General features: G+C 39.1%; 2 protein-coding genes across 6 annotated transcripts; one reads left to right on the forward strand and one right to left on the reverse strand.

The window, feature by feature from the left end:
* Positions 1-5,110: 5,110 nt before the first annotated feature.
* TMEM50B (transmembrane protein 50B) lies at positions 5,111-43,381 on the forward strand. Of its 4 annotated transcripts, XM_043997768.1 has the most exons (9): positions 5,112-5,338; positions 6,288-6,356; positions 9,569-9,692; positions 25,949-26,081; positions 31,450-31,562; positions 32,281-32,348; positions 35,232-35,324; positions 39,705-39,762; positions 42,731-43,381. In XM_043997768.1, the coding sequence occupies exons 4-9, from the start codon at positions 25,983-25,985 to the stop codon at positions 42,774-42,776; spliced, it is 477 nt and encodes a 158-aa protein (XP_043853703.1). In that variant the 5' UTR covers positions 5,112-5,338; positions 6,288-6,356; positions 9,569-9,692; positions 25,949-25,982; the 3' UTR covers positions 42,777-43,381. The 4 variants fall into 4 exon arrangements, with proteins under 4 accessions (XP_043853704.1, XP_043853703.1, XP_043853702.1 ...); XM_043997769.1 differs by lacking the exon at positions 9,569-9,692 and having other exon boundaries at positions 5,111-5,338; XM_043997767.1 differs by lacking the exon at positions 6,288-6,356.
* A 3,784-nt stretch (positions 43,382-47,165) lies between these two features.
* Positions 47,166-71,072, reverse strand: IFNGR2 (interferon gamma receptor 2). Of its 2 annotated transcripts, none has more exons than XM_043996472.1 (7): positions 70,668-71,072; positions 63,065-63,197; positions 58,085-58,278; positions 56,687-56,826; positions 55,420-55,579; positions 54,494-54,648; positions 47,166-47,913 (listed from the first exon to the last, which is right to left on the reverse strand). In XM_043996472.1, exons 1-7 carry the CDS (start codon positions 70,819-70,821, stop codon positions 47,767-47,769), a joined length of 1,083 nt encoding a protein of 360 aa, XP_043852407.1. In that variant the 5' UTR covers positions 70,822-71,072; the 3' UTR covers positions 47,166-47,766. The 2 variants fall into 2 exon arrangements, with proteins under 2 accessions (XP_043852407.1, XP_043852406.1); XM_043996471.1 differs by having other exon boundaries at positions 47,166-47,882; positions 70,668-70,912.
* Positions 71,073-119,863: the final 48,791 nt, after the last annotated feature.

Below are 119,863 nucleotides of genomic sequence, written 5' to 3' on the forward strand. Positions count from 1 at the left end.
TCCAAAAGGTTCTGGGTCTTCAACCTGAGCATGGATACCCATTCCTCTTCTCCACTGTGGCAAGGAAGGCAAACACTAAGTCTGTCCCACTGGCATCTGTTCTTCTCTTTTCCTCGTGACAAGCAATAATGTTTTTGTTTGTTTATATCATAAAATTATTTTATTATTTTCCAGTTACATGTAAAGATAGTTTTCTTTTCTTTTCTTTTCTTTTGTAGGGCAATGAGGGTGAAGTGACTTGCCCAGGGTCACACAGCTAGTAAGTGTCAAGTGTCTGAGGCTGGATTTGAACTCAAGTCCTCCTGAATCCAGGGCTGGTGCTTTATCCAGTATGACACCTAGCTGCCCCCTAAGGATAGTTTTCAACATTTGTTTTCATAAGATTTTTAGTTCCAAATTTTTCTCCCTCCTTTCCTTGCCTCCCCATTCCCCAAGACAGAAAGCAATGTGATATAGGTTATATATGTACAATCACATTAAACATATTTCAGCATTAGTCATGTTGTGAAAGAAGAATCAGAACACAAATGGAAAAACCTCAAAAAAGAAAAAAAATAACCAAAAAGTAGAAACAGTGTAGTTCAATCTGCATTCAGAATCCACAGTTCTTTTTTGGGGGGGGCAGGGCAATGAGGGTTAAGTGACTTGCCCAGGGTCACACAGCTAGTAAGTGTCAAGTGCCTGAAGCAGAATTTGAACTCAGGTCCTCCTGAATCCAGGGCTGGTGCTTTATCCACTGTGCCACCTAGCTGCCCCCTACAGTTCTTTTTTCTGGATGTGGAGAACATTTTCCATCATGAGTTCTTGGAATTGTCTTGGATCATTGTATTGCTGAGAACAGCTAAGTCTATAATAGTCAATCATCACACAATATTGCTGTTACTGTATACAATGTTCTCCTGGATCTGCTCATTTCACTGAACATCAGTCCATTTAAGTCTTTCCAGGTTTTTCTGAAATCTGCTTGCTCATCATTTCTTACAGCACAAGAGTATTCCCTAACATTCATAAACCACAACTTGTTCAGCCATTCCCCAATTGATGGGCATTCCCTTGATTTCCAATGCTTTGCCACCACAAAGAGAGCTGCTCTAAATCACTATTGATTAGAGAAATGCAAATTAAAACAACTCTGATGTACCACCTCACACCTATCAGATTGGCTAATATGACAAAAAAGGAAAATAATAAATGTTGGAGAAGCTGTGGAAAAATTGGAACACTAATGCATGTTGGTGGAATTGTGAACTGATCTAACCATTCTGGAGAGCAATTTGGAACTATGCCCAAACGTGTATATGGGACAGTTCATACCCTTTGACCCAGTAATACCACTACTAGGTCTGTATCCCAAAGAGACCATAGAAAAGGGAAAAGGACCCACATGTACAAAAATATTTATAGCTGCTATTTATGTGGTGGCAAGGAATTGGAAGTTATGGGGTTGCCCATCAATTGGGGAACGGATGGACAAGTTGTGGTATATGAATGTAATGGAATACTATTGTGCTATAAGAAACGATGAGCAGGAGTTCAGAGAAACCTGGAAGGACTTCCATGAACTGATGATGAGTGATATGATCGAGAACCAGAAGAACATTGTACACATTATCATCAACATTATGTGTTGATCTACTGTGATGGACTATATTCTTCTCACCAATGCAATGGTACAGAAGAGTTCCAGGGAACTCATGATGGAAGAGGATCTCCAAATCCAGGAAAAAAAAAAAAGAACTGTGGAGTATAGATGCTGAATGAACCATACTATTTCTTTTGTTTTTGGTGCTGTTGTTTTTCTATTTTGAGGTTTTTCCTCATTGCTCTGATTTTTCTCTTATAACATGACTAATGCAGAAATATTTTTAATGTTATGTGTATATATACATGTATATGTATATATGTGTGTATATACATGTATATGTATATGTGTGTGTATATATATACACACACATGTATATGTATATGTGTGTGTATATATATATATATAAAACCTATATCAGATTACCTGCTGTCTAGGGGAAGGGGGAGAGAGGGGAGGGAGGGAGAAAAATCTGAAATTGGAAAGCTTGTATAAACAAAAGTTGAGAACTATCTTTACATGTAATGGGAAAAAAATACCTTATTTACAAAAAAAAAGTTAAAAAAAAAAGCTATCCCTGTGTGGAGCTTCATTTGAAATCCCCTGCACTACATATAACTCTGCATATGTAATAAGTGTAAGTAGTGGATCCTCTGCCAATCAACTTGGACCAGAGTACAGCCCTTTCAGTGTTCCCTTTCCAGGGACACACTTGTCCAAATCTTTTCTGGTGGGGCCATGTTGCTGTTCAGTGATGAAATATTTGTATCTTTTGGATAATAGATGATGGACTAGACATATACCTCCCTGGGTGGTCCCTTGGTCCTCTAGTCAGCAGTAGACATAAGTGGCTACTTCAGAGAGGATTGGTCACTAAGCCAGGAAGAGGCAAGTGATTAGAACTTAAAGGAATCAATCTATCCTCTAAATTCATTTGCCTCATTTTGCTAATCGTATTAAGAAATTGTGGGCCTCTCCTTGGACTTCTAGTGAGAAAGCCCCACCCTAAATGGGGAACTGCTAACACATGATAGCTGGCACATGTACTGCCCTAGATGAGCTTGAGACTGGATCTCAGCTCTAGCTGCTTCTGCTTTGTTTTCTTTTTAAAAAAATTTTTTTTTAGTGAGGCAATTGGGGTTAAGTGACTTGCCCAGGGTCACACAGCTAGTAAGTGTTAAGTGTCTGAGGCCGGATTTGAACTCAGGTACTCCTGACTCCAGGGCTGGTGCTCTATCCACTGCACCACCTAGCCGACCCTTTTGTTTTCTTTCTTTCTGAGAACATGGGACCACATAGTGATCCTGGAATAGGTATTTCCAGGTTTGGGGGCAACCTTACAATTTCAAGAGGTCTAGTTTCTGGGTTCCTGCACTGGTGCAGGCTTCACTTTGGGAGAAGCTCTCTGTAGTTACTAATATGCTTTTCAGAGATGTGACCACTGGTAGGAGTATGAACCTATACTCTTACCTAGCTTTCCTGATGACACTGCAAAAACTGGATCTGAAAACATCCCTCTATCAAAGAATTACCTGCACACACAATCCAAAGTTTATGTAAAGGTTTTTATTATTTGGCACAAGGGGATATGGTCAGGAGGTTTGAACTTCAACTTCTGGGGAGGAGCAGATTTATGGCATGTTCCTCAGTCAGCTAGAGTAAAGACAATGCTTTTATATGGGGATTGGGGAAGACCTGAAACTGAAAAGTTACATCTGTTGGGGAGGGGGGCTTGAAACAGTTGGGGGCCACAAGGTTATCGTGACTACCTGGTCCTAGTCATGTAACAAGAACATCTGTGTTCCAATTAGATTCCTGCTATAAATTTCAAGGCGCTCAACTTTCTGGGCACCCATGACTGGGCTGTTTATCTGTTTGACTAAGCACTATCTGGTTAATTAACTGCTTTGCTTTTCCAATAAACCACTTTGCTATTCCAAGGGAAGAGTACTCTCTAATTGACCCCAGCAAGTTGATCAACTCAGAGTGTCCTCCTCTTCATGGTCGAAGTATCCCCTAATTGGACCCAGCCCTACTAGGCTGCCACTACACATGATAAGGTGGACTTTGAGGGAGAATTCAGAGCTAAGATAACAGTAACAGCTAATATTTGCATAGACTTACTATGTTGCCTGGCATTGTGTTAAGCACTTTATTTATCTCATCTGATCCTCACAACCCTGGGAGGTAGGTGCTATTATTACCCCCCTTTACAGATGAGGAAACTAAGGCAAATAGAGGTTAAGTGGCCACATTCAGGGTAGCCCAGCCAATGTCTGAGAGTTTGAACTTGCTTTAGACCTGGCATCCACTGCTTTACCTATAAGAATGGGAAATGCTAGTTCAGCGGAGCCAAATAATGTTGCCTATTTTAAGCATCAACGTTCTGGTTAGATATATATTACAGTGACAGCAGGAGCTTTGGGGTTAAGAATTTTTGCGTGGAGCTGTTCCCTATCTGGAATTCCCTCTCATTACATCTCTACCTCCCGGCTTCCTTCAAGTCTCAGATAATATTTCACCTTCAGCAAAAAGCCCTTCCTTCTCAGATTACCTCCAGTTTATCCTCTATCTATCTTGTTTGTACATAGTTGTTAGCAGGTTGTTTCTTCTCCTTGCCCCACCTCCTCCACTCTTATTAGCTCAACATAAGCAGGGACCTTTTTTTTTTGGCCTCTCTTTGTATTTCCAGTACTTAGCACACAGCAGGAAATAAACGTAGGTGCTTAATAAATGCTTGTTGATTTCACTTGACTATCTACTTAAATTATGAACCATTATACTCCCCTTTTGGATATAACACTAATTGACACTTCAAATGATTTCCCCATGAAGACCGAAGACAGGGGAGTCTAGTCTGAATAAATCAATCAGGCTCTTAATCCCTTCCCCCTCAAAAACCAGGAGCCCCTACAGACAAGCTCAGCTCAGGGAGGCCCAAGTGGTCAGTGCCTCCCAGGCCTAGGCCTCAACTGTCAGGAGGCACAAACGGTGGCTTGTTTTTTACTTCGGGGTGTCTCTGGTTCAGCTGCAGTGGAGAGAGCGGCTCACCCCTGCAACCCTGAAGCGCAGGGCTCCAGCCTCCACCCCTTCCTCCCCTCGCGCGCACCCCGGTAGTCTTTCATGTAAAATACCTGCTCCCCACCCCTCCTCCTCCCCGGGTTCCAGACTCCCCTTCCCCCGCCTCTCCTCCCAAGCAGCTGCCCCGCCCCAGCCGCCTGCTGGGCTGAGGACCCCTTCCCTTTCCGCGGCACCCCCCCCCCCACCCGCTTGCGGGTTTACAGCTCTTTTCCCTATCCCTCACTAGTGCGCCTGGGACGCCTCTCAGACAGCCGCACCCCAACTCCTGCCCTGCCGCCAGGCTGCGGACCCCCCTCCCCAGGCTCCCGCGCCCCCACCCCCTGCTGGTTTCCGGCCCTTCTCCCTAGCCCTCGCGAGCTCGGCCCCAGCCGCCTCTCTCCCGCAGCCTCCAGGCCCCCTGCGGAACACGCGGGCGCCCCGCCCCGCCCCCCGCAGCAGCTTTCCGCGTCGGGATTGGTCGTACGCCGCCTCTGCGCTCAGCTTTCCTTCCCTTTCCCACCTAGCCACGGGCTGTCGTGGAGTTGGGAAAGAGGAAGAGAAGGAGGAGGCGAAAAAATTGCTGGGGCCCCCACCGGCACTTTGAGCGACAGAGGCTGACCGGAAGGGGTGGTGGAGGGAGAGGAGGAGGAGAGTAAGTTGCCCCGCAGGAACAGCGCGCTTTCGGGAAGACTTCGGGTAGGTTTGTTGAATAGGAAAAGCTTCTCGGGGCTGCGAGGTTGGGGGTGGGGGGAGAGAAACATTAGCTCTTAGAGGAAGGGGGCGCTCGCGCCGCCGCCCCACCGGCCGACTCCTTCGGAGCGCGCGCCCCGCCTGCGGCCGTTTTCTCAGGAGCGGCCCCTCCCCCCGCTTCCGGCTTACGCGGGCGGGGAGGGGGGCGGAAGCGCTTCCACTTCCTCTTCTTTTATTCCCTCTTCCCCTCCTCCCCTATCTGCGGGGGGGGGGGGGGGGGCTGGGGTGTCTATCCTGGCTCTGGATTTTCGCGGCCTTCCCCATTTCTCCCCTCCAGACTCATCCGCCCAGCCGGGCCCTCTGTTATCTGTGCGGCCTGCACGGGGGGCGCTCGGCCCGGATCCCGGCGGGGTGAGGCGATCCAGGCTACTGCCCGAGATTGTCCGACCGCTCCGGGTCCCCGCGGTCAGTGTTGTTTCCACTTACTGGGGGGTCGGCTGCCAACAAGGGCTTGGATGGGCCTTTGTTGGCAGTCTCTTGGGGGGGTGGTGGCATATTTTAGGGTAACGCCCCCTCGAGACCCCGGGCCGGGAGAAGCATCCTATGACGTTATTTGCCCTGAAAAGCTTCGCCCAACCCAATTTGGTGCAGATGGAGGCATCGGGCCGCCTTCTTGTCGTACACCCTCGTCACCGAGACCACGAATTTGCTTTATGGACCAGGCTGGAAAGATTTCCATTTCAAGTGTTCCTGAGGACCCTGAGAGAGATGGAAGGGGGAGGAAGGTGTGACCTCTAAACACCCCTGGCAAAAGGACTCTCTAGCAGGTTTCCAGAGGGAAGCCGCACACATGCTACTTTGTATTTCCTGACTATCTTAGTTGCAAACCAGCTTTTATTCCTTCTCATATTGCTTCTGAGATTTGTTCTGTACTCTCTTCCTTTTACTCCTGTAGGAAAATTGTTATGTTAGTATTCACGAGGACCTGTAATGCCATTTGAGTTCGTTCATAATGAAGAATCAGGTAAAATTGCTTGGAGAATGAGAAGCAAAATGTGTTTTTAGATTACCACCCTTTGTGCTCACTCATACAGTAGGGGCTTAAGCGTTTATATGTTTAATTTAGAGCTTTTCTTAGGTATGAAGGGAACTATTTTAAAATGAGCTGCAAGAAGTTGATGGCTTCTGGAAAAGTTGAACAGAATTGCAGGGAAAAACCTCCGGTTTTGAACTCATATCACTTTGAAAACAGGTGTTTATAAGTAAAGTGCCACATTGCATTTTTTTTAAAAATTGGCTTTGAGTGTCCGTGCTGGCAGCCGTTTCAAGCATAAACACTTGACTTTTAAATGGTTGGTTTAAACCAAGTTGACAGGTTGGCTTATTAAGGTCTCAATAAATCTAAACAGCAACACCTAAATAACAGATTTCTATGTAAGAACTAGTATTCAACGATAAAATTTGTCATGTTACAAGCTGATGACTCTTTTAAAGGAAGATTTTTGTTATTTCCTTTTATCCTGTATACAGGGTGTCTTCTTGCAGCTTCAAGCTGCACAAAGACTTTTGAGATATCCTGCATATTTTATTTGTTTATACATCGTTTGCATTTTTTCCCCTTTCCGATTTTAGATTAAGCTCCTTAAGGGCTCAGTTTTTGCTTTTATATTCCCAGGTGCTTAGTCATGCACATAATAGGGCTAATAAATGCTAGCTGTGGATAGTAATGGCTACGTTAGTTTAATTTCACAGCTTTCTTTGAACGTGCCTTAGGTTTAGCTTGAGTATGAGGTTTTGTATACAGTACTTGGCAGGGTTATGAACTAAGTAGGATGTCAGTGAGGGAAAGTAAGAACAGAGTCATTTTATTTTTTCAGTTTCCAATAATAATGATTTGAAAGGTCTCACAAACCACTGTGATTTGGATAAGTCACTCTCTGGGTCTCACTACCTCATCCTTAAAGTGAAGGGTTGGTGGAGATTGCCTCTAATGCCCCTTCCAGCTCTTAACTATGATTATATAATCCTATTAAAATAACCTCTATAAATGCTCCAGAAAACAATGACATTTCTTTTTTGATTCAAGGTAATTTCATATATGTGTATCCTTATGTATGTACATATATTTATACATACAAATGTACAAACGTGTGTATAGTCTCTTGGGAAGTACTAATGGAAGTTAATATTCTTTGTTTTGTCCTAAATCAAAAGCTTACTGTTTTCTTTGATAAATAATACAACTGAATTCTCAAAGTAGTAGTTTATAAGCCAGGTGCAAGTGATAGTACAATATTTAGGTCATCAGCCCAACCCCTTTAACCAAGCTGTGTTCTTTGTGGCATGTTCCTTTGAAGGAGGTTGGGAAGCTTACACCTATCTCTAGCCCAGCTTAGTGGAGAGAAGAAACTTTTAAGGAGTAAACTAGTAGTCTGCATTCAGATAATTGAGAACTGATTATATTCCTAAAGTGATTTAAATGAAAGATTACTTGGACCTTGCTATATTGTGCCTTTCCTGATTCTCCCTTATAATTAACTTGAATTTGTTTTGTATATTCTTTTGTCTACATATCCATATATACTTATGTAATTTTGTATATACTGATGTCTTTTCCTTCTTGAAGATAGGAACTGTTTCATTTTTGTCTTTGTATCCTATCCCCAGGGCTTTTCTCAGTTCCTGGTGCACAGTAGGCTTATTAATAAAGGCTCGTTATCAGGAAAAACAAAAACAAAACAAGACAAAAACTTAAGGCTTGTTAATTGATAAAATATTGTTTTAACTCTGTGAGACAGTTATGACTTTTTAGTACTACATTTTTTCAATGAGATCTAAAATACATGCCTTTTTTTTTTTTTTTTTTGGTGAGGCAATTGGGGTTAAGTGACTTGCCCAGGGTCACACAGCTAGTAAGTGTTAAGTGTCTGAGGCCGGGTTTGAACTCAGGTACTCCTGAATCCAGGGCTGGTGCTCTGTCCATTGTGCCACCTAGCTGCCCCTAAAATACATAAGTCTTTAACAGGCTGTGTTGCAGTGTCCTCAGTTTAAGTTTTGCTGAATCTGATCTCTTCCATGTTTATTTCATTTTCTTCATCAGTTCAAATCACAAACCATCCATACCTTCTCATGCAATGAAATTCTTGTACATGTTCTAAAAATTCTTCAGAGAAGATCTATTCAATGGGACTGGAAACTTTCTAGGCCTTGTTACATTTTGTGGGCTTCTGTTCAGTTCTTCAGGCTGTCCATCCCTAGCTCTTGCCCCACACCACTGGCTCACCTCTTTTAACTGGCATGTATTTTCTTGATATTAAGCAATCAGGTGATTCAGTGGAGAGAACTTTGGACTTGGAGTCAGAAATGAAGTACCTGAATTGGAATCCTACCTTAGCCACTCACTGTGTGACCCTGGGCAAGTCACTTAATTTCTCAGACTGTTTCCTCATCTGTAAAGTGAAGATAATGATAGTATTCACCTCCCAAGGAACAAATGAGATAACATGTAAAGTGCTTTGCAAACCTTAAAGGACTGTGTAAATGCTAGCTTGTTATAATGTATCTTATTGAAAATATGCCATAACCTACTTGTATTCCTCAAGCAGCTTTCCTTTGCCCTTTGGAAATGTTGGTTTGCCAAGGTTCTTTTTTTTGTTTTTTTGTTTTTGTATTTTGTGGGGCAATGGGGGTTAAGTGACTTACCCAGGGTCACACAGCTAGTAAGTGTCTGAGGCCAGATTTGAACTCAGGTTTTCCTGAATCCAGGGCCGGTGCTTTATCCACTGTGACACCTAGCTGCCCCCTTGCCAAGATTCTTAATCTCCAGCATTCCAGGGATAATAACATTTATATTTAAAGTGATCTGTTTTTTTCTTGGCAAAAAGATGAGGATTGTTAAAAAAAGAATTGCTTAATTTCTCAACAGTGATTTACTGTCTTCCTTCTTTTCTGAGTTAGGGATCATAGGGCTTGTCATAGATATATGTACTGACATATATCTAATTTGGTGTACTGGCTATCTACCTTTAAAATTTGGATGGCAGGTGGTTTTTAATCTATCTAGAAGTCATGTGAAAAACTTCCCCATACATTAGGAAATCTTCCAGATACTTTTGTTTTGAGATTTTGTGCTAATAAACTTTAGGGACATTATTATTGGCCTTCTTAATCAATCAGGACCTTAAGAGTTTTAGTTCAACCCTCTTATTTTTTCCCCCAACCCTCTCATTTTTTCAGATGGAGAAACTGAGGCCCAGAGGAAGTGAAATGACTTGCCCAAGGTCACACAGTTGTAAATGACAAAGCCCAGATTTGATTCTTTCTCTCTTTGTGCTGTACCACACTACTACAGTAAAAATATGTAAGAAGCTTAGCATTATTACATTTAAAAATCTTTATATAATAGTTTAGTTTATAGCTCATGATTTTTCATTTAAGTCAGATATTTTAAGCTTGTGCTCCTTGCTTAACTTTGTTTTGGTTAATGTGATTAAATCTGCAGGAAAGTAGTTGAGAGATTAATTTGAAAAATGCTTTTGTCCAAGACAGTTAAAGGATCTCTTAAATCTAAATAGTTTATGTTAAAACTTTTAAAATAGGGGCAGCTAGATGGTGTAGTGGGTAGAGCACCGGCCCTGGAGTCAGGAGTACCTGAGTTCAAATCCAGCCTCAGACACTTAACACTTACTAGCTGTGTGACCCTGGGCAAGTCACTTAACCCCAATTGCCTCACTAAAAAAAGAAAACACAAAAAAACCCAACTAACTTTTAAAATGTATAATTTGTGGTATACCTTTTTTTTATAAAAATTATTCTTTTTGTGGGTCAGTGAGGGTTAAGTTGATGTGCCCAGGGTCATACAAGCTATTAAGGGTCAAATGTCTGAGACCACATTTGAACTCAGGTCCTCCTAAATCCAGGGCCAGTGCTTTATCCACTTCACCACCCAGCTGCCCCTATAGCTTTTTTTTTTTTTTAAGTGAGGCAATTGGGGTTAAGTGACTTGCCCAGGGTCACACAGCTAGTAAGTGTTAAGTGTCTGAGGCCGGATTTGAACTCAGGTACTCCTGAATCCAGGGCCGGTGCTCTATCCACTGTGCCACCTAGCTGCCCCCCCTATAGCTTTTAATATTAAAAAATATATATTTACACAGTGTCATTAGAAGTTAAGAGTTTTATGTCTAACTTAAGAAATAAAACAGCTTTTTAGAATATCCTCTGGTAGATTTGAACAAAATTAACTATATGCTTTCATTCTAGGCTTTATTTTTCCATAAAATGTAACTGTGTCTATTCTCCAAATGGCAAACATTGTTTGGCACAGTGACTCTCCATGCTTTTGGTAAATACTTCTCAACTGTTGTTAATGAAGAAAACTTTGTGAGTAAAGCCCTTTTTTTGGGGGGGGGGTGACTTGCCCAGGGTCACACAGCTAGTAATTGTCAAGTGTCTGATGTAGGATTTGAACTCAGGTCCTCCTGAATCCAGAGCTGGTGCTCTATCCACTGCACCACCTAGCTGCCCCAGTAAGGTCCATTTTTACAGTGACCTTGCTCTTGTCTGAACTGGAGTGGCTTTTCCTTTGTTTTGATTATGTAGATATGAGATGGTACCTTTTAAGATTTTTCTAGTTTTTCTTTTTTCATTCCATTAATATGAATCTTTGCAACAGTTTTTTTTCCTCAGTGGTACTGCTTTATAATTTGTGAAAAGAATATAATTCAATGTCAGGATGAAAAGATGAGCCCCTCAGGGAAGAAGTTGATTTCATTATATAATATTTTGATATATTAGCTATTGTAGTAGCTAGAAAGGGGACACAGTTTTACATTACATAATATAGCTTGGTATCTGGTGACCAAATAGGTCACCTTGTTGTGGTATGTTATGACCCACTTCATAAAAAATAATTAGCATTCTACTCTACTTGTAAAATTGCATTTCAGTTTATAAAAGATAATTTCCTGAAAAGCTGTGACTACATGGAATTTTTGGCTCTCAAAATTCCCCTAAGTAGATGAAGGGAGTTTACCTAGGGAGCCTGTAATGAATTCTTTTTTTTTTAAATTAAAAAAACCCCTCAGTTTATAAGGTTTTAATTATATCAGTCGAGTATTCTACTTTTTCCCTTCTTTAGAATCAGAAAAAATTTTAGATGAAAAGGATTGTATGTAGCAGTTTAATAACTCCCCCCCCCTTTTCTTTTTACATCAGCCATTTTGAGATATGTCCTCTCCCCTCCAATCAGTGAGCCTTCCCATGAAACAAAGAAAAGCAGTTAGGGGCAGCTAGGTGGCACAGTGGATAAAGCACTGGCTCTGGATTCAGGAGGACCTGAGTTCAAATGTGGTCTCAGACATTTGACCCTTAAAAGCTGCGTGACTCTGAGCAAGTCACTTCATTCCGCCCCCCCCCCCCCCAAAAAAAAAGCTGTTAGGCAAAACCGATACAGCTACATCTAATATTTTATGCAACATTTATACCCATGGTACCCTAATCCAAAGCAAGAGAAAGGCATTTATGGCTTGTTCAGTCACTTTATATGACTCAAGTTGTTTAAGGTACCTATTTCTTATTTTGTATATTTTATATTTTTGTAGGGTAATTTTTTGTTAAAAATTGTCTTGTAACATCCCAATTTGAAACCCTACAAATTCTTATCTGTAGTCATTTAGCCACGGCTCTTCTTAGCTGCCAATCTCTTGTCTCTCTCTTCAGCAATTGTAAGGTGGATTCCCTTTCCTTGGGGAAAAGAGATCCAAGGCTTCTTATCTTTGCCAATAACAAAAACGTTTGAGAGCCTAGTGGCAAAACTATTGCCATTGGCATCTTTTACATGGACAACATCAAAAGACCCAGGATGGTTCGCCCTGTTGGTGATCACACCAATTCGACCCAAGTTAGCTCCACCAGTCACCATACATAGGTTACCAGTATCAAACTTGATGAAATTAGTGATCTTGCCAGCTTCTAAATCAATCTGAACTCTATCATTGTCTTTGATGAGAGGATCTGGGTAATAGATAGTATGGGTGTCATGGATTACCCAGATTCCCATTTTTACAAGTGAGGAACCAGTCCCAGGAAGACCCAGACCTTGACTCTTTTCCAAGGTCATTTAGAAGGTTAATGGTATAGCTAGGACCAGAATTCTGTTTTTGTGATTCTTAGTCCCAGAGCTTTCTCCTGTACCATGCCAATATAAATATCATGTATGTTTGCATTTTAAAGCTGGGAACCAGCATTTATTAAGGGAGATGTGGATGGCACTGCGGTAAACACTAGAGATACATAGAAAAGCAAAAACAATCCTTACCCTCAAGCTCACAGTCTTATGGGGGGGAACAACATGAAAGTACCTAGGTACTAATTATAATCTTGTATTATTTATATATATATATATATATATATATACACACACACACACATATATATACGTATATATATGTATATTATATATCTTATGTTCATATGCAGGCATACACATAGTTGTATAATTTGTGTATATGTGTGTGTGTATATATGCATATAAAACTGTATATATACACAACTAAGGTATTTAACTTTGCATATATGTATATATACTTAGTAGATGGATGGTATTCTGAGGGATAGATAATAGCAGGTTGGGTGGGTAAATGGGGGCTGGGAAAGACCTCTTCAGAAGATGTGGTTTGTCATATCAAATTTAATTTAAGCATAGTTAAAAATCACCCAAAAGAAGGAAAATAGATGAATTCATAAAGGAGAAGAAATAAAAAGTATCATCAGAACCTAATATAAGCATAAAGAGCAATTAACACTTATGCTACACAAATTATTCTCAAATACAGAATTAAGAGAAAAAGCATTCTACAAACTCGTATTTAAAATTTTTTAAAAGATAATATTTTTATTGCTATATTTTGTTTTTACATTTCTTTCCCCTTTAATCCCTCCCATCTCAGAGATCTATGACTTACAAAAAAAGAAGAGAAATTCAGTAAAAACAATCAACACATCAAAAAAATCTGATATTATATGCAGTGTTCCCCCTCTCCTCCCCTTTCTGCAAAAGAGCCAGTACAAAATATCTTTTTATATCTTTTCTTGGAGGCCAAACTTGGTCTTTAAAGTTTTGCAACATTCAGTTTCAGTTGTTTTGTGGCTGTTTAAATGTGTATATTGTTTTTCTTGACCCAGTTCATGTTACATCTAGTTCTTTGTGTGTGTGTGTGTGTGTGTGTGTGTGTGTGTGTGTTCGTGCGTGTGGGGCAATTGGGGTTAAGTGACTTGCCCAGGGTCACATGAGTAGTAAGTGTCAAGTGTCTGAGTCTTTGAACTCAGGTCCTCCTGAATCCAGGGCCAGTGCTTCTTTCACTGTACCACCTAGATGCCCCCACATCTAGTTCTTATATTTTTCTCTGTATTCATTATGATTATCAATTCTTACAACAGGTAATGATCTACTACATTCATGTACTACATTTTTCTCAGTTTTTCCCCAATCAATGAGCATCTACTTTGTTTCCCGTTCTTTGTTAATAAAAAAAAGAATGCCACTATAAATATTTTGTGTATATGAAGCCTTTCTTTTTGTCTTTGAGTTGTTCTTGAGGGTATATGCCTGTCAATGGGATGTCTGGGTCAAAGGATGTGAATATTTGTCACTTTTTAATTTTTTACATAATTCTAAATTGCTTTCCAGAATAGTTATACCAATTCACAGCTTCACCACCAATACATTAGTATACCTGTCTTTCCACAGCCCCAGCAAATTTTGACTCTTCCCATCTTATATTATTAGCCAATTTGCTGTGTCTAAGGTAAAACTTCATGGTTGTTTTAATCTGCATTTATCTTAGTATTAATGATTCAGAACATGCTTTTCATATATATATATATATTTTTTTTTTTGAGGCAATTGGGATTAAGTGACTTACCCAGAGTCACACAGTTGCTAAGTGTCTGAGGCCAGATTTGAACTGAGTTCTATCCACTGTACAACCGACTTGCCCCCTTTTCATATGGTTGTAAATAGTTTGCAGTTCTTTTGAGAACTGTTTATATCTTTTGATCGTTTATCTATTGGGAAATAGCTTTTGGCTTTATAGATTTCTTTTTACATATCTTGTATGTTAAACACATCAGATGTTTGATACTAATGTTTTTCCCCAAATGATTGCTTCCCTTATTTTCGATGCATTAATTTTGTTTGTGCAAAGGCCTTTGTTTCATTCATTTAGAATGATCTCATTTATCTTTTGTACTTACCTATATCCATTGTTTTGGTTAGGAATTTATCTCTTCTTGGTTAACTGTGAAAGGTACATAATCTGCTTCTCTTCAAATTTTTTAAAATTGTATGATCTTCAATATTGAAGTTACATCTATTTTGTGGCATATTATGTAATAAATTGGTCTAATCCTAATTTTTGCAAACTTGCTTTTTAGTTTTGCTATCAGAGGATCCACTACCCTTCTATACCATCTCTCTCATTTTCCTATAGTTCTTCTTGTTGAAAAACCAAAGGAATTTTTTTGTATCCTTTGTTGTTTGCCCTTGGATTTGATTAGGTAATGTCACATTCTCCTCTGTCCTTCAGTTCTGCTCTCTTAATTTATTCAGCCTCCCTTTGTCCCACAAAATAAATTTATTCACTTGTAGGAGGTTGTGTATGGAGTTTAGATAATAGAGTTTCAGGCCTTCCCCTTATCTTTTCCTATTTCTTTTAATTTTCATTTTATCTTTTTATTTATTTTTTGGGGGGTGGGGCAATGAGGGTTAAGTGACTTGCCCAGGGTCACACAGCTAGTGTCAAGTGTCTGAGGCGGAATTTGAACTCAGTCCTCCTGAATCCAGGGCTGTGCTTTATCCACTGCACCACCTAGCTGCCCCCATTTTAATTTCATCTTTATCGTCTTGTATGCTCTACTTAAAAAAGAAACCAACATAATGATCTTTTTTCTTTCTTTCTTTCTTTCTTTCTTTCTTTCTTTCTTTCTTTCTTTCTTTCTTTCTTTCTTTCTTTCTTTCTTTCTTTCTTTCTTGCTTTCTTTCTTTCTTTCTTTCTTTCCTTCCTTCCTTCCTTCCTTCCTTCCTTCCTTCCTTCCTTCCTTCCTTCCTTCCTTCCTTCCTTCCTTCCTTCCTTCCTTCCTTCCTTCCTTCCTTCTTTCTTTCTTTCTTTCTTTCTTTCTTTCTTTCTTTCTTTCTTTCTTTCTTTAAGTGAGTCATTTGGGGTTAAGTGACTTGCCCAGGGTCACACAGCTAGTAAGTGTTAAGTGTCTGAGGCCGGATTTTAACTCAGGTACTCTAGCTGCCCCTTAATGGTCTCTTTTTTAAACTCCATAGGCTTTGATTTTCCAAAAAATATTCTTTGGAGATAGAATAACTTATTTCATTATTCATTATTTATTTCGTTGTAGTTGAATATGTTTAATGATTAGGGCCTGGGATAACTCAGAGGAAATGGGGGGGGGGGGAGTTAAGTCCATTAGGTGTGGCTACTACTTGAGCTGCAGAGTTAACACCTATATCTCTTTTTTTTTGGGGGGGTGGGGGCGAGGCAATTGGAATTAAGTGACTTGCCTGGGGTCACACAGCTAGTAAATGTCAGGTGTCTGAGGCGGAATTTGAACTCAGGTCCTCCTGAATCCAAGGCCCGTGCTCTATCCACTGTGCCACCTAGCTGCCCCCAGAATTAACTCCTTAAGTCAGGACCACCACCCCTCATTCTAGCTCCTTCCCCCCCACCCTGCAAAGGAACTTTCCATTGTCAGGTTATCACCCCATCTATCCACTATGAAAGCTTTTGCCTTTCTTCCGTTCTAAGCCATCTCCTTCCCTTGAGGGAAGTCTTTGACTTCTCTCTTGGTCACTTTCTCTAGGGCCCAAATAAAAGACCATTTTATTGTTCAAGAGTTGTGATTCTTTACAGAGGAATGCCTAAGTATTCCCCACCACCTATTTTCCCCATGACATTTACCTTTTTAATATTTCTGTTGTTTGAGGTGTTTTCAAGTCAAATATCCTTTTCTAGGAATGCCTCACATGCCTGTCCTTTATTGCATGTCCTTCATTTTTCATCCATCAGTTAGGCTTAGGTTTTCTGAATGTATCACTTTGCATATCATTGACCATCTTTGCTTTTTGAACTATATTCATTCCCCACTTTGGTCTCTGATAGATACATTAATAGTTTTATTCAAATTTAATTTATATTTGAAAATCTTTAGGCTGGTTGAAAAATTCTTTGTTATTGGAATTGTTTGTCCTTGAAAATTTAATCTCACTTTGTTTTTGAAGTACAGTCTGGATTCTTTTGATGATACTTTTTCTGTATTCACAAATTCTGGGCAGTTTTCTTCTATTACTGTATTATGTAATGTTCAAGTTTTTCAATTTATCATGTTTTTCTGGAGATTTAAGATACTTTAAGTTGTCTTTGCCCGTTCTGTCTTCAGGGTCAGTGGCTTTTTCTTATGTAGAAATTTGGGCATTCTTTTAATGATACTGTTTTTTGCTTCTCTTTTATCTTTTATATCAATTTTCTCTTTTGCTTTTTTTTTGGGGGGGGGGTGAGACAATTGGGGTTAAGTGATTTGCCCAGGGTCACACAGCTAGGAAGTGTCAAGCGTCTGAGGCCGGATTTGAACTCAGGTCCTCCTGAATCCATGGCTGGTCCTCTATCCACTGCAACACCTAGCTGCCCCTCTTTTGCTTCTTTGGAGAGTGTTACGGGGGAAATAGTGTGGGTGTTTGGGGTAGGGGTCCTTAGGAATTCCTTTTTAAAGAAATAACACCCTCTTGCACACAAATCCAGTTAGAATAAAATAATAGTTTATTTGGGCACTAGGGAAAGGAAAGTCCTTGGACCCTCTTCTCATGGGGAGAAGGCATGGCACAGAGACATGGCTCTCTGAGGATCAATGGTAGTTTGATGGGGTGATCATCTGACTGTGGAAAGTTCTCTTATTGGGTGGTGGGTTGGAAGCAGTCTGGTGAGGGGCGGTTGTTCTGTCTCCTCCTGCCACTTTGGCAGCAGCCACACCTGATAGGATTATCTCCTCAAGGGGTGGGGGAGACTGGAATGAAGGGTGGTGGTCCTGGAGTTATCTCAGTCCAGATCCCCAGATGCTTATCTCTTTAGATGTGTCTGTCCTTTGGTTTTGTTTCAAGGAGAAGGTTCCTTGATTTCTCCCAGAAAATTTCTGAGGTACCCCAGGCCCATAACAGAGAGTGTGTAGAATTTTTTTGTTTTATTAGGCATTGGTTCGATTTTCATTATCTTGTAATATTTATTTAGAGACTTGTAATCTTTTTGAGATTTTAAAATATATTTTTATTTTAATATCATCTGTTGATTTATTTGCTTGTGTTGTAGGTTTTTAATTACATTTTCTTTCTGTTGAAGCTATCCATGATGGTTTTAGCTTTTTTTCCCCTCATATTTTACTGTCACTTTCTGACTCCTTCCTTTGGTGGTGGTATACCTCAGGGACTGGGTTTCAAAGCTGTCTCAGCTCCTCTCATCTTGTGGGATTTACTATATTACTATATTTACTATGTCTACTATAGATGTCACTTGTGAAAGCTTTCCTGTTCCATATTAATACGAGGATGCCCTTGGTATGGCTCAAAACACTTTATATATAGATTGGAAAGTGGCATATTGAATGGTTGTGGTTGTGGTCACTTTTTTTTTTTTTTAAGTATTACTAAAGCTTGAGGGTTTTTTCCATGTCATTGTTGTTTTTTTTAACCCTTCTTCAGATCCCTTGTGAATTAATCCCTGAATGTCCCACAAGCCATGCCCTATATTTTATGCAGGAGATTTCCCTGGAATAAAATTCTGGGTAAGAGACAGAAGCCAAAGAGGTGACATCTGCATTACTGTCAGATCCCAGGATTGAAGATGGTTCTTGTGAGCCCACAGTGTTTTGGAAGGACCTTTTAGGGCCATGAGGTTACAAATGACTTCCTTCCTATGTGTAACTAAACAGGGCTTTAAGTAATTGTTCTTAATCAATTTGAAGTCTTGTTTTAATGTCTTTCAATCTCTTACTCATATAGAAATTGATTATTGATACAACCACGTAATAGTGATGTAGGAGGCAAAAAGGGGTTAATAGAAAAACCCAAGACCCAAGCTCTAGTACAGATAGTAGCTCTAAAAGGGAGTCAGATCCCAGTTAATGGATAACTTATGTTAGGTTCTCTTACCCATAGTGATCAATATCCATAAGGGACCAGAATGGGTCAGGTCAAAATAACAATAAAAGAAAAGACAACCTATAGAAATTCTAATGAAAAATGATTATATTTTGAAACTAGCCATGGGAATCAGAAAGAGACATGCGCAGAAAAGGCCAAAATTGTCCCCATATTCACCTTATGACATGTAAACCCCCAAAACACACCTCCACTGAAAAAGGTATCTGCCTTGGGGGTTGGCTTAGGACCCTCAGGAACCTCCAAATTAGGATAAGCCCTCCTCTGAAACACCCCTAGGTGGAGAATATTATAATGAGTAGGACAGGCCCTCCCTTGTACCTCCCCAAGGTGGAGGTTATTATAATGAGACTGATAATCAATTTATCCATACTATAAATATAACTGTCTTTCCTTTCCTTATTTGAGAGATACCTTTCCAGTATTCTGGTTCTCTCCCTGTGGTCACCCACAGTATTGCAATAAAACTTGGGAAACTGAGTCACTGAGTCTTGTCATTCTTTTGGGACAGTCAATTTGACCCCAAATTCTATCCCACATCAATAGCATAATTTATGAAAATTGAACTTGCATATCAGAACATGATATAAGATTTTAATTTACCCCAAAAAAAAGCAAAAAAAAAATTTTTTTTAAGTATTTTAATTTCCATTTTGCCTTTAACTTTCAGTTCCCTCTTTCCTAGACATTCTGACCTTTCTTGTATTTGCTTAAAGGTAGTTATTGATCTTAACAGTTAATGTAGTTGTAAAATTTTGTTTAAATTGTTAAAGTGGAGCTAAAAGTTGGAGTTTAAAAATTGTTTTAAATTTTCCAGATACTTATAATACTAAACAAATGTAGAATCAAATAACAATAAAATAGCATAGTACTTTAGACTACCAAGGATACTAGTACAGAACTAAATCATATTTCTCTTTTCATATTCCATAAATTCACTTTTTATTACTGTCATTTAATTGGAACTGGGCTAATAAGTAATGTTAGTTAGAAATTCTGCTTCAGTGAACAAATAATTGTCTCCCCATTATTCCTTTTTATTTTTTTATTTTAAATCATAAAAGTATGTATTCTTTTTCAGTTACATGTAAAGATAGTTTTCAACATTTGTTTTCATAAGATTTTTAGGTCCAAATTTTTCTCCCTCCCTCTCCAAGACAGAAAGCAATCTGACATAGGTTATATATGTATAATCATATTAATCATATTTCTGCATTAGTCATGTTGTGAAACAAGAATCAGAACACAAGGGAAAAACCTCAAAAAGGAAAAAAAGAACAAAAGAAACAGTATGGTTCAATCTGTATTCAGAATCCACAGTTCTTTTTTCTGGGTGTGGAGAACATTTTCTATCATGAGTTCTTTGGAATTGTCTTGGATCATTGTATTGCTAAGATTGGTTGTGGTTGTGGTCACTTTTTTTTTTTTAAGTCTGTTACAGTTGGTCATCACACAATGTTGCTGTTACTATGTACAGTGTTCTGGTTCTGCTCACTTCACTCAGCATCAATCCACTTTCTGGTTTTTTTCTGAAATTTGCCCCATCATTTCTTTTTTCTTTTTCGTTTTTTTTTTTTTGCAGGGCAATGAGGGTTGCTTAGGGTCACACAGCTAGTAAGTGTCAAGTGTCTAAGGCTGCATTTGAACTCAGGTCCTCCTGAATCCAGGGTCGGTGCTTTATCCACTTTGCCATCTAGCTGCCCCCTGCTCGTCATTTCTTATTGTACAATTGTATTCCATTACAATCATATACCATGACTTGTTCAGCCATTACCCAGTTGATGGGCATTCCCTCAGTTTCCAATTCTTTGCCACCACAAAGATAGCTGCTATAAATAATTTTGTACATGTGGGTCCTTTTCCCTTTTTTATGATCTCTTTGGGCCTTTTTATTTTTATTGTCATGATCATTCTTGTTCATGCTTGGAGGTAACATAGTCAGTAGACAGATTTCTGGGATTGGAGCTGGTGTGATCTTGGGCAAGTCATTCCACCTCTCAGAGTCTGTTTCTTCATCTGAAAATGAGGTTATATTAGATAACCTACTTATTAGGTACTTTACAGCTCTGATATAATTTGAGGAACCTTTTATCTTTTTGTGTGTGTGTGTATTTTTTTGGTGAGGCAATTGGGGTTAAGTGACTTGCCCAGGGTCACACAGCTAGTAAGTGTTAAGTGTCTGAGGCTGGATTTGAACTCAGGTCCTCCTGACTCCAGGGCTGATGCTCTATCTACTGCGCCACCTAGCTGCCCCAGGAACCTTTTATCTTGCAATTACAATAGCTTTCCACCTTGTTTTCCTGCTTTCCAGTCTTTGTGTCTTTAAATCCATTCAGGACACTTAACCAGATTATTCTTCCAAAGACATCAGTCTGCTCTGGGTCACTCTTCTGTTCAAAAGCCTTGTGTAGTTCTTTTTTATTTTTTTAAGTGAGGCAATTGGGGTTAAGTGACTTGCCCAGGGTCACACAGCTAGTAAGTGTTAAGTGTCTGAGGCCGGATTTGAACTCAGGTACTCCTGACTCCAGGGCCGGTGCTCTATCCACTGCGTCACCTAGCTGCCCTCCTTGTGTAGTTCTTGAATTATATGACCTTATGAAAAAGACCAAGTTCCTTAGCCTGGCTACTAAGGTTCCCCAAAATCTACCTTCAATTTATATAGGCCTTATCTATCACTGTTCTTTTACCGAACTTTCTATTTTAGCTGGACTGAGTCCATTGATTTAGTCAACACACATTTTGAGTTCTTGACTCAAAACCTCTGTCCACAGTGTTTCTCCTTTCTTTACCTGTTTGAATTCTTCTCATCTTTTGAGGCTACTTCTTGGCTCCACTCCCATTCTCAGCTTCCAAGGGTCCCAGGTGTTTTGGGTTGGGGGGGGGCAGGCTTTAATCTCACCTGGCCTGTTCTCAGGTCTGGAGATAACCTCAGGCCTATTTACTAAGAAACCAACCAGCAAAGCTTTCTGTGGTGTGGTTCTCAGCTTCCAATGAGACTGCTACCCTGCTCACCTCCCCCACCTGGGTCTCCCGCCACTCAGGATTTCTTCCTGGTTGCCCACTGGGGTGGGACAGTCAAATCCTTCCCCCCAGTCCACTGGTACCCCTGCACTTACCGCCCCCTCCCAAGCCAGCTGTTCAGTCTGACCTCACATGCGCTCGGTTCCAGAAGACGCTGGTGCTGCAGCTGATTCAGAGGCACTGGGGCAAATTCCTCTGGCGGGTGTCTGGTGTGTTGGCCCGATTGTGGGGTTAGGCTTTATTCGTGGCCCAGCATGGCCCCCTGAAATCTATCTATAGCTGGAGAAAACTCTCAGCCCATATTTTTGTGTATTTTTTTGCCCCAAGGGTTCTTTTATTGCTATTTTTGGGGTTATTGTATCAGGAGCCCTGTGAGCTTAATGGCTTTCCTCTGCCATCTTGGCTCTACCCCCTGGACATTGATTTTTAAAACTTTGTGTTCCAAACTCTCTTCCTCCTGAGCCCCTTAAGAACTCAAGCAATTCAATATAAGTTATACATGTGTAGTCATATAAAACATTTCCACATCAGGTTATGAAAGAAAACAGAAAAAAAAACTTCAGAAAAAGGAACTAACAAAAAATTATGCTTCAGTCTGTATTCAGATACCATCAGTTCTTTCTCTGTGGATGGATTACATTTTTCTTAAGTCCTTCAGAGTTGTCTTGGATCATTGTATTGCTGAAAATAACTTTCATGGCAGATCATCTTACAATATTGCTGTTACTTTGGGTTTTTTTTGTTTTTTTAGTGAGGCAATTGGGGTTAAGTGACTTGCCCAGGGTCACACAGCTAGTAAGTGTTAAGTGTCTGAGGCTGGATTTGAACTCAGGTACTCCTGAATCCAGGGCCGGGGCTTTACCACTGCGCCATCTAGCTGCCCTTGCTGTTATTTTGTATATAGTACATTTCACTTTGCATCAGCTTATGTAAGTCATTCCAAGTTTTTCTGATAGCATCTTGCTCATCTTTTTTTTTTTTTTTTTATGGTAAACTACATTTATATAGCACTTTAAAGAGAGATTTCCTTACAATAAACCCATGGAGGAAAGGCAGTGACTTCCTGGAGCTCTCCCCCCAAACCCCTCCAAATTCTTTCAAATAATGCCATAAGACAATTCCAGGAGCAGCAGAATGCACAAAAGGACAGGGTGAGATCATTTTCCAGCCAAAGACGGCTTAGAAGGTTGGCGGGAAAGATCTGTTGTGTTGGGGTGAGAGTGGAGCATATCCTGTAGCTGCGTAGATCCAGCCCCAAGCACCCTACTTCAGAGGAGTATCTTGACTGTGGCTGCTTCTGGAACTCAGCCCAGAAGACAGTGAGGGGGTTGAGCTGTTGGCCAGTGGGAAATTACAGGGGTCTCTGCTGGTGCTGAGGCAGGACTCTGGTTTTTTGCCCTAGCTAGGATCCAGGTTGCAGTCTTGAGTGGCGGCCCAGTTTGGGGAGGGGCTCAGGCATGCCAGAGCTTGCAGACACAGTGGAACAGGATTCTCTTCCAAGTCAGAGGGCAAGCAGGCCTCTGGTTGCTTGCGGACCAGAGCAGAGGCCAGGGGACTGATGAATGTGCCTCTCCTTAAGCCATATTATTTTAAGAAGGCAGGCTTTTTCAGAAATTAAAATAGGTCTCTTTCCTATTGAGTAGAGTTACAAACTTCATCAGAATCTTTCAATTTTATATAATAAATCAGAACACAAAAGTGGAAGGGGGTAAATTGAAGCAGAGGTCTCGCTTTTTGGATAATAGGTTTCAAATGAATGAAATTAAAGTTAAATATTCTGTAAATTTAAAAGGTTTTAAATTGCCACCATTCATGTTTTGAGTTTTACAAAATACCTTACATCACAACAGCCCTTTGAGGGAGGTGCTATAAGTGTAGTCATGCCTATTTTATAGATGAGAAAACAGGCTCTGAGACTAGATGACTTGCTGTGGTCACCCAGGGAAAAGGAAAAAGCATTTATTGAGCTTCTACCATGTGTCAGGCACTGTGCTAAGTGCTTTACAACTATTATCTCCTTTGATCTTCACAACAACCCCAGGAGGTAGGTGCTTTTATTATGTTCATTTTACAGGTGAGGAAACTGAGAAGTTAAGTAACTTTTCCTGGGAATACACAGCTAGTGTCTGAGGTCAGATTTAAACTCAGGTCTTGACTCCAGGCCGGGTACTCTGTCAGCTGTCTCACTCTGCTACTACTAAGTGTTGGGAGTTAGAATTGAAATTCACATCTCTTCTCACTCCAGATATACACTACTTTGTCAGCTACTTAAAGTTATCTCAATATGTGCAAATAAGATAAAGGAAACATATACTTAGAACTATTTAGATTAAGAAAATATAAACTAAGTTAACATAATAATGCATTTGCTGTGACCTTTGCATATTGACTTTCCACTTGTACATTTTTTTAAAAGTATAGGTAGCATAATGATTACTAGCCACATTTTTAACCTACTTGGGAATTTAGCTTTACAATTGTTTCTTCTAAGATTATTTGTGAAATTATGTAAAGCTTTTAGGGTCAAAGTTTTGTTGTACAAAAAGAATGGAAACTTTTCTTTTTTGGTGAGGCAATGAGGGTTAAGTGACTTGCCCAGGGTCACACAGCTTGTGTCAAGTGTCTGAGGGTGGATTTGAACTCAGGTCCTCCTGAATCCAGGGCCAGTGCTTTATCCACTGTGCCACCTAGGTGCCCCAAAACTTTTTTTCATAGTATCTTGCTAGTATTTAAAAAATAATAATATGCATTTTAATTTATAGTTTTGGGTTCCAATTTTTATCCTTCTTTCCCTCCCTTCCCTCCCTCCTCCCTGAGCCAGCAAACAATCAGATATGAGTTATACATGTATGTAAAACATTACGATGTTTGTCATTTTGTTCAAGAAAACTTGATTAAAAGAAAAAAATGAAAGAAAATGAAAAATAGCATGCTTCAGTCTGTTCCATCAATAGCAGTTCTTTCTTTGGAGGTGGATAGTATGTTTCATCAATAGTCCTTTGGGATTGTCTTGGATCATTGTATTGTTGAGAATAGTCAAGTCATTCACAGTTCTTCATCAAACAATATTGCTGTCTCTGTGTACATTGTTCTCTTGGTTCTGCTCACTTTACAATACATCATTTCTTACATGTCTCTCCAGGCCTTTCTGAAGTCATACTGCTTGTCATTTCTTTTCTTTCTTTCTTTCTTTTTTTTTCAGGGCAGTTGGGGTTAAGTGACTTGCCCAGGGTCACATAGCTAGTAAATGATAAGTGTCTAAGGTCGGATTTGAACTCAGGTCTTCCTGAATCTAGGGCCGGTGCTCTATCCACTGCACCACCTAGCTGCCCCTACTTGTCATTTCTTATAGCACAATAATATCCCATCACCATCATATACCACAGTTTGTTTAGCCATTCCCCAATTGATGGGCATTCCTTTGATGTCCAATTCTTAGCCACCACAAAAAAAACTGCTATAAATATTTGTGTATACATAGGTCTTTTTCTCTTTTTGGGGATGTCTTTGGGATATAAACCTATCAGTGGTATTGCTGGATCAAAGGGTATGCACAGTTCTATAGCCCTTTGGGCATATTTCCAATTTGCTCTCCAGAATTGTTGGATCTTTTCACAACTCCACCAACAGTGGATTAGTGTCCCAGCTTTCCCATATTCTCTCCAACATCCAATATTTTCTATTTTTGTTATATTTGCCACTCTCATAGGTGTGAGATGGTACCTCAGAGTTGTTTTGATTTGCATTTCTCTGATCAATATTGATCCAGACAGTTTTTTTCTTAGGATTATAGATAGTTTTTATTTCTTTGTCTGAAAACTGCTTTTTCATATCCTTTGACTATTCATAAATTGGGGAATGACTTGTATTTTTATAAATTTGACTCAGTTCTCTATATATTTGAGAAATGAAGCCATTATCAGATATTTGTTTCAAAAATTCTTTTCTAGTTTTCTGCTTCCCTTGGAATCTTGGTTACATTAGTTTTGTTTGCATAAGCTTTTTAATTTTATATAATCAAAAGGATCTCTTTTATATTTTGTTTTGCTCTCTATCTTCTTTGGTCCTAAATTCTTCCTCTGACAGATAAATAGATGAAAATGACAGATAAACAATTCCATACTCTCTTAATTTGATTATGGTATCATCCTTTATGTGTAAATCATGTATCCATTTTGACCTTATTTTAGTATGTGGTGTGAGATGTTGGTCTATTCTTAGTTTCTGCCATACTGTTTTCCAGTTTTCCCAGCAGGAACTAAAAAAATTTTTTTAATCAAAGTTAAAAATTGTTTTTACATGTAATTTGAAAAAAAATATTAAAGAGCATTCCTTTACATTCTTTGTTGGATTTATTTCTTTCCTTCTTTCTTTCTTAAATTCAGCATCTAATGAAAAATCTATGCAGAAGAAATAGAAATGGCAGGCTTCCTAGATAATTTTCGGTGGCCAGAATGTGAATGCATTGATTGGAGTGAGAGAAGAAATGCAGTTGCATCTGTCGTAGCAGGTGTATTGGTAAGTTGTCAGGAAAAAAATCTTGGTTAATATAATAGTGTTGTTTCTGATTGTCTTTTTATATTGCAAAATCAGTTCCATTTTGTGGTATACTTTTGGATTATGAATATCATTGTAATTTTTAAAGAATTGTTTCTATAATCTACTCTACTAAAGCCCTAGTCCAGTGTTTTTTACTTTGTAGATGACCTTGGGTACTCAAAGGCTAAATGGAACCTGCCAAATCCTTCCAACCTGGAAAGGCTTTGAGGTCCTGCCACTGTTTAGAGGCTTATCACATGAGGAATGGCCAAAGGTTGACAAATACTTTTGGCCACAGCAACTCATGAAGACTGTGGAGTTGTTGCAGTTTGTTTTGATTTTAGGAATATCCACATAAAGAAAACTATAGATCTTTTCAAATATTAAGGAAATCTTATGAGGTAGACTCTGTGGGTTATCTAGTTCAACTACCCAGATCATGAATCTCGTCTAAATATGCTCCATCTTTAGCATTTCCAGAGATGGGCAGTGAACTCTCCTTGTAAAATATCCATTTCATTTTGTGCTGCCCTACTTTTTTTTTTTTTAATTTATTTTTTAAGTGAGGCAATTGGGGTTAAGTGATTTGCCCAGGGTCACACAGCTAGTAAGTGTTAAGTGTCTGAGGCCGGATTTGAACTCAGGTACTCCTGACTCCAAGGCCGGTGCTCTATCCACTGCACCACCTAGCTGCCCCCGCTGCCCTACTTTTTAGGATGTTTTCCCAGGTTTGCCCTATGTACCTTCTACTCTGGGCTCACTTTATGCCCTCCTAGCCAAGCAAAAGTCTAATCCTTCTTCCATATGATAATCTTCAAATACTTGAGTCTTTTCCCTTCCTGTCTTTTTTCCAGCTAAGTAGGCCTACCTACCATTCACACTGTAAATTAATATTTATTAAATGTTTACCATGTTCTAGGCACTGTCCTAAGCATAGAAGATACAAAGAAAGGCAGGAACCGTTTTTACTCTCAGATTTTTAAAGCTTTTCCATTTGATTTTCCATTCCCATAATGAGGGAGACAACATGCAAACAATTGCATACAAATCAGATATATACAGGATAAATTGGAAGTAATCTTCACTGATGTGAAGGGGGTTGGGCAGATGTTACAGAAAGAAAGTGGGACTCCCTTTAGCTGTGATTTTAAGAAAGTCAGGGGGAGCTAGAAGTTTGAGATGAGGAAGGAGAGCGTTTCTGTCTAATGTGAGGAACAGCAAAGGGCCCTTGTCACTGTGTCATAAAGTACGTGGAGGAGAGTAAAGTTGAAGAAGACTGAAGAGTGGAAAAGGAAGAGGTCAGGTTATAACAAGTTTAAGGATTTTATATATGATACTGGAAGTAATAGGGAGCCATTGAAGTTTATTGAATTGGAGGTGGGAGTCACTGACCATGTCAGTTGTCAAGCCTGAGCTTAGGTAAGGTCACTTAGCTAAGCTAAGAGGAGAGGAAACTGGAGTGGGGAGAGACTTGGAGCAGGGAGACCAACCAGAAGGGAAGTGCAATCTTGTATTAAGTGATAAGGAACTGTGCCTGAATGGTGGCAGCGTCAGAGGAGAGAAGATAGAGAAACTGAGATGTCATGAAACTGTAAGCAACAGGACTATGAGGGTGAGAGATTTTGGAGTTGAGGATGACCCTAGGTTGTAAGTCTGGGAGGATGTAATGCCCTAATAATAGAGAAGTTAGGGGAAAAAAACCCAAACTTTTTTTTGGGGAAAAGATAATGAGTTCAGTTTTGAATAGGTTGAGTTTAAGATGTCTATGAGACATCCAGCATGGGATGTCTAATAGACGTATGGTATGATTCTGAATCCCCTCACCAACCTGGTTATCTTCCTCTTATTCATTATAGGTTGTCATTCTATTTAAATTAATATAGCTCAAGATCACATTGATACCAAACCACACTGGAAACAAATATAATATTTTATGTCATTAGATGCCTTTTTCACATAAGCTACTTTCTATCCACATCCCCTTCATTTTGTATTAAGTATGAGCAGTTGATTTTTTTAACCTAAGTGTAGGACTTTACATTTATTCCTATTAAATTTCTCATTCCAAGGGGCAGCTAGGTGGCGCAGTAGATAGAGCACCGGCCCTGGAGTCAGGAGTACCTGAGTTCAAATCTGGCCTCAGACATTTAACACTTACTAGCTGTGTGACCCTGGGCAAGTCACTTAACCCCAATTGCCTCAATTAAAAAAAAAATTTTCTCATTCCAGCCTTTGAAAATCTTTTTTAATGCTTTTTCTTTAATTTAACATATATGGTTTTTAAAATTTCAGCTTTGTATTGTACATAAATTTAATAAATGTGCTATTTTAATCAGCCACATGATTGATAAATGAACAGAATAGAATAGGGTTGGTGTCAAGAATCCTGGGATACTTACACTTGAGAACACACACCTGTATGTTGACATTCATTCGTTCATTAATCAGTACTGTTTGGGTTTAGTCCTTCAGCCCCCTCCAAATTCACCTAAATTGTTGTATGTTCATTTCCACAAAGAAATCAAATCATTTGGTCACATAATATGCATAGTTACTGAAATCTGGGTTAACTCTGTCTTTGGTATTCCCTTGACCCACCAATCGGGAATAGCAGACATATCAGTAATTTCTTGATATACCTCTGCCCCCAGCCCCCCAACTCTCATCGCCTTTTTTGCTAACAAAGGAAAATAAATTTGTGTGAAATCATCCAACACACAGACCAAAGTCTGATGGATATATGTGACATTTTATGCTCATAGTCCCAATCTTCCAGTTGAAGGAGACAGGTTCACTTACTCATTTCTTCTCTGGGGCCAAGATCTGCATGTTTTTGTTTTTGTTGCAGGCTTTAAATGATCACTTCCTTTCTAAGTACTCAAAAAATGCTCCCTCACTTTAGTATTAATAATTTATTTCAGCATATTACCAAGAATTGACATCAAGCTCACCTGCCTATGGTTTAAATTTCTACCTTCTTTTCCAATTTTGAACATGAGGCTATGTTTCTGTGTCAGGGTCTGGTGTACCTCTTCCATTTCTACAGTTGAACTCACTGTACTTTTTTACCTTCGTTATTCGTTTCCTTTTAACCATTTTTGTTCTTTCCTACCTTGATGAAAAGTTAATTTTGTTTAGTAAGGAAAACAGTGAAAACTTTAAGTAATTGTGCCGTCTTCTGCCTTTAGTTATCATTCTTATCATTCTCCCATACATTCCAAACAAGTCTTGTACATTGCTTGATTTTCTTCCAAGTCCCTTTCTTTTTGGGGGGGGGAGGGGGCAGGGCAACGAGGGTTAAGTGACTTGCCCAGGCTCACACAGCTAATTAAATGTCAAGTGTCTGAGGCTGGATTTGAACTCAGTTCCTCCTGAATCCAAGGCCAGTGCTTTATCCACTGTGCCACCTAGCTGTCCCCACCCAAGTCCCTTTCATATTGAGATTTAGCTTTCCTGATGCTAACAGTGATTTTTACATAAAATATGCCATGTTTGTAGACTTTTTCAACTTATACCCATTTCAGCTCTTTTTTTTTATCATAAAAGTATTTTATTATTTTCCAGTTACATATAAAGATAGTTTTCAACATTTGTTTTCATAAGATTTTTAGTTCTAAATTTTTCTCCCTTCCTCCCTTCCCTCCCCCATTCCCAAGACAAAGCAATCTGATTTCAGTTCTTTATATGTCTTTCTAACATCACTCTGCATATGTGAACTTTGTTCTTTTAGATAAGTATCCCTTTTCTTCCTCATCAAAATAAAGTATTGATGCACCATTAGAATACATCAGTAGAATGTAAACTCCTTGAGTGCAGGCTGTATCTCACTTTTGTATTTTTTCCTCAGTATTTATCATATTACTAATACATATAATAGGTAATACTGTTAATTAGGATTTTATCCATGAGAGCCTCACTCTTGCTCATTTTACCGGGAATATTAATTCTGTATTTTGTCTTCAGTTCCTTTGATAGCTGAAGATTGAATGTTAGAACCATAATACTATAACATATCACCAATATCATTTAGTTTTAGAAATTATTATGGCACTTAGAATAGGATGGAAACAAATTTTCAGAAAACCTCATAAAATCCATAAGAATTGGACAAGAATTCAAAAGAATTTTTAATTAGTCGTGGTAAAATTCTGACCATACTAAGTGTTAAAAACAAATGGTTACTGTTAAAAAAAGTATTTTGAAGATCATTTGGTCACATAATGTGCATAGTTTTGTTTGTTTGTTTTTTCTTTTTTTTTTTTTTTAGTGAGGCAATTGGGGTTAAGTGACTTGCCCAGGGTCACACAGCTAGTAAGTGTTAAGTGTCTGAGGTCGGATTTGAACTCAGGTACTCCTGACTCCAGGGCCGTATAGTTATTTTTAAATAAGGGGTTTTTTGATGGAAAAACTTTTTAAAATAGACTAGTTAAAAGACTTTGTTAAAAGAAATTCTGAATATTTTGGAATATTCAAGCCCCAGAATTTGGCAAAACCAATACTTGCTACCAATCATACAGATGAATAGACAGCCATCAGGAAGTAGAAGTATAAGGCAGCAGTACCACTCCAAAGACGTGCCATCCTCCCACTGTACCAATTTTTGTTGTTAAGGAATACGGTGACTGTCCCCCTTTAATTTTTAATTTTTTTGGTGGGGCAGTGGGGGTTAAGTGACTTAACCAGGGTCATACAGCTAGTAAGTCTCAACTGTCTGAGGCTGGATTTGAACCCAGGTACTCCTGAATCCAGGGCCTGTGCTTTATCCACTGCGCCACCTAGCCGCCGGCCCCCCCCCCCCCCCCCCCCGCGTCCCCCTTTAATTTTTGTATGCTGAGGGAGAGGTAGCAGAATGTAATGAAGAAGGAGAAGCGGGAGATATAGTTAACAAGAGTTGAGGCTGTACTGATTATTTTTTTATAACTTTTCTAATATCTTTATAGCTATACTATATGTGTTGGAAACTTACTGTCTATAGGTAGCATAAGAGGTGGCATGATATAGTGTTTAGAGAGTTTTCAGAATCAGAAAGGCCTAGGTTCATGATCTACCTCTGACACATTGGCTGTATGATCCTGTAAGAGGTTAAGGTGGTAAAAAGGTATGGATTTGGGTTGAAAACTTCTGTGCTGATGAAATTACAAGTCCAGTAAAAAAAAGATATGAAAAGTTTTTTCAATTAGCTGAACTGCTTTTTATGTGCAGTACATTATGCTAGCCTGGAAGGGAAAGGAAAGAGAAGTACAAAAGCTTAAATTAAGTCGTATTCATTGGGCTTAATTTTAGTCCTGGGAACATTAGAAATAATCTCGGTTTAATAGCTAAGCATTATGTTTGCTGTTTTTTAAAGTTTTTTACAGGTTGGTGGATAATGATTGATGCAGCAGTGGTATATCCCAAACCAGAACAAATGAACCATGCATTTCATACATGTGGAGTGTTTTCCACATTAGCTTTCTTCATGTAAGTATGAAGGTAATTCTAAAAGTTGAGATTATATTTTTCTTAGAATAGGTAATATAATGGCTTGTTTTTAATGTTGGAAAATGAGAAATACTTAGATCATAAAGTTTTCCCAAAAGAAGTAATAACCAAAGAAATAGTAAGGAGTTCTTGTGTTTTGCATTCTAGTATTTAGCATTAGATCCTGACTTGCTTTTAACTTAAATAGGAAGAAAAATATCCTTCAAGCTGAATAAAGTGGGCCTACTCTACCTGTTTCCAAGTTCAAAAACATTTTTTTCTGTAATATCTGAATTTCTTCCTGAAGTTCAGAAAAATCTTTGCTTTTAATACCCAAAGGGAGTGGTTACATAGTGATGGTGACCTTGGCATAATCTAACACTGATACGTGGACCGTGTTAAAAAAGAGAGTGATATGGGGAAGTTGAGTCCTGATTCATAACATCAACAAGCAGTAGGTAAACATTTAAGGGGTGTGTGTGTGTGTGTGTGTGTGTGTGTGTGTATGTATTCTGAGTGTCCTGTAGAAATAAGATAAAGCAGTGTTTCTAGCCACAGAATACTTGTGGTTTCATAAATGCCTAATTGTTTTGTTGTTAGACAACAAGTCAGTTATTTAAAGAGAGTGTATAATTCAGAGATATTTATTTTTAAAAATAGAAACCTTTGGATCATGTGGGGTTTTTTTGTTTTGTTTTTTTGTATCTGTGTATTATAGGATAAATGCTGTGTCAAATGCACAAGTGAGAGGTGATAGCTATGAAAGTGGCTGTTTAGGAAGAACAGGTAAGTAAAATCAATTTTGGGTAGGTAGCTCTTGGGTATACTATACTGACATTTGGGGGTTTTTTTGTTTGTAAGGCAATTGGGGTTAAGTGACTTGTCCAGGGGGTCACACAGCTAGTAAGTGTCAAGTGTCTAAGGCTGGTTTTGAACTCAGGTCCTCCTGACTCCAGGGCTGGTGCTCCATCTACTACACCACCTAGCTGCTAAAGTATGCCTTAAACCTGAATCCTTTATGCAGAACTAATAATGGGGTTGCATAATACATCTTTACAACTTTTTATAGCCTTGCCTTAGGTTAAATATTCTATAAAGGTAAACAATTTTTTGAGAAATTTGTTTTTGTGATAATGTGCTGTCCTGTGTATATAATACACCAATTAGTAGGACTCAGGCTTTGATTTCTTTTTCTAGGAGTGATGGTAGATTTTTTGTTTATCTTCCCTTTTTTGCCCCTTATGACCATCATGAGTTGGTTGTTTAGCTGGGTTTGGTAACTGGCATCAGTATTTGATTGTGTGTGTGTGTATATACACATACATGTATATGCATACACAGATATGTATGCACACACATATACATGCATTATATCCATTATATGTATACATACATTATCAAAGTCTTTGGATAATTCATTCAGTTGATTAAAAAGAAGTCATAGGTTCAATCTTTACATATGTTAATTACCAAACCCAGCTAAACAATCTGTTCATGATAGTCACAAGGAGCAAAAAAAGAAGGTAATTACACTTTGATAATGTGTGTGTATATAAAAATGAATGGCATATTCTAGCCATTTAGTTTGTGTACTAATGATTTGTGTACTTTTTAATCTGCATTTTTTGGTTGCACATAACTTACCTGCATGTATGCTCTGACCCAGCCAGACTGCCTTCCTGCTATTTTTCACAAATGACATTTTATCTCTAGTCCCCATGCCTTTGCACTGGCTATCCCCCTGTATTTGGAGTGGACCCTTTCCTCACTTAGGTCTCTTTTAGAACCCCTTGTTTTCTTCCACTCAGCTCAAGTTCTGCCTTCTACATGAAGGCTTTCTTTTCAGATGCTAATTCTCTCCCACCTGCCAGGTTTTTTTTTAATATACATATATATGTGCATATACACACTTTAATCTTCTCCATTAGAGTAGAAGACTCTTGAAGAACTATTTCATTTTTGACTCTGTATCTATGTAGTACTGAGCACAGAGCCTGTCAAATAATAGGTCCTTGATTAATATTTTTTGATTGTTTGGGGAAACATCTAAATTTTCATGCAGTAATACTTTTTAATTCACGTTAAACTTTCTTGTAATAAGCTTCTCTAGGGATCTGATGCTTTCTTCATAGTGGAATTTCATTGTATTGAACAATAATCACATTCCCAGTTTTTGAAAGGGCTGTGGATTAAATTGAGCAGATGTATGTGCCACTTCTCTGTTATCTTTGAATACCCTAAAACTATCATTGATTCATTTATACTCTTAGGCTTTATGTTTTGATGTGTTTTTATTTTGACATGACTTACTTTGGTGGGTCTTCTAAAGGTTTACTGTGTTGCCTCATCAGTATGGAAATTACCCTGGGTTTCTGAAGTCTATGAAAAGAATCTACCAAGCTATGAAGGCTTAGAATATGGGCTTGATGATGGAGCAAATATCTCATATATGATACAATTTAGCTGAACTGAAAGGGTCATTACTGGATTGGTCACATGGTGATGAACTTTTTGACTGCAGCCACTCTTGAACAGAAGGTGCTAATCAGTTGAGAGAATACCATCACCAAAATTACAGTCTCTAAAGTATTGTTGAAGTGTCTTAGTAGTTGGGCATTTATTTTTTATTTTTACTTTTTGTTCTTTCTGCTTTTCTGGGGGGGATGTTTGGGGAATTTGAGGTAGGATGGGAGGGCTGAGATATTTTGAAGATTTATTTCCATTTGCTTGCCATCTAGAATTTTATTCAGTCTTGTTTTAGCTGCCTGATTAGCACTGTAGCTTCACCCCCACACCCCTATTCTGACCCCCACCCCAGTTGGATGAAAGAGTTGTAAACAACTCAGCTTCCCTGTTTAAATCTAAATAAATAAAGGAAGATGAAAAGGGAAGTACTTTGTAATCTAACTCCCGTGGGAATGCTCTGGTGACAAGGAGGCACAAGGGTAGGAGGATCAAGCAGGCCCTAAACTCTCAGCTTTCCTAATGTGCCTCCTTTGCTCTAGCTAATATCTAAGAATGAGAAAGGAGGAAGCTGCTGGGAAGTCAGCAGTGACTGTGGTTCAGTGACAGGAACTTTTCTATTGAAATCAGAAGACATAAATTCAAGTTATATAATCCCCAACCTTTAGCTTATTCATTTGTGTGTGTGTGTGTGTGTGTGTGTGTGTGTGTGTGTTTTAATTGAGGCAATTGGGGTTAAGTGACTTGCCCAGGGTCACACAGCTAGTAAGTGTTAAGTGTCTGAAGTCAGATTTGAACTCAGGTACTCCTGACTCCAGGGCCAGTGCTCTATCCACTGCGCCACCTAGCTGCCCCTAGCTTATTCATTTGTAAAGTACGAAATAATACTTTTTTTTTTAGCGGGGCAGTGAGAGTTGAGCAACTTTTACCCAGGATCACACAGCTAGTAAGTGTCAAGTGTCTGAGGCTGATTTGAACTCAGGTCCTCCTGAATCCAGGGCTGGTGCTCTATCCACTGCACCACCTGGCTGCCCCCAATAAACCCTGGATTCGGGAGGACCTGAGTTCAAATCCAGCCTCAGACACTTGACACTGCCTAGCTGTGTGACCCTGGGCAAGTCACTTAATCCCAATTGCCTCACCAAAAAACAAAAAAAGTACAGCAGGTAGAGTCCATTAATATGATGAATCCTGTCATCTTTACAGGTGCTCGTGTTTGGCTTTTCATTGGTTTCATGTTGATGTTTGGTTCGCTTATTGCTTCAATGTGGATTCTTTTTGGTGCATATGTTACTCAAAGTAAGTTCCTTCCTAGTTAGTTATTTTTTTTAAAGAAATGTTAATGTAATCAACTTTAATTTGGCTTAATTTGTTAAAATCACCTAATATAAAATTTGTTTTAAATTTAGTATGGAAGTAAATATGTTCTTAAGTTTAAGAACTTTTAGTTTGATAATGTGCAGAAATCCTTATGTTTTTACAAGGTCTTGTTCCTTTGAGAAAGGTACTAAAGTTTGCTTCTCTCTGAAATAGGAAAAATGCTGTGTAATTTCTAAAGGGTATGTAGAACAGACTTTTCTAAAATCAAGGTTTTTTTTTTCTTCAAGCATTTATTTCCTCCCTCTCACCCCCTTCACGGGGAAAGAAAAAAGGGAAAAAAAGCTTAACAAATAAGCATAGACAAAACAAATTCTTATAATGGCCACGTCTGAAAATATGTTGCATTTTGCATACTAGGAGATTTTATTATGAACCTAACAGACAGCATCAACTGTGAACATTTTAGTATACAAAGAACAAAATATGACAAATTGTATATGAAAGTTATCCCCCTTTAAGCACAGATTTTAAAAAAGTGAATATTACATTTAACACAATAAAGATTTCTTGCTTTTTTATCTACTTCTGGGTTTGGTGAAGTACTGATACTAATAAAATGAGTTATCTTATTGGATGACAGTTAAATATAAAGAAATTATACATGAACTCATCTGGACATTACTAATACAGTACATATTTTGTACTTATCCTTGTGGAATGAATATAGTTTTTGTTAGATGGCATTTCCATGGTGTTGTATAATATTTCACTGTAGAGGTTTTACAAATAGTGTATTAGTTGGTGTTCTTGATTTCAGTTTACTATATTTAAAGCCTGCTAAGAATTTAATTGCTTTCTTCATCCTGTGACAACCATAAAATAGTTTCAAAATTATTTTTCTACAAAATATTTATTGCAATTTTCTAATGGCACAATGGATAGATTGCTGGGCTTGGAGTCAGGACAACCTGAGTTAAAATTCTACACTAGCCATGTACCTCAGTTTCTTCATCTGTAAAATGAGAGGAGTTGGACCCAATGGCCTTTTAAGGCCCCTTTCCACTCTAAATCTATGAATCTGTATGGTCCTGCTCATGAGTTTAGAACTTAATCTACCATTTCCACCATTTTTTTCTCCTCTGCTTTCCCAATCAACAAGCCAATAAATTGTTCCTGGTATTTAATGACACTGAACAGTGATCAATAGTAAGTACATTTCATCTCTCTGGAATCCTCAGAGAATGAATTTAGAACAAAGGAGATGATATTTCTCTTGTACTTAGCCTTAGACTATTATGTTCAATTCTGAGTGCTATACTGGGAAGAAGGACTATTGAGGAATTAGAATGGGTATGAAGGAGGGGAGGGAAAATGCATTAAGTGCCTATGATGTCTTAGCACTGTGCTAAGTGTTTTATTTATTTTTTTAACATTTGTTTTTATAAGATTTCTAGTTTAAAATTTTTCTTCTTCCTCCCTCCCCAAGACAGCAAGCAATCTGCTATAGGTTATATATGTACATTAAACATATTTCTGCATTAGTCATGCTGTAAAAGAAGAATCAGAGGGGCAGCTAGGTGGTGGATAGAGCACCGGCCCTAGATTCAGGAGGACCTGAGTTCAAATCTGGCCTCAGACACTTTACACACTTACTAGCTGTGTGACCCTGGGCAAGTCACTTAACCCCAATTGCCTCACCAAAAAACAAAACAAACAAAAAAAGAAGAATCAGAGCAAGAAGGAAAAAACTTTAAAAAGAAAAAGAAACAAAAAGATAGGAATAGTATGGTTCAATCTGCATCTAGATTCCAAAGGTGTTTTGTTTTTCCTCTGGATTTGGAGAGCATTTTCCATCATGAGTCCTTTGGAATTATCTTGGACCATTGTATTGCTGGGAAGAGTCAAGTCTATCACAGTTGATCAACACTCATTTCACTCAGCATCAGTTCATGTAAGTCCTTCCAGGTTTCTCTGAAATCTGCCTGCTCATTGTTTCTTGCAGCACAATAGTATTCCATTACATTCATATACCACAATTTGTTCAGCCATTCCCCAATTGATGGGCATCCCCTCAATTTCCAATTCTTTGCCACCACAAAAAGAATAGCTAATAAATATTTTTGTACATGTGGGCCCTTTTTCCTTTTTTATAATAGTGGTTTTGATGAGTCAAAGGGTATGCACAGCCCTTTGGGAATGGTTCCAAATTGCTCTCCAGAATGATTGGATCAGTTCACAGCTCCACCAACAATGTATTAGTGCTCCAATTTTTCCACAGCTTCTCCAACATTTATTATTTTCCTTTTTTTGTCATGTGCTAAGTGTTTTATAAATATGATTTCATTTCACCTTCACAACAACTCTGGGAGAGAAGTGCCATTTTACACTTGAGGAAACTGGCAGACAGTTTAAATGACTTGCCCAGGGTCACACAGTAGATATTGTGAGTCTGGATCTGAACTCATCTTCATGACTCCAGGCTCAGCACTATACCACTGTGCCCACCTACCTGCCAGTAAGCTGAGCAAGACCCAGGATGGTGAGGGAACTGGAGATCAGGCTATGTGAGATTGGCTGAACAAAATAAAGAACAGAAGACTTAGAGGAAAAGTAATTGAAGGGCTCTCCTGTGGGAAAAGGTTTAGATTTGTTCTCAGCTGTTGTAGTGGCCTATCACTTTCTGGCGGGGGAGACGTGCTGAGGTGAGTGGAGTAGATCAGATTGGATCCGATCTCAGGAGGTAGAGCTGTGGTAAGGCTAAAGCCAATCACGTGTCTACCCTGGGCTGCCGTCTCCAAAGATAAAAAATAAAAATATTTGTTCTCAGAACTAGGACCAGTAAGTGGAAGTTGCAGAAAGTAAGACTCATTATATATTTTAATAGTGGATTTCCCATCAGTAGATGTCTGTAAGGAGGGTAACCATTTGTCAGGAATGTGATACAAGAATTCTAGTTCAGGTACAGGTTGATTTACTTGGCCTCTGCATTCTTTTCCTGCTCTTGAGATTCTTCAAGTTATTCTGGATAACTTTATGCACCAAAGCTTTGAAAAGTTCAAAACCATTTTGAATGGAATTCCTTTTTGAAGTATATTAACTTAATCCCTTCCTTGAAAAAAGAATTTACTCAACACTATTGAATCTCTTCTTGATGACTCCTTCCTCATTATAAAATGTCTGTTAATAATTTTTCAGAGCCTGTTGAGATGTGCAAAGCTCTTTTTATCCCACACTAAATGAATGGCCTCAAATTCCTGTCCTTTTGGAGTTCTTCTGTCTATTTATAATTTTTCTGTTCCTGGGGGTCCAACCTAACTTGTTGCTGCTGACAGAAATATAATTGCTACTCCCTGTAGCATTTTTTTCCTCTGACCTTTCAGATTTGCTGCTTCTTATCTCACTTGGGCTATTTAAGTACAAAACCATATTTGTTAAAGAAAGGGTAAATAGACAGAAGGACTCTTCTGTGAAAGGATGAGTCTTTGTGACTACATAGATTCTGGGCCATTCCTTAGGCAGAGTGGTCTTTTTGCTCACTTCCTTGATCTTTATTGCTTTTTGAGATATAGGAAGAAGCGTCAGTTTTGGATAGGTTAGGTGAAAATGTATTCCTTGTTCTACAGTGTTTACTGATAATACATAATAGTATTCCAGAAGTCATAGAAAAATGCAGTAACACAATTGTTGACAATCTATTAAAAATTTTCAGCTACGTTTGTTTTTGATAGTATTCCACATTTCCATGCTGATCGCTGGGAGCAAGAGGTTTTGTTTGCCTCCTGCTTCTGTAGCAAGCAGTTCTGATCCAACAAACACCATGAAGATTGTGCTGAATAAGCAGTAAATTAAAAAGCTTGTCTGTTTTTGCCTTCGGTCATTAATTCCCAATCTTTTGGGTATGATGAACTTCTCTTCCCTTCCCTCCCTTCTTAACATCAGTGCAGCCATTGTTTTGTGAAAATAGTAATCTAATGAAAGTATTTGATGTGCTGCTTGTGGATTAGTGAACCCCTTGCAGTGAATCCTCGTCTGCCTTTACGTAAAGTGTCCTTGGCCACCATATAACATAACCAGTGCTCTGGGTGATATGGCTACTTCTCTGTTATTTTCATGGCTTATTGGTAAAGAGTGATGGGAGAAAACCATTTTTACCCTAAAGAATCTATAAATATTATTTACATAAGGTAAATAAATGCTTTAAAAATTCAGATAATTCAATGATATATCTTTTTGGTTCCTTTTGATACCTTCTCTTATTTCTTGGTATACCACTTATGTTCTGTTTGTGGTTAGCACTAATATCTTTGTTACTGAATGTATTAATACCAATTTATCTTGACACATTTTTAATTCTTGCAGATACTAATGTTTATCCAGGACTAGCTGTATTTTTTCAAAATGCACTTATATTTTTTAGGTAAGTTAACCACTTTTCCATTTACCCCTATAAAGTTTTCTAAAATTTCAGTTCTATTTATAAAAAGAATATAAAAATTATTAAGCACAAGTTCATTGGGTTCAGTTAGAAATAGGCTATGAACAGTTATGAATTGTAAGTTTAAAAAAGACATGGAGGGGTAGCTAGGTGGTGCAGTGGATAGAGCACCAGCCCTGGACTCAGGGCTGAGTTCAAATCCAGCCTCAGACACTTAACACTAGCTGTGTGACCCGAAGCAAGTCACTTAACCCCAATTGCCTCACTAGAAAAAAACCCCAATAAATAAATTAATTAATTTAAAAAAAAACATGGGAATGCTTTTTTTTTTTTTAATTTTTTTTTGGTGGGCAATGAGGGTTAAGTGACTTGCTTCGGGTCACACAGCTAGTGTCAAGTGTCTGAGGCTGTATTTGAACTCAGGTCTTCTTGAATTCAGGGCTGGTGCTTTATCCACTGTGCCACCTAGCTGTCCCCGGGAATGCATATTCTGGTTTTTTTTTTTAGTGAGGAAATTGGGGTTAAGTGACTTGCCCAGGGTCACACAGCTAGTAAGTGTCAAGTGTCTGAGGCCGGATTTGAACTCAGGTACTCCTGGTTCCAGGGCCGGTGCTCTATCCACTGCACCATCTAGCTGCCCCGGGAATGCATATTCTAATAATGTACCAAGAGTAACACTTTGATATAAAATTATATGTAATACGTAATTGTTAACTAGTTGGTGTTCTGTTTAAATGTGGGTAAATGCAAAAAGCACATGGCAATAATCATTCTTAGATGTAATCTGCTAAAAGGCCACAAGATGGAGACATTTCTCCATTAAATATTTTATGCACAGGGAACATTTGGCTTGATCTAGTTGAAAATAAGGAAAAAGACAAAATTCCACCAGGTAATGTTTGTAGGCACTCTTAACAAGTTAACAGTCCCTAATTCCCCAGCAGCCCTTCCAATCTTTAGCAGTTCTTAAATTTTTGTGTGTAATGGACCCCTTCTCAGAATTGTTTTTAAATGCATAAAATAAAATACGTAGGAAAACAAGGGAAACTAATTATATTGAAATAGAATGACCAAAATACTTCAAAAACACGACAAAGAAGTTTATGCACTACAAGTCAAGAACCTCTGATCTAGGAGGACTGTTTTTAAAAACCCCAAAACTTCAGTATCAGTAAATTAAAACCTGTTTTTCAGAGGGCTTTTGTTGACTTTGTGATACTTAATGATCATAATTTAGATAAACAACTTGGAAGGTGACTCCTGAAGTTCTTGACCTTTTGCGTGTAGATCTTTGGGCAGCACCAGCTCTTCGCAACCTGTGTGAACTTGGCCTTTAAAAAATGCCAGTGACTTGATAGTTACATGAAGTCTTATTACAATAAGAATTATTATTTTAATTGAATAGAATTTTATTTTCCAAAATATATGTAAAAACAAATTTTGACATCAGTTTTTTAAAACTTTGTGTTCCAACTTCTCTTCCTCCCTCACTTCTCACTTCCCACCCATAAGAACTCAAGCAATTCAAAATAACTTATACATGAGTAGTCATGGAAAATATTCCCACATTAGCTAGGTTGTGAGAGAAAACAGTTAAAAAACAAAACTTCAGATTAAGGAATTGTCAAGGAAAAAATTTTTTTTTTAAAAATGTGTTTCCAGGGGCAGCTAGGTGGTGCAGTGGATAGAGCACTGATCCTGGATTCAGGAGGACCTGAGTTCAAATGTGGCCTCAGACACTTAACGCCCCCCCCCCCCCCCAATGTGTTTCCATCTGTTTTCAGATACTATCAGTTCTTTCTCTGTAGATGGGTTGCAATTTTCATAAGTCCTTCAGGGTTATATTGGATCATTGCCTTGTTGAAAATAACCACATGCTTCCCAGCAGATCATCTTACACTATTGCTGTTATTTTGTATACAATACGTTTCACTCTGCTTCAGTTCATGTAGATCTTTCCAGGTTTTTCTGATAGTATCCTGTTCATCGTAACCTGTATATAGTACCTTAAACTTAACAAAGAATTTATAAGAATTATTTTTAATAGGTTAATCATTACACACGTCTTGTGACCTATTTAAAAAACAAACAAACAAAAAACAAAATTACCCCTGGTGTTTTAATGTACCACTCTGGTTATTCCAAAGTCCCACTCAGATCTTTAATTGTATTTTTCTTCTTATCAGCTAAAACTGTCCTTTGTCCCTTTCCCCTCTCATCAGTTAGTCAGTAGGCACTTAAATATGTCCTGTATGGTAGGCTTGACAGATATAAATTCAAATGACAAAACTCCCTGCTCTCAAGAAGCTTATTGCTGCTGCCAGTTTAAACCTGTTATAATTTATGACCAAGAATGTGATTTTCTAATGTTTTTTAGCACCTGTCTCAACTATAGTTTTAGACTTTTTGTTTACTTTAGCTGAGACTTAAATATGACTATCAATTAGCAATTTCAGGTAGCAGGTATTGATAGAATAAAGAGCTCAGTTAATGGTTTGAGACTAGGGTGAGGAACTCGAATATAATTGATGAATGAAGTTGTTGGAATCTAAATAATTTTAATGTCACAGAGTTGTTTGGAGAAAAGTGCTTAACTGTAAAATGCAAAATAGTATATAAATTTGGGTTGTTACTTTTAGTAACAAGAAAACATAGGCTCCAATGTTATGTATACAGCTGAATCTGAAAGAGAAATGACTTGAAAAGTTCTCTGCTTCTTAGATGTTAGAATATTATAATGCATTTGTGCTTTAAGAATAATATTCAAAGTGATTCAGACATTTCTAGTTCACCAGGCTGGGTTATAAAAGATAATGTTTTAACTGATATGTAGTTATGCTACTTAATTTTATTAGCTTCAAAATCGAACTTAAATATATATGTCATAATGTACAGGTAGTTCCAAGTTTTTCTCACTATGCATAACTGTATGTTCTTTATGTTTTTATAGTACACTCATCTACAAATTCGGACGAACAGAAGAGTTATGGGGATAAATCACTACTTGCATTAAAAGTAATTTTGTTATATTCTTTATGTATAAACATTTTCTCTCCCAGTTTGATTCACATTTTGCTAGTGGATTGTACATTAAATGTTAGATTATTTTCCTTTTATGCCAATTTTAAAAACTTTGATGTAGTTTCTATCCTTTATTTCATTGAATAGATTGTGAATATGTACATATATGGATGTATATATTATAGATGGTGAAAAATATCCATTTTTTTATTCTTGTACACTTAAAACTTGATCTGTGCTCTCTGAACAAGGTTGCATCATGTCACTTTAGAGCTTATTGGCTATGGTTGTGTATGCTGTTTCTAACTACTGAAGATGTGCAAAAATAAATCAGTGAATATCTGAAATCAGCACTGAGCCATTAGGTAGTAAGGGCATTTCGATAAGTTGTATTTGTTTTGGCAGAGAAAAGGAGCATGTTTTGTTTTGTTTTTTTCTTTTTAATGCTTGCTTGCAGGTGTTTAAGTGAAACTTTATATGAACACTTTTTTAATACTCAAAGGAATAATTTGGAAATAACTTTTGAAGAAAAAAAATGTTTCGAATTGCAAGGCTCTGAAATGGGATAATGTAGCATAAATTTAATGTGGTTAAAGCAAAATGACCACAGAAGAACTTGGCAACATAATTCTTATAAAATACAAGTGAAACAGTCTGTGTATTGTGCTTTTCTTTTTACAATCTAAAGATTATATGACAGCATTGCTTAAGCGTATGTTATAGCAAGTTGGCTTGAAAGAATCAAGATTTTAGAGCACAGTAGTACAACAGATACTTTTTTTATAATGAAAGGTATAGGGGAAACATTAAAAAATAAAGTTTTCTTTCCAAAAGGGTACTTCCACTATGTTGTTTAAGAAATAAGCATTTTATCCACTCATTTGCAAAACTGAAAGTCCCTGTTCTAATGTGTTCTTTGGGTAAACTGTTGTAAAATACATTTAGAAAATTTTGCAGGCATGTATTATATTACAATCATAGCTCTAATTTATTGAGTTTATTAGCTAATAAGTAAGCACAAATACACAGTGTAATCTCAAGGGAATTGTTAGACTATTGTCACTATCTTATATTGCACTCTCACTTGTTACATAGGTTTTGGTTGTACTTTATTTTTCCCTAGTTTTGCAAATTATTTTTCTTATCTCTAAGAGATTCTATAAAACAAATAGCATTAAAATGCAGCTTTAAAAATATCTTTCCTGAGAAGATTTCCTTTGCACAGAATATGAAGCAACTTGTGGAAAGCTGTGCTATTGTCTACACTTCATCCTGTTAACTGTTTATGTTCTTGTCTTTAAAAACTGTAACAAACCTTTTATTTTCTCAATCTATAAAACTAGCATCTTTGAAGTCCCTTTTTATGTCTCCTCAGTTGTAACATTTTAAATAACAATAAATATTTCTTTTAAGGATGGTTTGTTAAATTTATTTGAACCAAAAATATCATTTAAAAATTGTTTTGTGTTATTTATCATTTACACAAATTAGGGATTAAAAGCAGCTTATAAAAACAAAGCGAATGTGTTCTCAGCACTTCTGGAGTATTTAGGCATTCTTTTGGTGAATTGTTATTTCTATATCAAATTGCTTAGCCACAACACTCTACAATGATACTTGAAATTTAGTATCCTTTTTTTCCTACTGAAAACATAGGAAGAAAACTGTATTTTGAATATTAACAGATAATTATTAATTACTCTGTGCCCATTTTCCTATCAAAAATGGGGACTGAAGTAATAATCTTAGACATTTTGACGACTGAATCAGATTCTGTTGCTCAAAGATTTTGTGTGTGTGTATGTGTGTGCAAGAGAGCATTTTGTAAATCTTAAAGTGTGTAATGTCTACTTAATAGCTGGTATTTATATAACACTTTTAGGTGTGCAGAGTACACACATTTGAGCAAGAAAATTTGGCTTAGTGGTTATTGAATCTCAACTTAGGAAACTTTTTTTTTAATATTTAGAATTTTATTTTCCCAACTTATGTGTAAAATGCAAATTTTGACATCAGTTTTTTAAAACTTTGTGTTCCAAATTCTTCCCCCCAAGAACTCAAGCACTTCAGTGATAAGCTATACATAAGCAGTCATGCAAAACATTTCCACGTTAGCCAGGTTGTGAAAGAAAACAGACAAAAACAAAGCCTTAGATAAAGGAATTTTAAAGATTATGCTTCAATTTATATTCAGATACATCAGTTCTTTCTCTGTACATGGATTGTGTTTTTCATAAGACCTTAAGAATTGTCTTAGATCATTGCAGTGCTGAAAATAACCAAGTCGTTCACAGCAGATCATCTAACAATATTACTGTTATTTTGTATACAGTACATTTCACTTTGCATCAGCTCATGTAGGTTTAAGAAATTTAGGAAATTTTCATACGTTTTTTTAACTGTTCTAAAATATGCTAAGCCCTTATAATTTCACAAATTATCAAAATATATAATTTTTAGATATGTATATTCTCATTTGATCTTCAGAGAACTCTGTGAGGTAGGTACTATATTATCTCCATTTTTACAAGTGTGGAAATAGGCTGAAATACCTAGTGACTTAGCTTTATATAGTTAGTAAATGTTGGTCTACTTATAACAGTGAAAGCCTATGGTGAGTATGGTGTCCTTGTTCCCAGAAACTAACAAAGATAGGATTTGTTTTGTTTTCGTTTTTTGGCAGTTGGGGTTAAGTGACTTGCCCAGGGTCACACAGCTAGTAAGTGTCAAGGGTCTGAGGCTGGATTTGAATTCACGTCCTCCGGAATCCAGGGCCAATGCTCTATCCACTGCGCCACCTAGCTGCCCCTATAGATGGGATTTGATTGTATTAATTGACCCATTGGAGTCGAATACAGATGTGACTTGGCCACAATATGAATGATGCAAATTTTAAGTGTTTTACTCTGTGCAAAGCATAGTGCTGTGAGCTGGGGACACAAATAGAAAAAGGAAGCCAGCCCTTGCTTTCAAGGTAGCACACATTCTAGTGGGAGACAGCACACATGGAGGGCTTCAGCTGTGAGATGAGAAAATCTCATATCTACTCTTCCCCCTGCCCCCCCCCACCCGCAGGGCAATGAGGGTTAAGTGATTTGCCCAGGGTCACAGAGCTAGTAAGTGTCAAGTATCTGAGTCTGGATTTGAACTCAGGTCCTCCTGAATCCAGAGCCAGTGCTTTATCCACTGCGCCATCTAGCTGCTCCCCATATCTACTCTTACTAGCATAGGAGGACACAAGTAAAGTAGCAAGTAACTATTATAGAGGCAACTTAGAATGAACTGCTAGAGGAAATACAAGGATGGATGGGAAACTAGATCTCCTAAAACCCCACTTTCTACTACCAGTTAGGGGAAGATACCACTAATAACTTAAACATTTTAACATAATGGTGCTCGATTAGGTAATCTTTCTTGCCCTCAATAGTGTGTCCTAATACTTAATTTCTTCCATGGGAAGGTCACCCAGCATGTCATTTCCTTTCAAAAATGAAAGGCAGGGGTGTGTGGCTGTTTTGGATACCCAAGGTACTAGCTTGCTTAAAAATATTAGGGTGGGGGGCAACTGGGTGACACAGTGGATAGAGCACCGGCCCTGGATTCAGGAGGACCTGAGTTCAGATCCAGCCTCAGCCACTTGACACTAGCTATGTGACCTTGGGCAAGTCACAACCCCAATTGCCTCACACACCCCCCCCAAAAAAAAAATTAGGGTGGGGAAATGGAGGGAAAGAGGAGGCAGACATATGGTCCAACACCCTTTCCAAAAGTACCTTATGGATGGATTGGTTGATTGTTGTGGCATTCTTTTCCAAGTTGCTTCATATCTTTGTCTTGGGTTTGAATGTCATTCTCAGATAAGTACTATATGGGTCTATACCTGATTTTAACCTACCAAGAGCCTGGCTCTTTCAGCTTGGTTAATGTTTACTAACATTCAATTCAATGACCATTTTTAATCAACAGAGCCCTGAACAAAGGGCAAATTAGCAAGTAGATTTTTAGAAAATATTTTCCATATGTTTAATGGTTATTAGGAACAAGAATGGAATAAAAATTTTGATCCTTTCCTGGAAAAAAGTAACTATCATTTGAATACTGAATGAACTTAATCCATATTGTCATACTGCATTCCATGATTTTCTTAGTGCTCATCTAGATACATATCTTAGACAATATTGTGAAACTCACATAAAATACAAATTCCCCCAATTTCAAGGAACCAACTCACAAATCCTCACGTTTGTAGATAAACAGAAACATAGCAAAAGTTGAAACTTCATAAAACATGGAAATACTTAAACTGAAGTATTAAAAAAATAACCTTTTCACAGGATTTATTTTAAAAAGATTTAATCATATAATAGCTTAGAAAATGTGTAATCAAATTTATTTACAAGATTGAATCATAATATTTTTTGAGAACTGGAACATAGCCAAGATCTCAGTTTCATAGAGGTGCCTGCCAGGGAAGTTTTAGAGGCGAGAAAAACCTGAAAACTTCCATAGTTCAAGTCCATTTTACAGATGAAGGAACTGAGACAAGAAGAGGCAAAGAGACACGCTGGCGGTCACCCAATGAGATAGTGGTACAACTGGAAATCCGAAATCTAGCTCCTGGTCAGCAGTTCTTTTCATTATTATCATGCGGCTCTCAGTATACTGTAGGTGTGTAGCACATGCTTTAAGAAATCTTCTTAGTGTTTTGGGGGGAACACTTGTGAAGTGTCCATCTTGTTCTAGGCCATGAAGATAGTCCATAATTGAGTGTTCACTGGAATAATGCCTGTAATGTATATTTAGTGGTATCGTCATTTAAAAAGGAAAATAAAACTCATTCCAAGCACTTAAACATGGTGTCCGTGATAGATAGAAGTATAGGAAACTGGCTTCCTGTAAACTTTAGATAGTAATCTTCACAGTTTATTGGCTCAACGTCATTTTCGTACTTGGCTGGTTATATGTTCAAGTGTCATCGCTTAAATTACTGCTGGATACAGCTTGATTTTCTTCTGTGCAGAAAACAATAGATAAGGAATCCCAGCAGTCCTTTTCTGTTGAGCTGTTCTTGTCCAGTGCCTCTAAAATAGGATCATTAGGATTCCTTAAATACTAGAAAGTTAGAAATAGGGTGAAGTTAGTACATCAGACCCAAAGACATTGGCTATGTTTTTGTGCTTTAATGTTACCACCCCCAGTCTCCAAACAAATGTACTCACTATATTTTAAAGAAGATCAATGTACAAAATGGTAAGTTACAAAAACACCATAATTGTAATTTACTAAGCCCAAAGAAGCACAGAAGGCATCTAAAAAGTATTCTAGCCCAATCTGTCATTTTATAGACAAAGCATAGGTTGGTCTGGAGATAGTAAATTTCAGAGCTAGGATTTAATTTCAAATCCAATGCTGGCATTGTGCAACATCATATGGTCTAGTAAGTCATTGGGACACACTTGCCCAACAAGGGAATGTATAAAAAGGTTAATAACTAACTTGAAATACATTGAATCAGTATAGGGAGTTTCCAACCTAATCTCTGAAAAATCAATATATGAATACTCTTTTTAAAGGATTCTTTCTACTTATAGTTCTTTTAAGTATTAACTTACCAAGTGATTTCCCTCACTCACACAGACTTGTAAAACATCTACCCATACTTGATATAGCAGTAAGATTTATTCAGAATATTTTGGCTTTTTAAGCCATCCTCTCTCTCCATGGGCTGCTCGTAAATTCTTTTAGTCAACTGGTGTACTGGAGCTAACAAAACTTGGCTACATAATGTAATTCTGTAATGCCTGGACTGTGTTCAAAATGTATAATGGATATGTTTATATATTTTATGTTTTTGTTACTACAAATGCCAGCCCTTCTCTGTGAAGGTAAACAAACATTACTTTTTAGAGAAATTTACACATGAATATACATCTATACATAGCTATACTGGTAATTTAAGGCCTTTTCTCCCCAATATTAGAATCCTGGAGAAGTCTTCTCACTGATGCTCCCACTCCTGGCTATTACAGAGCATTCATACATAGACTATCAACAGAAAAGTTGTTAACTGTTCAGTGCATACCCCAAGGAACATATATATTTAGTGAGGCAATTGGGGTTAAATGACTTGCCCAGGGTCACACAGCTAGTAAGTGTTAAGTGTCTGAGGCCAGATTTGAACTCAGGTCCTCCTGAATCCAGGGCCAGTGCTCTATCTACTGCACCACCTGGCTGCCCCTCAAGGAACATATTTTAAGACCATTTTCCTTGGCAATGGAAAAGTTTATTTATTAGATTATGGACACTCCCTTTGAGATACTTTGTTTTCCATTTAAATGTATAATTTGTGCCTTAAACCACAGTGCTGGGAAGATTTCTCCCTCCAAAGTTGTGATTATGCTCATCAACCCTAAAGCACTTTTTCATAGTATTTAATTCTTTGTTTGGGCTGGGGGGGGAGGTTGTTTGGGTTTTTTGTGAGGCAATTGGGGTTAAGTGACTTGCCCAGGGTCACACAGCTAGTAAGTGTCAAGTGTCTGAGGCCAGGTTTGAACTCAGTCCAGGGCCAGTGCTCTATCCACTGTGCCACCTAGCTGCCCTTGTAGTACTTAATTCTTACAGCTAACATTTCTGCATTCTAAACAGATGGAAGAAGAACTTTCCAATCACTGTCCTAGAATTCCCAAGAACTAGAAATCTGAAAGATCCATGCATTACAGATAGGGACCTTTATTTACTGTATAAAAGGAAAAGTTTGTGAGCCATTTTTGGAGGTGCTAATACCTAATTCTGTCTTTCAACCCTGGACTAGGTGATCTGAAACTTAAGTTGTCTACACAGCCCAGATACACTGGTGGGTAAGTACCCCTGATGCTGACACCCAGTCTGTGGTTTTGCAGCCCCCCACCAGCTTGCTGAGGAGATACCCTCTTTCTCACTAGCTGACCTTTGACTACAGGCCTCTGTGCTGCTCAGATAACTGGTGAAAACCTAACTTGAGACACAGACCTGAAACTGAAAACGCAGGATACACTTTAAAATTTAATCTGCATTGTTAACATTTCCCTATCACTTCTTTTTTGTTCTCTTTTTTTCTTCGGTGAGGCAATTGGGGTTAAGTGACTTGTCCAGGGTCACACAACTAGCAAGTGTTAAGTGTCTGAGGCCAGATTTGAACTCAGGTCCTCCTGACTCCAGGGCTGGTGCTCTGTGCCACCTAGCTGCCCCTCCCCTATCACTTCTTAAGTCAATAATCAACGAAAAAATAAATCACACAAAAAACCAAACAAAAAAACAAGTAAATCAAGCCTGATTTGTAGCATTTTCCAATTTCTGAAGTACAAATGTTTACACTAAAAACATAACAATTGGCTTTAATGATCGGGTCCAAGATGGCTCCAGCAAACCCTTGGGGGTGTCCCATCTCATCTTCTGCCTTCTGGAGATCCTATCTGACCACAAAGGATATATTTCTTTTTCTTTTCTTTTCTTTTTTTTTTTTTTGCGGGGCAAATGAGGGTTAAGTGACTTGCCCAGGGATCACACAGCTAATAAGTGTCAAGTGTCTGAGGCCGAATTTGAACTCGGGCCCTCCTGAATCCAGGGCTGGTTCTTTATTCACTGCACCACCTAGCTGCCCCTCAAAGGATATATTTCAATAAAACTTACATGAAAATATAGTAAGTTATATGAATGTCATCTGTTTCTTTCTTCCCGGGTATTTAGCTGACAAAATTAATCATTTAGAAGGCAGTAGCTATGAATTAATATGAAGAGGAGAATCTGCTAAATCTCATTCTTGAGTTATTTCCTGCAATCCCCTAAAGTAACCCTGACTCATCTGGTAAAAGAAGTGGCATCATTATTTCAATAGGATCATCTTACCAAAAACAGTTTATTGGGTAAAAAGCAGGTATGAGGGGGGCAGCTATGTGGCACAGTGGATAAAGCACCAGCCCTGGATTCGGGAGGCCCTGAGTTCAAATCCAGCCTCAGACACTTAACACTTACTAGCTGTGTGACCCTGGGCAAGTCACTTAACCCTCACTGCCCAGCAAAAAAAAAAAAAAGCAGGTATGAGGAAAATATACATATTGGGAGAAATCCCTATCTAGCTAGATCATTGATTGAGCTCATCTGGATGTTTCTACTACAGGGTTCATTTTATACTTCTTCGGTAAATTTGTTGAATGAATATAATTTTTGTTATATGGCATTTCCTTTGGTAATATGTAGTCCTTCGCTGCAGAGATTTTGGCAAATTATTAGTTGATGATCATGACTTCCTATGTTGTGTGGATGTATCTGCTGCCTCAGACACTTACCAGCTGAGTAACCCTGGACACTTAATCTCTCTAAGCCCCAGTTTTCTGTAAAATACAGGGTTCAAACTCAATGGCCTATAAGGTTCCATTGAGGTCTAAATATATAATCCTTTTTTTGTTGTTGTTGTTTTTTTGTGACAATTGGGGCAATTGGGGTTAAGTGACTTGCCCAGGGTCACATAGCTAGTAAGTGTTAAGTGTCTGAGGCCAGATTTGAACTCAGGTACTCCTGACTCCAGGGCCAGTGCTCTATCCACTGTGCCACCTAGCTGCCCCTAAATATATAATCCTTTGAGAACAATAGATGATCACCTTAGACTATGTATCATCTATAAACACACAATTCCATCTACAGATCTCTTGTGATATGTGTATGTGTAAATAAACACATATACATCACTAAAGAGACCAATGACTTTGCTTGTCTTCATTTTTCCTTCTTTTCTTCGGAACCCCCTTCTATAATTAACAAACTTCCCTACATATCAGATGTCTCCCTCTCATATTTTTACCATCTTTTTGTACTATAGGAAATCTGATCTCTCCCCATTTGCCCCATAATACACATAATACATAATATCCTTAGATATATTCTATACTGGGTGCATGTTTTTCCATGCCGTGATATAGTGGGTCACGAAGAGGTGGATGCTGTTTGCTTACTTACTTGCTCTTCACTGTTATTTCCTAACTCTGTTGCCAACAACTGCCTCTCTTGAGGTCAGTGTTACCTGCATCACCCTCTCCAAATGCTTGTCAAAATTATATGGGGCAGCTAGGTGGTGCAGTGGATAGAGCACTGGCTCTGGAGTCAGGAGTAACTGAGTTCAAATCCAGCCTCAGACACTTAACACTTACTAGCTGTGTGACCCTGGGCAAGTCACTTAACCCCAATTGCCTCACTTAAAAAAAAAAAAGTAAAAATAAAAAATAAACAAACGAAATTATCTATAGGTCTCTCTATGTCATTCTCCTTCCCTTCTCCAGGAATTTAGCGCCTGTTTTCAAGGTCTTTATTTGAACTCCTGCCTTCAATAAACATGATAATGTCTCTTCCAATCCACCTCCTCAACTGCCATTACCTGCTCCTTGAATTTACTTTAGCCACACACAGGGATGGTCATACCCTTGATCTTGATCAGTCTCTACTTCCGTGAACCAAAACTCTGAAATTTCTCTAGGACCACAACTTCCTTTCATCTCCTCCTCTTCCTCACTCCTAAACTTACTCATCTTCACTATGACTTCCAGTCATTCCACCCCTTCATTAATCAGTCCATTAACCCTGCTCTTGCTTCAATTTTCTACTTTTCTGGTTTTCATTCTGCAGTCGCTCAGTTCAACCACATGCTGTCTTCTGCTGCTGAAGCCCTTGCCCCCTTGTCCTATTCACCATTCATGCCCTGCCAAAACCCTATTCTGAGCCATCTCCACTGTCCAACTTCGATGTTCATATTACTGGATGAAGTCACACAACTGGCCTAACTGCATATCTCTTGTCTGTACATAGTTGCTTGTATGTTGTCTCCTCTATTAGACTGTGGGGTCCTTAAAAGCAGGGTCCCCAGCATTTAGCCTGGCACTTAATAATTGCTAATTGGCTGAATGGCTGATTGCTCTGGGGTAATGTAGGGGACACAGAAAAGAACAAAACACAGTCCCTACACCGCCTGAGAGCTTAAAGTCTAGTAGCAGAAAATTTGAGACTCTGAGCCTTGCTATCATGCTAAGAAAATTATATCCAAGGATGGCTCTCATGGGAAATATATCACTTAAGCAATTAACAAACATTTTATGAAATTTAGACATGCTAAAGAAACCTCAAGGTATACAATTATAAGGTTGTTGGTTTTTTTTTTTTGGTGAGGCAATTGGGGTTAAGTGACTTGCCTAGGGTCACACAGCTAGTAAGTGTCAAGGGTCTGAGGCCGGATTTGAACCCAGGTCCTCCTGAATCCAGGGCCGGTGCTCTATCCACTGCACCACCTAGCTGCCCCAAGGTATACAATTATATTCAACAATAAAGGCATTAAGTGGTTCAGTGGATACTGCACTGAGTCTGGAGTCAGGAAGACTGGTCTCATGTACTTACTAGCTGTGAGACCTTAGGAAAGTCATTTAACTTATGTTTGCTCCAATTTCCTCAAGTGTAAAAAAAAAAAGACCCCAATATCACCTCCCTTGAGATAATATTTGTAAAGTGCTTAGTACAGAGCCTTGCACACACTATGTGTCATCATCATTAAGTATAAATACATGAATAATTAGTAACATTTCTTGCAGATCCTTAACAAAACTTGACAGAATAATTTAATTTGATGTACACATACCAAGTATGCCTATAAAGTAACAAGATAGGCCCCACAATTCAGGAAAATCTTACTTCTTTATGATTGGACTTCATATATACAAGTTTAAATTTCTTTCCATATGCAAAATAATGAAGTCCAGTGACCTTAGGCCTTGGAGAAGGAAATTATCTGCCTGCTTTTCTGCCCACAAGATACTTTCCTTGGTCTGAAATAGTGGTGTAAGACAGAAAAGGAAGGGATTTAGATTAGAGAAAAGAAGGTAAGGAAGACAGAAAGAGTTATCCTTGGGATGTATTCTAGGTATCCTATTTCTTTCAAAGGTCCCAAATATTCTATGGGATGCATAATGATATTCAAATAGGGTTTGGCCAGCCTGACAAATTTACTGGCTGAAGTTTCAGATTCTTTCAGATTTCTTACTGTATTCTGTTTTACAGTCTTCTTCTTCTCCTCCTCCTCCTCGTCCTCCTCCTCTTTCTTCTTGGCAATGAAGGTTAAGTGACTTGCCCAGGGTCACACAGCTAGTAACTGTCAAGTGTCTGAAGCTGGATTTGAACTCGGGTCCTCCTGAATCCAGGGCTGGTGCTTTATCCACTGTGCCACCTAGCTGCCACTACAGTCTTTAGTTTTATTAAATGCAGAACAGCAGTATTAAAATTTTATAAATGTCAAAGGCCTTCTCACGCCAAGTGCCCTTCCTTCTCCAAAGCTTGTCTTATGAGCCATTTCTCCATATTCACCAGAAAACAGGCCAACCTTCTCTATACTGTAATTAGGTACTTGGTTATACTTTCGGGGCATTAATCATAAAATAAAGGGATGCTAGCTCTAGGTAATTTTTGATTTTGAATGGAGGGACTACATTAAAAATTACTATCTAATTTCCTCTCTCCATCTTCCTTATCCTCTCTTCCCCAACCCTTCTCCCTTCCCCTGATGCAAATTCCTTCCTTTTCTGATTTATGCCACTATTTCAGGCCAATCCTGTGGACAGAAAAGCTGTAAATAGATAACTAGCTTCCTCTTCTTGTCCCTGTTTTGAATTTATGTACATACCTCTTTTATTTGGGATGGGATTCCTGGAGGAGAATGAAAATACTGTTTTATTAAGCCTTGGGAATTCTGTACCAGAAAGTAACAACCCAGGACCAGAAGAATCAATGCGAAAATCCCCAAAATTATTATTAAGCTTTGTTGAAGTTTAGTTGAAGCTGCAAAAATCATAGAGAATAAAAAAAACAATATTATCAATGAGAGCATGATCTAAATATCTGTGAATCCCTGTATTCCAACATTAGCTTAAAACCTGTCCAGTATTCACTTTCAAATAAAACAGATACTGTCTTCTAACACTATTATCTTTAGTCTTTTTTTTGGGGGGGGCGGAGCAATGGGGTTAAGTGACTTGCCCAAGATCACACAGCTAGTAAGTATCAAGTGTCTGAGTCCACATTTGAACTCAGGTCCTCCTGGCTCCAGAGCTGGCGCTCTATCCACTGCGCTACCTAGCTGCCCTAACACTATTATCAAAAGGTAAGAAGTCAGCTTCTTTCTTACCTTTGTCTATGATTTCTGAGCTTGTGTTATAGAGTTACAATTCGAACCTTAGCACATTTTTCTTTCTTTCTTTCTTTCTTTTTTTTTGGTGTGTGAGGGAATTGGGGTTAAGTGACTTGTCCAGTGTCACACAGCTAGTAAGTAGCAAGTGTCTGAGGCCAGATTTGAACTCAGGTCCTCCTGAATCCAGGGCCAGTGCTTTTATCCACTGCACTACCTAGCTGCCCCCTCTAGCACACGTTTTTCAATTCTGCAACTATAATGCTCTACTCTTACTGTTTCCCTCCCCGCAAAATGAAAGGAAATAATTGTTTATGTCCACCACTTCCAAAACGTGGAATTCCCATATTTTATGTCTGTCCTGTAAGTTGTGTGCTGCTTGGGAAGGATAAAAAGAAAATACATGTATTCATAAATGTACATACCCTCAGCATACGTTTCATGACAAGTTATGTTACTTAATAGCCCTTCAAGAGTGAACTCCCTAGTTCTGGCATTCAATTCTGCTTGCACTTGTAAACAGTATTCACTTGGGGTGTTTAAGTCTTTCAAGCGAATGGACTGGCTGATGAAAGAGCTCTTGATCTATTGGAAAGACACCATAAAGTGAGGCATAAAGTAAGGAATAGCTGAACAAGTTGTGGTATATAAATGTGATGGAATGCTATCATACTATATAGAATATAGAATACTATATAGAAATGATTAAGAAATTGGTTTTAGGGAAACCTAGGAAGACTTATATCAACTGATAGAGTGAAGTGAATAGCATAAGGAATACAATTTATACAGTGACAATAATATGGTAAACAACAAAAAGTTTGAAAGTATTAGGAACTCTTACCAATCACAATTCTAGATTATTAATGAAATCCATTTCCCTATATTGGACAGAAGATTTTTTTTTAAATGGGCAACACAAATTTATTTTCTTTGCCTCTATATCTGCAACAGGGATTTTTTTTTCCTCTCATTCTCAAGGCTGAGGGCTGGGGAGGTTGAAAGAGGGAGGAGAGGGAGAGAAGACAATTTTTGCTAATTAAAAAATAAAATATAATCTAACAAAAAAGGATTTTGAAGGAATACATCTCTTCTCCCTTTTCTAAATGTAAACATTCCAGCATCACTTAGCTTCTGTTGTTTCTCTTCGGATTTCTTGATAATGATTTGGTTTGGTGCTTTTTATTATATATTTCTTGGAGTATATGTGGGAGAGCTGGGCTTCTTGACAATCTTTCACATAGTCATCATAACCAAAATTTGAGAAGCAATGTAATTTCTCTGCCAGTACAGACTAGTGCTAAATTAGTTGCTAACACCAGTTAATCAAGTGGCCCTCATCCATGGGCTTGAAAAATCACAATGCCTGTTTCTGGAAAAAGAATCCACCAGGTTTTCCACTAATTCTGACAGAACTTTTGTTTGATAATTGAACTATAAAGATTTTTTTAATTAGAAAAAAACATCCATTAATACCACCTCTAATCTCAAAAAGGTAGCAGCAAAATCGTAAGAGGAACTTTAACTGATACTGATAAATGTCATTTTGCCTTAGTTACTCATCACAAACTATATGATTGACAGCAACAAAATGTCACCTGTTGAGAATAAGGATAAGAATATTTATTTTGCTTCTTAATTAAGAAATGAAAGAAGAAAAAAAACCAAACAAATAAAAAAAAATACTCTTGCCTTTTGTTTTCCTTCTTTTTCCCAGTAATAGACATGATAGCGAAATGTATCAAAATTTACTTTGAAGGGAGGCTTTAAGGTGATGCTAAGAGAGCGATCAGATGAGGTCACATGAATATCTAATGGTGGTCCAATTGTTGCTGAAATTGAAATTGAAAGAATAAATTTGATTTTGAGATTAAAAAGAGGAAATGATTTTTAAAACCCTTAAACATATTTGTTGCTACATTTGGCTTAATGTAACAAGGACAAATACAAATTTAAACTATAGAGAATAATAGCCATCATTTGTATACCACATTATAGTTACAAGGACTTGACATTTTAAAAAAATGTTCGCCTCGTAGCAACCATTTGTGTCTAGCCTTTACACTCTTGTTGTAGTTTAGTTGTTCAGTCATGTATGACTCTTTGTGACCCCATGGACCACAGCACTCCAGGCCCTTCCATCCTCCACTATCTCCCAAACTTATGACCCACAGAACTCAAATTACTCTAGGTCAGGGTTCATTAGATATATTAGATATTGTTTTCCTTATTGTTGTTTGACCCTTGATTTCGAAGAGGACGAAAGACATCATAAGTGCATGAATTAGATTTAAGTGAGGCAGAGTTGCACGAAGTCATCAAACCCATTATCTCTTTCAGTCATCAAAGTCCAGTGGCATGGCAAAGGTCAAGGTAATTGGTGATGACCCGGGATGAAGTAGATGACCTTGGCTTCTTTGATGCCTCACAAAGAAAGCTCTAAGCACTCCACAGCACCTGCTTCAGCCACTTTCATGGCCATTGGAACAAATTGTTTACATCTACCCATTCTGCTGGGGGAGTCTTCACACCCTTAGGGTAGACACCCCCTTAACTCCCAATGGGTGATTTTTTTCTACTATTATCGATGAACCTTTATATTGGTTTTTTTTGGTGGGGCAATGAGGGTTAAGTGACTTGCCCGGGGTCACACAGCTATTAAATGTCAAGTGTCTGAGGCCAGATTTGAACTCAAGTCCCCCTAAATCCAAGACCGGTGCTCTATCCACTGTACCACCTAGCTGCCCCTGAACCTTTATATTCTTAGATGAGTTGGTCCTGGTACACCAGACTTTGTTGCCAGAATGATGCTCAAGTTACATTCTACTATGTTTCTAACATAGTAGAAACTTCCAGGATTTATTCTCAGCTGGTCTAGGCTTTGAAAGTGATTGTGAAGAGGTAACAGCATTTTTAGTAGGTATAGGTTTTGAGTTGTATACTTACTTTTTCATAAAAATAGAAATAAATAGAAAATAAAAATAATATGGAAATAGAAAAATAGAAAAAAAAACTTGGAAGCCCAAGAAATACCTTTTTACTTCTAGTTGCCAAAATAAAAAGGAAAATAAGGTATTAAAAGGTTCTTACCATTTTGGAAAAACTGAAACCAAGGAACCAATGCCCAATCAGAAACTAGCTCTCCTAGCTCAGCTTTGATACGTAAAGAAACATAGTAAAAAGGTGAAAAACACGGAGGTGGTGTGGCTACTGTGAAGTTACATACTGGTTCTGCAATTCTGGTACAATTAACACATTCCATCGATCTCCATTCGCTCTGGGAGCTATGGGGGGAAAAAGCATTTTCAAATCAATACTTTCTTTCTACATTACTATCTAAAACACAATTTTATCAGAAATGACTTCTCTTTTTAACAAAATCTTGTTTTTATTGATATCTTTTGTTTCTATACCACCTTCATTTCTGAATATATCCTTCCCCACTTCCATGCCCAGTGAATTGTCCCTTCTAATACATATTTTAAAAGGAAAAAAAAAGTTTAGCAATATTAGCCAGCATATCATATACAACATTATGTACTCTGTCCCATACCTCTGGAAATAAATGAGGAAGGTACATTTTCTCAGCATTTCTTTGGGGTCAAGCTTGGTCCCTTTTGTTGCTGCTGTTCTTTCAGTATACATTGTTATAGTCACGTTTATTGTTTTTTCAATTTGCTTATTTCACTCTGAATTAATTCATATGTCTTCCCATGCTTCTCAAGGATAATTTCAAATCCTTTAACTCCATGTTTTAACCATTATCTAAAGAATTGATACTTTATTGAGGAAAGATATGCTAAACTGTTTAAACTCCAGTACTGGGAAAACCATGTGTGTATGTATGTATGTAAAGGTATACACACATATTTTACATATATACATACATATACATATGTGTATATATTATATACATATATACACATATACACACACACACACACACATATATATATATATATACACACACACATATATATTTCATGGCACAGTAGCTTTTTATAGGCATGCTTTAGAAACATATTCCTATCACCTTCCTAGTGGCAGAGTGGATAGTGTGCTAGGCCTGCAGTCAGGAAGACCCTAGTTCAAACCCCACCTTGGATGCTCACTACCTGTGTGACCCTGGGCAGGTCACTTAACCATTGTCTTCCTTGGTTTTCTCAACTATAGTATGGGGATAATAATAGCACCTATCTTCCAGGGTGGATCAAATATGATAATATTTATAAAAAGCACTTAGCATGCTATCTGGAATATAGTAGGCACTATATAAATGTTTATTTCATTCCCTTCCCTTCTCTTCCTATCCACCTTGTATGAAAGTAAACACAATGGGACTTCTGGGCAGAGCCAAGATGGCAGAGGAAAGGCAGTGAGCTCCCAAACTCATGACACGTTTGCTCCAATAAACATCCAAATAAGGTCATAGGAAAATGCCCAAAGCAGCAAAACTCACAGAAGAATGCTCTGAAATCATCTTCTAACCAAGAACAACTTGGAAGGTCAGAAGGAGGGAGCTGCTGTGCTGATACAGGAGTCGGGCCCAACCCCACAGTCACCCTCACACAGATCCAGTCTCAGGAAGTCCTCACCAGAGAAGGAGACCCCCAGAACCTCTGAATCAGCTGAAGCACCAGTGTCATCTGGAACTAAGCTCACAGTCTGGTGAGTGGACTGAGCCCTGGGCAGGGGAGAGACTACAGGGGTCTATGCTGGTGCTAAGGCAGAACTTGGATTTTACACCCTTGCTGAGAACCAGGAGATAGGCTCGAGTAGAAGTGGCCCAGGTGGGGGAGGGGCAAAGGCTCATCAGAGCTAACAACCACAACACACAAAGCTGGTTGATTGGCAAGTTGGTCTGGGGTCATCTAGGACCAGGAAATAAGCCAGGAGAGGAAGAACCTGATTCTCCTTAAATCATACCACCTGGGGCTTCTTAAGCTAGGGATACTGCAGCCTGGAAACAGTGCCCCACTTTAAGGAGCTAAAAGTCTAGTAAAAGAAAGGCAAGATGAGCTGACAGAGAAAGGTTAGGACCATAGAAAGTTTCTTCAGTAACAAGGAAGACCAAGGGGCACCCTCAGAGGAAGATGTCAACATCAGGGCCCCTATATCTAAAGCTTCCAAGAAAAATATGAAATGCTCTCAGGCCATAGAGGTGCTCAAAAAGGACTTTGAAGATAAAGTTAGAGAGGTAGAGGAAAAAATGGAAAGAGAAATGAGGGTGATGCAGGAAAGACATGAGAAAAAAGTCAACAGCTTGAAAAGTCAAATTGCCCAAATGGAAAAGGAGGTACAAAAGCTCTCTGATGAAAATAATTGCCTAAGAATTAGGATTGAACAAATGGAAGCCAGTGACTTTATGAGAAACCAAGACACAATAAAGCAAATCCAAATGAATAAAAAAATAGAGGGCAATGTGAAATATCTTCTGGGAAAAACTGCCGACCTGGAAAATAGGTTCAGGAGAGATCATTTGAAAATTATTGGTCTACCTGAAAACCATGATCAAGGAAAGAACTTAGACATCATCTTCCAAGATATTCTCAGGGAAAATTGCCCTGAAATTCTAGAAGAAGAAGCTAAAATAGACATTGAAAGAATCTACTGATCACCTCCAGAAAGAGATCCCAAAAAGAAAACTCCTAGGAATATTATAGCCAAATTCCTGAGCTCTCAGGTAAAGGAGAAAATATTGCAAGCTGCCAAAAAGAAAGAATTCAAGTACTGTGGAGTCCCAGTCAGGATAGCACAAGATCTAGCAGCTTCTACATTAAAGGACTGAAGGGCATGGAATATGATATTCCAAAGGGCAAAGGAAGTGGGATTACAACCAAGAATCACCTACCCAGCAAAACTCAGCATTATCTTTCAGCAGAAAAAAATGGGACTTTAATGAAAAAGAAAACTTTCAAATATTCATGATGAAAAGACCTGAACTGAATGGCAAATTTGACTTTCAAATACAAGACCCTAGAGAACCATAAAAAAAAAATGGAGCTGGGGGACATACCTGGGGTCATACAGTGGGCAACTGTCTTGTGTCTGAGGCAGGGTTTTGGCTGGGATCCCCTGGGTCCAGGGGTGATGATTTGTCTACTGTGTCACTTAGCTAGATAATAACATCTTTAGGGTTAAATTGAGGGGTGAAGGGAAATCACTGGGGGAGGGGGAAGGGCAGAAGTGAAATCCTAAATAAAGGCTTATGGAGTGGGGGAAGAGATGGGAGAGGAGCAGGGCAGTAAATGAATTTTACACTCATCAGAAAAGGCTCAAAGACCTCAATCTCATTAGAATTGGCTCAAGGAGGGAATAATGTACACACTCAATTGGGGGGAGTAATCTCTCTAACCCTGTAGGAAAATAGGAGGGGAAGGGGATAAAGAGAGAGGGGCAAAAGAAGGAAGGGCAGAGTGGGGCAGGGGACAGACAGAAGCAAATCCCTTTTGAAGAGTGATAGGATGAAAGAAGATGGATGATAGAATAAATATCATGGGGAAGGGAATAGGATGGAAGGGAAACAGTTAACAATAGTAATCATGAAATAGAGAAAAGGGGGAAAAATTGTACAAAAAATATTTATAGCAACTCTTGGTGGAGGCTAAGAATTGAGAATCAAGGGAATGTCCATCAATTGAGGAATGATGGAAAAAGCTGTGAAAGTGAACACAATGAAATGAAAATGTAGACCATACCAAAGACAAAATATCTTCTCAAAGATGAAGTCCTTGAACTGCCAGCTTTGCTTCCCTTCACTGTCTACCAGAGAAAAGTGTATAGCTTACATTTATAGCAAAGACATGTATATCTAGATGTATCCTCAGAGACATACATAGAAAAGTGAGCCCCAATGAGATGACAGTCAAGAGAAGAGACTTAGATGCAGTGTCAAAGATAGGCAATTTTGGTCATGTGTTATTCCTTCTGGTAGATAAGGAAAGCCAGGGAGCTTTGTGATAGTTAGGGGGGAAAAGAATGTCAGGAAAAAGAGGTAACCATAAAGCTGGCCCTTCAGGGAAGTACCTGACCCAAGAGCACAAAAACCACTTCAAAACTGATGGTCATTCAAATCTGATCTCAGAAAACTTGACACTTACTAGCTATGTGACCCTGGGCAAGTCACTTAACCCCAATTGCCTCACCAAAAAAAAAAACAACAAAAAAAACACCCCAACCTACTGATGGTCAGAGAAAATGCACACAACCCTCACTGTGCAGAAAGTAACAAATGCTCTTACCACCCCCCACACAACAAGCACAAGTGTTAGAACTGTGGTTGATGACGATCATAGGTTACACGGCTCCCAAACCACAAATAAAAACAATGAGTAGGCTTAACAGTCAGGAAGTCTCCAACAAAAGAACTCACAATATCAGACCTGTGGAATAAATAGCCTTTGGTTGAACACACAAGAAAGATTTCTGCCTCAGACACTCCTGAACTGCAGGGAGTTCAAAACAATCATCTCTGCTTCCCCAGAAGGAGAGCTTTAAATATGAGGGCCGGAAGCTGATAAATAACCTTTAAAAATTCTATCCTACCCAATAAAGAGGCTTAAAGGGCAACACGTCAATCTTAATAATACCTAGATGGAATGAGCACCTCAATAGTTTCTGGGAGGAAGGGAAGTGGCAAAAATTATACTGAATAAACAAAGGAAACAGCCCTAAGAAGCAGGGGTAGTTTGGTATAGTAGGAAAGGCACTGGAGTTGTGTCAGAGAAAGAAGGAAGAAAAAAAAGGAAGGAAGCAAACAAGCATTTATTAAGTGCCTATCATATGCAAGGTCCTGTGTTAATAGGTGCTTTATAAATATTAACTCATTTCATCTTCACAACCACCCGGGTGGGTAGGTACTGTATATATATATACACACATACACATATACATATACATATATTGGGGGGGGGGCAGGGCATTGAGGATTAAGTGACTTGCCCAGGGTCATAAAGCTAGTAAGTGTCGAAGGCCATATTTGAACACAAGATGAGTCTTCCTCACTCCAGACGTGGCGCTCTATGCACCGTGTCACCTAGCTGCCTCATCCATAGTAGAAAGCATACTTACTATTTATACTCCACACTGTATAGCACTGGGCTTGTAAAATTGTTCGTGGGGACGGCATCCCAGCTCAGAACTTGCTCTAAATTATAGAGGTGAATTCTCTGGTTGTGTGGAGCTGGTAGCTGGGTAAGTGGTTCTTTAAAAGAGAAAAAGAAAGATGAACAGGTTAGTAAAACTTTTTTTTTTAACTTTTTTTTGCGGGGGTGGGGGGGGCAGTTGGGGTTAAGTGACTTGCCCAGAGTCACACAGCTAGTAAGTGTTAAGTGTCTGAGGCTGGACTTGAACCCAGGTCCTCCTGAATCCAGGGTTGGTGCTCTATCCACTTCGTCACCTAGCTACCCCAAGTAAAACTTTTAAATGGACTCCATGCACAGTGCCAAACAGCATTACCTGTTCCATTTCTTTCTTAATAAGCACTTTGGTAATTTATCAATTGATTAACCAATATTACTGAAGTATCAGACACTGGAAAGGCAAGATAAGGCTTCTAAGATACAATCCAAAAGGTGATGTATGCTTTGAGTGTTTTTTTGTTTTGTTTTGTTTTGTTTTTAATGAGGCAATTGGGGTTAAGTGACTTGCCCAGGGTCACACAGCTAGTAAGTGTCAAGTGTCTGAGGCTGGACTTGAACCCAGGTCCTCCCGAATCCAGGGCCAGTGCTCTATCCACTGTGCCACCTAGCTGCCCCCTAAAACTCATTTTAAAAGTCTTACTTTTTCTCTTCCAGGAATTCTTGTTGCTTTGGTGTCCAAGCTGGCATTTTTTCTGAAGTTTTGCTTTTAGATACATTGAAGTCATTCTCTTCTTTTGGGTTTGTGTCTTAAACTTTCTTGCCACTATTATCTCTTTATGGTGGGATTCTTTTTTTCTTCCAGTCTACTTTCTGATATCAGATTTAAGTTTGGGCTCTACAGTACTTCTGAAAGGTTTGGGCTTCTCTTGTACTGCCTTTTTTTTAGGGGGTGGGGGCTAACTGAATGTTGTATTATTTCAGGATATCAGTGACAGGCTGAAGATCCACAAGTTTTCAGTGCTCCCAAAGTAGTCTCATACAGGACAAAGTTTTATTGCTGCCCATCCTGGTCTGATCTTTGGGTGTGGGTCTGAGCATAGACTACTGCTGGACTCTGCCCCTATCAACTGATTAGAAAGCTATTTGTTTGAAGTGGCAGAATTACAGGCTCTCTTTTGGTCTTCAGTTACTTTTTCAGCTGGGCTATATGGGAGAAATGAGACCCTGCTCTTAGCATGGGTTCTGCACCACACAGCTGCTACTGCTGGCAGCTTCTAAACTTTTGCCTTTCTTAGTAAGCTTCCCAGGGCTTCCCTACCTGGGAATACTATCTCTGTGTTCAGGTTCCCTTCTCAGTCTGCTCTGGATCTTTGACCCGGAACTGAGTACTAGGCAACAAAGCTGCCTGTTGTTACTTATCACAGTCTCAGTACTTCAGTATGGGTCTGGTGGTGCCCGGTGAGGATCTGAGCCTTCCTCTTAAGAAGGCATACAACCTCTTCCTTTGTGCTGGAAGCCCATCAGTATCTCAGGCCATAGAGGGGCTCAAAAAGGACTCAGAAGATAAAGTCAGAAAGGCAGATGAAAAAATGGAAAGAGAAATGAGGTCAATGCAGGAAAGACATGAGAAAAAAGTCAACAGCTTGAAAAGCCAAATGGAAAAGCTCTGTGATGAAAATAATTGCCTAAGAATTAGGATTGAACAATGGAAGCTAGTGACTTTATGAGAAACTAAGACACAATAAAGCAAATCCAAATGAATAAAAAAATAGAGGGCAATGTGAAATATCTTCTTGGAAAAACTGCTGGCCTGGAAAATAGATCCTGGAGAGATAATTTGAAAATTATTGGACTACCGGAACCATATCACTATAGCAAGCTTTCAGCCTGATCTGTCCCCAGGATCCACAGATCTCTCTATTCAAAGCAAGTCTAGACAATGACTCCCCATGACTTTTTCTGCATTTCCCCATCAGGACTGAGTCTAGCACATTTTCTAGATCTGTCTGAAGGAGTTTTTTGGAAGTAAGGTTGGGCACTGCATATTATTCCACTATGCTCTAGCTCCCAATAGATAAGCTTTTTATCAAACACTAGGCTTGCAGCTTTAATAGCTTAAAAATTTCACTAAGACTTCTGAGATATCTTTTATATATTACACTATTCATAATCTCAGTTTATTTATTATGGTGTTTTAAAGTTTGTAAAGGACCTCAATCACAATATGAAGTAGGAAGTACAAATATGATCAAACCCTAGCTTCCACCACATTTACATGAATTTTTCTTGTTTTTGTCCTAGGCTTTTTGCAAGGTACAGACAAATTAGTTTTCTTCTCTCCATTTTACTTAAAGAAAATCTGAAGGCTCATCTATCAAAATGTCATGGGGTGCAGAGCACCCCAGAATTTCTCTGGGGCACACCAAGGAATCTTGTCCTTGAGAGACTAAACCAGAGGACAGATACGCCTAGAGAGATAAGTGGAACCAAGTCCAAGTCCGACTGAGCTAGTTCATTCTGGTCTCCCTTTACCTCTGGGGAGATAAGTTTGGGTGTGGCTGTGGCCTTTGTGTCCTGAAGAGTGATCCGTAGCCATCCCTCACCCAATTCCTCCAGTCACTGCCAGTGGGGGATGGTCCTCCCTCACTAAAGGAACTTTTCACAGGCAGATGGTCCACCCCCATCAGTCCTCTATAAAAGTACCTTCAAGTCTCCTGCTTGTCTAACTCCATTAAAAAAAAAAATCTAACTCCATAGATTGCCTTTTTTTTTTTTTAGCTAGAATTGTTACCAGAATAAAGGATTTTGATACTTTGATCACTGGTCTCATCTGTTGTTGTTGTTTGGTCATTTCAGTTGTGTTTGACTTTTTGTGACTCCATTTGGGGTTTTCTTTTTTTTTTTTAATAGGCAATTGGGGTTAAGTGACTTGCCCAGGGTCACACTGCTAGTAAGTGTTAAGTGTCTGAGGCCGTATTTGAACTCAGGTACTCCTGACTCCAGGGCCGGTGCTCTATCCACTGCGCCATCTAGCTGCCCCCATTTGGGGTTTTCTTGGCAAAGATACTGGAGTTGTTTGCCATTTCCTTCTCCAGCTCATTTTTACAAATGAAGAAACTGAGGCAAGTAAGGATTAAGTAATTTGCCCAGGGTCACACAGCTAGTAAGTGTCTGAGGCCAGATTTGAAAACAGGAAGTCTCTATCCACTGCACCACCTAGCTTCCCTGATCTCACCTATATGGGTACTCTATCAATAGACACCACATCCAGAATCGCTCTCATCCTGGGCAACTCTTTTCCATGTCTTTTCTTTTTTTGGATCTTAATTAATTTATTTAGAATTTTTCCCCACCTTACATGTAAAAACAAATTGTGACATTGGGGTTAAGTGACTTGCCCAGGGTCACACAGCTAGTAAGTGTTAAGTGTCTGAGGCTGGATTTGAACTCAGGTCCTCCTGACTCCAGGGTTGGTACTCTATCCACTGCGCCATCTAGCTGCCCCGTGACAGTGATTTTTAAAACTTGCGTTCCAAATTCTCTTCCTCTCTCCCTACTCACCCCTAAGAACTCAAGCAATTCAATATAAGTTATATATGTGCAGTTGTACAAAACATATTAGACAAAAAAAAACTTTAGAAAAAGAAACAACAAGAAAAATATTTCCATCTGTATTCAGATACCATCGGTTCTTTCTCTGTAGATGGATTGCATTTTTCATAAGTCCTTCAGAGTTGTCTTGGATCAATGCATTGTTAAAAATAACTAAGTCATTTGCAGCAGATCATCATTGTAAGATGATGTAAGATATAAGATGCTTGTTATTTTGTAAACATTACATTTCACTTTGCATCAGCTCATGTAAGTCCAGGTTTTTTCCAATATCATTCTGCTTATCTTTTTTTTTAAATAGTAAACTACATTTATATAGTACTTTAAAGGGAGATTTCCTTATAAAACACCTATGAAGTTGATTATTGCAACAGTCATAGCTAACATTTGTTATGGGAGGATTATGGGCCCTGGTCACCCCAACAGTTCTCTGGGGAAGTCAAGGAACTTTTTCCTTGAAATCTCAGGAGTTTTCCCTTGAAATCAAGTAGGCCTCTCCTTGAACTCAATCAAGGACATACACACCCAAAAGAGTTATCTCTTTTGGCACCAGATCGAACTGAGTATGCTCCTGGATCACCACCCCGCATTCCACTCCTTCTGAGCACCTGCATGATTTAATCTGTTGGGAGAGACTACACCAGGAGAAGACCCCCTGGAACCGCCCACCAGCAGAACTCTTTGGACCCATCAGGGCAGAGTTAACGCCCATCACCAGATTGCTCACAATCGATCTCTCCTACCCCGGCACAACTCCAGAGAAGCCCCAGCCCCTCCCGCAATAAGGGACACTCTTTTTTTTTTTTTTTTTGCAGGGCAGTGGGGGTTAAGTGACTTGCCCAAGGTCACACAGCTAGTAAGTGTCAAGTGTCTGAGACCGGATTTGAACTCAGGAACTCCTGAATCCAGGGCCAGTGCTTTATCCACTGCACCACCTAGCCGCCCCCTATAAGGGACACTCTTACCCACGCTATCTAAACCCTATAAAAGGGCGCTCCCGGAGCAAGTCGAGAGGAAATCGTTTTGTTTCTCCAAAACCTTCCTCCCGGCCAGTTTCTCTTGTACCCCAATAAACCTGTTCTTTTATTCCTAACTAGGTCTTGTGCGAGAGTGTCATTCTTTACAGAGGAATCCTAAGGACCCACGCGCTTTCTCTCCATATCACATTTATACAGTACCTTATACCTGACAAAGAATTTTCTTCACAATAGCCAAGCAAAGTATCATCTTCCTCCTCATGATCATCCTCATCTTACATTGATTTTGCCTCTGCTTCAATTTTTTCCCAGTTACTATTGCTGTGTCTCCCTCCATCCCATTTGTTCCCCATGATATTTATTCTATTTTCTATCTTCTTTTATCCTATCCCTCCACAAAAGTGTTTTGCTTCTGACTGCCCCTCCCCCAATCTGCCCTCCCTTCCTTCACCCCTCCCCCCTTATCCCCTTCCCCTCCCACTTTTTCCCATATCTTTTCAAGAGGCAATGGAGGGGGCAGCTAGATGGAGCAGTGGATAGAGCACCTGCCCTGGATTCAGGAGGACCTGATTCAAATCCGGCCTCAGACACTTGACACTTACTAGCTGTGTGACTCTGGGCAAGTCACTTAACCCTCATTGCCCTGCAAAAAAAAAAAAAAAAAAAAGAGGCAATGAAGAGACACAGCGGATTCAGGAGTAAGCTAGAACATATTAGCAATCATGGACTAGGGGACTAGGCAAGTGAAGTAGCATAAAGGATATCATCAGAGTGATATAGCAGTAGAAAAAGGAGGCGGGCCCGTTAGGTGGTGAATCAACCAAAGGAGAGCTGTTACGCTGCCAAGACAACCAGAGGAAGGCCTTCAAAGTAGAAGATAAATACTTGCCGGTGGGTCTGCCTGCCTCAAGTCTCTCCCCATTCCAATCCACCTTCATCCAGGTATTAAAGTGATTTTCCTAAAGTGCAGGTGCAGTCATGTCACCCTCCTACTCAAACTCCAGTGGCTCCCTATTGCCTCCAGGAGCAAGTGCAAAATGCTCTGTTTAGCATTCAAACCCTTCATGATCTGGCCACCTCCTACCTTTCCAATCATCTCATATCTTACTCCTTGACGTATACTCTTCGTGTGTGTGTGTGTGTGTGTGTGTGTGTGTGTGTGTGTGGCATTTGGGGCTAAGTGACTTGCCCAGGGTCACACAGCTAGTAAGTATCAAGTGTCTGAGGCCAGATTTGAACTCAGGTCCTCCTGAATCCAGGACCAGTGCTCTCTCCACTGTGCCACCTAGCTGCCTCAACATAGACTCTTTGATTCAGTGACACTGGCCTCCTAGATGTTCCACAAACAAGACCCTACATTTCTTGGCTCCTGGCATTTTCTCTGGCTGTCCTCCCTGCCTGGAAGCTCTCCTTTCTTCTGACTACTGATCTCCCTGGCTTCCTTTAAGTCCTAACTAAAATCCCACCTTCTACAGGAAGCCTTCCCTAACCCCCTTAATTCTAGTGCTTTCTCTCTTTTAATTATGTCCTATTTATCCTGTATATAATTTGCTTTGTATATATTTATTTCCATGTTGTCTCTCCCATTAGATTGTAAGCTCCTGGAGAGCAAAGGTTGCCTTTTTCCTCTTTTTGTCAGTGCTTACTTAGTACAGTGTCTAGCACTTTAGTAGGTGCTTTAAAAATGTTTATTGAATGATTGATTGAATGATTGGGAGGGAAGAGCTAGATAATGCCAGGTTAAAAACAAAGGCAAAGAAAAGGAAGCCCTGATCAATACCTACCATACCAAGAAATCCCACTTACATAACATATCATCACCTCATTTAGATCAGAATGTTTACTGAGACAGGGTGTCACAAGAGTCTTAGTGCAGTTTTGAGCTTCAATGGTTTAAAGATACTTAAAGGGCTTTAGTAGCTTAAAAACTTCACTAAGACTTCTTTTGTTGTTGTTGTTTCACTAAGACTTCTCTGGCACTCTATATTACATTATTAATAATCTCCATTTTATAGCACTTTAAAAGTTTGCATGGCATTATCAATCACCGTATGAAGTAGTATAAATATTTCCTCATTTTACAGTTGGAGAAATGGGTTCAGAGAGGTTAATGGCTATTAAATACTCGAAATGGTATATGTTGCTGGAGGAAATAATTGAGAAGAAGGAGCATTTTCTGATGTAATGTGATACTTAAGGGGGAATTCTGCACATAACTGATCACTAGCAGAACCAACAAAACAACAAAACAAAACAAAAAACACTGGAAAACAGACTTTTAAAAAATTTTTAGTTTTGTTTGTTTCTTTCTTGGGGTTAGGCTTTACCACCTCCCATTTGACAGATGGTACAGATTAGGATAGTGAGTAGAAAGCTGGACTTGAAGCTAAGACCTGGGTTTGAATCTTGCTCAAGATCATTTAACTTAAAAAAGTTTTAGTCTTAGTTTCATCTGTAATATGAGAACCTTGGACTAGAAGATTTCTAAGATGCTCTGCTCTAAAATGATAATCTTATATGTGTCTTTCTGACTGTAAATCCCGCAACAAAACTGGGATTACAAAATCAGGTCTTCCTCCAAACTCCACGGTGGGGGTCTTTCCACCCATAAAAGGACATAACCTCGGGTTGGGAATAATTGAACCTTTGAAAAGCACCTCTCCAGGAAACAGTGGATAAGGGAAGTTGCCCCCTTTCTTCCTCGTATTAAGGAGGAAACAAACATCCAATTAGAGACACTGAGTAATTTCCCAGTCCTTCCAACATCCAAACCAGAAGAAAAAAGTCAGAGGGGAAAAGGTGATGGCGAAAGGGAGGCGATTCTTAGGAGTTAAGGCCTCCCTGCCTTAGTGGCCAGGCCGGGTATCGATCAACAAACATTTATTAAGCGACTGCCACTCCCCAATCCCCCGTCCCCCTCCTCCAGCTGACTTCCTCCCCATTCCCATCCCCTCCCCAAGCCAGCCCTCTTCCCGTAGAAGCTGGCAAGCCTGCTTCTCTTACCTGCAAGAACAAGTAAGAAACTCAGGCAACAGCAACAGAAGCAGCGGAGGACATGGCCCAGCCGGAGCGCAGCGGCCGGGCCTGCTCCGCAGCCCCGAGAGTGCATGACCCCAGAAGGTGGCTCGGCTGGGCGAGGGCCAGGGCTCCAGCTCATAGTACCGCGGGCTTCCCCTCCTCTCTTCCTGGAGCTGCTCTCACCGCCGCGGCCTTGGTCATCGCCTTCCGCAAGGGGCCAGGTCCGCAGGTCCGCAAACTTTACTCGGAGCAAGGGGCGAAGCCACGGGGGCGGAGGAATGGGAACAGAGTCCGTCAGCCACCGTCCCTCCCGAGCCGACGCTTCCCGGACGCGCTCCGCCCTTCGGGGATCCCCTTGCTGGAGCAGAGAACTGCAGCTGCGCCTCGCCCCCTGCTAGCAAAGCCGGCTGGGCTGGGTAGAGGTCTCGGCCTACATGAAGCCCGGCCCCCTTCCCCCCCCCCCCCCCCCGGCGCTGAGCCGGAGAAAAAAGGGGAACCCAGCATCGGGGAGGGGAAAGGAAGTGAAGTGAAAGGGACGTCCTCTTTTCTCTTCTCTGGGAAATGTCGCTGCAGCTTCGGGGTGCCCTGAGGCTGAAGTAACTGAAAGGCAGAGACCCAGCGACCCAGCCCCAGCCCAGACCACGGCCAGTTATGAAGTTCAAGTTTCACCTCTTCCCTGAAACTTTTCCTCATTCTTTTTAGTTGAAAGTGGTCCACCCTGAAGTTTCTTCAGGCCACTCCTTCTGACTGGTTTTATAGTTACAAATGTTATGGGGGAAATTTTTTCCCCATAACACAGGAAGGTTCTTGAGGACGAGTATCATTTTTTTTTCATCTTTGAACCCTCAATATCCAGGACATTGCTATGCACTTACTAGCTAATAAAGCTAGCATTTATATCATGCTTACTGTGTACCAGATGCTTTACAAAGATGATCTCATTTGATCTTCGCAACAACCCTGGGAAGTAGGTGCTATTATTCCCATTTTACAGTTGAGGAAACTGAGGTTAACTGACTTGCCTAAGGTCACACCACTAGTAAGTGTCTAGTAGAGAACAGATTTGACTTAAAGGTTTACTCCAAGTCCAGTGCACTTTCCATTGAGCCGAATAGCTGCAAACAGAGTAAATGTTTATTGAATTGAATTGAATTGAATTGAATTGAATTGAATTGAATTGAATGAACCAGCACACAGGTTTACATCCCTCTCTCTTTCTTTGGGCATTGACAAAAAGCCCATTATATCTTTTTTCTTCTTTTTTTTTTTTTAAGTGAGGCAATTGGGGTTAAGTGACTTGCCCAGAGTCACACAGCTGGTAAGTGTTAAGTGTCTGAGGTCGGATTTGAACTCGGGTACTCCTGACTCCAGGGCCAGTGCTCTATCCACTGTGCCACCTAGCTGCCCTTAAGCCCATTATATCTTACATCCCCCTCCCCCTTCATTAAGAAACATCCCTAATGAAGCAATAACATTACAGATACTTATGATGACTAATAATGTAAAGGGAATGAAAAGAGAGAAAAGAAATTGAGCAACACATTGACAGTAAACTAAAGAGGGTGCTCCCCTTTAGTAGGTTTACATTACAAACAAAGAAAAACTAAAGGGGGCAGTCCCCTTTAGTAGGTGGACATTAGAAACAGTGTATGCAATGGAAAAAGGAAAACAGGAAAATGTCCATTTAAGTCTTTGGAAGTCTTTTCTCATGATTCTTGGGATGTCGTCTGGGTGTAGTTGTGGAGTGAAATCTCAGGTGTGGATGCTGATGAACAGCTAGCAAGTCTCAGCTGGAGAGTTTCCTGTGTGGTTGTAAAGTCTCAGGTGTTTCAGATACTGATAATCATCTGGAAAGTTTCCTACAAAATTGATCTTGACACAACTTTAAATAGCTTTGCCAATAACCCAATAAAACAATGAGAGTTCTCAAAAACATGTCTAAGGAAATTCAGAATCTTTTAGAGATATAATAAAAACAAAAATTGAACCTTATTTTTTAACTTGATGTTACTGTAAACCCCTCTGTGGGGAATAAATTGAGAAGACAATTGTGATATTAAGAAAATAATTTTTATCTTTGTTTCATCACTTTTTGCATCATCTGCCTAATTATCCTCATGCCATTATGAGAAATTAAAGAATCTAATATAACCGGTAACAGATGTCAATACCAAATCCAACATTGTGTTTATCATGACAGCTGAGATAATTTTGAGGTTACCATGAAAGAACAGAGAAGAGAAATGAGTCAAACTTCATGGCTCTGCGGACAGCAGATAGAGTCAGGCGTGATAAAATAATGGGACTTGGCATATGCCCAGGAGCCCCACCTGAAGATTGATTTGGAATTGATTGAATTGGGAGCAGCTAGGTGGTGCAGTAGATAAAGCACCAGCCCTGGAGTCAGGAGGACCTGAGTTCAAATCCGACCTCAAACACTTGGTATTTACTAGCTGTGTGACCCTGGGCAAGTCACTTAACCCTCATTGCCCAGTCAAAAAAAAAAAAAGAAAGAAAGAAAGAAAGAAAAGAAATGCAGAATATGCTTGATGAGAGGATGGAGAATATTGGGTTAGGTAATGATAGAATTCTTGGATTGATAGCTGGTTGAATGACTTTAGCAAGAGTGTTGATAAGTGATCGTGTCAGACTATAAGTAGAGGCCTCTAATGGCATATATATATCTAAGTCCTTTCCTCAGTCCTTGTCCTATTCAATATTTTTGTTTTGGGGGTGTGTTTTTTTCCCATGGCAATGAGGGTTAAGTCACTTGCCCACGGTCACACAGCTTTATCTACTGCGCCACCTAGCTGCTCCCTATTCCATATTTTTTATCAATGATTTGGATCACAGCACAGAAGGCATTGATATCAAATTGAATAATATAAAACAATATATTGGGTGATAGAATTGGAATTAAAAATATGTTAAGCAGAATGGTCCATAACTGACAGGATAAAATTTGCTAGGGAGAGATGTAAAAATCCTGCACTTAGGTTAAAAAAAAAATCAGCTGTAGTAGTTAAAAGATCTGCAGTTGGGGTAGCTAGGTGTCGCACTGGATAGAGCACCAGCCCTGGAGTCAGGGGTACCTGAGTTCAAATCCAGCCTCAGACACTTAACACTTACTAGCTGTGTGACCCTGGGCAAGTCACTTAACCCCAATTGCCTCACTAAAAAAAAAAAAGATCTGCAGTCCAAGGGGGTTAGGAGACCCTCTTCCATTAAGGGATCTAGCACACATGGACCAGATTTAGTCTTAGGGGAGTCTGGCACCATAGAGGGAAGCCAGGTTCTTCTTGCAATTTTGGCCCAAATGTCTTTACCCTGGAGCCTGGGGGAAAATCTCTCCCCTCTCCCTCTGTTTCTCCCTACCCCACTTTCTAATTTTTGTAAATTAATTTTTTTCAATTATCAAACATTTTTCCCCTCCCACCTTTCTCCATTCCATTGGAAATAAAAAGAAAACCTTTGTAACAAATAAGTATAGTCAAGTTACCATATTCATTCTACATGTCAATTCATCACCTCTTTTGTTCATGAGGTTGGTAGCATTCTTCATCAGTTGTCTTCTGGAATTATGGTTGATCACTGAGTTGATAAAATTATTTCAGAATTAATCATTTTTTAAACAATATTTAAGTTATAAATTGTTCTGTTGCTTCTGCTCACTTCACTCTCCATCAGCTCTTCATACAAGTCTTCTTGGGGAAAATCTCTTAAAGTTTAGGAATGGTGTATGTCTGGAGTCTTCTCAAAAGGGATTAATTGACAGGGTCTCTTCCAGAAAGGTGCAAATTGCATTAAGTATAAAACAGCAACATGTTTTTCTCCATCAAAGAAATGCTTCAAATACAAAAAAGAATAAGTGTACAATGACGAATAATTAGAGCAAAATACAATAAGCCATTGTACCTATTACACTTATCCATTGCACCACCTATCTGTTCCCCTCTACCCACTGTGTGACCCTGGGCAAGTCACTTAACCCCAATTGTCTCACACACACACACAAAATATATATATATATATAAATTAGACACTCGCTCCCTTCTTCTCCCTTAACCCCTTCCCATTTCTACTTTTCTAGTCTCCTACTTTAGTCCCCTTCACTTATTCTACCATCCAGTAACACTGTCCTTCATGATGTTCCTTGCATAAGACAATGCCCCTTTCAACTCTGGTCATTTTCACTGGTTGTCCCCCATGCCTGGAGAGGTTTCTTTGTGTTCTGGCTTCCCTGGCTTCAGCTAAAATCTCACCCTCTGCAAGAACCTTTTCCCAATCCCATGAATATCAGTGGCTTCCTTCTGAGATTGTCTTCAATTTTCATACATACACACACACATGTGTGTGTTTTCTTTTCTTTAGTGCTGTCTTGTGAAAGTTACAGGCAGTTAAACGGAAGGTTTCTTGATACTGTACATGGGGTTATGTTCTTAAAGTTCACTTGGCTTCTCTGTAGCTCTTCAAACAGGGATCAAGTAGGGAGACATTCCCTCTTCTGTGCATGTTAATTTCAAACCTATAGGAGGGTAGGGTTGAGATAATGCATCTCTCTCTCTGGAAATAAGAGGGGAGAAGCCATTTTGTATTTTAGTTTTAGGCTTCCTTTTTTTTTTTTTTTTTTGGTGAGGCAATTGGGGTTAAGTGACTTGCCCAGGGTCACACAGCTAGTAAGTGTCAAATGTCTGGGGCTGGATTTGAACTCAGGTCCTCCTGAATTCAGGGCCAGTGCTCTATCCATTGTGCCACCTAGCTGCCCTAGTTTCAGGCTTCCTTATCCATTTTGTGAATATCATGGCTAGATAGATCCATAAAACAGTGCTCAGACTATACACCCCCAATTTCACCAATAGCCATCTCCTTCTTTACTGTGACTCATTTCAGTAGATAATGATGAGGTGCCAAATGACTTTGGATACAGAGAAGACTAATATAATTTTCTGTTGAACATAACTTGTTGCTTGGTGGTCTTGTAATGATAATAACTTACTCTGTGTTTCTGGGTATTGGGTGACTAAAAGATATACAAAAGTTTAAGCAGACCACAACCTCAGCTAACCATAGTTTCAAGTAGAGGGATATACTTATATTCTTGTATTCATAGTGTTTATGAATATTACTTCATTGATTCATTTTCTGCATTCTTCTGAACATTGAAATAAAAGCCATTGTCTTAAGTGGGAAAAAATGATGAAAGGGATGGTTTTAGAGGAACCTGGAAGACTTATATGAATTGATGCAGAGTGAAGTGAGCAGAACCAGAAAATAATTTGTACAATAACAACAATGTAAAAAACCCCCAAACTTTGAAAGACTTAAGAATTCTAATCAATGTAATGACCAACCATGATTCCAAAGAAATGATGATAACACATATTGCTTTTCAACATTTTTTTGGACCTTACCAGTGTGGGATTTATTTTTACTAATTATGTCTATTTATTTTTTTTGCAAGGGCTTTGTTTTCCTTTTTTTTTTTTTTCAGTTGGGGGGAAGCTTAGAAGAAAAAGGGTGCTAGGAATAGAGTTCCCCCCTCCCCCATATGAGACAAAAACAGAAAGAAAAACAAAAAGAATTTCAGACAAAAGGACAATTTTGAGTCACATGTTGAATTCATCCAATAATTGGAGAAAGAAAAGTAAAATCTGCATATATAGATTTGCAGCTTCATGTACAACACTTTCTTGTTCTACAATGGATATTGAAATGCTCATTTGATTTCATGTTTGTTAAGTTCAGAATAAAATTGCAAAAAGGAAAAAAATACTGCTGGGAAACTTGGAAAGCATTCTGGCACAAATCAGTTTAAGTTCAGCATCTCCCACAATATACCATAATAAGCTACAATTGGATACAACCCTAGATATAACAAGTTATGGAACATTTAATTTAGATCAGAATGGAAGTAGACGTAGTTTACAACTATAGACTGGGGAATCGTTTTGTTTGTTTGTTTGTTTGTTTTTTAAGTGATGCAATTGGGGTTAAGTGACTTGCCCAGGGTCACACAGCTAGTAAGTGTTAAGTGTCTGAGGCTGGATTTGAACTCAGGTACTCCTGACTCCAGGGCCGGTGCTCTATCCACTGCGCCACCTAGCTGCTCCCTGGGAAATCGTTTTTTGACCAAACAAGGGATAGAAAAGACTACAGGTGAGAAAATGAGCAATTTCAATTACATAAAATTGAATTTTTACACAAATGCAATCAGTGAAGTTTTAAAAATTAGAAGGGACTTGGGGCAGCTAGGTGGCACATTCGATAAAGCACTGGCCCTGGATTCAGGAGGACCTGAGTTCAAATCTGGCCTCAGACACTTGACCCTTCCTAGCTGTGTGACCCTGGGCAAGTCACTTAACCCTCTTTGACCCACAAAAAAAAAAAAAGAAAAGAAATTAGAAGGGACTCAACTGAGGGAAAACAACCTTTATAGCAAACTTCCCTGATAAAGGTCCTATATATATATATTATATATGTATAATATATATATATATATGGTCATCTCCAGTCATCCCTGCATCCCTATATATATATATATATATACACATACACACACACACACACACACACACACACACACACACACACACATATATGTGCGCGCACGTGTGTGTTTTGTCTACTGGACCCAGACAGCTCTGGAAGAAAGAATTAGCTGGGTGACTTTGCACAGCCCTCCCTCACTTAAATCCAATTCAGTGCAAGCTCTCATCAAGAACAAAGGAAAAACAACAACCACCACCACCAGTATCCTGCCCACTAAGCCATATTGTCTCTATCAGAGTTCTAATGAAGAAGATATATAAACAATTGACTCAAATATATAAGAACAAGAGTCACTCACCAGTAGGACAAACAATATGAAGTCAGCTTTTAAAAGAAGAAATGTAAGCCATAGCAACTATATGAAAAAAGCTCCAAATTACTGAGAAAAGAAAAGAAAAAAGGAAAAGTCACAAACCAAAATAACTATGAAGGTCCAGCTTACAACTAGCAGATTGGTAAAGATGACAATGGGGGAGGGTTAAAGAGATCCACCAAGTTAGTTGGCTCATGGCCAAATAAGGGGGGGTGGGTGTGGGTGTGGGTGTGGGAGTGGGTGGTGTAAATCCACCAGATTAGTTAACTCCTAGCTAGCTCGCCAAACCGTTAGGGCCAAATTTATTATGGGGAGAGTTAATTGGGTGGCTTGCCATAATATTGGGGTTCAGAAAATAATGAGAGACCTCTAGGTCCAAAGTTTCCTCCTTTCCAAACTGCCTTTTTTAGTTATTTCTCCCAGGCTAATAAGAAAGGAGATTAACAGCCTCTTTTCCACAAACAAACCAGGTTTTATTAAAGAGAATAAAATTTATAACAAAGGTGAAGTTAATAAAGCTAGGGACAAGGAAATAGAGAAGAGAAAAACGGATAAGCTCCTTGGCTCTAGCAAAGACTGACTCAAATCCCAAACTTGCTTCCAGCTCATCTAACTCAAAGAGCTGGCCTCGCTTCTAATAACTCACCACCTGGAGTCTGTGGTTTCAATGGGAGTCAGCTGTGTAGTCCCTCTCTGGTATGCTCCCAAAGGGAAAGAGCTTCCCTGAGCCTGCATTCCCCCTCTTACTTTCTCTCTCCCTCTTCCAAAGGGAGGTCCTTCAAGCTGGTTGGCCAAGAGTGATCCCCTGCTTACATCAGTAGTACACCAACACGAGTGGGATAAGCTCCCACTCTCTATAAAATGCTCCAATGGCGTGTGTCTCAAATAACCTCTAACAACTGAAGCCCAACTCCTGGCCTTCTCGTGGCAGAACTGTTTCCACTAACAGGAGAAGGGGTGAAGGTGAGTCACTGGCGCCTTAAAACCAGTTGCTTCAGGCAGGTGGGGCTCATCAGCCTTGGTAGGCAACTCACCTAGGGAAAGGAAAACCCTGATTTTAAACCTCTGCTGCCTTGCAGCTATACCCATATATGGGAAAAGCTTTGGGAGTTAACCCTGAGGAAAAATCAGGAGTCAGAGTCCCTTAGGCAGTTGGATGTTGGACATCACATCCCTCTGGCAACTCCTATGGCAGCACTGGTGCCAAACTGTGTTGGCTCTGCCTCTCCTTTGGATCCACCAGTGTTGCAGAGGGAAAACCTGCGGCATGGGTAACAGCTTGTTTTCCATATTGATCTGCCCAGGCCAGCGCCCTGGAGAGGACACTGCAGCTACTCCTCATGGGGTAGATATAACACACAGCCACACTGTGGTCTGTGGCTCTTCAGGGGGCTGATCCATGGTCGCCAGCGACTGGTGGAGGCCTACTACTACTACTACTACTACTACTACTACTACTACTACTACTACTACTACTACTACTACTACTACTACTACTAGTACACCAACATGTCACTCAGGGCCGGCCAGATGTGGCTATAATCTAATCATCCCCAAGTAGGTACTTAGTCATTCTCACCCAATTGAAACTATTAAATCAATCAGGTGGGGCCCCTGGTCATCTACTAAATTCCATTATTTTATCACAGAGGTTAAAAGACTTGCCTAGAAAGGATCCACATTTACAAAAATATTCATAGGTGCTCTTTTTGTGATGGCAAGGAATTGGAAATTGAGAGGCTGCCCATCAATTGGGGAATGGCTCAACAAGTTGTGGTATATGAATGTAATGGAATACTATTGTGCTGCAAGAAACGATGAGCAAGTAGATTTCAGAGGAACATGGAAGGACTTGCATGAACTGATGATGAGTGAGATGAGCAGAACCAGGAGAACATTTTACACAATATCATCAACATTATGTGTTGATCAACTGTGATAGACTTGATTCTTCTCAGCAATACAATGGTATAAGATAGTTCCAAAGGACTCATGATGGAAAAGGCCCTCCAAATCCAGAAGAAAAAAAAAAGCTGTGGAATATAGATGCAGATTGAACCATACTATTTCTTTTGGTTTTGGTGCTGTTTTTCTTTTTTTGAGGTTTTTCCTTTTTGCTCTGATTCTTCTCTTATTACATGACTAATGCAGAAATAGCTTTAATGTTATTGTACATATATAACCTATATCAGATTACTTGCTGTCTTGGGGAAGGGGGGAAAATTTGAAACTAGAAATCTTATAAAAACAAATGTTGAAAACTATCTCTACATGTAACTGAAAAATAATAAAATACTTTCATAATTAAAAAAAAAAAGATTTGCCTAGAGTCACAAAGCCTGTAAACAAAGGTGGGATTTGAATTCAGGTCTTCCTGACTCCAACCCTAAGCAGTCTATCCATTGCACCTGTATTTAGTGGAAATTCATGGTTTCATATATAGTCCTTTTTCTCTTCTTTGTATGGGGAAATTTTCATGTTTTTTGTTATTTGCCAATTTGATATTTTAAAAAGGGAAAATTTTAATTAAGATAAAATGAAACACAATATGTGAATTTGTTGATTGTTCTTTTACCTCAGGTGTTGGATGGAGTTCAGTTATTAAGTAACATGAAAGAATTTAACTGATTTCAAGCCACTACTATATGAGATAATCCTATTAATACAAATTACTGTGATCATTCCACCATGTATCTAGTTTTTCTTGAGGCCAAGGACCAAAGAAGTTTAATATGACGTCATACCATCAAGGAAGTTGGGCTCAGTTTGAAAGTCAATTAATTATGTAATTCTGGTTGGGGTTGGGTGTGTTTGGGTAAACAAGATAACTAGCTATTTTATTTAGGGAACACCCTTGTGTTCCTTTTCCTCAACATTTTCCTTGAAGTGGAACTGTATAATCACCATCTTTAGCCCTATCTCATGGGAGGAATGGGGGTGAATAGGCTAGGCCAGGCCTCCTCTAACCTGACTCAGTAATAGAACAAGAAGAAGGGAAAGTTGTCTGAGGTTACTACTTCATAGAAACTTTGAGAAAAATCTTTGCCTTATTAAGTCTTCTTCCCTTTACACTGACACTATCTTATTTATATGGGACAGCTAGGCGATACAGTGGATAGAGCACTGACCCTGAAGTTGGGACAATCTGAGTTCAAATTTGACCTCAGACACTTACTAGCTGTGTGACCTTGGGCAAGTCACTTAACTCCAATTGTCTTAAACACCTCCAGTCATCCTGCCACTGAACCCACACAGCTCTGGAGTAGAGAATTAGGCTGGTGGCTTTGCACAGCCCTCCCTCACAAATCCAATTAACTGCAAGTGAATCATCACCCCAGTGTCATGGTCACGAAGGACAAACAACAACAACAATAATCTCATTTATGCCCAGGAAAATCCATGGTGTTTGAATTAACATGGATAAATCTTTTCCTGCTTTGGAGGTATTATGATAATATTTATCATTATGTAAGGATGAGGTTGAGATATAGGTATAGGTATAGGTATAGATATAGATATAGATATAGATATAAATCAAGCCATCCCACCTCACTTGAAGTCAGTGATAAGAAACCCAAGCAATGCATTTCAATTACAGGCTTTAGTCTTGTACAGTCGTTAAGAACTATTTGATGATATAAAATGACACCAGACAGGAAATTATCCAGGGATTTCATCATGCCTTCCCAGTCCTGTATAAACCCTAACCCTAACCCTAACCCTAACCGTAACTCTAACCCTAACACTGTATAAAAGCATCAAGTCATCTGGAATCAAAGAATTACAGGAATTGGAGTGAGCAAGTGCGATTTTTTAGCACACCCTTGATGAGAAACTACATTGGGAGGAGAATTAGAGGCTTCAGCTTTGGTCTTGGCCAGACCTCTTTCTCTCCCTTCCTTGACCTGAGGAGGTCTTCGAGAGCTTTAAAAGATCCAGACGACTACCTTTCTTTTACTGATGTCCTAGCATTATCTCTGAATGATGTGACAGCAGAGAGCCAAGTTCAAACTGGACACAGATTCACCATGCTAAAGGGGTACTTCTTGAGCACCCCACAAATGGGAGGAAAGGACTTCCAGTAACCAAGAGTTGATATTTACTCCATTGTGTCACTTACTTTCTACCCTTAAATCCCCTTTTCTCTGGATTCTGTATGTGTTCATGGGAAAGTGTCACAGATTTTTGGAGGGATGCTTTGTAACAACCATATACTACTTGAGTAACTATCTCTTTTAAAAGCTACTAAAGTCTGACTGCCTAAAATGATTCTCAACTGATAATCTTAGGAGAAAAGTACATCAGTGAGGGCTCCCATTAATGGTATTAGAAAATCACTCCCAGCTCCTCAGAAATACCCTGGAATTGTGAATGGGAGATGCAATTAGATAATATATAGACAAGGGCTTTACCCTCTGGCCTTAACTTTTGTGCTTTGAAGTAATTTTACCTAATGAATTAAAAACCTGATGGGTATCCTTGAACTACTGCATTGGGGCATGGTGGAAAGAATGTTAAATTTGGAGTCAGGAAGACCTGGGTTTGAATCTCAACTCAGCCTCTTGGTCTAAAGTCACTTAACTATTTGACTTTAGATAAGTTACTTAAACTTTTTCAGCCTCAGTTTCTTTATCTGTAAAACTGGGATAATAATATTTAGCATTCACCTTATATGGATTCTTAGGCTTATTGAGAGGATCAAATGAGATAATGTATGTGTTTCAAATTGCATGTGAGTCCCCCACATAAAGTGACTCCATGTTTGCCATTTCCTGTGTCTTCATCTATTCAAAAGCATTGCTCAGGAGGCAGCTAGGTGGCACAGTGGATAAAGCACCAGCCCTGGATTCAGGAGGACCTGAGTTCAAATCCAGCCTCAGACACTTGATGCTTACTAGCTGTGTGACCCTGGGCAAGTCACTTAACCCTTATTGTCCTGCAAAACAAAACAAAAACAACAACAACAAAAGCATTGCTCATCAATTTGGAACTATGCCCAAAGGGCTATAGAACTGTGCATCCCCTTTGATCCAGCCAGCAATACCACTGCTAGGTTTATATCCCAAAGACGTCCCCCAAAAGAGAAAAAGACCTATGTGTACAAAAATATTTATAGCAGCTCTTTTTGTGGTGGTTAAGAATTGGAAATCAAAGGAATGCCCATCAATTGGGGAATGACTAAACAAGCTGTGGTATATGATGGTGATGGAATATTATTGTGCTATAAGAAATGACAAGCAGGATGATTTCAGAAAGTCCTAGAAAGACTTATATGAACTGATGTATAGTGAAGTGAGTAGAACCAAGAGAACATTGTGCAATGACAGCAATATTGTTTGATGAAGAACTGTGAAACACTTAACTATTCTCAATAATAAAATGATCCAAGACAATCCCAAAAGACTATTGATGAAACATACTATCTACCCCCAAAGAAAGAACTGATATTGATGGAACACAGACTGAAGCATGCCATTTTTCCCTTTCTTTCATTTTTTTTCTCTTATTCAAGTTTTCTTATACAAAATGACAAATATGGTAATGTTTTACATAATTGTACATGTATAACCTATATCTGATTGCTTGCAGCCTCAGGGAGGGGAAAATGATAACAATAAGAAAATATGCCAAAATGTTTGAGATACAGCCAAAGCAGTCCTCAGTGAGGAATTTCTATCTCTAAACAGTGTGATCAATGAAAGTGAAAAGAAATAGAGTGATCAACAGCATGCAACTGAAAAAGCTAGAAAAGCAACACATCTAAAAAGCTCAACTAAACATAGAAAAAAATTCAGAAAATCACAAAAGATTAATAAAATTAAAAGCACAAAAACATAAAACAAAACCAACATTTTTTTAAAAAAACTATGAGCTCAGGTGATTTTTTTTAAAAAGGGAGAGAAACCAAATGGCCAATATAAGAAATGAAAAAGATTTCACAACAAATGAAAAAAATAAATAAAGGAAAATTATTAGAAACGATTTTGCCCAGGGGCAGCTAGGTGGTACAGTGGATAGAGCACTGGCCCTGGATTCAGGAGGAGCTGAGTTCAAATCCTGATTCAGACACTTGACACTTACTAGCTGTGTGACCCTGGGCAAGTCACTTAACCCCAATTGCCTCACCAAAAAAAAAAAAAAAAAAGAAAAAAAGAAACGATTTTGCCCAATTATATGCTAATAAATGTATAACAAATGAAATGGATAGATATTTACAAAAACCATGAAATATCCAGAGTAAGCAAACCAGAAATAGAGAATTTAAATAATCCACCCTAGAAAAAGACAAATCATAAATGAATTACCAAAGGCAGGGGGTGGGGGGGGGAGTTGGGGGACAGATGGACTTTAGGACTGGGTGGATTTACATATGAACTGAAATAAAATATTCAGAGAGCAATTAATTCTATTATTACACAAACCACAAAAATAGGAAAAGGAGGGATCCCACCAAACTCCTTCTATAAAACAAATATAGTCTTGATACCTAAACTAGGGCAAGATATAGCAGAAATAGGAAACTATGGACTATTCATTCCTGATGAATATCTACACAAAAAATCATTAAAATATCAGGAAATAGGCTATAAAAACATATTCAAAAGATTATATATTTGTGATCAAGTTGAAATTATGGCAGGAATGCAGAGTTGCTTCAATATTTGGAAAACTGTAAACATAGCAGACCCATTATTAACAAAAATAATTGTGTGATTATATTAGTAAATGAAAAAAAGTTTTTGATAAAATACTATATTCATGTTTTTAAAAACCACAAGATGAAAAAATGTGGAAATAAATAGGATAAGAACTTCTATTCTAGCGTTAACTAAAAGTTAATTGAAACAATAACTTCAGTAAAGTAGTAGGATTTAAAATAAACCTACATAAAATCATGAGCCTGTCTGCATATTACCAACAAAACCCATAGGAAGAGATAGGTAAATTCCATTGAAAATAACTACATAATTTGTAAAATACTTGAAGTCCACCTACTAAGATACAGAAGAATTGCATGACAATAACTACAAAATACTCATTACAAAAAAGAAATTCACAACAAGACAGTTTTCCCATAAGCCTGGGTCACATTCTCCCATAAATATACACATAACATTAGGGGGAAGAGTAGAACACATAGGGAACATGTGTGGAGGGTTACTCATGTAGGGAATAGTTGTGGCCAGGTTGATGTAGGAGGTGAAAAAAAGGGTTAATAGAAAAACTTAAGACCCAAGCTTTAATTCAGATATTAGCTCAAAAAGGGAGTCAGACCCCAGTTAATGGATAACTTACAAGTAAAGATGCTAGGTTCTCTTACCCACAGAAATCAGTACCAATAATGGGACCATAAAGGCTCAGGTCAAATAACAATAAAGGAATTGACAGCCTATAGAAATTCAGACTAGAAATAAAAGAAAAAATGAAGGTGTTTTGAAACTAGCCATGGGAATCAGAAAGAGACATGCACAGAAAAGGCCAAATTTGTCCCCAGATTCGCCCTATGATATGTAAAACCCCCAAACACACATCCATAGAAAAAGGTGCCCTCCTTGGGGTTGGCTTAGGACCCCAGGAACTCCAAATTAGGATAAGTCCTTCTCTGTGCCTCCCAAAGGTGGAGAATATTATAATGAGTAGGACAGACCCTCCCCTGTACATCCCTAAGGTGGATATTATTATTATGAGACTGATAATCAATTTATCCATACTATAAATATAACTGTCTTTTCTTTCACTATTCAAGAGATACCTTTCCACTTTTCTGGTTTTCTCCCTGTGGTCACTCACAGTATTGCAATAAAACTTGGGAAATAGAGTCACTGAGTCTTGTAATTCTTTTGGGATGACTCACGATCAATTTGACCCCAAATTCCAGCCCACATCAAAGTTACACATGTGGAAAGACACACATAAGAAACACACGTGGCCAGGCAGTAGGCATGGAAAGGCATGTTGGTATCAAGTATGTATTGGGAGTATGTCACAGAGAGTTAACTCATGCTTCTAATGCTATGGGGCCATTGATGATTTCTACTGATGTCATGGTACTCTCCTGTTAGTCCACCTCTTCTTAATCTGTCTTATATTTTCTAACTGGAGACTCAGTATCAACTAAATGCTACTTTCTTGTACCCTCTAATGGAAAGTACTGGGTGTCCAGCTTCTGACTCATGTGAAATCCTTGGCTATTTCAGGCTTTTTCTTACCACATATCTTTTAGAATAGGCAAAAACCCTTTCCTGGGACCAGCAAAAAGCCTTAGCCCATTCTCCTCTTCTACCCCATAGTGTTCTATTAGGACATGAGCTTCTTGAGACCAGGTACTGTCTTTGGCCTTTCTTTGTATCCCCACAGCTTAGCACAATGACTAGCACATCATAAGTGCTTAATAAATGTCAATTGACTGACTACTTTATCTTATCTCCCTAGTAATACATTCTTTCCAGACACCAAGTTCTTTAAGACAAAGAGGTAGACTTCCCAAACTGACTAAAGCCCTGTTAAAGCTAAAATTCTAGCTAGACTGTCTAAAATCTAATGAGTGGTCGCCAATAAATTATAAGCTTTAGCAAGAGTTAGACTTTTAAGCATTTATTAAGGAGAATAAGAATTTGATAAACAGAGAGAGAAAGGCCTACATTCATCTATCTATTAAAGGGAGAGCACATTTCTCGCTCCCTTCTCCACCAGCATCCTTAGGAAAAAAAGACTGCTTCAGAGCACCAGGCTCCCCCTTCCTCCTCCCACCAGCAAATGTCACTTCCTGATGCCAAAGAAAAAACTCCTAGTCTTGCCCTCAAAGACCTTCACTTCATGGCGCAGCTTTTCTACAGTAAGTCTCCAGCAGGTGGCATCATTCCAATCATTACAGCCCCCAGATTTGTCATTTCATTGGTCTCTTTGTTTTGGTCCCAGGGTTTTGGGGTGGGTTTGTCACAGCCCTCACCCTAGTGAGTATTCTATGTAACTCTGAATTTTAATCTCTGAAGGCTAAACTATAAGCCACATAATAATTATTTGCCCAATAACTACCAAAGCTGTAGGGTATATGGTTCCTCTGTTTTCAAATCCCATGTATTCTTTCAGTGCTGTTATCTCTATTTTTTTTTCTGGACAATGAGGGTTAATTGACTTGCCCAGGGTCACACAGCTAGTAAGTTTCAAGTGTCTGAGGCTGGATTTGAACTCAGGTCCTCCTGAATCCAGGGCCGGTGCTTTATCCACTGTGCCACCTAGCTGCTCCCTCACCCCTCCCCCCCCCATTCTTTCATGGGGATGAATGGGTGGGGAAACCATACAAGCTCAAGGGAATGATGTTTGTCTCCTTCACCTGCCCAGCCATATTCCTGTACCTTCCATTTGCAGATGTGGCCAGCAAAGTCAAGAAAGAGGCTTTGCAGCACAGCCCTATAGAGACCCTATACCTTGAAGATTTATAAGCCACACCTCATCCTTAATGGGATAAGGATAGTACCTGTATAGGGAGGAGTTAAAGCAAAACCAACCCCTCCAGAGGGTTTAGGAACAACACATTTGTTGTTGGCACTTTATTAGACATGCTTGCAGTGTTTGGCTGGTTTATAGCTGCACTACCTGAGCCATTCTAATTGTTATTGTTTTTGTCAGATGATTTGCCAAGTTCATCTTGGAAGACTCAGAGAGTCCAAGTAGACATGATGGAGGAGGCTAAAAGGGTTAACAGATAACCTATCAACATTAGTTAAAAGGAGTTAACAGATAACCTAAGATCTGATCAATAGTAGCTAAAAGGGTTAACAGAGAAACTAAGTAACCAAGAGGGTTCTTCCCTATTGTGAGAACCAGGGAGCCATGCCCTGCCAAGAAAGACATGAGGTGACCTTTCGAAGGTCAGATCCTGTCCAGGAAGTTGCCTCTATTAATAGACCACCTTTAAGTCATGTCAATCAATGGACTTGAATGTGATCAGCCAATTAGCTTGGAACTGTGTGTGGGGACCATCCGTCTTCCTGTTTGACATGGGGCTTCCAGGGTAACTGAGAGGGACTCTTTCTCTTTGGATGTGTGGGCCATATAACGATTGGAATGATGCCACCTGCTGGAGACTTACTGTAGAAAAACTCTGCCATGAGGTGAAGGTCTCTGAGGGCAAGACCATGCGTCTTTTCTTTGGCGTCAGGAAGTGACATTTGCTGGTGGGAGGAAGAAGGGGGAGCCTGTCGCTCTGACTCATGCTCTTTTCTGTGGACTCTGGCGGAGAGCACAGCTAGGAATGCTCTCTCCCTTTAATAGATAGAGGAATCTAGGCTTTTCTCTCTCTCTTTACAAAATTCTTATTCTCCTTAATAAATGCTTAAAAGTCTAACTCTTGCTAAAGCTTATAATTTATTGGAGACCACTCATTAGATATTTTAGACAGTATAGCTAGAATTTTAGCCCCATACAGCGGCTAGGTGAAGGAGCAGTTTTTACTCTCTCTACAAGCATAGATCAGAGATAGGGTTTATTCCATTCTTTCAGAGACATGTGCTCTCTCTCTTTACTTCTAATATACTTTAACAAATGTTTAAAAGCCTAAACTGTTGCTGAAGCTCCTAATTTATAAGTGATTCCTAGCTAGTTCCCCTCCCCCCCCCACACACACACGGGGGAGGAGAGGGTAGGTCACACACATTAGATTTTAATCATCACACTATCAACCAACATTATCAACAGAAACCTAGGGAAGGTAACTAGGGACCATTACCCATTAATAGCCATTAATATTCCTAGATGTCAGGACACCTAGAAACCAGATCTTAAAGTAAAGAGTTATAAACACAGAGACCCTCCAGGTCTGACAAGTTTAAGCATGTCTTGATGAACATGCACAGAAAAGACCAAATGTGTCCTTAAGTTCACCTTATGATGTTTAAACCCCAAAAACACACCTCCAGGGAAAAAGGTTCCCCCCCCCAGGGTTTGGCTTAGCACCCCAAGAATTCCAAATTAGGAAAAGCCCTCCTATGTACCTCCTTAAGGAAGAGATTAAGATAATGAGGAAATAACCTACTTTTTCTCACTATAAATATAATCATTTTTCCTCTCCCTATTCGAGACACTTATCTCCTTGGTGTCTCCCTGTGGCCTCACAGTATTTTAATAAAACTTAGAAAACTGAGTCACTGAGTCTTGTAATTTTTTGGGATACCTCGAGATCAATTTGATCAATTAAATCCATCCCTACCACAGACAATTTAAAAATCCAAGGAAAATTGCCATGATATATCACATGGCCTCAATCTTTTGAGAAACTGGTTTAGTTTGAGAATCACTAAATTACAAACCAAGGGTTTGTAAAACCAGGGATTGAATTCCCACTGAATACTCTAATATCTGTTCAGTGGAGAGGATCAAGGGAAGAAACCTATTCCTCAGGTCCCATCAGCATCCCAAACAGGTTCTTGCCTGGTCTCCATGGCAAGGCTGTTATAAATTTAGTACTCTAGTCTGTGATCACAATGACAAATGTAATCATATAATGGGTGGAGAGTTTGGTATCAGAAATGCAAAGCACCTCTTTCATTTGATTTTCATTTACTGAAAAACAGAAGAGATAAAAAAGGCAGCAGAGAATTGGATAAGTCAATTCAATTCCACAAACAATTATAAAGTAACTACCACATGCAAAGCACTGCACTAAATGCTACTGATACAAAGGTAACAAAAAAAAAAAACCAATTCCTTCTGGCAGGGCAGTGTTTGGGGGGGTGAGGCAATTGCTACTTTCAGAACTCTTGGCATTGGATAGTAGTTGGTGTAGGTGGTTACAGAAGTACTCCTTTTTCCACAGAGATTACTCCCTTGGATACTGGCTGTGGAAGTAGGGCTGGATAAAATGGGGTCTGAGAATGATATTTGGACCTCTGGACCATAATTTACGTTATACGGATGACAAATTCCTGGCCAGAGATGGAGTACACCTAACAAAGGCTGATAAGAATGTATTTGCTTGGTGGCTTGCAAATCTAATCCAAAATAATTTAAACTATAAAGGATGGGGGAGGAAGAAGACTGCCTCTGTACCATCCCCAAACAAGATATCAAAGAGAACCACTACAGTGAAAGGCGGCTAGCAGATGAGACACTGATAAATTCACAGGAGACAAAATCCAAAATCCAATAATAAAACCTATGGCCTCAAATAGATATACACACACACACGTATACACACACATATATCTATACATACACACATATGTTATGGGGGAAAAATGGGGTAAGGGTTAGGGTTAGGGGTTGGGGTTCTTAAGAATTCCTCTTTAAAGAATTACACCGGGGCAGCTAGGTGGCGCAGTGGATAGAGCACTGGCCCTGGATTCAGGAGGACCTGAGTTCAAATCCAGCCTCAGACACTTAACACTTACTAGCTGTGTGACCCTGGGCAAGTCACTTAACCCCAATTGCCTCACTTTAAAAAAACAAAAACAAAAACAAACAAACAAAAAAGAATTACACCCTCTTGCACATAAAAGCAGTTAGAATAAGATGGTAGTTTATTTAGGGGCAAGGGAAGGGGGGGGAAGGGAAGGGGAGGGGAAGGGAAGGGAAGGGAAACCAAGAGAAATCCTTGGACTTCTCTTGGGGAGAAAGGCACAAAGCACATGGCTCTGAGGTACCAATCTCCTTGAGCAGGAGACTGGTAGGTACTTTTATAGGGGACTGATGGGGGAGGGGTGACCATTTGACTGTGGAAAGTTCCTTTAGTAAGGGAGGACCATCCCCCACTGGTGGTGGCTAAAGGAGTTGGGTGAGGGGGTGGCTGCCAATCTCTCAAGCCATCTCTCTTTTCCGGACACAAAGGCCTCAGCCACACCCAAACTTATCTCCCCAGAGGTAAGGGAGATCAGAATGAAGTATGGAGGTCCTGAAGCTAGCTCAGTCTGATCTGGTTCCACTTATCTCAATAGGCATATCTGTCCTCTGCTTTAGTTTCTCAAGGAGAAGATTACTTGATTTACCCAGAGAACTTCTGGGGTACTCTGTACCCTCAACATTCCCCGCTTCTCTATATATAAGGAAAGGGGACAAAGATTCTTCTTAAACTGCTTCATGCTGAGCGGGGGTCGAAGAAATCACGGCGCAAGCGAGGGGGAGGGGAGAAGAGGACAAGGCCTGGAGTGTGAGGAGCTGTGAGGTCCAGAGGCGACACATAGGCACAATGCCATGAATCCTTGGGCCCAGATGGAACAGACTTAAACAAAAAATTAAAACTGACCATAGCAAAAACGAAAAGGGACTTTATCAGATCAGGAGTAAAAGTGTGACCGCTTTTTTCCCTGTGGAAGCTGGAAAGGCTGAATGCAAGACAGGGGGTGTCCTGCTTTATTGGAGTCAAGTAATCAGATTGAAGCCTAGTTCTGTGAGAGGCAGTGTCTGTCTACATTTTAGAGTCCTTTTACCCCATCCCCACTTTGTGCCTTGATTGAATGCTAGGACCTGAACCAGAGAGTAAGACAGAGGCTGCCCCAAAACCATTCCTAGGCTTGCCTTCTATGCCCAGCTTAGCCGTGGGCCTGACAAGGGGCTGGCCAGGAGATCAGGCTGCAGAGTGCTGGGTTTTTGCTAGGCCATTCTCTTGGATGCTGCCCTGGGGACAAAGAGGTAGGAGAGCTGACCTCACCTTCGTGCGGCGTCCTCCACTTCTGTGTCCCGGTTTACTGCAGCTGCCAGAATCTCAGCCACCTGGAGTTCTGCTGGTAGCAGATGTGGTGATGGCTGCAGCTATTATAGAACCTTGGTCTATGGAGTGGGCACGAGCCATCTTTTCTCTCTCTTTGGCTACTGCAAGGTCCCTGTTATTAAAAATCTTAAAAGCAATATCAAGGAGTTGTGAGGATTGGATCTGGGGACCCCAGTCTAACTTCTGGAGTTCTCTCCTAAAGTCAGGAGCAGACTGGCTGATAAAATGAATATTGAGGACAGTTATTCCTACATCTCTTTGGGGGTCTAGGTTGGTATATTTCTTCAGAGAGTCTGCTAAGCAGCTCATGAGGACAGCAGGATTTTCGTCAGACCCCTGTGTTATCTCTCTCACCTTTTCATAATTGACTTGTTTCTTAACCCCCCTTCCCATTCCCTCAACCAGGCAGGTGACCATGTGGTTTCTACTAGCCCTGTCTTCCCTGTTATCATAGTTCCATCTCAGTTCTACAGCTGGGACAGCTGTAAATTCAAGGACCCCAACCCAATTTCCAACCTGCGAGTATTCATCCCCAACTTGTACTGCCAGGTCCCAAATCTGTTTTTTCTCATCAGAGGTACAACAGCTGGCAAGAATAATTTGCAGGTGAACTCATGACGCAATCGCTCCAAAAAACATCCAAACAAGGTCATAGGAAAATGCCCAGAGCAGCAAAACTCACAGAAGAATGTGCTGAAATCATCTTCTAACCAAGAACAACTTGGAAGGTCAGAAGGAGGGAGCTGCTGTGCTGATACAGGAGTCGGGCCCAACCCCACAGTCACCCTCACACAGATTCAGTCTCAGGAAGTCCTCACCAGAGAAAGACCCCCAGAGCCTCTGAATCAGCTGAAGCACCAGTGTCATCTGGAACTAAGCTCACAGTCTGGTGAATAGGCTGAGCCTTGGGCAGGGGAGAGACTAAAGGGGTCTATGCTGGTGCTAAGGCAGAACTTAGATTTTACACCCCTGCTGAGAACCAGGTGGTAGGCTCAAGTAGAAGTGGCCCAGGTGGGGGAGGGGCAAAGGCTCATCAGACCTAACAACCACAACACACAAAGCTGGTTGATTGGCAAGTTGGTCTGGGGTCATCTAGGACCAGGAAATAAGCCAGGAGAGGAAGAACCTGATTCTCCTTAAATCATACCACCTGGGGCTTCTTAAGCTTGGGATACTGCAGCCTGGAAACAGTGCCCCACTTTAAGGAGCTAAAAGTCTAGTAAAAGAAAGGCAAGATGAGCTGACAGAGAAAGGTTAGGACCATAGAAAGTTTCTTCAGTAACAAGGAAGACCAAGGGGCACCCTCAGAGGAAGATGTCAACATCAGGGCCCCTATATCTAAAGCTTCCAAGAAAAATATGAAATGCTCTCAGGCCATAGAGGTGCTCAAAAAGGACTTTGAAGATAAAGTTAGAGAGGTAGAGGAAAAAATGGAAAGAGAAATGAGGGTGATGCAGGAAAGACATGAGAAAAAAGTCAACAGCTTGAAAAGTCAAATTGCCCAAATGGAAAAGGAGGTACAAAAGCTCTCTGATGAAAATAATTGCCTAAGAATTAGGATTGAACAAATGGAAGTCAGTGACTTTATGAGAAACCAAGACACAATAAAGCAAATCCAAATGAATAAAAAAATAGAGGGCAATGTGAAATATCTTCTGGGAAAAACTGCCAACCTGGAAAATAGGTCCAGGAGAGATCATTTGAAAATTATTGGTCTACCTGAAAACCATGATCAAGGAAAGAACTTAGACATCATCTTCCAAGATATTCTCAGAGAAAATTGCCCTGAAATTCTAGAAGAAGAAGCTAAAATAGAAATTGAAATAATCTACTGATCACCTCCAGAAAGAGATCCCAAAAAGAAAACTCCTAGGAATATTATAGCCAAATTCCTGAGCTCTCAGGTAAAGGAGAAAATATTGCAAGCTGCCAAAAAGAAAGAATTCAAGTGCTGTGGAGCCCCAGTCAGGATAGCACAAGATCTAGCAGCTTCTACATTAAAGGACTGGAGGGCATGGAATATGATATTCCAAAGGGCAAAGGAAGTGGGATTACAACCAAGAATCACCTACCCAACAAAACTCAGCATTATCTTTCAGCAGAAAAAATGGGACTTTAATGAAAAAGAAGACTTTCAGATATTTGTGATGAAAAGACCTGAACTGAATGGCAAATTTGACTTTCAAATACAAGACCCTAGAGAACCATAAAAAAAAAAAATTGGAGCTGCGGGACATATGTCCCTAGATATGTCTGGGGTCATACAGTGGGCAACTGTCTTGTGTCTGAGGCAGGGTTTTGGCTGGGATCCCCTGGGTCCAGGGGTGATGATTTGTCCACTGTGTCACTTAGCTAGATGATAACATCTTTAGGGTTAAATTGAGGGGTGAAGGGAAATCACTGGGGGAGGGGGAAGGGCAGAAGTGAAATCCTAAATAAAGGCTTATGGAGTGGGGGAAGAGATGGGAGAGGAGCAGGGCAGTAAATGAATTTTACACTCATCAGAAAAGGCTCAAAGACCCTAAACTCATCAGAGCTGCCTCAAGGAGGGACTAACAGACACACCCACCTGGGTGGAGTAATCTATTTAATCTGGGCAGTAAATGAGCCTAATACTCATCAGAATTGGCTCAAAGACCTCAATCTCATTAGAATTGGCTCAAGGAGGGAATAATGTACACACTCAGTTGGGGGGAGTAATCTCTCTAACCCTGTAGGAAAATAGGAGGGGAAGGGGATAAAGAGAGAGGGGCAAAAGAAGGAAGGACAGAGTGGGGCAGGGGACAGACAGAAGCAAATCCCTTTTGAAGAGTGATAGGATGAAAGAAGATGGATGATAGAATAAATATCATGGGGGAAGGGAATAGGATGGAAGGGAAACAGTTAACAATAGTAATCATGAAAAAGAGAAAAGGGGGAAAAATTGTACAAAAATATTTATAGCAACTCTTGGTGGAGGCTAAGAATTGAGAATCAAGGGAATGTCCATCAATTGAGGAATGATGGAAAAAGCTGTGTTCTATGATTGTAGTGGAATGGACTTGTGCTACAGGAAATGACAAACAGGATGATCCCTGAAAAACCTGGAAAGACTAATGAACATTGAAGTATAGTGAAGTGAGCAGAGCTGAGAGGACATTGTGTGTAGTGACAGCAGTATTATTCAATGAGTAATTGTGAATGACTTAACTACTCTCAGCAGTGCAATGATCCAAGACAATCCCAAGGAACTAATGAGGAAGCTTACTACCCACCCCTACAGAAAGAACTGATAAAAAGAACACTTGTGGATTGTACATATATAACCTGATTTCGATCTTGTGGAGGGGGGAGGGAGAAAAAATTTAGAACTCTAAATCTTATGAAAATGAATGTTGAAAACTACCCTTACATGTAAATGGAAAATAAAATAAATGTTTGTTGAAAGAAAAGAATAATTTGCAAATCAGTCCAGGAAAGGTCAAACTCCAGTGTCACAGACTTAAAGCCATCTATGAACTTTGTGGGGTTCTCTGAGTAACTCCCCAATTTCTCTTTAATCTGAGATAAACTGTTCATGGAAAAAGGAACATGCCTTAATGTTGTGCCCTCCCCAATGGGAAATTCCCTTAATGGAAGCAGGAAAGCAGTGGGAGACGCTGGTAAGGACCTGGGTGAAGCTGGTTGGGGAGATAGCTCAGGTGGAAGCTGAGACAGAGGATTGGGCGGAGGGCCCAGTGGGGGAGGGGTAACAGTCTTTGGCTGTGGAGTAGGTGGGGGAGGGGAAACAACTCTTTGGCTGCAGCATGGGTGGAGATGGGGAAAAGGAGATGGGTGTAGGTGACTGCAGATTAGGTAAAGCAGATGGAATCAGCTGCTGAATGGAAAAAACAAGAGAAATGGGAACGTATTGGAGTTCTCCCAGATTGTAAATGGGGTAGAGCAGGATAGAAGGATACTGACATCCACTCGCAGTGTGGCCAGAGCCCAGCCGTGGAGGGCACAGGAAATTGGTTCTGAGATCAGCCAGTGGGCAAGGAGAGGTCTCAGTCATAGAGTGATATGACAGTGGTTGACCAATAGGTATCGAAGCAGGTGGAGAAGAAGGAGTGAAACGAGAAACAGGTAGGGAATGAGTTTGAGGAGCAGGGAGGTCTGGGGTCTCAGAGGAGATACCTGAAGGGTTAGCTAATTGCTTGGACTTGTGGTAATTCTCAACCGGCAAGGGGACCTCATCCTTTCCTTTTGACTTCTGGCTTAAAGTCATAAAAGCCGATATGTATGGAATCTCTGTCCATCTCCCTTCACACTTGCAAAACTTGTCCAATTGCAAAATGGTATTATAATTAAGGGTGCCATGTACAGGCCAATTTCCTTCAGTTCCTAGCAGATAATGTGGCCATAAATTGTTACAAAAATGTATCATGCATCTCTTTCTCAGATTTGTAAATTCTAGTTTAGTCCAATCTCTTAGGATGCACCCCAGAGGAGAATTTTTCGGAACACTCCCTTTCTGTCCCATGACTATACTGTCTAAGGAGAATGGTCTGAACCAAGAGCAGAGCACTGCCAAGGGATAGACACATAAGCATAAGAGTTCTTCCCCAGAAATGTGGAGTTCGAGGGTCCGAGTGTGGTTCGGACATCTAGGAGTCCCTCTGCTGTCGCTTGCAAAAGCCAACTGTCTCTACCTCTCTGTGACTCAAACGGGAGGTTGAGTCCGGTGGGAGAGAGAGAAGAGAAACCCAGAAGGGAGGGTCCTACCTCCAGGTTTTGTGTGCGAATCATGGTCCAGATGTCTGGCTGAACTTTTGGTGAGGGAGGGAGACCCAGGTTGCCCTTTGCTGTCGAGTGCAAAAGCTGATCCTCTCTCTATCTCTCTGTGACTTGAAAGGGAGGTTGAGTCAGGTGTGGGAGGGAGAAAAGAAACCCAGAAGGGAGGGTCGTTTCCCCCCCCCCCCCCGTTTTGTGTGCTAAGAGGAAAGAGGAAATTCCTGTGTTCCTTCAAATGTTTGGACGCCAAAATGTTATGGGGGGAAAATGGGGTAAGGGGTTGGGGTAGGGGTTCTTAGGAATTCCTCTTTAAAGAATTACACCCTCTTGCACACAAAAGCAGTTAGAATAAGATGGTAGTTTATTTAGGGGTACTCTGAGCTCTCAACACATATATCCTCAAAACCACAAAATATTGGCAACAACTAGAGGAATTAGAGGTCTGTTCTGGATTTTCTTGATTCAGTACAGTCCTCAGGTAGTTTATATTAGATATTGGAGTAAAATGACTCATAGGTCATGCAACAATTTAAAAAAGGAAGGTTACATTACCCACAAAATGGAGGATAAGACATTTTATCCCATCCCCAAGAATTGTCAAAATTCCTAAATGTGAACAATATGCAAAAAAGGTAAAAGGATAATATACTGTAAAGTGTAACGAGATAACAATCTAATGAATTAACAGCAGAGGATGCTAAATCCAAAATCCTTAACCACTTACTCAGTGCCCCCCTCCCACAACAGCCGCTACTGCCACAGCTCTGGTGCAGTGGTATCATTCAACCCATGTACTCTGGAATCTGCTCAGCTGTTTAACTTCTGTGGCTTTAGTCTCTGCCAGCTCATCATGCCCCTGCCTTCATCCCACCATCGTGTGGCTAAAAACCAGCAGAACCCAACTTTGTCCTGTCTTGAGAAATAGGTGGAGACATAGGAAAGCAGATGCATGCTCTGCCTGCTGTAGCATCACTCAGCTAAAAATGAGAGAACAGATGTAACAGCAGCAGGGAGCCAGCATGTATTTAGAGCAGTTATGGGAGAATGGTTAGGTGGCAAAGGGAAATCTTCAAACAGGAGAAAGAAAGGGAGAAAATTTCAGTTCAATGGTGGTGTGTGTGTATGTGTGTGTCTGTGTCTGTGTCTGCAGAACACTTCCCAAATTATTAGAATTTAGATGAGAGCAGAAAATCAAATCAACCAAGAAGCAAATGAACACAGTGAAATTAGAACAAAACCAGAAGAAATAAAAAGAATTATCAGAACCTACGTGCACAGTTATATGCTACTAAAACTAAGGTTAAAAAAAAAGAAAAAAAGGGATACCTTCAAAAAGATTAAATGCCCAGACTCACAGAAGACCAAATAAAGATTTTAAATAATCCAGAGAAAATGAAACAGAACTAGCTTGAAATGTAACTACCAAAGACAAAATTCTTGAACCAGACAGATTCACAGAATTCTATCAAACCTTTAAAGAAAAATTAGTACCAATACTATACAAATTATTTTTTTTAAATTGAGAAAGTATGCTAAAAAAGAGATTTTCTTTCATGGGCAGTTAGGTGGTGCTGTGGATAAAGCACAGGCCCTGCATTCAGTAGAACCTGAGTTCAAATATGACATCAGACACTAGCTGTGTGACCCTGGGCAAGTCACTTAACCCTCATTGCCCCACCCTCCCCCCCAAAAAGACTTTCTTTCTCAAACAAATCTAGTTTTAATATCTAAACCAAGAAAGCATAAATCACAGCGGAATTATATATAATTAATGAATATTAATTTTTAAAAAATAAATGAAATTCTGTCAGACCAATGACAATAATTCATCAAAGAAATCATTCATTACAATTAAATTAGAATTACACCAGATATGCAAGCATAGTTGAACAGTAGGGAAACAATAAATGTAATTACATTAAAAGCTGAAATATTCCAAACCATATGATTATTTCAGTAGATACTAAACAAGCTTTTGACACACAATACTTATTTATGCTCAAAACCCTAGAAAATATAGGCAGGAAGATATCTCTTTTTCCCTTTCTTTTTGTGCAGGGCAATGAAGGTCCAGTGACTTGCCCAGGATCACACAGCTAGTGTTAAGTATCTGAGGCTGGATTTGAACTCAGGTCCTCCTGAATCCAGGGCCAGTGCTTTATCCACTGTGCCACCTAGCTGCCCCTAAGATAGCTTTTCTTAATATGGTAAAAGTATGTATCTAAAACTAAAAACAAGTGTTAAGTGCAATGAGGATGTGCTAGGAACTTTTCTAATAAATATAGGAAAAAAACAAGAATCCCACTCTCCCCACTATTATTTGATATAGTTCTAGACATCATAGCAATTAACAATGCTAAAAGAAAGAAATTAAAAGCATAAAGATAAGCAAAGAAGAGTTATCTCTTTGCACAATGTTTTATTTAGAAAATCATGGGGAATTAGTAAAGATACTAATTGAGATAAAAGTTTCAGCAAAGTTTCAGGCTATAAAATAAACCTTCAAAAAAAATTAAACATTTCTAAATAATAATAAAAAGAACCCATAGGTAATAAAAGAAAGTCCTAAATAGCTCCAAAATGCATAAATATTTAGGATCAATCTACCAAGCACACACACAAAAAATGTGTGTAGATTCGGGGCACTGTAATGAGGCAGTTAGTTGATCTGAAGTCAAGAAGATCTGAGTTCAAATCTAGATTTATACTTGCAAGTTATGTGACCCTAGCCAAATCATTTAATATTTTTCTGCCTCAGTAAGCTGCTTTTCAAGCTTTAAAGAATTATATAAATGCTGACTATTATTGTTATTATCTTTATTATTAATTCTCACAAAATCCTCTTTTAAAGAAATAAAGGATACTTAAATAACTGGAGGAATAGTCAGTACTCATGGCTGGAACATGCCAATATAATATTACCAAAGTTAATTTATAGTTTTAATTGTTACAGGGGAAATTTGTTGGTGTTGGGGTACTTAGGTATTCTTCTTTAAAAGAATCATACCCTCTCACTCATAAATCCAATTAAAATAAAATAATCTTTTATTTAGGAGCTAGGGAAATTAAACCAAGAGAGAAGTCCTTGGACTTCTTATGGGGAGATAGTTCCAGAGATGTGGTTCTTTGAGATATCTATTTCCTTGTGTAGGAGAAAGGCAAATACTTTTATAGAGGACTGATGGTGGAGGGACTGATGGGTTGATCATTTTGATATGGGATGGAATTTAGGGTCAAATTGATCATGTCATCCCAAAAGAATTACAAGACTCAGTGACTCAGTTTCCCAAGTTTTATTACAATACTGTGGGTGACCACAGGACGATAACCAGAATATTGGAAAGGTATCTCTCGAATGGTGAAAGAAAAGAAAGTTATATTTATAGTATGGACAAATTGATTATCAGTCTCATTATAATAATCTCCACCTTGGGGAGGTACAAGGGAGGGCCTGTCCTACTCATTATATTATTCTCCATCTTTGGGAGGTACAGGGGAGGGCTTATCCTAATTTGGAGCTCCTGTGGTCCTAAGCCAACCCTCCAGGTGGGTACCTTTTTCTGTGGAGGTGTGTTTTGGGGGTTTACATGTCATAGGGCGAATCTGGGGACAAATTTGGTCTTTTCTGTGCACATCTTCATTTATCATTTATTCCTAGTATGAGTTTTTATAGCCGGTCAATGTATCATTATTATAGTCCTAGGTCTTTATGGCCTCTCCCCTTCTGTTCCTGTTATGAGTACTGATTACTGTGGGTAAGAGAACTTAGCATCATGACTTGTATGTTATCCATTAACTGGGGTCTGAATCCCTTTTGGAGCTCATATCTGAATTAGAACTTGGGTCTTAAGTTTTTCTGTTAACCCCTTTTTTGCCTCTCACATCAATTTGACTGTGGAAAATTCCTTTTGGGGGTGGGGGAAACTGGAATGAAGGGAGGTGGTCTTGACTTCTAGAGTTATCTGTCCCCAGATGCCACTCAGGCAGCAGCCATGCCTAATAGTATTATCTCCTTGAGGGGTGGGAGAGACTGGAATGAAGGGTGATGGTCCTGGAGTTAACTTAGTCCCCATTGGGAGATGCTTATCTCTTTAGATTTGGATTTTTTATTTTTGGCAGGGCAATGAGGGTTAAGTGACTTGCCCAGGGTCACACAGCTAGTAAGTGTCAGGTGTCTGAGGCCGTATTTGAACTCAGGTCCTCCTGAATCCAAGACTAGCACTTTATCCACTGCACCACCTAGCTGCCCCTGCTTATCTCTTTAGGTGTGTCTGTCCTTTTGTCCAGCCTCTCAAGGTGAAGGTTCCCTGAGCTCCCCCAGAAAACCCCTGAGGTACTCCAGGCCCATAACATAATGATATACCAATCAAACTGCCAAAATGATACTTTACAGAACTCCATAAATTAATAAGAAAATTCATTTGGAGAAATAAAAGATCTAGAATATCAAAAGAAATATGAAAAAAAGGTAGTGATAAAGGAAGAATAGCACCTCTAGACTTCACACTACAATATAAGGCAAGAGTCAGTAAAACCACTTGGAATGTGTTTAAAAATAGAGAAGTATATCAGTGGAACAGACTAAACAAAGGAAAACCAGAAACAATGGAATCCAATTGCTCAGTGTTCAATAAATAGGGAAATACAAATTCCTTTGGAAAGAATTCCCTACTTGATACAAACTGGGGAAACTGAAGAGCAGTCTGACAGAAATTAGGTTTAGACCAACACCTTACATGATATTCCACAATACATTCTAAATGAATTTGGATTGTAGTAATCATAAAGATCATAATATTTTTTTCCCCATTTTTTTTTGTGGGACAATTGGGGTTAAGTGACTTGCCCAGGGTCACACAGCTAGTATATGTCAAGTGTCTGAGGCCGGATTTGAACTCAGGACCTCCTGAATCCAGGGCCAGTGTTCTGTCCACCGCGCCACCTAGCTGCCCCAAGATCATAATATTTTAAAAAATAACATAAGAAGCAGATCACATACTTCTCATAGCTATATGAATGACTCCAGCAGTCTAAATGGAGAGAACAATTACAAAATAATAAAAAATAAATCCTGCAAAATTACAAAGAATAAGATTGGCCTTAAAGAAAAGTTATTGTAAAGATATTCCTCCCCATTCCTTTGCAGAGGTGGGAGGTCCATGTGATGTGGGGCTTGGGTTTAATTGATCAAATTGATTGTGAGGTGTCCCAAAGAATTATAAGACTCAGTGACTCAGTTTCCCAGATTTTATTGAAATACTGCACTGACCACAGGGAGAGCACTAGGAAGGTGTCTCCAATAGGGGGAAGAAGAATAGCTATATTTATAGTGAGAAAAAGTAGGTTATCTCCTCATTATCTTAATCTCCTCCTTGTGGGAGGCTCATGGAAGGTCTTATCCTAATTTGTAGTTCTGGGGGTCCTAAAGCAACCCAGGAGGCAGGTACCTTTTTCCCTGGTGGTGTGTTTTTGGGGTTTACAGTTCATAAGGTGATCCTAAGGACACATTTTGTCCTTTCTGTGCATGTTCCTAAAGACATGCTTAAACTTGTCAGACCCAGAGGGTCTCTGTGTCTATGATATCTCTTTACTTAAGATCTGGTTTCTATGTGTTCTGTCATCTAGGAATATTAATGGCTATTAATGGTTAATGGTCCCTAGTTACAGTCTCTGTTGATGGTGAAGGTTGATAGAGACTGATGTGGGTGGAATTTGGGGTCAAATTGATCATGAGTTGTCCCAAAAGAATTACAAGACTCAGTGACTCAGTTTCCCAAGTTTTATTGTAATTCTCTGGGTGACCACAGGGAGAAAACCAGAAGAGTGGAAAGATATCTTTCAAATAGTGAAAGAATATGGCTTGATCTTGAGACTCAGAAGCCTCAAGGCACTGGGGCAAGAGGATGTCATCTCCTTCCTGACTCCTCTGGTTAGTTTTCTCCATTAGCTGGATCGCCCTTGAGAGAAAAGACTGCACCACCTAGCTGCCCCAATTAAATATTTTTTAAAAAACTGCTGACACTAGAGAAATAAAGGATTAAAATAATTTTGATCTACTCATTCTTATGGTAAAAGTCTATAATGGGAACCAAGTTTTTATGTTCATGTGAGAAATGAACTTTCTATTTCAAAGAGGAAGTGTGATTAGTCACTGCATGATCAGAGAGGAAATTTCAAAATACAGGAAAAGGTCATAGAATTGAGGAAGTAGGTAAACAACTCACAAAGTGTTAGGGAAATTTCCCCTTTCTAGTGAACTGCTTTACAATCACAAACAAGCAGCACAAATGTACTGGTCTTACATTTTTAAGGATGGCCTTTAATAGCACTGATGGTACTCTTGGGTGTTACAGACAGATGGAAAAATTAAGGAAGCAGACTTTATACTTTTCAATGTTCTTTTTTGAGTTTTTACTTAGAATTTTATTTTTCAAATTACATGTAAAAACAAATTTTGACATAATTTTAAAAAAACCTCTATTCCAACTTCTCTTCCTCCTTCCCTCCCCACCCCCTCCCCACCAAGAATTCAATCAATTCAATATAAATTATACATGAGTAGTCATGCAAAACATCTCCACATTAGCCAGGTTGTGAAAGAAAATAGACAAAAACAAAACTTCAGATTAAGGAACTATCAAAAAAATTATGCTCCAATCTGTTTTCAGATACCATCAGTTCTTTCTCTGTAGATGGATTGCAATTTTCATAAGTTCTTCAGAGTTATCTTGGATCATTGCATTGCTGTAAATAACCAAGTCATTCATAGCAGATCATCTTATAATATTGCTGTAATTTTGAATACAGTACATTTCACTCTGCATCAGTAGATTTAGGTCTTTTTAGGTTTTTCTGATAGCATCCTGCTCATCATTTTTTTTTGTTTGTTTCTGATAAAGGAACTTTACATCAGCTTACGCAGGTCCTTCCAGGTCTTTCTGATAATATCTTGTTGATCATTTTTTAAAATAGTAAACTACATTTATATAGTACTTTAAAGAGAGATTTCCGTACAATAAACCCATGAGGTTGATTATTGCAACAACAGTAATAGATAGCATTTAATTTATTTTATTTTATTTTTTGATCATGGCTTTCAGGTAGCCCAATTGTTTTTATTTTTATTTTATTGTTTATTTTTTTGCAGGGCAATGAGAGATAAGTGACTTGTCCAGGGTCACATAGCTAGTAAGTGCCAAGTATCTGAGGCCACATTTGAACTCAGGTCCTCCTGAATCCAGGGCTGGAGCTTTATCTACTGTGTCACCTAGTTTCCCCTAAGCCCCAATTTTTTTAAACTTTTTTTTTTGTTTAAATAAAAGTATTTTATTATTTTCCAGTTACATGTAGAAATAGTTTTCAAGATTTGTTTATATAAGATTTCAAGTTTCCAATTTTTCTCTCTCCCTCCCCTCCCTCCCCTCCCTCCCCCCCTCCCCTAGACAGAAGGCAATCCGATATAGGTTAAATATACAGAATAACATTAAACATATTTCTGCATTAGTCATGTTATATGAGAAGGATCAGAGCATAAAGAAAAAACCTGAAATCAGAAAACCAACAGCAAATAGATAGCATTTATATAGTACCTTAAACTTGACAAATAATTTTCTTCACAATAACCCAGCAAAGTAACATACATTTTTCCATCATCAACCAATCATTAATCAATCATCACCCATCAATCCTCTTCATCATCAGTCAATCCTCATCATTGTCAATCAGTTATTATCTTCTTCATTCCATCCTCCTCATCATCAATTGACCTTCAATCCTCATCTTCCTCCAATCATCAATCTGTCATCATCATCATCTCACATTACTCTTGCCTCTGCTTCAAAATTTTTTCACAATTACTATTGTTAACTGTTTCCCTCCATCTTATTCCCTTCCCATGATATTTACTCTATTTTCTAACTTCTTTTATCCTATCCCTCCTCAAAAGTGTTTTTGCTTCTGACTGCCCCCTCCCCTACTCTGCCCTCCCTTCTTTTGTCCTTCCCTCCTTGTCCCCTTCCCCTCCTATTTTCCTGCAGGGTTAGACAGATTACTCCACCCAATTGAGTGTATATGTTATTCCCTCCTTAAGTCAACTCTGATGAGATTAAGGTCTTTGAACTAATTCTGATGAATGTAAGGCTCATTTACTGCCCCACTCCTCTGGAATCTCTTCCTTCACTACATAAGCCCTTTCCTGCTTCTTTCATTTCACCTCATTCTATCTTTCCCCTTTCCCCTCCCCCAGTGTGATACTCTCCCTCGTCAATTTTACCCTAAAGATGTCATCATGGGGCAGCTAGGTGACGAAGTGGACAAAGAACCCTCCCTGGACTCAGGAGGACCTGACCCCAAATACAGCCTCAGACACAAGACACTCATCAACCCTGCAACCCTAGGCATGACACTCAACCTCGACCACCCCACAAAAAAAAGGATAAACAAAAAATAAATGCTTTACAGATATCATCCATTCATAATCGTTTCCCACCTGTGCCCTTTGTCTAAATTTATTCCTATCATCTGCCCTAATACTCAGAAAGCTCTTATGATTTAGACATATCATCTTCCCATGTAGGAATATAAACAGTTTAACCTTTTAACATCTCTCATCATTTCTTTTTCCTGTTTATCTTTTTATGCTTCTCTTGGGTCTTGCATTTGAAAGTCAAATTTTCTATTCAGTTCAGATCTTTTCATCATGAATACCTGACAGTACTCTTTTTCATTGAAGTCCCATTTCCCCCCCTGAAATATTATGTTCAGTTTTGCTGGGTAGGTGATTTTTGGTTGTATTTCCAATTCCTTTGCAGTCCAGAATATCACATTCCATGCCCTCTGATCCTTTAATGTAGAAGCTGCTAGATCCTGTGCTATCCTGACCATGGCTCTACAGTATTTGAATTGTTTCTTTCTGGCTGCTTGCAGTATTTTCTCCTTTACCTGGGAGCTCTGGAATTTGGCTATAATATACCTGGAAGTTTTCCTTTTGGTCAGGAGGTGATCAGTGGATTCTTTCAGTTTCAAGTGTATGAGGCCTAGCTGCCCCCAGTCATTTCTTTCTTTCTAAAAAAAGTATGTTATTATTTTCTAGTTACATGTAGAGATAGTTTTCAACATTTGGTTTTTTTAAATTAATTAATTGATTTAGTTTAGTTTTCAACATTTGTTTAGATAAGATTTCCAATTTCAAATTTTTCTTCCTCCCTCCCCTCCCTCCCCCCCTCCCCTAGACAGCAGGTAATGTAATGATATAGGTTTTTATATATATATATATATATATATATAATAACATTAAACATATTTCTGCATTAGTCATGTTATAAGAGAAAAATCAGAGCAATGACGAAAAACCTCAAAAGAGAAAAACAACAGCACCAAAAATAAAAGGAATAGTATGTTCCAATCAGTATCCATATTCCACAGTTCTTTTTTTTTTTCTGGATTTGGAAAGCCTTTTCCATCATGAGTCCTTTGGAACTTTCTTGTACCATTGGATTGGTGAGAAGAATCTAGTCTATCACAGTTGATCAACACATAATGTTGATGATAATGTGTACAATGTTCTCCTGGTTCTGCTCATCTCACTCATCATCAGTTCATGCAAGTCCTTCCAGGTTTCTCTGAATTCCTACTGCTCATCGTTTCTTACAGCACAATAGTATTCCATTACATTCATATACCACAACTTGTTCAGCCATTCCCCAATTGATGGACATCTCCTCAATTTCCAATTCCTTGCCACCACAAAAAGAGCAGCTATAAATATTTTTGCACATGTGGGTCCTTTTCCCTTTTCCATGATCTCTTTGGGAAAAAGACCCAAAAGTGATATTGCTGGGTCAAAGGGTATGCATAGCTTCATAGCCCTTTGGGCATAATTCCAAATTGCTCTCCAGAATGATTGGATCAGTTCACAGCTCCACCAACAATACATTACTCAACATTTGTTTTTATAAGATTTCTAGTTTCAAATTTTTCTCCCTCCTTCCCCTCCTTCTCCCCTCCCCAAGACAGCAAGCAATCTGATATAGGTTATATATGTACAATCACATTAAACATACTTCTGCATTAGTCATGCTGTGAAAGAAGAATAAGAGCAGAAGGGAAAAACCTCAAAAAAGGAAAACAAAAAAGTAGAAATAGTATGGTTCAATCTGCATCTAAGAAGATTGAGGTGTACCCTCAGAGGAAGATGTCAATGTCAGGGCTCCTATATCTAAAGCTTCCAAGAAAAATATTAATTGGTCTTAGGCCATAGAGGTGCTCAAAAAGGACTTTGAAGATAAAGTTAGAGAGGTAGAGGAAAAAATGGAAAGAGAAATGAGGGTGATGCCGGGAAGACATGAGAAAAAAGTCAACAGCTTGAAAAGCCAAATTAACCAAATGGAAAAGGAGGTACAAAAGCTCTCTGATGAAAATAATTGCCTAAGAATTAGGATTGAACAAATGGAAGCCCGTGACTTTATGAGAAATCTCTTTGGAATATAGACCTAGCAGTGGTATTTCTGGGTCAAAGGTATGCACAGTAAGCACCTTGGACATGGTTTCAAATTGCTTTCCAGAATGATTGTTCATTAGTGTCCCAATTTTTCCACATCCCCTCCATTTGTTATTTTCCTTTTTTGTCTTGTTAGCCAATCTGATAGATGTGACCAATATTTGTTTCTTAAAAGTTTATTTTGCTCTCTGATCACTATTCTTTTAGCTTTTTAAATTAAATTAAATAAACATTTATTAAGCACCTACTATGTACCAGGCACTGTGCTGAGCATCAGTGATACAAAAAGAGAGAAAAGGCAGCCCTTGCCCTCAAGAAGCTTACTATCTAATGGGGAATACAGTATGCAAACAAATACACACATATGCATATGTCTACATATATATATATACACACATATATTATTTACAGAATAAATAGGAAACAATTAAAGGTGGAAAAACACTGGAATTAGGAGAGATTAGGGAAAGCTTTCAATGGAAGGTGGGATTTTAGTTGGGACTTAAAGTCAAGGAAGTCAGTAATCAGAGTGGAGGAAGGAAAGTGTTTCAGGCATGAGAGAGAGCCACAGAAAATGCTCAGAGCCAAGAGATGGGAGTGTGTTGTTTGTGTAGCATCCAGAAGGCCAGTGTCACTAGATCAAAGAGTATGTGTTGGGGAGTAAGGTGTAGGAAGACTGAAAAGGTAGAAAGGGCCTAGGTTATGAAGGACTTTGAATGCTAAACAGAGCCTTTTATATTTGCTATTGGAGGCAACAGAAAGTCACTGGAGTTTATTGAGTAAAAGGAATGGCATAATCAGACCTGTGTTTTAGGAAAATCATTTTAGTGGCTGGAGAATGGGTTGGAGTGGGGAGACACTTGAGGCAGGCAAGTTCACCAGTAGGCTATTGCAATTAAGGTGTGAGGTTATGAAGGCCTGCACTAGAATGGTTCCATTGTCAGAAGGAGGCATATTGAAGATATGAAGAAGAGAGGAGAAGAGAGAGTTCATGGTGAATGACCTCAATTGTTTTTTTCTGTAAAATATAAGACAAGGTTCTTGGGTTGGAGAGCCACAGGAGGGTTAAGGAGAGATAAAGAGGTTTGGAAGAACCCCTCTGATATTGAGTTGATATGGGAGGGAGAGTAGGTTTGTCTAGCAGCAGTGAGGGCTCAGTTAAGGTTATGTAACATAAATTGGTACTGGAACCAGTTAGAAGGATTGCATTATTTCTTCTACTCTTTTTTTTTCTTTAGTGAAGCAATTGGGGTTAAGTGACTTGCCCAGGGTCACACAGCTAGTAAGTGTTAAGTGTCTGAGGCCAGATTTGAACTCAGGTACTCCTGATTCCAGGGCCAGTGCTCTATCCACTGCACCACCTAGCTGCCCCTTCTTACATTTATTTTTATAAATAAATTCTGCTTTGATTATTTAGTTAAGAGGCTTCTTAATCTTTTGCTTGTCAATTTGGGAGTGGAGCAGTGTGGAGAAATTTTTAAAAGGCCCTAACATATTGGCTTAGGAAATTAATAGCAGTCAGATAGCCAGCCAGTCAAAAGTCCCCAGATTAGTCCTCCAGTCAGATTAGGCCCCCAGATAGATTATGGCACAGCTAGTCAGTTAAAATATTTTTACATTTTGAAAGAGACTAATTTCTCTAAGATAAGTAGCTAAACACTGCATTATTGATTTTTATATTTCACTATTCAAATGCAGCTGAGTGAGAGACAAGTGGTGAAGCACACAGTTTGTCACCAAGTATTTATTAAACACCTACTATGTACAGGTGAGAACTCAACTGTTACATTATGTTATCCCCTTACTCATTATTATTGCAAGTTTTTTTTTTTTTGAGGGGCAATGGGGGTTAAGTGACTTGCCCACGGTCACACATCTAGTAAGTGTCAAGTGTCTGAGGCTGGATTTGAACTCAGGTACTCCTGAATCCAGGGCCGGTGCTTTATCCACTGCGCCATCTAGCTGCCCCTGCAAGTTTTTTAAAAATAGAATTTTAATAGAATTTTTCATAGAATTCCTCTAATTCAGATGTGCCCTGGTGGGAGAAATTTGCTATGAGAGGAAGAAGCAGGGACATGATTATAACAGCATCTATATGGGTCCTCCAGACCCAAACTCAAGGGCACAGAATGACTTAGCACTTATATAACAAGATAAAGCTTCCTTAGTTCCACTTGATTCCAGGTAAGAATAACATAAGCAGCCAAGTCTAAAGCAGGATACTAGAGGCAGTCTCAGAATTAACCTAGGTGAGATTACTTGCATGGGAAACTGAGTCAAAAGGGTTGTACTTTTGCCTTCACAAGGTCACCCTTCAACCTTATTCCCAGGGACAGATATCCACTGGTCTTAGATTCCAGATGTCATTCTCATTGAGCTGCTGGCATTTTTCTCAAACATTGCATTACTGACTTCAGACTATACCTGAAATCAAAACTCAGAATAATATCAGATTACAGTTCCATGAGATTTTACTTCATGTAGCAAATTTCACTAATCACACTTAGTGTTGGATATAGTTATTTTTAACGTTTTCATGTCATTTCAATAAGTAGCTAGCAAAATAAAAAGTTATTATGACTCCTAAAAATCACACAAAAGATTTTACTTAACATCCTTTTCTTCTGTTATTCTTTTCCCCAATATAACTTAAAACCCATCCTGATGTAAAAAGGCAATGATTAGAAATTATTATATTGTATATTAGCCTTTATGAAGCAAAAATAAATCATCAAGATTAGAGTCTGCTAAGTTTTCAAGATGTAACTTCAGTACAAGCTATTAATTTTATAATGTGCATAATCATAAATCAGCACATAAAACAGCTTTGTACCATAAACACACATGAACAATCACCCCTTATTCAAGAAGTGTTTTAATGGATGATAGGATCCTGTTCCCCAATCTTTCATAGGGCTGAGAATGGTTCATGACTTTGCTGAAGCTGGTAGGTTTACAAATAAGGAATTTTGGTTTTTATTTTTTACAAGTTATTTCTTCTACTCCCCTTTTCTTTTTTATAAAATGAGTAATTATTATTATTTCCTTTTAAAATATACCCAATTAAATATTTAATAGGTGTTTAACATCATGACAATAGTCTCAACAACTTAATTAATAATTTCACAGTACCCAAATTAAAAGGAGGTAAAATCTCCAATGGTATAAAATTACAATCCCCTTAACAGCATTTCTTATATAATGGTTTCTCTGAATTCACAATACAAGGAAATTTAAAAACATGATACATGAATTAAAACATGAAACAAAACTCTGTATTAAATAGATGATATTAATTCAGAGAAACACATTTCTAAATTGCCTTCATATAAAAATATCATTCCGTATATCACAAGTGGCTTTTAAAATCATAATCCTCATAGATTGGAAAGGTATTAGTACAAAACACATTTCATCAAAGATCCAATTAGCAAAAGGTAATATATGTGTATGTATGCCAAATGAAATCACATAAGATAAATAAGACTTTAACGGTTTAAATTCAGTGTTATGTTAACTCAAAATATGCTAGGCTAAATAATATAAGCTAGTGTTGTTAAAATACTTTACCCCACTTGCAGGTAGGTCAGATTTTAGAACTCTTCATTACACAGATGAAGACATCTTTTTTTGGGGGGGAGGGGGCAGGGCAATGAGGGTTAAGTGACTTGCCCAGGATCATACAGCTAGTAAGTGTTGTGTCTGAGGCTGGATTTGAACTTGGGTCCTCCTGAATCCAGGGCCAGTGCTCTATCCACTGTGCCACCTAGCTGCCCCAGATGAAGACATCTTTAAAAGATTTCTGCTATATCAAATTCATTGTAAAAATGTACAGTTTCAAATATTTTACATTATTCTTTTAACAATTGAATCCATGACAGTTTAATTTATGATCCAAAAGAATCCAGATCAAAAAAGAATTTAGCACTTTAACAAAAGTTTTATTAAAATGAATTATCTAATTTATGTTAGACACTTTGTGTTACAGATTGATAAATTGAGATAACTTGTAAGATCACATAGCTAGCAAATTTTCAGATCTATGCATTTTCTCAATAGTCTTTATGACAAATAATAGAACAAATTCTGATTTATCATGAACACCTCATTAGAAGAGAAACACTTCATTTAAAAGATCAGAATAAATTCAATTATATCTGGATCTATTTTCCAAATGATATCACACAATTTTAATTATTTAGTATTATGTTCTATACAAGGCTATTAATCCCCCAAATTTCATATAATGGGGTTTACTATTTCCAGCTAATCCTCTGCCAAAGATTTTTTAATAAGTAGCAGTTTGATATTAGTTTTTAATCTACCCCAATTATCATAACTAAAAATACATTGTAAAGTAGTTCAAATCTCAGAAAGCCCCTGCTGCTTATCAGTTCACTACTAGCTTTCTTGAACTTTTAAAATTTACTTTCAAATCAAGTTGAAATTGTTATTGCCATAGTTTCTATAAGTATTTACATAAAGTTCCTCTTGTTTCTTACTTTAACAAAGCCAAAACTTCTTGCAATTCATTCTTGCAACATATTCAAGCCTCCTGTTCCTTTTTATACATCTCTCCTGGGTCTGTATGGGTCTGAAAACCCATACATTTCTTATTACTTTCACATTCTTCTTTTACACTTCCTTTTGTTTTGTTCACTCCCTAAATTCTCCTTACTTCCGCTTCCTTTGTGTGTTGTCTTCCCTGATAAGATTGTAAAGTCCTTGAAGGCAGGGGCTGTCTTTTTTTTTTTTTTTTAATTTGTATCCTCAGCATTTAGCACAGTGCTTGACACATAGTAGGTGCTTAATAAATGTTTATTGATTGATTGGTGTAGAGGAGAAGCATCACCATTATCTTTAGTAAAGTCTGATGCCTGTAGTCTTTATCATCTAAGCACTGAGTAGCATTAACATAGTTTAACAACTGCTTCCTCCCCATCCTGGAATTAAGGTAGGAGTGGTGGCAGAGAAAGCCACTCCTCAGACTCTAACTTGAATTGAAGACTGAAGCCAGTACCAAATGCCAATGCTGCCACAGAGGAATTCAGCCTAAGCTTCCACATGCTTACTTACTTCTCATAGATTTTCGCCTTTGTGGATGAGGGGAAAACAATGTATTTTTCAAGATTCACAGTCCCTCTTCTGGAAATGTACTGTGAAAAGTCAAAGAATTTCATTCTAGATAGTAGAACTTCATCTCTGGTATAATTTTTTCTTAGTGTAGAAACGCACCAAAGGTTATACTTGTACTATTTTTTTTGTTTGGCTATAATGTATAAAGGATATTTCTTATCTGCTTTCTTTTTTTGCATTTATTGTTTATTTTTGCTCTTTTTGGTAGAGGTATGATATTGTACTGAGAAATATGTATTTTAAAAATTTTCTCATTCAGAGTATACCAGAAGACGTTTAGTCCTACCTTAGCCAGACCACAATATAGAATATTGTCTTTCATCCTGTACAATCTAATTTAAGAAGAATATTGATAAGTTGGAGAGTGTCCAAAGGAGGGTTATCAGATGAAGGGCCTTTAGTCTGTTACATGAGGATTGAGGAAATTGAGTATGTTCATCCTGGAAAAGACTCAGGGAACAAGATAGCTGTCTTCAAGTATTAAGACTATAATGTGGGGGCAGCTAGATGGCGCAGTGGATAGAGCACCAACCCTGGAGTCAGGAGGACCTGAGTTCAAATCTGGCCTCAGACACTTAACACTTACTAGCTGTGTGGGCCTGGGCAAGTCACTTAACCCCAATTGCCTCACTAAAAAAAAACAAAAACAGAAACAAAAACAAAAAAGACCATAATGTGGGTAGGGGTAATTATTTGGTTCCATAGAATAGACCTAGAAATAATGGGTGAAAGTGGCCAAGAGGAAAATTTAGGGTAGATAGGGAAAAACCAAACTTTCTAATAATCAGTGCTATCCAAAACTGAAATGAGTTGTCTTGAAAGGTGGTGGGTTCCTTTTCCTTGGAGGGCTTCAAGAAGTGTCCAGATTACTACTTGTTGGGTACATTGTGGTAGATACTTTTTTGCAAGTATAGTTCACACAAGATGGCTGCTAAGGTCCTTTCCACCTCAAATTCTGTGATTCTCCAAGTTTGTTTGGTTCTACAGGTTTGTCATGCTGGGGTGGGAATGGGGATAAGCTCCCACTCTCTATATAAAATGCTCCAATGGCATGCATCTCAAATAGCCTCTGACAACCGAAGCCCAACTCCTGGCCTTCTCTTGGTGGAACTGTTTCTACTAACAGGAGAAGGGGCGAAGGCGAGTCACTGGCGCCTTAAAACCAGTCATTTTGGGCAGGTGGGACTTGTTAGCCTTGGCAGGCAACTCGCCTAGGGGAAGGAAAACCCTGATTTTAAACCTCCGTTGCCTTGTGACTATACTCATATATGGAAAAGGCTTCAGGAGTTAACCCCGAGGAAAAATCAGGAGTCAGAGTCCCTTAGGCAGTTGGATGTTGGACATCACATCCCTCTGGCAACTCCTGCTATGGCACTGGTGCCAAACTGTATTGGCTCTGCCTCTCCTTTGGATCCACCAATGTCTAGGAGAGGGAAAACCTGCTGCATGGGCAACAGCTTGTTTTCCATATTGATCTGCCCAGGCCAGCACCCCGGAGAGGACACTCCAGCTACTCCTTATGGGGTATGTGGTAAAAAGTGAAAGTTTTTAATAGTCGGTTAGCGATAACTGAAAGATGCCAGTTTTTGAAGGACCACCCTTTCGGGGAGGAGACTGTGATGAACTGCCCGTGCGTCTGCTAAGCACTCCACTTCCAGGGTGTGAGCTTAAAGGCAAGGAGAGAACGGAAGTGAGGGCTCTCTTTTTCGCTCACTCGCTCCTGGCTAGCTCACTCGGCAGATAGATGATAACTCAGGTCCTTGGTGATCGGCCTGGTCCTCTGTAACAGCACGTGCTTGACGCGGTTCTCAACCTCAGAGGTGGCCTTGGGTTTTTGGTGAGTTCTATACGGAATATAGACTAAGTTTAGCTACTTATTTGTATTTCTACTTTCCTATCTCTCTAATCAACATCACCTTATTTTGTTGGCTAATTAATTCCCAAACAATAAAAGCTCTAACTAAAGCTCAGAGGCTTCTTTCACTTACTGGTCTGGGAGATATATAAGGGAAAGGTTAAAGGGGAGTTTAATGCTCTTGTATCCAATTTAAAATCTCACAGGTAGATACAACACGGGATGTGGCAATTACTGGTTATAAGTCACTCAGGAGCTGCAGCTCCCGTATCGGACTGCACAGTCACACTGTGGCCTGTGGCTCTTCAAGGTGCTGATCCATGGTCGTCTGAGACTAGTGGAGGCCTACTACTATAGACAGGATGGGCCAAAAGTCACAAAGAGATTTGATGTTTTAATAACTTTTTGGAAATTCTTAAATTTTTTTTTTGCCATTTATAAAACTTGATTTTTCACATGTAATGTAAATTAATTACCTATATATTGTATATGATTCTATATTATAAATCTAAAACAACAAAAAAAGGAGTTATTAAATATTGGTGACTTTTGGCCTGCCCTGTATAATCTTTTCATATTTGCTAAATTTTTCCAGCTCTGAGAGGAATACTGTTTCCTACAATTTTTGTGTCCTTTTGCAATTGCTATTGTTTTATTGTCTGAGGTTTTGTTCAGCACAACTTTTATTTGTACAATAGTTTGATAACAAATCCTGCTTTCTTGGATTTGCTTGGATTTACTTGATATATAATACATTTTATTCTGGCTTTTTATTTTTCTGTTTTTTATAGGTATTGGCTTTTTTTCTTATCCACTGTTGCTTTCATTTCATTGGATTGTTTGTAATCTATTCACATTTAAAGTTATGATTGTTACCTGTTTTCCTCCCTTATTTCATATTATCTCCTTCTTCTAACTCAGTACTTTGTCACTGTGATTCATTTTGCTTCCCTCCCACACCCCCCCCCCCCGCCCCCCGCACTTGCCATTGCCAGACCTATTTCAAGCTATCAAAAACAGGAACCTGTCCCCCACAGAAACAGAAACAGAGCGAAGCACAATCCAGCAAGACAAGTCTCCATTTTTATTCTTCTTAGCACGACAGTTATGTAATACATGAGAACCTTGAAAGAGGGTTCCACCAAGAGAGTATTTAAACCGTTGAAAAGGGGGGTTGTGCAATCCCATGACAATTACATTTTATGTCTTTATTGATGTCAGTCGGGTTAAGATTCCTTAACTCCCTGCTTCCTGGTTTGTAACAGGATGCTCTCAATTCCATCTTCACAATACAAATCAGCAAACAATGTGATTGTGGGATGTGAAGCAGGAAGTCTCTGGGAATCTTTGCAGATAAGAATACCTCTTGGAAGGTCCATGAAACCCCAAATGACTCAGGAATGTTTTTGGAAGACGAGACACAGTCTCTAGCAGATGTTGGTGTCTCTGGAAAGATCATAAATTCCCGAATGTCTCAGGACAAGCCTGCTTGGTTTGGGCTTTTATTGTCCTCAGGAATTTCTATTTGCATATCCAGACAGGTAGATAATTGTCACCACAAAGGACCTTTGATGTTAGGCCAGATTTCCATACAGTTCCTCTGGAAAATAAGGGAACTTTCCAAAATCCAATGAATTTACTCTATTTCTTTATTGTTAAATTTATGTATTTCTCCCTTTTCACCTGTCCCTTCTCTTTTCTACCCCAGGTAGGCAATTAGTTCCATATCTTTCCTCCCTTCCAACCTCTCATTTTAAGTAAGTTTCTTGTCAAAGTTTTTCTTTGTTTTGTCCTTATTTTCTCCTTACATTCCCGACTATTCTAAATTTCATTTTATGATTCTCTTACTTCTTCCTGCTTTATTCTTTGTGATCCTCATAGGAGTAAAAATATCAGGTTTGAGTTCCTTCTTCTAGTTTTAGGTAGCCTTTGTGAATCTTACTCTGTCCTGTGACTGTGTGCAAAATCACGAGGAATTCCTACCTCCTGCTCTTACCATGAAGTCTCCATTCCTAAGGCCATGGAATCATCTCTTTCTGCTTCTCTCTCCCTACCATTCTGGTTACTAATTCCCCCTGTGAACTCACAAATCTCCACTTTGGGGGTGGGATGTTGTCTAGGGAGTTACCAGCCTTTGTTGAAGTTTTCCTAAAGCACCCTCTTTGCTGCCATTGTGGGGTATTATGGCTTTAGCTATATGGCCAGGTCACACAAGGAAATCTGACCTCCTATTCACATTACATAAGGGGAGGTATGTGTACATGCGCATCTTCTAGGCACACTGCCATACATATCACTAGCTTGTCCTTGATAGTTTTGGGGACTTTCTTGTCAATTGTTTCCTAGGTAAGTATATGTGTGTACCTAGCCTCTCTCCTGCATGCCTTGTTTCCCCCTCCCTATAAGAGGAGCCCCCTTAGGGAGGGATAGTATGGGGATCAGGAGCAATCCATTTGTGTCCACCAGCCATCTCAGACCTCTGCTACCCATATGTGAGTTGCTTATGATAAATCTTCATTATTTGCAATATTGGCTGTTCTGGCATTATTCTTCAGTATCTCTTTTATCTCAGTTTATGGGTGAACTTACCCTCACCCTATATCCCCCTATGAAATTTGTTTCTTACTGCAGGCATACACTTTCTCCCTAATGGGAATTTTCTTTAGTGGTACCCCCCCTTTTTTTTGCAGGGCAATGAGGGTTAAGTAACTTGCCCCACGTCACACAGCTAGTGTCAAGTGTCTGTGGCCAAATTTGAACTCAGGTCCTCCTGAATCCAGGGCCAGAGCTTTATCCACTGTGCCACCTAGCTACCCTGAACAAGCATTTATTAAGGGCTTATTAATATGTCAAGTACTGTGCTAAACCCTGGGGATATAAAAGAAATGCAAAAATAATCCCTCCCCCCAAGTAGCTCACAATTTAATAGGGGAGATAATATGCAAACAATTATGTATAAACAAGGTATATACAAGAACGGACTAATTCTGTTATCTGAATTAGTCTTTCTTTTAGAAAGTCTATCTTCTGGCTGTTTGAAAAACCTGTTATTGAAGTTATGAAATTTAACAACTATATGCCTTGGAATGTGAAGCATTTTTTTTCCTGATGGTATTTGTTGATTTTTAAAGCTGCTTTATGTATTGGGTTTCAATTTCAGACCTAAATTAATGACCAGTTTCTTAAGTAACTCATCTATCTTTTTAACCATATGGGGTTTTTTTGCTATTATTCCATGGTGTCTAGGGAGTTCAGTTTTTCTCCTTTTACTGAGTAAAATTGCTTCATTGTCCTTCATATTTATTTGTTGAAAGTGCTTTGATTTGTCTTTGAGGTTTTATTCATCCTTTCTTCTGTTTTATGATTTTTTTTCTTGTTAGTTTGTCTGCTTGTGAACTAGATTTTTAAATCAGCTTCCCTTTGAACTTTTGGCCTTTTTTCTTATACTGTATTCCTGACCCCACTAGCCTTTGGTATTATGCCTCACACTTTCTAGCTTCTACCCCCTTTTTTTTTTTAAGTGAGGCAAGTGGGGTTAAGTGACTTGCCCAGGGTCACACAGCTAGTAAGTGTTAAGTGTCTGAAGCTGGATTTGAACTCAGGTACTCCTGACTCCAGGGCCAGTGCTCTATCCACTGTGCCACCTAGCTGCCCCGTAGCTTCTACCCTTTTCACTGATGCACAGACTTAAACACTCTTATACCCCTTCTCATGATGGGGCCAGGAGGGTCAGCTAAGGTTCTGGTTATAAGAAATCTTCCTGTTATAAGAAATTTTAAGTGGAGGAAGATAGACCCTGGATGGGTGTCCAGTCCCCTTTTCCTCCGATCTATCATTTATTTCCTTCCCCATTCCAATCTTAGTTTCTAAGCACAGCTATATATTATATTCTGCTCAAGTGGCCTGCCCTGCCTCCTCCAGTTACTTTCAATTTCCTTCCAGTTACTGGGCTGAATCAGAGTCTATCATCCCTTGTAGGGTTGGGGTGGGGAATGGGCAGTCACTGCCACTGGGGATCCCTACAATTGAACCCTGTGTCAAAGTCATGAGTTTACTTGTGCTCATACAGGGGTAAGGGATTATTTTGGGCTAAGGATGCTGAATTGGAGCTCTTCTTGTGGATTTTGCTGTAGCTACTCTCTATATGGTAGAGAATTCCTTTCATTATAAAAGAAACCTGAAAGCTGTCAAGGTTGAAGTTTGTCATTTTCTGGTCACAATATCTTCCAATTTATTTTCTTTAGAAAACAACATTAAGTGCCTAGAATATGTTGGAAACAAAGAAAAAAAGGTTTTTGTCCTCCACACTCCAACAAAGCATATAAGCATTTGTCATATGTTTCTCAACCAATTTTTTCTTAACCCCATGCTTAAAATGCAGACAGTAATGCTACTTAGTCCAAAAGGTGAATCTTTTTTTTTTTTTTTTTTTTTTTTAGTGAGGCAGTTGGGGTTAAGTGACTTGCCCAGGGTCACACAGCTAGTAAGTGTTAAGTGTCTGAGGCCGGATTTGAACTCAGGTACTCCTGAATCCAGGGCCGGTGCTTTATCCACTGCACCACCTAGCCGCCCCAAGGTGAATCTTTTTAAAGGCATCAAATGCAAAAAATCCATAGCTACATATTTTTTCTAGTCATATTTAAATATTATAGTGATAGATCCTGACAACCCCTCATAGTCTGGTTTTGGATATATTTGGAATGTATCGCTTCTTTGGCTCAGCACTTTTATTGGCTCTAAGGGTTAAAAAGGACATTCATGTAAATTCATGGTTTATGTTCAGACTCTAAAAGAGCATTATATGTGCCATCTGGAGGCAGTTTATCAATCTCTATGACTTCAGATAAATATTTTGATCTCAATGTCATAAAAACATATTCATTTATCATTTCAGATGAAACCACATGTTTAAATGGAAAGAATATTACTCTAAGAATTGGGATATTGGTGGGGCAGCTTGGTGACACAGTGGATAGAGCACCAGCCCTGGAGTCAGGAGTACCTGAGTTCAAATCCGACCTCAGACACTTAACACTTACTAGCTGTGTGACCCTGGGCAAGTCACTTAACCCCAATTGCCTCACCAAAAAAAAAAAAAAGGGATATTGGGTGCTAATCACAACTCTGCCATTAACTCAACTTGTGATCTTAAATAACTTCTCTGGACCTTTGTTTCCCTATTTGTAAAATTTTGGGGGGGTTAACTAGATAATTTTTAGGGCCCTTTCCAGCCCCAATAGTCTCTAATTTCATTACTTCTATAGTAATGATTGTACATACAATAAAGGACACAATGGATGATAGGGTTAAGAAAAAATACAGGTCCTCTTTTCACCCCCTTCCCTATACATATATCTTGTTCCTTTTTTACTGCTCAGATGAAGGCTTGTCATTTCACTGACATAGTATGCTGGTTTTGTTTGTTTTTTTTAAGTGAGGCAATTGGGGTTAAGTGACTTGCCCAGGGTCACACAGCTAGTAAATGTTAAGTGTCTGAGGCTGGATTTGAACTCAGATACTCCTGACTCCAGGGCCGGTGCTCTATCCACTGTGCCACCTAGCTGCCCCTATAGTATACTGTTTTAAAATCTGAAATCCCAGGTCCTCAAACTTTCTCCCAAGGATCCTTTTAAGATCAACAATTTCCTAGAGTTCCTCTCAATTTCAATATCCATATTTTTTCCTCTCCTCTTCCACAAAGATAACATTTCTTTATAGCCCTAAGGGATGAAAACTTTCACCCAGAAGAAAGAATGTATTGTGCTTTTTTTTTTCCAATAGAGCAAATACAGCCAAAATTGCTGAGTATGACTATTCTTTCATGGAGGTATGCATCCCATTGGTGCTATTGGCTAGTCATATGCCCCAGTCCATTCTAGGCAAGTTCTGAAATTTACAACTTTCTAGCAACGTAGGACAGACCCAGGAAACTCACTGAAGTTGAAATCAATTTGGTTTGTATCACTGAAAAGCAGTTTGCCTTCAACCAGTAAGAATGCACAAAATGTGTGTCAAAGAAACATCAAGTGAGCAAAGGTGGCTTCTGATAAAGAGCTCATCAGGATGGATGTGTATCTCTTTGCAATTCAGTATGGACTATATTCCTAAAGTAACTTGTAACATCTAAATTGTCTTTGCCATATTTTAGCAAACTAAGCTAAAATTCAAGTAGTTTCTAATCTTAGGGTCAGGAAGGCAGGCAGGTTGATTTGGGGTGGGGCGGGGCAATGAGGGTTAAGTGACTTGCCCAGGGTCACACAGCTAGTAAGCGTCAAGTGTCTGAGGGCAGATTTGAACTCAGGTCCTACTGAATCCAAGGCTGGTGCTTTATCCAGCGTGCCACCTAGCTGCCCCCAGGCAGATTGATTAAAAA

This window comes from Dromiciops gliroides, chromosome 3 (assembly GCF_019393635.1).
Source record: "Dromiciops gliroides isolate mDroGli1 chromosome 3, mDroGli1.pri, whole genome shotgun sequence".
Taxonomy (NCBI): Eukaryota; Metazoa; Chordata; class Mammalia; order Microbiotheria; family Microbiotheriidae; genus Dromiciops; species Dromiciops gliroides.

What these genes read in the sequence shown, in the direction of transcription:
- IFNGR2 (XM_043996472.1), bottom strand. Translation starts at nt 70,821, where the DNA reads ATGAGCTGGAGCCCTGGCCCTCGCCCAGCCGAGCCACCTTCTGGGGTC. An exon ending in TACAGTGTGGAGTATAAATA is followed by an intron (nt 58,279 to 63,064) that starts GTAAGTATGCTT and finishes TTCCCCCCATAG; the next exon opens with CTCCCAGAGCGAATGGAGAT. An exon ending in TCATGAAACGTATGCTGAGG is followed by an intron (nt 54,649 to 55,419) that starts GTATGTACATTT and finishes TGATTTTTGCAG; the next exon opens with CTTCAACTAAACTTCAACAA.
- TMEM50B (XM_043997769.1), top strand. Translation starts at nt 25,983, where the DNA reads ATGGCAGGCTTCCTAGATAATTTTCGGTGGCCAGAATGTGAATGCATT. An exon ending in CTGTCGTAGCAGGTGTATTG is followed by an intron (nt 26,082 to 31,449) that starts GTAAGTTGTCAG and finishes TGTTTTTTAAAG; the next exon opens with TTTTTTACAGGTTGGTGGAT. An exon ending in TGGTGCATATGTTACTCAAA is followed by an intron (nt 35,325 to 39,704) that starts GTAAGTTCCTTC and finishes TAATTCTTGCAG; the next exon opens with ATACTAATGTTTATCCAGGA.